Source organism: Equus caballus, chromosome 17 (genome assembly GCF_041296265.1).
Source record: "Equus caballus isolate H_3958 breed thoroughbred chromosome 17, TB-T2T, whole genome shotgun sequence".
Classification (NCBI taxonomy): Eukaryota; Metazoa; Chordata; class Mammalia; order Perissodactyla; family Equidae; genus Equus; species Equus caballus.
The window spans coordinates 37,164,982-37,286,877 of NC_091700.1; the positions used below are offsets into that span (position 1 = coordinate 37,164,982).

General features: G+C 36.2%; 1 protein-coding gene across 1 annotated transcript; it reads right to left on the bottom strand.

The window, feature by feature from the left end:
- Positions 1-37,680: 37,680 nt before the first annotated feature.
- Positions 37,681-120,946, bottom strand: COG6 (component of oligomeric golgi complex 6). Its single transcript, XM_014732056.3, has 19 exons — positions 120,663-120,946; positions 117,794-117,937; positions 113,751-113,822; positions 105,191-105,249; positions 101,917-102,028; positions 100,210-100,292; positions 99,770-99,840; positions 97,487-97,580; positions 92,223-92,351; positions 92,053-92,144; positions 90,256-90,320; positions 85,574-85,665; positions 80,503-80,620; positions 61,658-61,789; positions 61,155-61,322; positions 58,297-58,404; positions 55,137-55,190; positions 52,213-52,292; positions 37,681-40,644 (listed from the first exon to the last, which is right to left on the bottom strand). Exons 1-19 carry the CDS (start codon positions 120,813-120,815, stop codon positions 40,497-40,499), a joined length of 1,974 nt encoding a protein of 657 aa, XP_014587542.2. The 5' UTR covers positions 120,816-120,946; the 3' UTR covers positions 37,681-40,496.
- Between the last annotated feature and the right edge of the window lie 950 nt (positions 120,947-121,896).

Below are 121,896 nucleotides of genomic sequence, written 5' to 3' on the forward strand. Positions count from 1 at the left end.
TTTATACTGGAGGTCCTAACCTTTGCATTACAAAAAACAAACAAACATTAAGGCATAATATCAGAAAGGAAGAAGAGAAATGGACTGTATTTGTAGGCGGAATTGTTTGTATAGCAAATGCTAAAATATCTATAAAACTAATACTAAAGATAACAAGATTAAAAATTATTTTTACCAGAAAATAAGATGAAACAAAATTCCATTTATAATAATAATTCTCCCCCAAATCCATAAAAAACTTGGAAATAAATTTTTTTTAAATTTTTTTTTCGGATGTACATCATATTTCGAATTCTGGATACATTACATCATGTTCACCACCCGAACATTAATTATAGTGCATCCCCTCACATGTGACCCTAATCACCCCTTTTGCCCTCCCCCATCCCCCCTTCCGCAATGGTAACCACCAGTCCAATCTCCAATGCTATGTGTGGTTTTTTTTGTCGTTTTTATCTTCTACTTATGAGTGAGATCATATGGTATTTGACTTTCTCCCTCTGACTTATTTCACTCAGCATAATACCCTCAAGGTCCATCCATGTTGTCACAAATGGCTGGATTTCGTCATTTCTTATGGCTGAGTAGTAGTCCATCGTGTATAAATACCACATCTTCTTTATCCATTCGTCCCTTGATGGGCACCTAGGTTGCTTCCAAGTCTTGGCTATTGTGTATAATGCCACAATGAACATAGGGGTGCAAGTATCTTTATGCCTTTGTGTTTTCAAGTTCTTTGGATAAATACCCAGGAGTGGAATAGCTGGATCATACGGTAGATCTATCCTTAATTTTCTGAGGATACTCCAAACTGCTTTCCACAGTGGCTGCACCAGTTTGCCCTGCCACCAGCAGTGAACAAGGGTTCCCTTCTCTCCACACCCTCTCCAACATTTGTTGTTTCCTGTCTTGTTAATTATAGCCATTCTGACCGGAGTGAGGTGATACCTCATTGTAGCTTTGATTTGCATTTCGCTGATAGCTAATGATGTTGAGCATCTTTTCATATGCCTATTGGCCATCTGTATATCTTCTTTGGAGAAATCTCTGCTCAGATCTTTTGCCCATTTTCTAATTGGATTGTTGGTTTTTCTGTTGTTGAGCTGTATGAGTTCTTTGTATATTTTGGATATTAACCCCTTGTCTGATATGTGGTTTGCAAATATCTTCTCCCAATTGTTAGGTTGTCTTTTCATTTTGTTGATGGTTTCCTTTGCTGTGCAGAAGCTTTTTAGTTTGATGTAGTCTCATTTGTTCATTTTTTCTTTTGTTTCCCTTGCCTGGTCAGACATGGGACTTGAAAATATGCTGCTCAGACCAATGTCATAGAGCTTACTGCCTATGTTTTCTTCTAGAAGTCTCATGATTTCAGATCTTACATTCAAGTCTGTAATCCATTTTGAGTTGACTTTTGTACATGGTGTAAGGGAATGGTCTACTTTCATTCTTTTGCATGTGGCTGTCCAGTTTTCCCAACACCATTTATTGAAGAGACTCTCCTTTCTTCATCGTATGCTCTTGGCTCCCTTGTCGAATACTAGCTGTCCATAAATGTGTGGGTTTACTTATGGGCTCTCAATTTTGTTCCATTGATCTGTGTGTCTGATTTTGTGCCAGTACCATGCTGTTTTGGTTACTATGGCTTTGTAGTATAATTTGAAATCAGGGAGTGTGATACCTCCAGCTTTGTTCTTTTTTCTCAGGAATCCTTTGGCTATTCAGGGTCTTTTGTTGTTCCATATAAATTTTAGGATTCTTTGTTCTATTTCTGTAAAAAATGTTGTTGGAACTTTGATAGGGATTGCATTGAATCTACAGATTGCTTTAGGAAGTATGGACATTTTAACAATGTTAATTCTTCCAATCCAAGAGCACAGAATATCTTTCCATTTCTTTGTGTCTTCTTCAATTTCTTTCAACAATGTTTTATAGTTTTCAGTATACAGATCTTTCATCTCTTTCGTTAAGTTTATTCCTAGGTATTTTATTCTTTTTGTTGCAATTGTAAATGGGATTGTATTCTTAATTTCTCTTTCTGCTACTTCGTTGTTAGTGTATAGAAACGCAACCGATTTTTGTACATTGATTTTGTATCCCGCAACTTGACTGTATTCCTTTTATTATTTCTAAAAGTTTTTTAGTGGACTCTTTAGGGTTTTCTAGATATAAAATCATTTCATCTGCAAAGAGTGACAGTTTCACTTCTTCTTTTCCAATGTGGATGCCTTTTATTTCTTTTTCTTGCCTAATTGCTCTGGCTAGGACTTCCAATAAAGGCATGCAAGGCTCCTAAAATGAAAACTACAAAAAATTGCTGAGAGACAAAGACTTGAGCCTACATTTTACCAAAAAAGATTTATAAATGATTAGTAAGCACATGAAAAAGTCCTCAACATCACTAGTCATCAGGGGGGCAAATTAAAACAGTGAGACATTACTCCTTACCAAAATGACCAAAATTAAAAATACCGACCATAGCAAATGTTGGTAAGGATCTAGAGCAACAAGAGTTCTCATATATTATTGATGGGAATGTGGTAAAATCTCTTTGGAAAAAGTTCTGGCAGCGTCTTGTAAAACTAGATATATACCTACCCTATCACCCAACGGTCTCATTCCTAAGTATTTACCTAGGAAAAATGAAAAGTTATGTTTACAGGAAGACTTAGACAACAATGTTCACTCTAGTTTTATTCATAATATCCACACACTGGAAAAAGCTCAGTTGTCTATTATTAATAAGACATTTATACAATGGAATAGTACTAAACAACAAGGAAAGAACTACTGACACACGAGCCAACATGGATAAATCTCAAAAACATGCTGACTACAAAAACCATACACAAAAGAGTACAACATGGTTACATTTACATAAGGTTCTAAAGTAGGCAAAAGTAATCTATGGTGGAAAAAATCAGAATACTGTCTGTCTCCGGAAGGGGTGTGAGATGGTGATAGACTTCGAGAGGCGGGAGAAGATTCCGATATTGTGTTACTGTGCTATATCTTGATGCGGTTTCAGTTATACATACTGTGGGTTACACAAAATCCAGCAAATGTACACTTAAGACTTGTGTATTTCATTGTATGTAAATCTTACATCAAAAGGAAATATTGTAGCAAATATTTAACCATTTTATGATATGTAGGTGTAACAGGAAACGTGAACTGATTTCCAAAATTTACTTTGAAATAAGTCAACAAAGTAAGATGGATTACTGGATGGACAGAGGGATAGATATGTTATAAAATAAGCATAGTAAAATGTTATTGGTAGAATCTGTGAGATGAGTAAATCCATGTGTTCTCTGTAAAACTATTTCAACATTGTTCTATGTATAAAATTTTTCACGGTAAAATATTAGGAAAAAAATTTATCTCAAGAAGATAGAAAGTAAATGACAAAAGTGAAGCAATCAGGAAGATGTGGTAAGTAGGAAACTGATAATTTCCAAACAGAAAAATAATAAAGTTAATAAATTTAAGAGCTACTTCTTTCAAAAAATAATAAGATGGGTAAACAATTTTCTAATTTAATAAAGAAAATAACTGTTAGTAGAAATACATAAAATTAGAAAAAATAATAGGAAATGATTATAGATACAAAGACTTCAACAGATCGTAAGAGAGTACTTCAACTCTCTGTAAATAAATTTGCAAACTGAGATGTAATTCATGATTGTTAATTAAATAAAAATTTCCAAAAACAACGCCAGAAGAGATAGAAAATCTAATTCGAAAATATCTTTTCATTATTTTATTCAATATTTTTAAGTGCTCTGTAATGAGAAGGTATCTTCAGATATATAATCTACCATATTTTCATAAATAGAAGTCTGCAAAAATTTCTTGCAAAGCTGAAGTACAACACTCCATAAAGATAGCATACAAAAAAAGGAAACCTGCAGATGACGCTCACTTAGAATATTGACGCAAAATCTTAAATGAAATATCACCAAACAGAATCCTCTAGTAATGTCTAGGTCATTCAATATTTGGAATTCTATCACTATCTTATTTCAGATCATCATATTAATTAATCAAAAGACAAAAAAATCATGTTATCATCTCCATAAATGTTTAAAAGCCTTTAATACAATATAATATCCATTTCAGATAAAAATGTTAAATACTAAATACTAAAAATAGATACTTCTTAATGTGAATTACACACACATACCCATAGCTATACCTATTTAGATATAGATATAGTAACTACCTAGATATAGAGAAAGAGAGAGAGAGAGAAGATGATGTATGTATGTACGGGTTTATGTAAATATGTATACCAGCCTCTTGGTAAAGCATTGTCTTTAAAACTGGAACAAGAAAGCACGTCCTCTGCCAGCAATATGGAACAATTTATATTGTTCCCTAGCTACCAGTCAATCTGATTAGACAACAGAAAAAAAATAGAGTATAAAATTTAAGGAGGCAAAACTATTTTTGCAGGTGATATCATAGTTTCTCTGGAAAACCCAAGAGAATCAACTAAAAGATACATCACAAATAATTACAGTTAAGTAAAGTAGCTGGGGAAAAAGATTAGTTTTCATATATATAAACAATAACCAAGTAGATGTATTAATGAAAAGTAACTAGGAATCAACCCAATAAGAAAACTTTAAAATGCTTCTGAGGAGCATAAACAAAGACTTATAATATGGACATACAGCTAATCTTGAATAGGAAGACTCAATAATATACAGATATCAGTTTTCCCTAAGTCAATATATTCTAATTTAACGTATTCCCAACAAATATGCAAACAATATTTTTTAACTCCATAAGCTGATTTAGTTCATGAGAAATTTCTAAAAGAGAAAAGCAGTGAGAAACAATAGAACCTAGGAGATATCAAATGATATTAAAAAGCTAACTTAATTACTTAGTGAATCTGTGGATTTATGAAAACTAGATTCATGATTCATGAAGAGTAGGAAGAGTGATGGGAAGAATATTACAAAGGCCAGAAAGAAAGTAGAGAAACAATAATAGCTCATGTGATTTAGAGTTCAGCATAGATGAGGCAATATTTTAAGCCCTGTATAATATTTGCCTTGTATTAAGTTATCAGTAATCCTATGAAACGGTTATTTTTTTTATTGTCACTTAATGGACGAGGACATTGAGGCAGAGAGATTAAATAATTCATTCAAGCTTAAACTATTAGTTAGTGAAGGAGCTAAGGTCCAAACCTAGACAGTCAGACTCCCGAGCCCACACTCTCTAATATTATGCTTACTGAGAGGATTGAGCATAAGATAAAAATATATATTCAATACATCACATCTGGTTAAAAAATAAAGTTGGATCCCTGCCTCACACCTATTAGGAAAATCAGTATCAAGTAGATAAATATTTCATATTTATCTGAGTGCATGGATTCTCTGTCAAGCATGCACAAGAACCAGGCAGCAGGGCCTGCCTGTGGGAAGAGGACTCTGATGACTAAGGTCCTCGGTGAGGGCGAGATGAAATTTTCACTGCATGTCTTCTTTTACCTTTTGATGTTTTTACAGGGTACATGTTATTACCTATTCATAAATAATAAATTTAAAACCAACAACTACAAGTGAAGATATTTATTTATCCCCTGCATATTAGTATCTCTGCCAACTGAAGTAAGCAACTTTTGTGAAAACACCAAAGGGAATTCTGAAGTTTAATAGAAAAGGAAAGAGTGGCAGAGAAAAAAGATGTTCAATAAACAAGTCTTTAGGGCCTAATTTTCTTCAAGTCATTTTATCTTTTAACAGCCTATGAAAATTAACGTCATTTAGAAAATAATACACATTTAAGACAAGAATATCAACAATAGCAATAAGAATAAACACTTAATTGGTGCTTAAAGTTCGTCAGACACTATTTCAAGTGCTTTGCCTGTATTTATTTGTTTAACCTTCACGACTCTCCGTGCTATTACACGTGTATTACAGTCTGCATTTTTCTAAAGAGTAAATCTGAGTTTCCATTTGGTTTGTACCTCACAACATTTCCACCAAATGAAGAGTTATAGAGCATAGTGTAGACAAGGGCAGATGACAAAACCATGTGGCCACGTTTCTACAAGCCGGGCCGCTGGGCAGAGTTTTCCGAGACATCATCACCTCACATACCTGGCATAGTTCCAGAAGCACAAGGCCCTGTACAGGTCACCAGATGATGATGATGGCCCCTGGGGAGGCCTGACCTTGAGCAAAGGTCAACATTCAAGACAATGTTGCTGATGGTGCAATTTCCTGCTTTGAATGCTCCACATTCCTGAGCATTCACAGTGAGGAGGAGTTATCCAGGACCATAGACTGAGTACTTGTGGTGGTGGGCTTTTGAAAATGGGGAGGACAATTGAGCACTCTGCTTACAGCTGGTTATTGTCTAGTGGTGACAGTTGTCACACAAGGAAAGCTTTAAGCATGGCACTTTGAGAAAATCCCACTCTATATTTTTCTCCACACCTCTGTCCAAAGTGCCTGAAATTCCGCAAGGAAGCATTGCTGTCTGCTGTCTGCCAACTCCACTTTTTAAATGAAAATAAAATGAAACCTGTGTATATGTGGCTAACACTAAATAAAAGAGTGACTATTTTAAAAGTGCAAAAGTATAGCAGTCACCTTACCATGCTTTACTTCTAAACTTTACTAGGTCTCTTAATAACTCTGTGCCACCGGGTAAGTTTTCTTAATCTGAGTTTGTTTCCTCATCTGCAAAATGGGGCTACTAATTCTCATTTCATTGGGTTGTTATGAGAATCAAATACAGACACACACACTCCACTTGATACAGAACCCAGTTAATTGCTAAAGCATCCAGTTAAACGTTCCACTAACATCACTTTCCTCCTACACTTTCCCACTCAATTAACCCATCTTCTTGGCAGGCAATGCAAGGGCACGTTGCTGAAACCAAACTTGACCATCTTGCCCGGAACTGGCCCTTTGTGCAGTGACCACCCACGCCCTTTTGTTCATTCCACTCCTCTGACCCTTGACCCAGTCGACTCATTACAGTTCACAGTGTGGTGAGCCAATCTCACAGTATAAAGGGATGTTTCCTACCTTTGAAAAAAAATGGGCAGAGAACCAGCAGACTTGTGGTGCCTTCCATTTCCCATCTGTAAATTTCTCAAAATACTTTCCAGTAAGCAGTCTCCTAGGGCTCATAATGTGATTAATAATATTGAGTGTCTCGGTTACCATTAGCAGTTTAGATGAAACATGTCTTAAGAATGTACAGTCGTTGAATTATGAATGGGAGGCAGTTCAATCCGTCTTCTTTCTATTCACATACACGCTAGAATCTCAGACGGGGCTACAAGAATCAATTGGTCAGTCAACAGGTGAAAGTTTTGCTTGAACCCAGCAATGAATTCATAGTGCTGCTGTGGGTGAAATCCAGTGTCACCTCTGGAATCTGGAGACCTCAGATCAGCAGGGCCAAAGAGAATGCACATCTCAGAGCAGCTCTTCCTGGGAGCGCTTTAAAACATGACTGTTAGTTTCATCTTTGAAACGCCATTACCATAAAGTTGAATCTTACAGGTATCAGTATGATTTTCTCTCTGCAAACTGGTTTCAATATCACTTACCATGAGGGGGTGGTCATTTTCCAGAAATGTGATTTCTAAACTGCCCAGTCCTGACAGCTGTGCCTGCCCGCCCTCACAGGAATGCTCCAGGCTCCCACTATCATCATGGGAGCCACATGCCCTTTTCTGGGCTTCCACTATTCTTCGTCTACTCCATGTCAGGCAAATTAAAACAGGCAGAGCCAGAGTTCCAGCCGCCCTCTTTATCTGCCTTCACATTCCTTCCTCTGCCTATTCATGCCACTGCAGAGGTCTGGACGGGCTTCCTGTAATCTTGGAGGGGAAAATTTCTCCCTTTAGCACAGCTTCTGAGCCTAGTTGTTTTGGGTAACTGACTTCCTCCTCTCTTCTCACTTGAGTTCATCTAGCTTCCTTTGCTCAGCCTGCTAACCCTCCTCTGACAGTGAGGAGTCTCTCCTAAGCCCCAGGATTTCAGTGTGCTCCTCCGTTTCCTGCTGTCAGAGCACAGGATTTCCTGAGCCAGGGATGGATACACAGTTGAGCCACTCCTGGGCTCTCTCCTGACCACACCTCATACTGATCATCTTACTCTCCATAAAACTCATCACATTTATATCCCAGGGCATTGAGAGTGGTCTCTACTTTGATATGTCATTTCCTTTCATTGCTCAAAGCTGAGCAAAGCGGAAACTGCTTCATCCTCTGAGTCCGCCAGTGCCTGCTCTCTGTCTTCTGATTTGAGGGTGGTCTTTCCACCTCACTCTCTTAGCTGAAGTACTTAGTTAAAATTAAGGATAAGTTAATAGCTAGAAAAGCAAAAGGTTGCAAGAGATATAATCTTCTAGCTGAAATCTCTTCTGAGTGCCCTAAATATTTAAAGCATTGAATAATTCAAAAATAAAAGAGTTGGTAGATATACCTGAATTAGAGTAAGTTCTCTGAACCTTTTTGTTAGTAGACACTTCTAAAACATGAAAATTGCATATATAAGAAAACTCTTGAATAGTAAAATAGAAAATGACCACAGAGATAAGTCCATTTAAATCTGGGAAGGTAACATTTACCAGAGGAGACTTAAAATAAAATACTAGAGGCTGGCCTGGTGGTGTACACTTTGGCAGTCTGGTGGTGTAGGCTTTGGCAGACTCACTTTCCCAGGCACTTCATGGGTTCAGATCCTGGGCACAAACCTACATACTGCTCATCAAACCACGCTGAGGCAACATCCCACATACAAAATAGAGGAAGGTTGACACAGATGTTAGCTCAGCAAAATTCTTCCTCAGGAAAAAAAAGGAAGATTGGCAATGGATGTCAGCTCAGGGCCAATCTTCCTCCCCAAATAAAATAAAATAAAATACTAAATTTCTCATAAGGTCCTATAGCAGGAAATCCAGTCCCTTTACTTCCTGCCATCCCACATCCAGTGCCCCTATCTCTGTACCATATATCCTGATAGAGCCCAGAATTGCCAGGTGTTTACTAGAATCTGAAGGCAGGTCCCAGCTTTCCAGTCTTGCTACTGGAGCAGGGACTCAGATGCACCCCTCAAGGCACCTTCAGTGCTGCTGCAAAGCAACCCTGCTGCCACCAGACAGTCCAAAGAGATCCTCTGGTGGCCACGTCAAGGCCACGAGGCTGAAGCATAATTCAGTTGGTTATGATCAAAGCTGTGGGCCTGAGATTGGCTCTCCACTTCAGTTCCTACCCAGTCCACGGCACTTGGTCAGGCTCGACTCACTCTTCCCGGTACAAGGCTCCCTTAGGGATGTACTGGGGTACATCCAAATGAGCCTGAGTTCAACACTTTAGCGCTCTCAGACTCACTTTCCCAGCGCTTCCTCAGGCCACCAGACCACCCCTTGGGTGTAGCTCTCCAGCACTCATGCTCCGGGGGCTCCGGAGGCACTATCCCTCCTTCAACAGCCAACTCGGTGTAGGAGCTAGCTCAGAAGTTCTTCTCTTTCTACCCTCTTTGGGAACTTATTTGGAAGGATTCACTGTTCTCTCTTGTCTCTGGGCCTTGGTTAAGGACACTGTCTTCATCCAGATTTCTTTAACTTTGAAACTAAGAAAAAGGTTAGAAATCTCCTTGTAGGCATATAGATAACTGTTATTTACAGTTTCGACTGATTGCAACTCAGTGAACAGCCCAGTGTGTTCTAGACCGTGAACTCCCTGAAGGCAGTCTTCTTGACTTCTGTATCCAATGCTTACAGGCCTAGAACAGAAATCATGTTCAGTAAACACTGGTTGGTTGGATCTGGTGTCCAGAGACCATCTTCTCCTTCTCGGTGGCTGTGGTCTCCTCCAACTCTCTATTGGAAACTCCCAACTAATCCAAGCCTCTAGTTCTTCTGGATTCCGCAACTCACTTCTCACATCTATTCTAAGCAATACCTTTGCCCTCAAGGCACGCTCCCCTGAAGGTCCTGCATCTGAGTCTTTCTTTGCAGGTGAGGGCAGGCGGGTTGTACTCTGACCTAGGTAGACGGATGCCTACAGGTATCTCCTAAGAGTTCCAAGAAGACAAGCTTTCAGCTCACCAGGAAGGTAATGACAGCTTCTCATTACCCCATTTTAATGCTAGATGTGCTGCCTGGATGGACCAGATTGTGCCAGCCCTAAGTCAAGCCACACTGCAACCATCTTGCTTCCCTGCCCATCACACTTTCACTCCCCAGCCTCCGTGCTGTTTGGGGCCACTTCCAGCCCAGCTTCTACTTCCTAGGTTAGTATGAAAAATCATCTCACTTGGCTTGGAGTTACTTTTATTTCTGAAGATCTTCAACAAGATAGGAATGAAAAATTCCTCTTAGTAAACTCGGAAGTTGAACTTGTATATGAAAATTGTATTACTATTGTATATGGCTACTCTTAGCTTGAGGGGGACCCAGGTCAACAGATAAACATTGTTCAGGGGCCGGCCCAGTGGTGCAGCGGTTAAGTGCACACGTTCTGCTTTGGCGGCCTGGGGTTTGCCGGTTTGGATCCCGTATGCGGACATGGCACTGATCGGCACGCCATCCTGTCGTAGGTGTCCCACATATAAAGTAGAGGAAGATGGGCACGGATGTTAGCTCAGGGCCACTCTTCCTCAGCAAAAGAGGAGGACTGGCAGCAGTTAGATCAGCGCTAATCTTCCTCAAAAAGAAAAAAAAAAAAGAACATTGTTCAGATGTCCTGGGATTTGGTGTGAAGTCAGAGTCTAAATCAGGGACTGTATTTCATAATACTGCTACCACAAGTGATGGGTCACTTAGGGTTAGTTTGAATTGCTCTGTAGTCTAAGAAGGCCTCTGGGAAGTATTGTCCCTCTCAGTCTCACAAGCACATGAATAACACTGCCAACTGTAGCATCATTTTAAAACAGAAAAGACACAGCTCCTCACTCCAAGAATTTGACATGAAACACAGAAGAGAGAAAAAGAATTTTAAAATAAGATATTGTGTTCACTTATGACATTAGAATGGAAAAAGAAAAACAAAACAAAACAAAACCCAAACAAATATTAGTCATGCAGTAATTGAAAAAGCCAGGCTTTTATGTTGCTGAGCATCAGTAAATTTCTAAATAATGCCATCTTATTAGCCCAATGGCCACCACGCTCTTGTCAGTGAGAATACTTATTCCTTTTTGAGAAGTAAAGGTTTCCTAACAAAGGGCATAGGATTGAATGATATCGCTTTGTCTCCACCTGCAGGAATGCAGAAACTGAACTTTTTGTTATCTGAAAACATGTAAGGCCTCTAGGATCACCATTAAAAAAGTGAGGTATAATCAGTACTCACGCTTTATTATACATTCTTCTATAACAAAATAATAATTAGATCAAAACAGCGGCAGTTAAAAGAAAGACGTAATGAATGTGGACCACTATGCTTATTTTTATAACTTTTTACTGAACTATAATATACATAGAGAAAAGTTCATAATCATCAACGTAGAGCTGGATGAACACAGTGAACACACTGTGGAACCATCATCCAGATCAAGAAACAGGACATCAGCAGCACTCTAGAGGCCCCCTCACAAACTGCACTTATTATTAAAATCAGGATTTAACACCTCAGTCTTTAACCTACCCATCAGTATATCCTAAAGGAGAAAGGAAGCCATAGACTGCAGTCTGGTCCAGGAATTATGAAGACGGTCACTTGCCCTGCAGTGATGGGAAGAAGGAGGCAGCTCCCAGACTTTCTATGGTTCCCTTCTGCCCCCGTGGCTCCAAACACAATCAGCTCATGCTCATGTTCAAGGACAGGTCCAGTCCTTTCTTCACTAAGCTCAGATTCTGTTGTAAGATTCAGTCCAGATGAAAATGAAGCAGAGACTGAGGGTTGTCCTCACCAAAACCCATTTCTCGTGTCCTTCCTGCAGAACCTTGGCACACGGCACTGGGGGAGGGCTCTAGTCTGATCCAGACAAGAGTGGAGGTACCCACAGTGTACACAACCAGCACATCCAACATTCTACATCCACACCAAGTAAGAAACTAAACTCATTTGCTTATGGCCCAAACTACACCTTCTAACTAAAATAAATCTGCATCTGTTTTGGGTTATTCCAAGCTGCCCATTGTCCAGTATCTTGAAACTATTATTTCATAAAGTTTTTTGGATTTTGGGTTGTTTCAGTCAGAAGGGTACATCCAGTCGTGTTACTCCATCTTGGCTAGAAGCAGAAATCTGAAGACTTCACTCTGACAGTCCTCTGGCCTCTTGAGATGAACAAGATTTCTAGAAATACAAAGCATTTGATTATTCTTATGCTTTGCTATATAATTGGTACTGTTTTTTTCCTTTACCAAATATGTGCGGTTGGTTGTTTTGTGACCACAAAGTCTGTAGATATTTTCAGACTTAGATTTAAAAGCAATTAACAATCCAGTCTCCCACTGATTCAGCTGGGGAAGAAGAAACTCGCATCTTAATGTTAGGAACCCAAGGGAAAAGGAGACAAGAAGAGAGGAAAAGTAGAAAGGACATTATAAAACTTAACAAAATATGACAGGCTTTATTTTCTTTCCGAAGCATTTGTTAAAATAGTTTGTTAGACTATTTCCAATATTTGTTAAATTTATTGCAAAAATATATTTGGAAATTTGTCACTTAAAGAGTTAAGCCAGACTCCATGGGGGCACTTGGGAGGCCGATGACCCTGCCAGGTGCTTTTGGTCAAAGGGAGGTAACAATGTGTCTACTACACACATATTGTGGGCACACTTCAGCTATTCAAACCCAGACAGAGGAAATGGGGGGACGGAGTGGGGGATGGATGAGGCTTAGAAAATGAATAAAGAGAGAAAATGGCCTAAAACTCTCTGCTGTGGCTCTTCATGTGATGAAAGCCTGCATTGTGTGAAGCTGCGAGTCAAAATAAGAAGCTTATTCAGCTATCGCAGACTGCATCTAAAATATGAAATAGTTCTATTACAGCCGTTTAGCTTCTCATTCTGGAAAAAAATGTCCTCCTCATTAGCGACCACTTTTTTCTACCATACAAAGTCATTTCATATTTTCAGGGGAAAAAAAACTTAATTTTTTTTAAAACTTCTCTTTAACCGGTCAACTGAATTTGTACGTTCCAGTGAATAGGGAGGAGCGTTTGGACCTAAATGCTTGCCCAAAGAATCTTCCGACCCTCTCCTAAGCGTCCGTGGATTATGTGGGAGCAGCCTCACCTCCTCTTCTCTTCTCTAAAACTGCTCCCCTCTGCGTCCTGTCCCCACCCCCCAGCTCCTTCACCGCCATCTATTTTCCTTGGATGAGAGCCTCACAGTGAATAGGAAACATTTTTAAGAGGGGGAGGAGGAGCTGTGAAAGAGGTTTAGAGGCCAAATGAGGCCCTTGGAGGAGAAAGAATTCAGAATCGCTGATATAACTCAATGGCATTCACTGTTGCAGACAGTAATGACCGCTTTACTTACTTAGCGGCAGTTCACTTCGTGTCCTAGGCTAATTGGGGACCATTTTCCAAGAAGAAAAGCAGGGTATGTGGTTCACAGCCACGCATCTGTGCATGGTGCTGAGAGCCATCCGCCTTTTCTTGTGCGGACTTTTGTGCAAGGAAAAGGCTCTTATCTTTGTTTCTCTGCCTGGTTCCTTGTGTGGCATTCTTTCATAGGAATAAACACAAGGAGAAATTAGATGGTTTGTAATCCACTTTAAAAAGGCCAATTTTGCCTGAAAAATATGTGCTATAACTTGATCGTAATATTCTACATCCACATATACTCAGACCTCCCTAAGTAATCGAGTGTACATAAAATGTCCAAATATTGATCCTGAAGCTGGGTCTTCTGTTAAGTTAGCTGAAAGTGTAACGCCTTGAGAAACTGTGGGGTCTCTTTTCTCATTTCTTTCATATTAATATGGATTCCTGGCCAGAAATAGTGATTTTCATGTGTTGTATTAAAATCTGTAAATTACTTCACCCTGGATACTGCCTTTGAATGGAAGAAACATTTCTTTCAGGGAAAGGTCAGCCACCAAGGCATGCATGTCAGAGAGTGACATTTGTGCTTCCTGGTGGTCTTGCCTTCCATGGAATCAGCCACTGTGTTGCATTATACACTCAAAAGCAAAGTTCTGAATTTTTAACTGTAATTTGGTGAGATAACAAGACTTGATAGATTCAGACACCCTATCAAATTTCTTCTTTTCTCTTTTTGAAGGCAAGTTTGCTAGTGTGAGGGCTGGAACTGTGAGGAGCAGGCAGTGATTCTGGTTTCTGCTCTGAATCCAATGGATTTTTAAGTAAAAATTCAAAGCTTTCTCCTCATTCAACTTCCTGACACGTGTTCTTGGACTATCACTGTGAATTTTGACTGCAGCAGATGGTAATTAATAGCCCTAAGATCCTACATGGGTTAAAATTCTGTTCATTTTTGGCCATGAGAAAGTTTCTGACAATTTAGGAAATACTGTGACTTGCTCATGGTAGGCACCTAATAAATATTTATTATTTTATTTAATCTAGGATAATATCTCTAAGGACTATTTGGTAGCCATATTCTTGAACATTCCTGCAATATTTGTGCCTGACAGCTCAATTCTCAGAGGTGGTACCGTGGTGGGGATTCTGAAGTGATTTCTGACCCTGGATCTCTTTCCTATGATGTCAGAGACACAGCTTTCTGAGGCGACTTAAGGACAGAGCCCTGGAGAGGCCATTGCTCAACGAAGCCACTCTAAGAATCAGAAAGGATGTATTCAAGGGTTCTTGGATGGCTGCTGATGGCTCAGCTGAGATTTATATCTCTGATTTCAGCAGGACGCTTGGTGCCTTTGGTCTTCCTCACCTCCATGCCACTGAACCTGAGAAGTCACATAGTCTGGCTGGCACCTTTCCAGACACTTCCTCTGGTGAGAAAAGAATAAGGAGGCTTTATAACAAGGAAGAAAACAGGCTGCCTGGATCCCCAGCCTAGGCAAGAACAGTATCCAGGTTCATCAAAAACCAACAGGAGGGTGTGGAGATAACTCTGTTGCTCATAGGAATGGTCAATTAAAGGGAAGCCCATGACTGACGCCAGCATGTATTCTTCTTGCCTACAGATTAGCTCCATTACAGGCCAAAGAGGTCTGGAACAGAGTTAGTAATCGGCATAACAATTGCTAATACTCAGTGAGCACTTATTACGTATCCTGCACTGTTTTAAGGTGTTTACATTAATCCATTTTACTCTTACAACAACTCTATAAGGCAGATACTAATATTATTTCCTTTTTACTGACAAAGAAACTGGAGTACAGAGATTTTAAATAAATCACTCAAGGTCACACAGGGTGATAGTGTAAAATTGTGTGCACAATTCTTCAAAACACCTCTCTTCAAAGAGTAGAGTATAATTCTCCTCCTTCCTTAATTTGAATCAGAGTTAGAGATTCAATTGTAAGGAACAGAATGCGGTGGAAGTGATGGCCTATGCTTCCTAGGCAAGGATAAAAGACATTGCCCCTTCTTCTTGGCTCTCTCTTGGATTGCTCACTCTAGCAGAAGCCAGTCGTCACGTCTTGAGGACTCTCAGGCAGCCTGTGGAGAGGTTCCCATGAGAGGACCAACAACCAGTACCAGTGTACCCCCCCATGAAAGTGAACCACCCTGGAAGTGGGTCCTCCTTCCTCAGTCAAACCTTCAGATGACAGCAACCATATGATAGACCCTGAGCCAGAACTGCCCCACTAAGCCACTTCTAAATCTCTGACCTACAGAAACTGTGAAACAATAAATGTTTATTGTTTTGATCTAGTATGTTTGGGGTAATTTGTTGTGTATCAATAGATAGCTAATACACACAGCTTGTAAGTGTCAGAGCCAAGATACCAACCCAGGGGTCTGAAGGCAGAGCCCAGTTTACCACTATACTGTTCTGGCTCTGTTGATACAAAGGAGATTATTTGATAAGCTCAAATTTTGAGGAAAAGTGTTCAATAATTGAGAGGACTATTTCATCCAAGCTGCATGAAATTCTGATGTGTTTCTAGACACTCAGAAATCCAATAATGGTGATAAATACATCAGTCACTCCTTTCCTTGGAGAATGTTGGTTGAAGCCTTTTGCCCTATCCTGCTTTTTCTAGACTCAAGGCAGACATTACCTTTTATGAGCACATTACTTCAGACAAGACTGTTACAATATAATTAATCCAATTACAGCTTCCTTTAGTGCCATTTCTATCCTGAGGATACACCATAATCACCATAACCAAATTGGATATGTATCAAATCTATTGACTTCAAGTCTTAGCCCTCTTTTATCATCTATTATTTTTAGGCTGGGAGGAAAATATAAACAACTCATCTCTTAGGATCACTTATGCAAGAGGTTACTTCCCATTCTGTGTTGGTTAGGATTTAACTCTCAGAAGTTTGACTCTCTGCTGCCACCTTGTTGATACAATAAACGCTAATGCCCATAGCCTGGGCTTTGCACAGAGCGGATATTCAGAAAGTGGTAGTTCTTGTCTCTCTCCCATCACTCCCCACCTATGCTATTAAGAGAAAGTTAGTCTTCCTCAGAAGTTGTTAGACAGTTGTCAGTAAATAACCACCAACTGACAGAACCCCCCTGGCTGCAGCAAACATGTGTTCCTCACTATCCACTCTTCAGTACCAAGGTACCGGGAACTTCCATTCAGAGATTCAGAAGGTAAGTAACTTCCCAACTACTTAGGGTCAAGGGAGACAGATGGCCTTAAAGATACTCCAGCCAAGAAGAGCTAACCTGACCCTGGAATCCCAACACTCATCATCTCTCATCAGGACAGATGCCACGGTCACAGTCTCTCTGCCTTCACTCCTGTATGTTATCCATATGGCAGCCATGTCACTCCTCTATTTTAAATCCAGAACAAAGTCTAAGTTTCCCAGCAAGTAGTACAGAGCTTCCCATAATCTGACCCTGGCCTACCTTATCTCCTAACAATGTTTTTCAACTTAATAAGACTGAACTCTATGTAATTTCTTGAACAACCATCTTTTCCAATTCCACGCTCCCCTTCTAACTCTTTAAGCATTCAGCCTAGAGTTCACTTTACCTGGGATATCACCCTCCCACTGCACCTGACCTCCGCCCTTGCCCCTTCCTCTTCATTGCTGGAGTGGATCCTCTTGCCCTGAGCATGCTATGTTGACATTATTGGTTTGAATGCTTGTCTCCCTCAGTACATTATAAGCTCTTTGACAACAATTACAGGATCATATTTAACTTTGCATTCCTGGTGTCTGGCAAACAGTAGGTGCTTGACAAATGAGATAATAATGTACAGAAAGTATTTAGCCCAACACCTGACATAGTAAGTGATTGATTCATGTTGTTGTTGCTGTTGTTGTTAATTCATTGAATGGAACCAAAGGTTACTGCTCACCTATCCACAAGCAAAAAATATTTGTTTGCTTTCTTCCCGGCAACAACTAAAGAGAGAAAGGTTGAATGAAAAGAAAGAAACATAAAACACACGTAGAAAACAATGAAGAATCTCAAGACTCTAAAGATAAGCAATTAAATAAGCTAAATCAAATGAGATTAATGAGAAAATTAAACAAAGCAAGGGGAATTTGACAAACTTTCCTAGCAGGCTAGAGAGTCTCCACTAGGAAAGTAGCTTTGAGGGAAGTGGTAAATTCCCTATAATCTGAGTCACTAAAAACTAGACCAGACAAACCACTTAAAAGTATACAGCAGGAGACATCAGGGTACCGGCTGAGTTAGTGGGCTTTTTCATCTTTAATTTCTCTGATTCATTCACAAAATATTTGTAATAAGGCTGCAAAACATTTGTTACATCTTGCGCCTTCATTTTTCCGAGGGAAAAGTGCACAGTATTAGTATTTACTTAGCTAACATTACCAAGCAAGAGGACTATGCAACCCCAGACTGGCTAATATTTAACAATAACATTGGAAAAGCTAGAGACTGCCATTTTACTGGAAACTTTTTTGACACAACCTGATTATTTTGATTAGGTCTATATTGGAAAAAAAATCTTGGGGCAGATTGCTACTGGGTGTTTGTTGATTTATTCTTTGAATAAAATTGATCAGAATATATTTTCTTAAAATAACCACACATGACACACAAGATGTACTTTATTTCTCCTGCCCCCTCACTGCCTCTTCCTCCTCCTCCTCCTTCCTCTGCCCATTTTTTCATCTAATAGTTCCTAGAAACAAAGGCAGACACTAGAATAAAAGAGCTGATATTACCATTCTCTTGCAGTTGTTTTCTTTAGCTTTATAAATATAGTCATATTTTCCCAACTCTTTGTTGATCAGAATTTTGCCGAAAAAACATCTTTGAGAAGTCTCTCTGAAAAGATTGTTTTAGAATATTTCCAGCTTTCACTTCAGCTGGCATCTGGATGTTTTGTTTTGTTTTGATGTATTTAAAATGTAATACTACATTAAAAAATAAGTTATTAGGGTTTTTTGAGCCACCTGAGCATGATCTTAGGATGGTAGAGGTGAATGGGAACAGGGAGCCTCCAGTTCAACCCTCTTGTTTTAGTGATGAGGAAACCAAGCTCCCAGATTCATTATAGGGTCACAAAGCTAATGTGGCAAAGCCAGGACCAGAACCCAGATGTCCTCATTCTCCACTTAGAACTTTTTCCTTTATACCTAGGACTAAGTGGGTAGAGACAATCGAGTTGTGTGTGTTTTTTTCTTTGTCTCGAATCTAAATTTCAGCAATGTAACTATAATGAAAATAAGAACAGCTAATATCCAATGAATGCTAATTGTGTGCCCTGCATTATTTTGCAATATTTATGTGTCTTAGTTTATTTGAGTCACAAAACCATTATCTCCATCTTACCAATGAGGCACAAAAAGGATACATTACTTTCCCAGGGTAATGCGCCTTAGGTAACAGATGATAGAGATAGGACGGGACACCAAGGCCTCAGCTCCAGAGCCCATGCACCCAACCATTACACCTGAAGGCCTCTCAGCAAAAAGCAGAGCTTCCCTCCAGGGCTGGGAAAGCAATGGAAACGCATATTCCCTTGTCTGAGTGTTGATATTTTAATGTCATTATTGTGGCTTTGCATTTTGGTAACCTCTATTTTATGTAATCATTACAATGAATTTGCAATCTCATTCCCTTGGAATTTTCTGAATATAATCACATTGATTTTGCAATAATGTAAAAATATGACCTTTGCAAATTTTGCCTCTTTGTAAACTACCTAGATGTAAAAATATTGAAGTTTGCCCTAAACCACTGATAAAAGTAAAATAATTATAGACAAGATTTACAAAGAAACCAGTATAAAAATCCATAGAAGTGAAAAGAAATTTGTTAATATCTACGACCACAAATCAAATAGAAGAGCTTTGAGCATAATGTAAGTTGTACCAAATGCTAAATATAGTTCTCAGATTTCTTCAAAACCACATTTAATGAGTATCTTATATGCTGTCCTGAACACCAGAAACTATTGGCCTAACAATTTATAAAAAATTACTTTCTACCAGCAAAAAGAAGCCTTCAAAATGTACATTACATTTATAAAGTTATAAAATTATATGAAGTTTGGGAGAGAATAGATAACACAGAAGACTTTGAAAGTTACAACTAGTCTCCTTTGGCAGATGTGAACCTGGGGCTCATGGTGGTCATTCTAGAAATAGCATGCTCTTATTTGTCCTATTAATACAGACAGGGAGGCCACTGGCTGGGCCATTCCCTACAAATAGATCATCCTGCTCTGTGAAATAGGGGACCGCTCTGGAGCCTGGGCACCCAGCACATACCACACACAGGTGGCTTTCCACCCAGCCACTTTACACTAATCGACCCAACCTTCTCACAGCCTTCATGTTCTCTTGTGTGATTAATTTTTGGGTTCATTTCAGCCAATAGTTAGATATCATGGGGCAAACAAAAATGTCAGTAGATTTATAATTTCCATTTCCATCTGGACTAATTGAGAATAGCATGATAGGTTTTACACAGGCTAACACAGCATTTCTTATTCTAAGGACTGTATTCACTTTTAAATAAGCAGTTGATTATTAAGTGGATGGAACTTAAGTCATAGGAAAGAATGAACCTATTTCCACAAAACTCCCAGCTTTGAAAGAATGCTGATCGAAGTCAGGCTGGTGCAGAATTTCTACATTCCCTTGACTACTCTAATGATAACTGATAGTGGCCCAGCTCTTCTACTGACTGGTACTGCCTATCTAAAATCAGATAATCTTCAGTTCAGAGTTTTTGTGGTATTTTGTTTTCCTCCTGTTGTAATCAAAGCAGAAGTAGAAACAGATAATCAACTTCTAATTATTAAAAATCATGATGTCCCAGCTTCTTTGGTCGTTAATGGAAAAATGTATAAATGGCATAAAAATCTCTTTCTGTCAGAAGCCTCACAAACAATGTCCAGTGCTCAAGGCTCTCACTGTTAGGGGAATCCAGATCACATGAAGCGCTCTCCCTTCAAACAGCCGAGGAGGGCCATCTGGAAAGTGTGCATTGCTACTTCAATCCAGGCCTAAGCCTCTTCCCAAGAAACAAGTATATGTAAATATCCCAAATGAGCTGCACCCTGGGAAGACCAGTCTCCTTCCTGTGGTTGCCTTGGAGACAGGTTTGCTGTTTTTCCATTCCTGGCATTAGGATGGAGGGAGAGTGGAGAGTTAAGAAGAGCAGAGGGTGGATAGAACTGGCTTTGATCCCTGCTCTGCCACTGGGGAAAGTCCCTCAATGGCTCAGGCCCTCCTGATTCTCATCTGAAAAACAGCAATACTGATGTCTGCCTTGCGGGACTGATGTGAGGGTGAGACATAAAATATACAAATTGCCTGGCCCGAAATTGGTGATCCAAAATGGCAGATGTTTAGAAGGAAGACAGTCCTCAGGACAGCGACAGGAGTGCAGTCCTTACCAGCTGGTAACTGCTCTGGGACTAGAGCCTCTAGCTGGAGGAATTGGATGCTTAGGAAAACCCTTCAGTTCCCCAGCAGTGGCACAAGAGCCCAAGGCAAGTGGAAGAGGGGTGTTTTTCAGATTTTCAAGGAGACCACAGGTGAGTCAAATGCTTGTTTATTTGAATTGTCTGTAACAGGTTAAGAACTGAGCTCTCAGGCCAGGAAGGGGAGTCGCAGAGGGTCCCTGAGCCAAGACAGATGATAAATGATGTAACACCACCATGCCAGAGAGTAACTTTAGGAATGTCTATTTCAGGTGCTTACTGAGAACGCCTCTGAATTTCAACGACCAAGCCAGTTCAACTAATATTCAGGGGCTGGTGTCCCTGCAAAGAGCCCAAAGTGAGGGCCAACTCCTCCCTCATAATGCAGAGCTGAGGAAATAAAGGCTACAAGCTCCCTGAGGGCAGGAACCATGTCTGGAAGGAAAGAAAGGGCCAGTGGGGTTAAATTTACTCCCCCAAGGGAGTAGCCCAAATCGGGGGTGAAAGCATGACTGGTCTCCTGCAGAGGCCAAAACCTGGACCCATGCAATTTCTCAACTCTGTGCTCCAGGGTCCAGTCACAAGCTCGCTGTGATGACCAAGCGACAGGAGTGAGCAGCAAGGCAGGGTCTCACTGGGGAGACCTGGGGAAAGGCTGAGGCTCACCCCACATATAACTCCATCTCAGTACCACTGGGACAAACACACCTGGCTGGTCTTATCCAACATCAAGATGGTGGGACACAAAGAAGTGCTTGGAAATCTTGCAGTGCGACTTGAGTGTGGTAAGCGCCTTTCAGTATCTGTGGGAAATAAGATCTAACAGATCTGTTGATCTGTTGTCTGCTGAGTGATACTCAGAGCATTGCCCACGAGTTGTTGGGAATCCGGTGGTTCTCACCAGTCAACCTCGTGTGAGCGACCCCAAGCGGTAGCCGTACCTTCTTCTTGCTTGACTGTGGGGGTGGTGGCAGTGTGCAGCATAGCCTTACCTGTGCCCGCACTGATTTGAACTGCTGCTACTTATGACATGAGGAGCAGTTAAGGAGGAGAAGCTAATGCTTGAGCCCCAGAGAATGCAGAATGTTTTTTAGTGAAAGTGAACACTCAAAAGACGATTAATACTATCAAGTGAGGTCTTGTAGAAACAAGAAGACAATGAGGCAGAAGCTCTTGTGAAAAAGCCTCCCAGCCATAAAGAGTATAGTAACTACTTACTTCAGTTATTACTAAAATTTTCAGTAATTACAAATTGATTGGAAGAAATTAAAGCCTGTGATCGTAAGCCTTTTTCATTATGAATTAGTCTTTCACAATTAATTCTTGAACTGTTCCTCTTAAAGCAACTTTGACAGTGAACTTTGTTCAGTATTCTAACTAATGGCTATATCTACTTCTAGAGACAAAATGGACTTTTTCTTATTTTTAACATAATCAAGCAGATTATATTAAATAACATAGAAAGGAAAAATGAATAAACACACACTATAGAGCATAATACAGTAAGACAAGGTGAAGTAGCGGGGAAAAAAGCACTGGATCCAGTGACAGAAGATTTGGGGTTCAGTCAAGCTTCTGTCACTTACATAAGACAAGTCACTTAATTGTCTCTAACACTCAGTTTCTTTATATGTACAAATGGGAATAGAAATAACATTTAACTTTGAGGACCTCAGTGGAGAGACAAATGACAGGCCAAACAGGAATAAGCTTTGTGAAAACCCTATACTAATGTTACTGCTCCTAGCATCACTATTTATTGTCTCTAAGGGCAACCCCATCAATGTAAGGGAGTCTTGGTGTAGCTTGGGCTGTCTTATGGGGCTCTGAGGGCAATGGCATTCCACTGACAGCCCAAAGAGAAAATCCTTCTAATATGTACAAGATAACAGCAACAGTGGTGGGTGTTAATTAGGTAAATTACCTAATTACCACGTAATACAAACCAGAAAATGTTTATACCTTCTGATATCTTACTGATTTCTCATTTTCTTTGCAGGACAGAGTTAAATCGTGAACGGTACTAAGTAGCAAATATCCTAAACAGCAGCACAAGGAAGTTTGGCTAGCCGTACCTGGCAACGTTAAGGCACTTGGTTGCTGGGGGATGCTGCATTTTTGTAAGGCAAGGAGCTTGCCAATGTGACCATTAGATATTAGGTACTATATGTACTCAAGTATTTCCCCTCACTTTATGGATGAGAAAACTAAGGTTTAGAGGGAGCCCCTAATTTTTCCAAGGTCCCACAGCCAACATCTGGAATTCATATCCAAATAATGCTCTTAACCATTATGTTACATTAGACACAGAATACTGTGGGAATCTGGAAAATTGCCAAAGGTGCTGCCTGGCTGGAGGGGCTATGAGTTGGTTCAACCATTTTGGAAAACAATTTGGCACTCTCTTATAATCTTGAATATTCTCATACTCTACAACCCAGAAATTCCACTCCAAGGTAGAGAAACTCTCATGCATTTGAGCTAGTGTGCATACACAGAAATGGTATGAAAGTGTTGTTCATAATGCAAAACAAAACAAAAAATCTAGAAAAGCCAACAAGTTCATTTGACAGGAGGATGGATAAATAACTTGACACACAATGGGATATTGTGCAGCAGTGAAGATGAATGAACCACAGCTCTATCCAGTTGCAGAGATGAATCTTTAACATTACACTGAGCAGAGAAGAGTTAATTAAAGAAAGCTACCTATAGAATGACACCACACCAACAAAAGGAAGAAAAACCAACAAATAATGAATAGGAATACATACATATGTGATAAAACTTTTTCAAAAATCAAGTGAAAGCTAAGGACAAAATTCAAGCAAATGGTTCCCTCCGAGGGTAAGCAAGGGTGGGATAAATACCACAGGTAGATGCAAAAGTATTGGGAATATTCTAGTTACTAAGGTGGGTGGTAAGTCCATAGGTAACTGCCTTGTTATGCTTTGTGCTGCCATATAAATTAGATACATTACTTTGAATGAAGTAGATATCTCATAATTAAAACTTTCTTTTGGAAAGCGACCACTGGGACTTAACTGCAAAGTTAGGGTGGGTATACAGGAGCCTCTGCCTTCCAGCCCCACCCCTAGGCACCTAGAACCTAGATGACTAAAAATAAAAAACATCAGACCAAGTTTCTTTTTCTGGCCCTTCCAAGCTAGAAGGCTACCTGGGGCTCTGGGACTCTGGGGCCCAGATAAACAACCCTGCCAGCAGAGCAAGGCAGATGAGAAAGATTTAGGCCACCCACACAGCAATCAAGAGCTCCACTGGGTGGGCCAGAAATTGCAATTGTGCCTGCCCTGTGGCAGCACTACGCCACCTGTGGAGAGCAGCAGGGGCAGCAGGAGTGTCAGTGTTCCAGGCCTGGCCACCCAGCTGCCCCCAGGGGCCCGCAAGTGAGTGCTAGTGAGACATCAACACCAGGCGCTCCAGCTGAGGCAATTTAAGTGAGTGGATAATTGCACATAATAGAGGTAAAATATAATTGCCTCATTAAAATGGGTTTCTAAATCTCATTGTGTGCGAGTGTAAGAGAGAGACAGAGACACGAGTGTTAAACTGCAAGAAAACGCAATTGCATAAATGAATGTGAGCGGGAGTGATCTGAGAGTGCCTGACTGTGCCACCTAGATAGAAGGAACACCTGGATACTTAATGGACCCTCTGAACAACCTGTGAAATCCGCTGCTTGTGGCTGCTCTTGTGCAATGATGGCTCAGAGTTAGGATTCACTAATGGCAACCAGGTCTCATCTCCTGCTGCAGAGTCTCCATCTTGGAAGATAAAGCTCTATTTTCTAAGGAAAGATCTTTTTTGTCCCTTAGCTGTCTCCAAAGTTCAGCCTGCCACGGCTACCCAACAAGCTGTACAACTGGCACTTTTCATGCTTGGTTGCCTTCATGGCAGAACTCAGAGTTGGAATTGGAGCTATCTGCTTGTGTGACTGGGAAATCTAAGAATCTGAGAATGACTCCAGGGGTAAGTAACCCCAAGCAACAGCAAAAGCTCTTGCCAACCTGTCAGGGAGCCCTCCAAGTCACATCTTCCCCCCATCTCCAGGAAGTATGCACACGACCAGGCTCTGCTTAGACTCAGTAAACTCTCTCACCATAACACACAGAAAGATAATGCTCTTCTTCCCTCACAGGTGGTGCACCAACTACAACACTTCCTGTTACTGCACCTCCGTTTCCACCCCTAAAATTGCCAGTGCCTTATATAAGAGCTCCTAAAGGGAGAAAATCTCAGCTACTCACCTTCTTTGGAAAATATTTCAGAAAAATCAGTTATTTCTGAAAATAACTCTGAGCTCTTATTACCCCAAGAGCCACAAGTGGTCATGCCTCTCTTTGTTCTCATTTCTCACATGCACTCAACCTGGCAATTAGCACAACTTCGTCTGGAAGGAGCAGAGTTAAGTTTTGTCTCAGAACGCTTGCACATTAAAATGTCAGGACTAATGAGTTATTTTCTTTTCAGTATTAGAAAGCAGATAAACGGTAACAATCTGGTGTCAGTTAGCTTCGCTAACAAGACCCAAAACCGGCTTCAGAATCCACAGTCCAGAAGTGTTTATTTTAGGCATGGAGACGGAGACAGGGGATAGAGGAGGGAGGAGAGAGAAGAGGGGCGCATACCCCAGCCCCGACCTGTGCACAGAACACCGACGGGGCCCATCGCGCAACCAGCCTGCAGGGCTCACCTCCGAGGCTAAGCCCCTGACTTCAAATGCAGATTTCACTTATATGGACAGATTCATTTCTGTGCATGATTAAATACTCTCTCGATTCCTCAGATAAGTTCAGAAGTGCAAAAAAGGAGGAGGATAAGCTTTTTAATTACAAGCAATTCAGCCTGGCAAATAGAACTCTCAACCTGTCCAAGCCCTGGACTGCAGAACCTCGCCAAGAGCCCCATCTGCTTCTTCTGTGGGAGCTCGGGAAGGCGGGTGCTGCTTCAAGTTCCCACAGAGAGAATTAGAAAATCTTGGACCAAATGCTTAGCTCTCATAAATAAAGAGCCTCAGTTCTGGATAAAAGTCAAATTGTTAAGATATTGCACTATACTGGTTTTTTTTTTTGGCGGGGGAGGGGTGGGTTGTGGGACAGGGCAGGACGGAGAAATGACAGAACCAGACTTCAGCTCATCCTGATAAAATTTGGGAGTTACAAAGGCTACTCTTGTTCCCCCAGGTCTTCCTGGGCGCAGGCCAGGGGCGCCTGGATGTCCAGAATGTCCTGAGTGGGTCTCCCTAGCCCACGCCAAAGCCCAGTGTCCTTGAGCGCCAGGATCCTCCAGAAGCCTCAGAATGGAGACCCTGAAATGTTATGAAACAGGAATTGGCAACCCTTTCCTTTGAAGCTGCCAAGCTGGAGAAGCGGCTGTGGGGGGCGGAGGCATAGGAAAGGTGAATGCAATGTGTCAGCTGGGTGTCATGACTCAACTCGTAAGGTACCCCCGACTGTGCTCCCACTGCTCAAGTGGCAGGCAGATGGAGGGCAGAAGGGCAAGAAGGGCGGGGACAGAGGCAGCCCTGGGGAGAGTACCTAGAAGCCAGCAGTGGCCGGGCGGCAGCTGCTGAGACTCAGCCAGGCTGGCAGAGCTATCAGGAAGCATGGAGTGCCACCCTCTGGTGAGTGAGCCAGGGGTTGGTTGCTAAATCCCGTAACAGAACCCTCCCTCCAGGCACTTGGCATTTAAGCCTTAATGGTTTTGGCACTTGGCCTAATTGCTCAGAACATGTGCTCGGTTAGAGAGTAATTCCTTCATCACGCTCAATAAGTATCTGCACACAGCACAGAAGCTGTGATATTTTTATTCCAATAATTCCTTTGCCGACCACCAAAATTCTATGAAAACTCCTCAGGAGCTATTGGACATAAACCAAACTGAGTTTTACATTAAGTTTACGCTTCAGATTACGGATGGTTTTATAAACAGCAGAATATCCACCAAGCAAGAAAACTGCCTCATTTTGTTCAAGAAGCTATCCAGAAGGAATGTTGCAACATTCACTGATAAAAAGGATTCGCATTTTACAATCTCAAAAAATTGGAAGCTGGAAATCAATGTGACATACTTGCTTATACTTGTTAACGCGATTATGTACCATACCTCACTTTGAGAGGAGGTCATTTCAGTCAATGAAATCAGATTATCTCTACCATATAAAACACCAAGACCTCTTAGAGATTAGAGTCATAGGCTAGTATTCAAAAATCAGTCAGAGTCAACAGAATCCAAGTAACCTACCCGGGCTTTGAGAGAGAAGGACAGAAGTGAACAATATGAATGGTACCTCAATATGCTGTGAGGATTTAGCTTAATTCATCACGAGACCAAAGTGACTGTGCTGCCAGTAGTTCACATATCACTGATTGGCTTAACTGGTAAGTCTACGGTTTAGTTTTACAACTGTGGAGGAAGACAGAGAGAGAGGGATGTCAACGGGGCATGGCAGAAGGAAATCTACCCTCAGCATCAATTATTCTTTTTAAGAAACACTTTATTGCCTCACTCCCTTGCTAAAAACTTTAATAGGAAAAATGCAAATAACATACTTCTAAGTAACTAATGGTTCAAACAAAAAATCATAATGGATAAAATTTAAATATCTAGAAAAAGCCTCAAAATAGATAAGGCAAAAACTGACAAAAATAAAAATATAAGCAAATCCACAATCTTAGTTCAAAATTTTAACAAGTATCTCTCACTGGCTGATACAACGTGCAGATCAAAAATCAGAATGACTACAGATGATTTGAATAAGTTTAACAATATTTATCCTTTTAACATACATAGAGCACTGCACCCAATAACTACCGAACACATTGTTTTCAAGTGTAAAGAGGAGATCATTCACTAAAATAGACCATATGCTGTCCCATAAAACAAGTATGAACAAATATATAAGGATTAATATACAATATATATTTTCTGGCTACAGTGGAATTAAGGTTGAAATCAATAATAAAAAGATAACAAGAAGATCTTCATATGTTTGCAAATACATTTCTAAATAATCCATGAGTCAAAAAAGAAGTCACAATGGAAATTAAAAAATACCTTGAATTAAAAGATAATGAAAATACGACATAAAAACATGGATATAGCTAAGTCTGTTTAGGTGGAAATACAGATAAACATATTTAAATGAATATATTACAAAAGAAGAAAGTCTGAAAATCAATGATATAAGCTCCCACTTTTAGAAGGCAAAAAAAGAAGGGCAAATAAAATACCAAGAAAGTAGAAGGGGAAATAATAAAGATAGAGCAAAAATCAATGAAATAGAAAATTAACATGAAATAATCAATCATGTCAAAAACAGGCTCTTTGACAAGACTAATAAAGTCCATAACTCTTAGCAAGACCAATCAAGAAAAAAAAGGGGCCCGCCTGGTGACATAGCAGTTAAGTTTGCACATTCTGCTTCGATGGCCCAGGGTTCGCTGGCTCGGATCCTGGGTGCAGACCTACGCACTGCTTGTCAAGCCATGCTGTGGCAGGCATCCCACATATAAAGTAGAGGAAGATGGGCATGGATGTTAGCTCAGGGCCAGTCTTCCTCAGCAAAAAGAGGAGGATTGGCAGCAGATGTTAGTGCAGGGCTAATCTTCCTCAAAGAAAAAGAGAAAACAAATTACTAATACCAGGTCCACTGACATTATGAAAAGATAAGAGGATAGTAAGGAAAACAACTTTATGACAATAAATTTAGATGAAATGGACATATACCTTGAAAAATAGAATTCATCAAAACTGACACAGGAAGAAATGAAGCATATGAATAGTCTTATATCTATTTTAAAAATTGAATCTGTAATTTAAAACCTTCCCACAAGGGTCTACCCAGGGTGGGGCAGCAGTTAAATTCGCATGTTCCGCTTCTCGGCGGCCCAGGGTTCGCTGGTTTGGATCCCAGGTGCGGACATGGCACCACTTGGTAAAAGCCATGCTGTGGTAGGCATCCCACATATAAAGCAGAGGAAGATGGGCATGGATATTAGCTCAGGGCCAGTCTTCCTCAGCAAAAAGAGGATGAGTGGTAGTAGTTAGCTCAGGGCTAATCTTCCTTAAGAAAAGAAAAACCTTCCTACAAACACATCACCAGGTGAGTTGGTTTTACTTGGAATTCTTCTAAACATTTAAGGAAGAAGTAACAACAATCTTACATGAATTCAGACAACAGAAAAAGAGAGACTATGTTCCATGAGCTCGGTATAACCTTATTACCAAAACCTGACAAAGGCACTAAAAGAAAGGAAAGTTACAGGGCAATCTCTCTCATGAACACAAATGCAAAAATTCTAAATAAGATATTAGGAAGTCAAATCAAGAGATATATAAGAAGATGTAAATTATGACCATTGAGTTTATTTCAAGAATGCAAGGTTGACATTTGAAATTCTCCACATTAAGCAAATAAGGGAGAGGGGGACCATATGGCTATCTAAACAGATAACAAAAACTGTAATAAAATCGAACACTCAGTCATGATTTAAATTAATCCTAACAAACCAGGACTGTTTTGACAAACCTCCCTCCCTACATTTTGGAAAAAGACAAGGGGAACCACTATCACCACTTGTATTCAACACGGTAACATTGTACTGGGTGAACATTAAGCAGTGCCATAAAGGCAGAAAGGATAAAAAGAAGAAAGAAAACTGTCATTAATCACATACTGTGTGACTGAATCTACACATAAAGTTTACAAAAAGAATCCAAGAAGTTTAGAATTAACTGGTAAATTTAGCAAGGTCACTAGTCAACATAGAAAAACTAAACTAAATCCAGTGGTTTACACCAAAAGAGGAAATAATGTGATCAATTTAGGATTATCCTAGGAATGCAAGATGGTTTATCATCAGAAAAACTATAAATGTCGTTTGCCACATTAATAAATAAAAGAGAAAAACCACATGATCATCTCAATAGATTCTGAAAGTCATTTAATAAAATTGAAGACATTCATAATTAATAACTAAGCATATAAGAATCAAAAAGAACTTCCTCTCTGATAGTCTACTGAAAATCTACAACAAACAATTCTTAATGGTGAAATGTTGGGAATGTTACCTTTAAAATCTGAACTAAGAAAAGCATCCATTATCATTGTTATTAGTTAACATTCTTCTAGATGTCCTAGCCAGCATATTAAGACAAGAAAAAGAAATAAAGGGTACATATATTGCACAGAAAGAAAGAAAATTGATATCTAGTCTCAAATAATATAAATATCTATACAGAAAACTTCAAGCAAAATTATTAGAAATAAGTGAGTTGAGTGCTTAGATCTAATCGACATACAAAAATCAATTCCATTTCTATATACAGCAACAAATAATTTTAAAATGTAATTAAAAATATATGCCATTTACATTATGAACAAGTTTCTTAAGAATAAATATGTCAAAGTTTTCTTAACTTTATATAGAGAAAATCATAAAAAATTTTTGAAGGACACTAAAACTATCCTAATTACGAAGGGAAAATTTAACATGTTCACGATTTGGATTATTTAGTATCATAAAGATATTAATTCTACCAAGATTGATATATAGATTCAAAGTAATCCTCCCTACATTCCCAGTTGCTGTTTGAGAAATATAAGTTGATTCTAAAACCTAAGTGGAACAGCAAAAGCCAAGAACGCCCAAGGCACTCCAAGTGAAGCAAATGAAACAGCCTACCAGATATTAAGACTTATCGTAAAGCTCTACTAATTAAAATATTTGTTACTGGTGCAGGAATAAATAAACCTATGAAAAGAATGCAAAAAATACCCAGAGAAGTATCCACATACATGGATATTTGATTTATGACAGATGGCATTAGCCTCACCCCATTATTATCACACACAGAAGGTAGGAAGCAATACTAATTCTCCACCATTCCCTGAGAGCTGCGCTTACCAAGAGCAACACATGGCCAGGGATTTATAACTTGCAAAGAGAGAGTCTTTCGGTAAATCACAAGAGTGTATTGACGCATTTCTTGGTTTTTGAGGATTCCATTATGGTTTATTATTGTATGATTGATTACATTAACCTGTTAATACTCAGTGGATAGATGATTTTCTTCTTTGTAAGATTCAGAATAAAGACAGGGTACCTTTATATGGTGTTTTTGTTTTTGTTATTTTTGGTTTTTGGCTCAAAAGCTTTCTGGTTTTTGAATGCTTGCTTTGCTTATATCTTTGTTTATGAAAAGGAACTAATACAGTTTTTAGGCAAGAAACATTTCTGGTCGGCTATTAAATACATATTGCAAGTCTGTGGAATTCTAATCAAATCTTTGCTTTCCTTGATAAGACTTGGATTCTAAGGCAACTGCATTTTTCTACCTCAGTTCAATACCCATTACCATTTTATATTCCATCTGAGGCTTGCTTAGCAAACAGCAGTCAGCTCTTGTCTGAATCCTGCAAACGACGCTCATAAAGATGATGCCCCTAGAAAGGCTCATGGCATCTCAACACAGGAGACCCAACTTATGACGCTAGCTTGCACAAAGAAAAAATTATTCGTTTCTTGTCATTTTGCATTTAGTAAGCAAAAAACTAACGCTTGCTCCAGTGGAATTTCAGATCTTGACATTGATAAAGAGAATATTCAAGTAAATTAATTTCCTAGTGGCAAAACTATAAACTTTCAAAATCCTAGATTGATGTAGACTTTCACTGTTTAAAATACACGACAAAACACTTTGTCAAAAAATGATACAGCTCCTCAAAGCAAGCAAACATTTCACATGGATATTTTTGGCCCTATCAAAATTTTTCTCCAGTTCAGCTCATTTGTATAAGTACCATTTATTTTTACTTACTAAATTATCAGTGCTAGGAAAGTTTTCATTTTTAACATTCACTGGCATTAATGTTAGTTGAATTTGAGAGACCAGCACGCTGTTATTAATATGATTATTATATTCATTTCTAGCCAATTTATAGTAATTTTATATTTGGATCTGTAAAAATACATAACTATATTATCTCTATCCAAAAACACATTCTCTCTGAGAAATAAATATGCACTTTCAAGATAGTCATGCTTACATACAATTACAGCCCACGTAGGCCTACCTATTTATACTATTATTTAAACAGCATATTTATATAAATAGAAAAAATAAGCTGACCTGCTGCAAGTATTCAACATTAATACGTGACTGTATTTTATCCATATATTTTAAAATCCACATTGTATAAAAGATTGAAAAATTGTTGCCTAATACACAAAGATTTGTACCTACCTTTCCTTCTGAGAGTTTTGTAGCTTTTAGCTTTCACATTTAGATCTTTGACCCATTTTAAGTTAATTTTTGTATATGCAATGAGATATGGGTCCCACTTCAATCTTGTGCATGTGGATTTCCAGTTATTCCAGTGCCCTTTGCTAAAAAGACTATTCTTTCCCCCGTTGAATGGTCTTGGCAGCCTTGTAAAAGTCAGTTGAGGATGGATGGGTGGGTTTATTTCTGAACTGTAAATTCTACTCCATTGAACCGTATGTCTATCCTTATGCCAATATCACACTGTTTTGGTTACTGTGGCATTGTAATAAGTTTTAAATTTGGGAAGATTCAAAATTGTTTCGGCTATTCACAGTCTTCTGTATGTTCATATGAATTTTAGGATCAGCTTGTCCATTTTTGGAAAAAAAAAAAAAAGGCAGATGGGGTGCCGGCCCAGTGGCGTAGTGGTTGGGTTCGTGCATTTCACTTCAGTGGCGCAGGGTTCAGATCCCGGGTGCAGACCTACGTACTGCTTATCAAGCCATGCTGGGGCAGGCATCCAACAAATAAAGTAGAGGAGGATGGGCACAGATGTTAGCTCAGGGCTAATCTTCCTCAAAAAAAAAAAAAAAAGGCAGATGGAATTTTAATAGAGATTGCATTGAATCTGGCGATCAATTTGGGGAATATTGCCATTTTAACAATATTAAGTCTTCCAATCCATGAATATGAAGTATCTTTCCATTTATTCAGGCTATCTTTAATTTCTTTCAACAGTGTCTTGCAGTTTTCAGTGGATAGGCATTTAATTTCCTTGGTTAAATCTATTCCTAAGTATTTTATTCTTTGTGGTGTTACTATAAATGGAATTGTTTCATTTAATTTTCAGATTGCTCACTGTTAGTGTATAGAAATACAACAGATTTTTGCATACTCATCTCGTATACCACAATGTTGCTACACTTGTTCATTAGTTTTGGGGTTTTTTTTTTATTCTTTAGGATTATATGTATGACCATATCATCTACAAATAGACATAGTTTTACTTCTTCCTTTCCTATCTGAGTGCATTTATTTTTTCTTACCGAATTGCCCTGGCTAGAATTTATAGTACAATGTGGACTAGAAGTGGCAAAATTGTACATCCTTATCTTGTTCATCATCTTAGGAGGGAAAGCTTTCAGGGTTTCACTACTAAGTATGTTAAGTGTGTGTTTTTCATAAATGTCCTTTATCAGTTTGAGGAAGTTCCTTTCCATTCCTACTTTGTTGAATGTTTTTTATTTTATCATGAAAAGGTGTTGGATTTTATCAAAAGCTTTTCTTACATCTATTGAGGTGATGTATTTTTTTTTTCATTTATTCTATTAATATGATGTAGTACATTGATGGACTTTCACATGTTAAACTTATCTCGCATTCCTGGGGTAAATCTGCTTAGTTGTAGCATATAACCCTTTAATATGTTGCTGGATTCTGTTTGATAGTATTGAGAATTTTGTACTCATATTCATAAGGGATAGTGGTCTGTGGTTTTCTTGTGATTCCTTTTCTGGCTTTGTTACAGCAATAGTAAATACTGGAAGATTCTAATAAGTTAGGACGTGCTCCCTCTTCTATGTTTTGGAAGAATTTGATAAAGGTTAGTGTTAATTCTTTAAACATTTGTTTAGACACCAGTGAAGCAAGCCACCAGGTCCTGGGCTATTTTTAAATTGGAACTGTTTTGAATACTGACTCAACCTCTTTGTTATAGGTCTATTCATATTTTCTATTTCTTCTTAAGTCAGTTTAGACAGTATGTGTGTTTCTAGGTATTTGTCCATTTCATCTATGTTATCTAACTGTTGACACATAATTATTCATAGTATTCTGTTATCCTTTTTATTTCTGTAAGGTCAGTAGTATTGCCCCCTCTTTCAAACCTGATTTTAGTAATTTGGTTCTTGTTTTTTCTTGGTCTGTCGAGCTAAAGGTTAGTCAGTTTTTTTCTTTTCAAAGAATTAACTTTTCTATTCTTTATTTTTCTATTTTATATGTTTACACATATAATTAAACACCTCTCTACATGTGATGCTGAATGGTCAGCACATCCAATAACTGAAATAACACTGTTCTCAACATGATGAGCAGGGAGCTTTCCTAGAAACACGTGTCTTCTTACATATATCTTTAAACACTTGTTGGCAGGCTGTACATAATGGTTAGTATATCCATTCACTGAATTAACACTACTTTTCCACTCTATATTTTCTGTATGTCTGGTATTATTTACTTCTTGCTTTCAGTTTAGTTTGCTTTTCTTTTTCTAATTTTTTAAGGTACAAAGTTAGGTTATTAGTTTATTTCTTCTTTAATGTAGGCAATAAATTTCCACCTGAACATTGTTTTTGCTGAATCCCATAAGAACTGGTATGCTGTTTCATACCAAATTTTCATTCAGCTCAAAGTTTTCTCTAATTTCCTCTGTGATTTCTTCTTTGACTCACTGGTTACTTAGGAGTATGTTGTTTAATTTCCACATATTTATTCATTTCAAAATTTCCTTTTGTTATTGATTTCTAATTTCATGTCATTGTGGTTGGAGAGTATACTTTGAATGATGTCAATCTTTTTAGATTTATTGAGACTTGTAGCGTGGCCTAACATATGGTCTGTCTTGAAGAATGTAGCATGTGCACTTGAGAGGAATGTGTACTTTGTTCTTGGGTGGAGTCTTCCATAGATGTCTATTAGATCTAGCTGATTTATAGTGTTGACCAAGTTTTTACTTCCTTGCTATTCTTTCTTTGTTGGTTTGAGTTACTGTCTAGTATCCTTTCATTTCAGCCTCAAGAACTCCCTTTAACATTCATTTAAGGCAGGTCTGATAGTTTTTGTTTACATTGGAATGTCTTAATTTCTGCTATATTTTCACAGGCAGTTTGTTGGATATAGAAATATGTTAACATTTTTGTTCTTCCAGCACTTTGAAAATGTCATCCACTGCTTTCTGGCCTGATTTCTGATGAGAAATCAGGTGTTAATCTTATTGAGGCTCACTTGTAGAGGATGAGTTCTCTCTCCTCCTGCTTTCAAGACTCCCTCTTAGTCTTTGGCTTTTGATAGTTTGATTGTGATGTGTCTTGGTGTGTATCTCTTCGAGTTTATCCTACATGAAGCTTGGTGAGCTTCTCAAATGTTTATATTTTTCCATCAAATTTGGACAGCTTCCTGCCAATATTTCTTCATATATTCTTTTGGCCCCTTTCTCCCTCTCTTTTCCTTCTGAGACTCCCATTGTGCAAATATTGTTGATAATATCCTACAGGTCTCTGAGGCTCTGCTCATTTTCTTTTATTCTTCTTTCTGTTTCTCAGACTGGATAATCTCAATTGACCAATCTTTAAGTTTGCTGATTCTTTTTTTCTGCTGGTTCAAATCTGCTGTTGAACTCCTACAGTGAATTTTATTTCACTTATCATTTTCAACTCCAGAAGTTTTAAAAATAATTTTTATAAAATTATAACTTCATAACTTTTATGATAAACTTATAACTTTATAAAAACATCCTTTTTGCAATTTCTATTTTGTTGATATTCTCTATTTGGTGAGACATTGTTCTCATATTTCCTTCAGCCCTTGAACATATTTAAAATAGCTGATTTAAAGTCTTTGTCTAGTAAGTCCAACATCTGGGCTTCCTCAGGGACAGTTTCTATTGACGGCTTTGGTTTTCTTCTGTGTACTGGCCATAATTTGTTTTAGTACCTTGCCAACTTCTTTTTTGAAGTGTGGGCATTTTGAATATTATAATGTGCTGGTAAATCAGAGTCTTCCATCTTATCCCTCAGAGTTTGCTTTTGTTGCTTTTGGTTATTTTGTGTTTTTGTGACTTTTTTTAACCAACTCTGTAAAATCCACATTCTTTGTTGTGTGTGACCACTTAAGGTGGTCCATTAGCTTTGATGCCAGCTAATGATTGGACAGAGATTTCCTTAAATGTCTAGCACCAAAAATATCTCCCAGTCTTTGTTGGGGTGTTCAGTGTGAGTGTTGAGGCATGCCTTCAACATTCAGCCAGGCAGCTTCTAACTTTGCTTCAGCCTTCACTTCCTGCTTGCACAGCCTCAAAATCAGCGAGAGCTCATGGTCTCTCTGGTCTTCCTTGAGCACGCACAGTCTCAGCCATGTGTACAGCTTTCTAGATTGCCAAGAATGTCCGTTTTTCAAAGCCCTTATGGATAGCTCATTTCTAATCTCTTCCCAAGCTTTTTGCTTAGTCTATTGCTTGTCCCAGCAGAGAAATGCCCTGCCCCATGACTAAACCCTCCCACTGGGCTGTGACTTTAGCACTGGGCAAGTTCCAAGTTAGGCAAGATAAAGATAAGCTTTTCGAGTAGGCCTTCCAGGCAGTCATGAGACAGGTCAAATAAGGACAATCTTTGCAAAAAAGGTCCATTCTGCTCTCTCCAGTACCAGGAATGTAGGATGTTATTTTCAAGGCTACTGCTGAGCTTCGGAGCAAGGTATACAGCTACCTGAAGTTAAAATACCACCAAGACTCTTACCAAGAGTCACCCTTTTTTAAAAAAATAATAATAATAAGCATAATCCACTTGCTGTGAGCTTTCAGTTAGTTTCCAGAATTCTGAGAAAATGTATTTTGACAGTATTTTTAGGCCAGTTTTATTGTTGCTTTTATGGAGAGGCAGAATTTTGGGATTCCTTAATCCATCATTTTTGCTGATGTCCCCATCCTATAATAGAATTTTACATCTTAATCCAATAGCCAATTAATGGGACCCAGTAATTATGATCATCTCAGAATGAAAAATGCACAGCTGTGTTTTAAAACTTTCTTTTCTGTGCTCTCAGCTTCTTAGCATCAAGTACATACATCTGGCTGTTATAAAGGATGATGTTAGTTCATCTTTTCCTCTTACCTACATACACAAGCACCCTATCAAACTGGATTATGTTTACTCATAATACAAGTGACTATCTTTGTGCAAGACAGGGAATTCCTCAATGACAGATGCCCATTTTAGTGATCTTTTAAAATTCTAGTTGCTTCTCACAGAGCCTGGATCCTGGTAGGTACTTATTAAACGTGTTTAGCAACAAGAGTAATGAAAAACACTAGCTATAATATATTGAGGTCTAATTTTACCATAGGCCCTGTGTTAAGCAAGTTTTTAAACTTTTTTTTAAATTATGAAACATACAAATGAAAGTTTATGTAATGCATATGGAAATTTTAAGTAATTAAATAAATGAACACTCACATACCAACAATCCAGAGCAAGAATAGAACATTTTTAGTGACTTGAACAGATCCTGTGTTTCCCTCCCCAGAGATATCTGGACTTCTGAGATAATCATTTCCTATATTTTCCTTATAGCTTTACCACATTTGTCTCCATGAACAATATATAATTTTCTTTCACCTTTTATAAAATATTCTACAAATGGACTCAATATTATTCTGTGCTTTTATTTTTTTGTTCAACATTACGTATGCAGAAATCACTCAGTTTTCACTACTGTAGAATATTCCATTACATGGATATATTTAAAGACGTTTGAGCTAATAGTAGTCTGGAAAGGCTGGGCTATGATGAGGTACTAAACAACTCCTAAGGGGAGGAAAAAAGAGATTTCAGGATTAAGCCCTAGAGTGTGCCAACTTTTAGAAGTTACATAGAGGCAAAAGAACCAGGGAAGAAGGTTGAAAGGGGTTTGGCCAGTGAAATGGAAGGAAAATTGGCAGAAAGTGGTGCATGGAAGCCTGGGACGGATAATATTTCAAAGAGAAGTGGGTAGAATGCTATTGATAGCTCAATACAGTAAGGATAGAAAAGAATCCACTGGATTCAACAACATACAACACTGTGGAGATCTCATCAGGGTTAGTTTTGTTGTAGTGGTGAGAGGTTAAGACATATTGGGCTACTGTAAAGACAGAATGGCAGTAGAAGTAGAAGACAGCACGTGTAAACAACCATAAAAAGCAGCAAAGAAATAGTGGTGTTAGGATCTGGGAGGTGGAAGTTTTAAAAGATATTATCAACACTAGAGCATTGTGTATGCTGTTGAGAATAATCCTATAGAGAGGGCACAAGTTGTTGAAACAAAATGAAGGGATAACTCAGAGAGAAGTCTCTGAGAAGGTGAGAGAATGGAATTCAGAGTACAAAGCAAGGGAACAATCTGTCACAGGATGAGGGACACTGTCTCCAACACAAAAGGAGGAAAGATGGAGAAGATGAGGCCAATATTTGAGGGTAGGAAAATGAGGGAGAGTAATCTAACAGGCTCTTTTTTCTCAATGAATTATGAATGTTGTTAACTAAGAGTCAGAGAGGAAAAATCATCTTGAAAAGTGGGGAGGTGAGTTTAACAAAGAGACAGAGTAAAACTACAAAACAATACTGAGTGCCACTTGAAGACTGTGATCACGAATTTAAAGTCAGTTGCTCCATCTGTGTGATTTCTTGCAGGTAACATTCACCTGTTCAAGTACAGGCATAGAGAAGAAATGCAAAAGTTCAACCAGAGAAGGTTTTTGCCAGGCAAACACCTTTTCTCTCTGAAGGAAAGGCTGACATGCATTATCTAAGGTTATAATTATGCTACATCAAAACAGTTCAAAACACAAACTATGAAGTATACAGCAAATATGAGCGTTATGCTAATGGATTAACACTTACAATCTTTTATTCTGACTTAGTTCTCAAGATCATATTGACACCACATTCTGCTCATCAACCTTTCACTGGTTATCTCAATTTGGCACTGTATTGTACTTCCTTTTCTATCAGTATATTTTCTAAAAGTACACCAGTGAGATGTATAAAAACGCTGCAATGATCACTGCTCTAGAAATAGTTTAACATTTTATTTGAGAAAACTAGGTAAAAAGCCAAATACACTTTTTTCCTAGAAAACAAAGGAATTCACTAATGGTAAAGTAGCAATCTTTTTTCATGGCAGAAATAAATTATATAAAATTTAAGTTCTTGATTTGTGTTATACTTTATTTTCTATCTTTTATACATCGCATATACCCTTTGAAGGAAAAGACTAAAAATACAGATTAATACCAAAAGAGATAATATATAATCACTCTTGCTCCAAAAGAATCATATTAGTATAAACAATTATAAATTTCAGATAGATGAATAGGCCACATTCTATAAATACTAATTATTTGCTATATAAATATTAATTTTAACTAACTACTTTTCAAAAGATTTTAACCTAGTCATTTTTTTCTTTATGCCTCAGTTTTCTCATAATGTAGGGATTTACTTCTTTTTATAGATTTACCAGAAATTAAGATGTTTTGTTATTAAGAATTGTCCTCAAAATCTAACCAACAAAGTAAAGTCACATCAAATACATTGAGATTTGTTTTTAAAAAAACAGTGATTTCAAATTACTCACAAGTTTTAAAGTCAGAGGTCAAATTATTCTTTGTGAGGGGCCATCATGGGGACAGATACACTGTCAGTCAGCAATTGCTACCCTGGCATTTTCCCGCCAGTGTTAGAGTAGATCGTTATCTCTTTGGTTTGAACACCAGATACAATTTGTAGTTGGTTGCATTTAGAGTCCACATTGTATGACAAAGATCTACCCGTAAACACCAGACTTACACACAGCACAGGATGCCCATATACCTAAAACCCATCTGAAGCGCTGAACTTCACCCTGAATTCAGTCCAGGGGACACAGTGGAAGCCATGCTGTTTAAATTATTTCTGTCTCCCTTTTTCCCTTTTCTGCTGAGTGTATGTTTCTGCTCCTCAGTTTAAGTATACCTACTCACATTAATAACTAGTAAGAAAGCAAATGAATACTTAGGTAAAGAGACATTTATTAGATTATATCTTCAAACTAATTCTTAAGTTTAGATAAATTTTTTTATGTATGGTTAATTTAGAACTAGTTCTTGTAAAAAAGAATTCCTCCAAACTCTCATACTACTTTTTCCCCACACATTTACATTCCAGAATCGAGGGGAAACTGCAGAGCTGGAGAGGCGGCTAGTAGAGAAGACAGCATCTCTACATGGAGAGCAGACACAGAGCAACGCTAAGTCAGGTCAGCGTAACCTACGTCCACGTTATTGTGATCAAAGTAAAGCAATTACTGGGACCCACAATCTTATGATACAAAGAAAACCGTAACCATAAAATTCCAACCTAAAGATTAACAGACTAAAAACCAAGAAAACCTTCAGGATTTTAGGGACACAATATTTTGCTAATACATTCAAATAAGATAATCAGGAGAGAAGTGTCTGCACTTGCTGCGGCGATCGGTGGAGAACGCTCTCTGGATCTTTGTATTCATTGCCTGGATTCATCACAGCTGCATACACTTCATCATAGGCTCTGCAGACTAATTCTGTAGACTGCTTTATGATCTGCTCTCTATTGATAAACAAACAAAATGTGAACACATAATCTGAAAATAAAACACTGAGAATTATAGGAAAATTTCATGTTTGAACCAACGCATTTCATTTTCATAATTATCACATATATACTATTAAACATTATTGTACAGCTACACAAGTTACTTACCTTGATTTTGGGACAAAACTTTTAGATTTATTATATATTAAACCTTAACCATTAGTATGTAGGTTGCAGGAGGGCAAGACTAAGTTTTCTTCTCTGCTATATCTTAGGGCTAGAACAGTGCCTGATATATAGTGGATCACTAAACAAGAAAGAGAAATGTGACCTACCATCAATGTACTGATTTTGCAAACACGACTGCTAACACATTAAAGAAAGAGGCTTACAATTATCCAAATTTATCAAGACTGCAAATCTCAGAATAACTGATAAACTGCTCTTTCACCTACAGCTTCTACACTAATGACCACATCTCCTAGATTTCTCATCTCTTTCTATCACCAGGCTAAAATAATATGACACTTGCCTACAACAAATAACAGCACTTTCCAAATATGCATTTCTACAGAAGCACAAAAAATAGTAATAGAAAGTTTTAAATCAACTGAAGAAAATGTTTAAAAAAATATCTGGCCAGAAAAAATAGCACTGAGTTCAATAAACCTGCATCAACTCTCTCCATCTTTCCATGACATTTACTTCTTGTCATCCCTAGCTAGTTCTATTTACGTATCACTATATGTAGGGATGAAAACAATATTTTTTTCTAATTTTTACAACTAAATTAAAAATGTGTCATTCAAGCTTTACTCTCAAACCTTCTTTTCTTCTTATGTTTCCAACTTCTGTCAATGGCATAACCATGTTCCATCACCTCGTTCCAACCCTAATAAACTCTTGCCTGGAGTATACAAAAAAACTCCTATCTGGTTTTTCCCTTTCAGTCTCTTCCACGTCCAATCTAACATAAGCACTGCGGTTAGATTAACTTTGCTAAAGCATACCTTTTATCATGTCTCCCCCTTACCCAGGGCCTTCCTTCAAAAGCTTTCATAGCTTCTTCTGATTTCAGAGAAGTCAAAATTCCTTACCCTATCATTCAAAATCCTTTATAATACCTTCTCTATCACTACGCTAATTCTGCAGTCCGGTGCAACTCCTGACTGTTCTCTCTGCCCTGCTATTGCTGACCTCAATTCCTTGTATCACGTTCCTCCACTTGCCTAGAATATCTTTCTCCCACTAACCTTTAAAAGCCCTTAATCCTCAGCAAAAATGTGCTCCCTCATCCATGAAATCTTTCTTGATCTTCAGAGGTAGAAAGAATTATCCCATTTTTGGAACATCCATGACCAAAATAACACCTTTGTAAGACTATGGAAATATGTGTATCTGTCCTCTAAAAAAACCCAAAACTAGTTGGGTGGAATGAGGGAAGTCCACTTATGATCTTGAGTCATCGGCATCCTACTCTGACAGGATCTCAAACTCCTGGTGAATTGAAGCAACTTGACATTTTCCAAAAATTGCTAAAGCTTCCAAAATGAGAGTGGGTAGAAGGAAGATACGCTGAGGAAATTCTGAGCAGACTGGAGTAATGCTACTGGCTGTACCACCTTCTCATTGCAAGGGAGGATGGTAGAAACCAGTCTGAAATCTACTTAACCAGATGAGGCTTCGAGATATTTTTGATTTACCAATTGGTGATCATTCCTATAATTGAGGTTAACAATGAGTGCATCAAAATCATGCAAAAATTATCTTCCATCAATGAAATAGCTGAAAAATACTATAAACTGCTATTTTAAAAATTTGTTAAATATAATGTATCTCTGACACTCATTTTGCAACAAGTCAAATAATGGATTTTAGATATAGCATTTTAAGCTCTTTACTCAAAGCAATAAGACAGATTTTTGGGGGGTGTATAAAGCATCCATTACTCACACTTCACTCAATCTGAACATAGTATATATATTTATACTATGAAAGGAATACAAAGAAACAAGGCTATTCCTTCTCACTAGAAGTTTAAAATTATACTAAAGTACAGTAATGAATATTAAATATAATTTTAAAAATCCAGAGTAACTAGTAAATGTAAAACGTATTGAAAATTCTGAAGTAATGAATTTTAAATTTTATTTTCAAGTTCAAATAATGAAATTTTAAATTTACTAAAGTCTAGTTGTAACTCAGGGCACATTTCTATTTACAAGCTAAACCAGCTTAAAAATATCTGTAACTCACAATGCAGCTGACAAATCATTATAAATTTGCAGTGGAGAGACCAGAATAAAGTTGGCGTTTCATGGCAGAGGGCTTCCTCATTCTGCTCCTCAGTTTAAGAAGCCACTGAGCTAAGGAAGGAATTAAAAAATAAACGTGGCTGTGCTGAACAAGATGAGAGATACCAAAGCTCGTGGAGAAAAAGGTCTTTCACGTAGTAGGAAGAAAAAAGGGAAGGGGAAAGAACTGTTCCTCCTGCCTGTCAGTTAGCTGCTAAGCCAAGAGGGCAGAAACACAATAGAAACGGAGATTCTCCAAAGGGAATCTGAGTCAAAGTCAAACTGTCAAGAGCAAGAACTGTGCCTGACAGTGATTCTGCATTTCTGGACAAATCTAAGAGTTCATTTGTCCCTACCAAAGCCAGGTCTAAGTCCACACACTCATGTTCATTAATTTTTTTCTAATGAATTATGCATGATTGAGATAAACGGTATAGTGGAAGACACTACTGTCAGGAGACCTTGACTCAAGCTGAAGCTTTGCCACTAATTGTTGCCTTGAACAAGTAATTTAACCTTTCTAGTCTAACGTTTGCAATTTAACCTTTTACTGTTGTAAAACAAAATATTGAACTCATAATGTTTATAGTACTTTCAGACTGTAAATTATACCATTCCATTGAGAGAATTTTAATGAACTGCTGTTAAAAACATCTGTGTGCCTTTCTATTCACACACATAAATACACACATGTCCATACATGTATACACACACAAAAACACACCAACATTATTTTGGGGAGTTGGGATCCCTAAATAATTATTTATAATAAGCATATCAGTTATTTGTATATAAATGGGTGGTGTTTTTGAAGTGCTAAAACAGCTTTATTTTCTTGCCATTTTACTACCCCTTTTTTCAAATTTATAGTGTTAATTACTATGTACGTTCATCCTTTATCTTAAAAAGTATATGCATGTATCTGTAGCTCTATCTGTCTGCCTGCCTGCTTGGTGGCTTTGCCCAAATTATTCACTAATATCATGTATGAAATACACAGTCTCAAATAATGATGAATCATTATAGTGACAGTCAATGTTTGAAGTGGAAAAGTTTCAGGTGTTCTCTAACTAAACACACAATGACTAACAAATCATCTCCATCCAGTCATGTACTTCTGAAAACCTGGAAATCCTTATCCACTCATCACCTTGTGGACAAGTAAAGAAAAGCAGTATTTTTTTAGAAGTGTGTGCTGAGCACTGGTTCTAGCATGGGCATCCACCTCAGATTGTACTTACATGCTGTATTTGATCAATTACAGTCGAGCCCATAGCTGACGGATGGAGAGTACTTTTAGAACTGTTTCTGTATGTTAAAACTCTCAAGATTAAGTCCTGCTTTTCACATGACCAAAGGATATGCAAAAAGGCGAGCTGAAAGGGAAAAACTTTTATTTGAATGTAAGCTATGATCTATAGAGTTAGAGCATTAACTTTCTTGGTCTCTTTATGACCATGAAATTCTCATAGGTAGTAATTTGTTAAGTGGTGCCCTATTGGCCTTTGGACAGTTTAATAATCCTCCCAGTGCAAGGATAACTTTCAAAAATTAAAAACATGACTCATACAGAAAAGAATGAAAGAATGTCAAAAATTTAATAACTCATTAATGAGTAAACTACTAAGATGGTAAAGTTGGTTCACAGAACATGTTGAGGAACTAGTCATTTATAGGCATTTGGATAGGAAGGTTAGAATAAAATAGGTTAGATACAAAATGGGTTAATGTCCCATGCAGCAAGAAAAACCATAGGACATGAAAAACCGTGGGACCTGTCATCAATAGTAAACAGACAATCAAACAATGGTACGTCCCCCTAAATAAGTAAGTAATTTCGGATGGGCATGTTAATAATGCTTCAGTATGAAACTGAAAGGACATGCTGTTCTCCCAGACCCCATCTGCCTTATTCTGCAAGTCTTGGAAAGTCTGTCTTACATTTAGAAAGTAGTGTACTGTATCAGTGTATCATATAGCAAAGAAAATAATCACGTGGTTAATTTACTACTAGGAAAAAGAAAAAAAATTGAAGGAGGAGAAGAGCTTGTTACACGATTTTACAGAAGGGGAACATTTTTCAGTTACTTATGCATCAGAATATCATACATTAGGAAATTCAATTTATCCAGTTATAAACGTAACAATGCTATAAAAATCTAGTATTATAAATTTCAAAAATACTAATAAAGATTAACATATAGCTAAACAGAGATATCATTTTCATTTTAAAATACGTTCACTGAAATTAAGTGTACTTTACTTATTTAAAGCACTGAGCTGTGAGAAGAAATGAACTGCTTACTTCCAGAATCAGTGAGCCTGTCATTAATCAGTACTTTAGGATTTTGTTGCCATAACAACATGATACAACTTTCATCATTATCATAAACCCAGCATTTCTAAAAATAGCTTATTTCAACATTCAGGTTCTGTGATCACTAAAATTGAGCTTTATTACAGCACCATAGTTAAGAGTGTAATCAAATGTGCCACAGGAGAAAAGAAATATTAACAGCATAAGCCTGAAAAAGCAAGAGAAAAGATAATATACTTATGAATAATAGACTGTTGAAAGAGTGCACATTAAAGAGTGTATATCACAATATAAACATCAAAGATGTCACAATGGGTCAAGTCAATGTTTCATCCTGGGTCACCTTTCTGTCACTCACAGTAAAATTAAAGTATATTTTCCATGAGACTAAAGCCACATATCTCACATTAAGTGTTATCTATCACATATGCCTAACATTTTTGAGCTTCCTTTAAGAAGAATAATAAAATCTCAACATAGAAAGAGTTAATAAAAATACACTACAGGCTAGTGTTAAAGAAAACAGGATCTGGCAGCAGAAATACCAGATTCAAATGAATGCTGGCTCTGCTTTTTACTAATTGTTTGAGTTGGTTCATTTATTGGACCTTTCTAAGCAATGTCCTCTTCTGTAAAATGGAGATCCTACTTTCCACTTCCACTGGGAAGATGAAGTGAAGTAATCCACTGAAGGATCACTCTGGCTGAGGTGCTCAGATTAGATATAGGGGCTGCTGTGGCAGTGGTGGAGGGGGCAAGGGTGAAAACAGAACATTTCAAAGGCTAAAGTGATAATCCAGGCACAGATGACAGTAGCTTGAACTGTGGAGATGTGGAGGGTAACTGCGGAGATGGTCAAAAGTGACCAGAGTCTCCTCTCACATACTTCTTTCTAGATAAATATTTAATAAAACGGTTCCATGGGAATTTTGATTGACGTTATATTGAATTTACAGATTACTACATGATGTAATCAGTTAGAAGAAAATACCATGTAACCACGTTGGAACACTGAAAATCTATAGCAAACAACACACTTGATGATCAAACATTAGAAATATTCTCATTAAAGTTCAAAATAAGATATTCACACTCACTATTACATCTACTATTTACTTTGGAGCTCCTAGCCAATATAATGAGTTTAGTCATAAATACTGAAAAGAATTAATAACACATTAATTTTAAATGTCTGTACCAAAAACAAAATAAAGCAAACAACTGATAAACTAATAGAACTAAAATGAGTTTTGTAGCTTGGCCAGATTCAAAATTAACATACAAAATTTAGTACCTTTCCTAAATACCAGCAATTATCTAATTAGAACATGTAATGGAAAATAAAAGATCTTCTCATAATAGCCATAGAACCGTTTCCTAAGAATAAAGGCAATAATACATAGAAAATTATATGAAGAAACTATATATCTTTACTGGAAATTCTAAAAGAAGATCTGAATAAATAGGAATACCATGTTCATAGATGGGAATATTCACTAGTGGCTTTCTTATTTCCTTTTTGCTCCGTTTTACATTAGCTTGGTGAATGTTTTATGCGCATTTAAAAAGAATGTTATTTTCTGTAGCTGTGTGTAGTACTCGATCTTTCTATTTGGTTGAGCTAATTAGTGGCATGTTCAGTTCTTTTACACCATACTAGCTATCATCTACTTTTTCTATCAATTACTGAGAGAGGAATGTTGAAATACCTAAATATAATTGTCAATGTATCTATTCCTCCTCAATGCTATGAGCTTATACTTCATGTTTTTTGAAGCTCTGATCTGATGCACATATTTCTTATTATATCTTCTTCATGAATTGATCCTATCATTACTGTGAAATGTCCCTCTTTATCTTTGGTGTTATCTGTCCTGCTGTCTAATTTTTCTGATATTAATATAGCTACTTCAGCTTTCTTATGATTAGTATTTGCATGCTATATCTTTTACCATCCTTTTACTTTTAAACTATTTGTGTTTTATATTTAAAGCAGATTTCCTATAGACAGCAAGATGGCTGGGCTGGGCTTTTTCATCCAATCTAACCAGCTCTGCCCTTTAATTAGAGTATACAATCTTTCCACATTTAATATAGTTACCTATAAGGCTGTATTTAAGTCTATTATCCTGCTATTTGTCTTATATTTGTCCCCTCTGTTCTTTTTTCCTCTTTTTCTACCTTCTTTTGATATATTTGTTTTTTTACCATTTTATTTTTTATCTATTGGCATGTTAAATGATTTCTGTTTTAGTACTGGTTGTAAGATTTATAATCTGATTTCAAACAATATTATACACTTCATGGATAAACTAATAACCTTACAAAATCACAACAGTATATTTCTACTTCCCTCTCACTCCAATTTTGTGCTTTTGTTATCATAACTTTATTTCTATGTGTTACAAATTTTACAAATCACTGTTAGCACTTTTGTTTTAAATGGTCAGCTTTTATATTTAGCATTTCCTGCATTCATCATTCCTCTGTGTAGATCTGAGTTTTTTTCTGGTATCATTTTCTTCCAGCCTGAAGAACTTCCTTCATCATTTCTTGCAATGCAGTATACAGGTGATAAATCCTCTCTACTTTTGTTTATCTCAAAATGTATTTATTTCACTTTCAGTTTGAAAGATACTTTTGACGAGTATATAATCAAAGTTGACATTGTTTAATTATCATTCAGCTTTTTAAAGATGATATTCTACTGTCTTCTGGTTTGCACTATTTCTAACAAGAAGTCAGAAGCATACTCACCATTGTTCCCTGCAAACAATACGTCTTTTTTCCCTCTCTGGCTGCTTTTAAGATTTTTTATCTTTATCATTGGTTTCCTATAATCTGATTATGGTGTGCCTTGTCCCTGTTGGAGTTATTTACCTTCTTAGGTCTGTGTGTTCATATTTTCCATCACATTTGGAAAAAATTCTTCTCTACTTCTTCAAATTTTTTCTGCCCCAATCTCACTATGTCACTCCAGGTTCTACCTACATTAGACCGCTTAATATTACCTCACAACTCATTAAGACGCTTTTCATCTTTTTTCCAACCTTTAATTTTTTTCCATCTGTGCTGCAGTTTGGATGGTCTATTGTCCTGTCTTCAAGTTGACTCATCTTTCCCTCTAGAGCATCCAATTGGCAGTTTAGCCCATCCAGTGACTTTTTCACTTTATTGTATTTTTCAGCTCTAGCATTCCCATTTTGTAAAATTCTTTTTTTCTCTCAATATAATAATGTTTTCCTTTGAGTCCTTGAACACATTTTAAATAGCTGTTTAAAGACCTTATCTGCTAATTATGTAAACTCTGGCATTGGTGAGTCTGTTTCTATTGACAGATTGTGTTCTAGTTGTGGTTCAGATTCTCCTACTACTTCACCTAAGTAATTTTTTATTGCATGCTCAGCTTTATAAATGCTACATTGTTGGTTGTCTGCATTTGTTGTCATCCTTAAGATGGTAAGTTTTGCTCTGGAAGGCAGTTAATTTAGTTAAAGATCAGTGTGATCCTTTAGAGGTTTGTTTTTAAGCTTTATTTTCAGTGTGAGTCTAAAGCTGCTTTTACCATAGGGCTCGATTAACCCTTTTAAGGCCTGGACTTTCTTCAGAGGTCTCTAAAGCATTGTACAAGCTCCCCTTATTTTTCAGCTCAATAGTTTCCAGTAGTTGTTCTTGCCCTGGTAGGTTTTTTCCCCCCATACTTGCTTTATTTTTGTTTATACAGGTATTCCTGATAGTTAAGACAAGTGGCTTAAAAGAGGTAAAGAAAAGAAAATTATTCCATTTACCTCTTAAACATAAAGAAAACAGTTCCTTTGCAAGGCATATGCTTTATTTCTAGTATATATAATAAAAGAAGATTCTTGAATAAAAGAATTCTTAAATTTTACCCACTTTCCTATATGCTCACATTAGGAAGCATCTATAGTCCCTTTATTGCCTAAATTACTCACAGAAATAATTCTTATTCAATAAGAAAAGACACTGAGAACATTTTATGTATGCATAACTGAGGTTTTTGTAGTCCAATGGCCATTTTTATACCATTAAAAGATGAATCCAGGAGTTTGGCATTGAAAAAAGAACACCATTCTTCTAATTCACCGCAAGGAAGGAAGGAAGGAAGGAAGAAGGCAGTCAAACTATAGGACAAGAAGAAGGGAGACAGAGCGGTTGGTGTCCCAAAGGTCCTGCAACCATAGAGACAGGCAAACTTCAGGAGACAGAACTAACAAAACCAAGTGAGACAGGATGAAAAAAGAATGTTTTTCGTTTCAAAGATCTATTTCAAAGAAACCAGTGATATTTAAATAAAATATGAAAGAAAGAAATTGGGGACAACAGTATTAAATTAATTTTGCTTAAAAGTGAATTGCCATTTTGAAAACATTTAAAATTTAACTGAATAAAAGTTAACTCCTATTATTTCAAATGCTTTATAAAAATAAGATCAAATATATACCACGCCTACACAGTAGGAGAAATAAGGACAAAAATTATATTTGAAAATAGGGAAATGTCATCAATCAAAAAAAGGGGGGGAAAAGCACAGTTATAATCTGCTTTAATGTTGAATCTTAGATATGTAAAATACTCTATATTTTCAAGCAAGCTGATTTTTAAAATAAGTAGCCAAACTGATACCATAATTTCTTTTCTTCTTAAAAAACTGAAAAAACATTCACAGGTTATATTTAATTTTAGAATACTTTGAAAATAATATTTTAGAAATTTTCTGAAGGAAAAAGGAGTAAATAGGTACTAACCAATTTCTAATTCTTAGTTGCACTATTATTATTTATATAAACCATGTGCATATCTCAATTTTTAAATGTCATTATAATTAGTAAGAATTTATAACAGGACGTTAGGTACATACTATAAAACCAAAATACTAAATTAAAAGTTCAGATTTTTAAATAATTACCAAAAACTAGGCTCATCTGACTTTGTTAATAAAATAACAAAATTTACATTACTGTTAAACAATTGTTTAACAGTATTAATTGTTAACACTGTTAATTGTTAATACTGTTTAACTATTAATTGTTAAACTGTTAAAACAATAAAAATAAATGGAAAGCTAAAATATTTCTTCAGTAACAGAAGACAAACATGTGTTCTGAATATCATATAAGCTTTAGAAAATCTGAGAAGTCCTCAGAAATAAAGAATTCAGATAGATCCTTAGAAAGTGCTTAATGCCGCAGCTATTTCAACAACTTTATTTTTTAACTCTTACTAAGATTTTAACTTTTACTAAGAAAGGGGAAAAACCTATTAAGAGATATCTCTAAACCAAAGGACATTTATTTTTAAAATTTTTATAAATGCTGCCAAATTGTCCTCCAAAAAGACTGTACTAATTTATACTGTCACCCAGAGTACGAAAATACCCATTTTCCCAGACCTTTTCCGTTAGCATATAATAACAAACTTTTTATTGTCAGTAATCTGATAGGCAGAATTCTCATTGCTGTTTTAATTTGCATTTTTGGATAATTATTATCTTCTCATAATTCATTTGCTATTTGCATTTCTTCTGTGAATTGTCCAAACATAACAGTGTGTGTTTTTCTACTGTTTGTACTGTTTTGTGGAATCTCGTTCTATATTAAGGATAATACATTAAGAATAATTTGGCTGTTTCATGATTTTAAAATATTTTTCCAAATTATTTTTCATGTTTTAACTTAGTTTATCTTGTCTTTTTCTACAAAAAAACACTTAAGAGTGTTATGTAGGCAAATCTGCCCCTTTTTTCCCTTGTGGCATCTGGGCTACATGCCATGCTTTAAAACACATTAAAATTTCCCCTCAATCATTATATTATGAAAAGAATAACGGTATGTTTTATATTAGTAATGTTCCAAACAACTTAACATTCAAATATTAAGTACTGAAACATGGTTAAATCTAAAAAAATTGCAGGTATTTGGCTAAAAAATTAAATAATTTAAGAAATACACACAATTTGAGCCATGGAATAATGGAGCTTGTTTTATAATCTCTCGGGTCTTTAGAATTCTTGCTATGTAGACAGTATGAGATCTTTTAGAATAATAAAATATGAATCAAAAAAATATTAAAATCATTTCTGCCTGTTGAGCCAAAAGCTGCCTCCTCCTTCTTTATTGCTGTAGGCCTACTCTGCAGAACACGAGAAAACAAGTCACCACCTCTGCACTACTACATCCTTTCTTGAAGCATTTTCTTCAAGTTTCACAGTTTTCCTTACTGCACTTTTTAATGTAATTATCTGTTCACATGTCTAACTGACCCATCAGACTACATAATCCATGAAGACAGTCCAAATGTCTTTTCAATCTTAATCCATAGTGCCTGTTACATAGAAAGCACCTAATACACAGCTGGTTGAATGGAAAGAAAAAAATGTATAGATGTTCTCTGATTTCATACTTATAGATAATTTACATTTGTCAATATTTTCCTTAAAATCAAGACAGTCAGACAATAGGATCTCTCAGTTTCTTCTAATTGTAATAATCTAATATTTTAGTATATAGTTCTTTATCTGGAACACATTCCTGATAAATATGTGATACCGGACAATTTTGTAATGTATCTATAGAAACTGCTTAGATCCGAAATAGTCTACACAGCACACCATCTACACTGCACAATGAACATGTTATGGCTCTTTCATGACATATTCAATGTCGTCTGACATGTTTGTTAATATAAGGGAATTTGGTATTAAGGCTATGTAGCTCCAATTATATTCACATCAATTTAAAAAATCATTCACTAAATAGAGATTTTGGAGCTAGATACATGCAAGGAATAAGTACAAACAAGGCAGGGTCAGATCTCTTAGGGGTACTAAGAAAAAGGTTGAGAACTATAAATCTTCAATGGTAAATCTATTCTTGAAAATAATTTTTTTCTAGGAAATGTGCTTGGTATTTAAAAATATGTGAACCAACTAACTGGGACCAAAAAAATACTTACTTCACTGTGGCACTTAGAAGAAAATTCAGCTGGGGCATTAACAGGTTGTCTGGGGCTGACAGATAACGATCAAACTGAACCTAAAAGAAACAGAGAAATGTAACACATAAGGTGCATATATTTGCTAATAGACATCTCAAATATAACCATCTCTTTAAAGGGTTAAATCTCAGGAAAAATCTCATATTTCAAATAATGATTTCTTTGTGATCAAAATGAGTTATTTCTCAAATATGCTAACCAAAACTCCCTAAAAGTGCCAAACTTTTCAACGTAGTCAATATCAGCAATACATACTTTTAAAATTCTGAATCCAAGCCATTCATCTTAGTCTCCCCCACCAAACTTCTGAGTTTAATACTCTGATACTTATATCAAGAAGTAAAGTCATCAGATTTCAAGTCTTAAATCTACTGTATCTGTTAATTATTAATTCATCTATTCATTCAACTAATATTTATTAAGTACCTCCTATAAGGTGTATTAGGTAATGTAAATATAATGGTGCGCAAAAGAGGAGAGTCCCTCACCTCATAGAGCTTATGGCCTAGTGGGAGAGGCAGGAAACAAACAATAATGTAATTAAATATGTAACTATAAACTGTGTGAAATGCTATAACAGAAAAAACCAATGTACTATAAAAGCATAAATCAAGAGGACAGATTTATGTCTCTGTGTTTGGCAAAAGCATCTCTGAGGAGATGACACTGAAGTGAGAACTTGAAGATGAACAGACATTAAGTAAATGCGTGTGTAGCAGGGGTTCAGGGAGTGGGGACAGCATGGATGAAGGTGAGAAAGAGAAAGTGAGAAAGAGAATGCTAATAGAGGTAAGTTACTGTAGGACTTGTATGCTTTTTCAAAGGATTTTAATTCCTATTTTAAAAGCATTAGGAAATCATTGAAGTAGGGGAATTACCTAATTTAAATTTTAAGAAGTTAAATCTGGTTACAGCAAGAAGAATGGAATGGAAGGTTGTAATGGTAGATGCAAGGACACCAAATAGGTAGCTATTGCAGCATCTTAGACTGCAAGGGCAATAAAGGTGGACAGAAGAGGAGATGCTGCAGAGAATTAAAATCATCAAGATTTAGTTATTGATAGGATGAAGGGGTTGACTCCCAGATTTTGAATCTGTATAATTTAATTCAGTGTTGTTATAATTCATAACTGTATATTTGTACATTTATTTAGTTGTGTAATAGCCACATCCCTTACTAAATCATGTCTATTTTCATCCCAGTTCTTAGCATGATGCCTAGAAAATAGGAAACACTTGATTAATAATTGTTGAAATAACAGATGGATAGATGTTCTTACCACTTTATGAGTTAAGAACACTTGGAAGAGAACCTGGCATTAGCGGGTGGGGAAGAGTTAGAAGAGCTCAGTTTTGGATATCCTGAACTGCAGTGCCTTTGAAGCATCCAAATGGAGGCAACAGTTAGATATAAAATGATGGCTCATACACAAAACTCAATCAAGATTTTGTTTCTTAAGAGAGATATAAAATATTCAACTTAACTGTTTTTAAAGTTTAAGACCAAGTGTACAAGAATTTGTAATGAGATTTAAATATATTTTGTGGGTTTCTACTATGGATTGGATATGTGTCGGGGGAGAGGAGAAGCAGAGGGAGGGAAACAGTTATTAAGTACTAACTAAGGTTACTGCTCTTTGTGTAGACATATGTCCTCATTTGCGGGGGTAAACACCTTGAAGTGGAATTACTACGTAGTATGATGAATGTAACTAAGCAACTTATTTTTTTTAATAAATCTAAAATTTATTCATTTTCATTTATTTTTATTCGAATGTTTTAGAACCAAATCTTTGCGTTTCTAGAGTTTTTACTGTTATGTTTCATATATAGCAGTTATGACTGTTACTTTTATGTATATTGTCTTTTATCATGACATAATGTTCTTTATTCATCCTATTCAGTTTTTGAAATTTACCTTGTCTAATATTAATATTGTCAGCTCTGCATTCTTTGCATTTGTTAGGTAACTTGTCAGTCTATTCTTTTATTTTCAGTTAAATTTAGCTCTGTAAGATGGACAGGAAAACCCTGGAATCAAAAAGTTATCCAAGAGCACTATTTATTAAAGTGAAAACATTGTGGTAGTGAGTACAAGTATTTAAACACCTAGGATAAGCAGGATAGTAGTTAAGTGCATAAGTACTGGGTTGAACGGGGTTGTTAGGAGGATTAAAGAGTTAATACATGAAAAATGCTTGGCATGCTCAAAAATGTTAATGGCTGTTGTTGTTATTCATTGTTGTTATTATTACTACTACTAGTGGTATTATTATAAAGCTTCCAAGAGGGTAATTCCTATGAGGGTTAAATGAGTGTCATCCACCTGATGGATATACATGATATACAAAGTATATAGTTAAGACATGGAAACATGCTACAAAAAGTTGCACTCATACAGAAAGGGATGTGCAAGCAAGGTCTTCACTTGAAAGGAAGGTATTAAAGTGGAGGTACACACTCAAGCGTAATATATTATTTTTAAGACTGGAATCCAATTTCAGTTATCCTCTCAAGACAAAGTTAAGAACTATAAGCCAAGGAGTGCTGACAGGAGGAAGTCTATAATGATAAACAGCCTAACTTCTTCACATCTGCCACTCCTATTTCTCCATTAGGTTAGGAGTAAAACTCTGAAAGTGAAGAAAACCTAAACAGAAATGATGCAACTATTATGGTATGGTAGAATATTACCTACCACAAATGTATGTCTTGGTCAGACCTCTTTAGTTAAAGGAATACATGCACAGTCATTATTCTTGGACCCCATGTGAATACAGAATATCAAGAGATAAATTACCACACAGGACAAAATTACCAAAAAAATTAAGAATAATGTTCCATAAGGAAATCTATACTGAAATGCTTTATTATGCACTTACCATTGCAGCCTTCAATGCCACAGAATCTAGATTGGGCAAATTAGCTAAAGGGCCCTGGAAAAAAAGGCAAAAAAAAGGTGCTATATGTTTCAGTTCACTTATGAAATATAGTCCAATAGTGGATTGCCCAAATTTGGAAATTTAGCTTATTTCCAAAGAACTCAAGTGTCATCTCTTCAACCTCAATTAGAGCAGGGACTATGATTTGCTCACTTTTGTGTAACTAGTGTGGGAGATGGGAATTGGCCACCCCAAGATATGTCTCTTTGGCATGAGGATTATTTTAGGCTGGTTACTTTTAATAAACAGCAGACAGGAAAGGAGGCTCTGAGGAGTAGAAGTTACTTACCCTTTGTTAAGAGACATTTACATTGTAAAGGAAATCTCCACCTGTAAAGGTGTCTCCCTCTCTGTACCAGGAAGAACTGGGGCAGATGACCTTATCTCTAGAAACTCTTAATCAATGCCAAAGGCAAGGACTTAAATCTGCATTTGTTTACTGTACTTGTGTGGTAATCTCCCATGATCAACTCCCCCTCCACCCCCAACATCCTCCTTTGCTGAAGATGATATTTAAGGTGGTGGCTTCAGCGATTTTGGCCAGTTGCTCAGTTTGCCTGAGCCTCTCCCATGTATACATGTTATAAAGCTTTGTTTAATTTTCTCCTGTTATTCTGTCCCATGTGAATTTAATTCGTTCTCCGGCCAGAAGAACCCAGAGATGGTAGAGGAAATGTCTTCCTCCCCTACACAAGCATGAAGGCACTCAATAGTATTTGTTGGGGGGAGTGATAAGCACATACGTTTATTAATGATGGAAATGCCAGGATACTTCAGAAGTACTCATAAGCAAGAAAGAAAGGCAATGAAGCATTTAGAAAATGGCAGTGAAAGGCTTTATGAGTTTTACTCTGACAATTTTTGATAGTATAAGAAGGGCAGCAGAATTGGTTTCTACTGGTAGAAATTTGCTTACTACTTTAAGTCAGAACTTGTGATTTATCTATCTATCTATCCATTTATTCTGAGGAAGATTTGCCCTGAGCTAACATCCACTGTCAATCCTTCTCTTTTTTCACTTGAGGAAGATGAGCCCAGGCCTGAGCTAACATCTTTGCCAATCTTCCTCTATTTTTTCTGTATGTGGGACACCACCACAGCCTAGCTGGTGAGTAGAGTACGTCTGTGCCTGGAATCTGAACCCATGAACCCAGGCCACTGAAGTGGAGCACACAGAACTTTAACTACTCAGCTACGGGGCCAGACCCCAGAACTTGTGATTTTTGAAAGCTTCACTTAAGAGTTCCTGGGCTATAAAATACTCCTCATGTTAAAGTCATTTAACAGAGTTCTTTGCTTTTTAAAGAAAGATGCTTACATAAGTTTTCTAAGTTTCCCACCACTCCATTATCTATTTCTACTGGAGCACTAAAACTTAAGATCAAGTGCTGGCCCCAGAAATATTTACCTTTCCAAAGTAATAGACCACGATTTACTAAATTAAAAAGGGAATGAGTGCTATTTATACAGTAATCTATGCATTCAATTAACTGATAGTGATACAGGACTCTGAAAAATTTACCAGTAAGACTGATGTGGATTATTTTAGGCTGGTTACTTTGAAAAACTGCAGATGGGAAGGAGGCTCTGAGGAGTGGAATTTGCTTGCCCTTTGATGAGAGATATTTGCATTTGTGAAGGAAGTCTCCATCTGTGGGGGTGTCTCTCTCTCTCTGCACCAGGAGGAAGGGGGGATGACCTTATCTCTAGAAACTCTTAATGGGGAAGGCAAGGACTTAAGTTGTTTACTGTCTGGTAACCTCATGTAACTGACACCCCCACCACCAACATCCTCCTTTGTCTTTAGCTGAAGATAATATTTAAGGTGGTGGCTTCAGCCATTTACTTAATCCGGTTTGATTCTTATCTAAAAGTTATAGGACCACCCAATAACCAGACCCCAACTGTACTGATACCATTTTAACGACTTTTTTTACATATTCCTTCCTTCATCTTGTAAAGAGATAACTCACATACCTATACCTTAAATTTAGCCCTACCCTCAACCCATGTTTGCAGCAGCTCTTACTGCCCATGGGTCCTGTCCCCATGCCTGCAGCTCTTACTGCCCATGGGTCCTGTCCCCATGGTATTCCATAGTATTCTCTAAATAAAAGAGCACTACTGCCAGACCTTGAGAGTCCAAGAAATCTTTCTTTCGACTCCTCGGTTCGCCAAGCCCACATCAAGACTGTCCTTTATACACTTTATAATACTAATTTTTATATATTCTCATTACTTTTAACCCAAACTATGTGTAGTAAAAAGGACAGTTAATATCTTGGGGCACTCTACTATATCTCAGGTAGTCATCTAAGAATTATATATGTATTATCTCACTTAATCTTCAGAACAACTGTGTGATACAGATGTTATTACCCCCAATCTACAGATGAGGAAATAAGACAGAGAGATAAGTTACTTTCCCAGTGAAAAATTGCTATTAAGTGGCAGAGCTAAGATTCAAACCAGAGTCTACCACTAGAACTTGACAAATAGAAATGGCAAGCAACAGGATATATTGGAGTATATGAGGAAGCCATTTGGTGTAAACCTAATTCAGCATGACTTTGTTTTTTTCCCCCAAAAGGGCCTGACGTGGCTGTTGAGCATGCATTGTATATCTGCTTTAAACATTTCCTATGCTAAGAACAAATGCTCTTCAGATAAAGGTGCAACTTCCCCCCACATTGGCATTTCCTTAAGGATAAGAAACTTTCTTTAGGCTAGGAACTGATTGCTGTGCTCACTTGTGACCACCCAGCTCGAGACAACAGACCTACCACCCTGCTATGTCCACTAAGACAGCAGACCTACTACCAGCTGTGTCCATCAATCACTGTGCCGACAGAGCAGTCTCATGACTATTGTTAAAGCGACATTTCAATCATATGTGAAACCTCCTCTTTGGGGGTATATAACCACTCTGTACACCCCATTTCTTTGGTGCCCTTTCTTCCTTTGGGAAGAAAGGCCCCGGGCCATGGTCCTCACATTTTAACTCAGAATAAACTCACCCAAAATTTTCATTTATAGATTATTTTCATTGACAAACTCTAAACATGTGCATTTCTCTAATTAGGAACATCCATGTGCTTACCTGTTCAGGTTTATGTTGCTGTACAGTGTTATAGATATAACTCAAGCCTGTTCTAGTTAAAACATAAGAAGCTTGTTCATTTATAAGTGTGTCCAAATGTGCTTCAATCTAAAATAAAACACAAAAGAAAGAAAATGTTTTAAAAGAAGACCGATGACAGCAGAAGTGGACTATCCTGGAGTCTTAGGTCTTCATCACGGACTTGTTCCCTGCAGTGGCTCTGAGGCACAGGGGCTGCTTCTATAACAAAGGCTTTTCCTTCCCCCAAAGAGGAAGTCCTCCTATAAAAGAAAGAGAAAGTCTTACCTTAAAAAATGATAACCAAGGAGGATTCCAGGACTAGCCACCAGTCAAAACATTTGAGTTGCTTCCCAGCTCTTTGAAGCTGGTAATAAGCAAAACACAAGCAAAAAACGCTAATAAACAAGAACAGTGTAAAATAAAATATTTAGGAACAATTCTGGGAAGGAGAAGGCCTGATGTTCCTGACCTCCATGCTCCCTCACCCTCCCCACTTACTGGACTGACTCAATCAAATATGCCATCTGGAGAAGCCGGGAGGAAATCCCTTTGGGGCTGAGGCAATAAGCTTTTCTGAGGAGAACGCAGGTCTTTGACTACTAGGGGAGAGGTGAGGACCCAGCAGAAGATTGGTCAAAGACTTCAGTTCAGAAACTGCCTAAGAAGACCTGGCTAGGAGATGTGAGTTATATGTGCTCAGCTGCCTTGTGCCATCTTTTGGGAAGCCACGTAATGCTAATGGGGGCAGAAGACACAGAAGGGGACTACCCTGATGGGTTGAAGAACTCCCTAGTGGGAAGAAGTCTGCTGCTCCCTTACTTTACCAGTACAGGCCTGAGAGTCCAGAGTTCTTCCTTCTATTCCTCACCACAAGTTCCCGCAGTTTTACCAGTCTGTTTGCCAACGGCACAGTACACTACTAACTGTGCTGTTACCATCTGAATGCCTGCCACTGTCCACGGAACTCCAACAGCTGAGCCCCTCCATCTAAACAACTTACAACTGGTATAAAAGAGGTGAGTAGCTTCTAAGAGGAAACCCACTGAATAATCTGAACAAGTATCTTTCCCTGAGGGAACAAAAGACGCAGAGTACTTTAATTGTTTTTTTAAGTGAATGCTCAAGAAAGTACAATAGAGCCCTTACTTACTAGACTTACTAGAAATAAAAGAAAAACAAGATGTGCAAATGTAAACATTTAATGAAAGAGTTACTGCTAAGAACCAAATTAGTATCTGAGAGGATAACAGAAGAAACATAATACAGAGAAAACATCAAAGAAATAAAGTGAAGAGATTTAAAAAGAAATTAGAAAACAGAATCAGGAGATAAAACCAACTAAAGACAGAAGATTCCGAATATAAAAGTAACAGATGGAGTAATAATTAATTAAAAATAAGAGAAAACTTTATTGAGCGAAAGAAAGGGTTGCACCTTCAGATTGAAATGGCTCTGCAATGTCCAAGATGGAAATGACGGAAAGAGAGAAATACGAAAAAATATCCTGAGGAAATATTTGAACTCAAAGGAAAATCCTTATAAGCTTCCAGATGGATAGAATACATTACCACAAACAAGAGAAAATCAGACTGGCCTGGATTTCTTACTTGAAACACTAGAAGAAGCAAAGTAGGAGCAGAAGAAAATTAATAGATGATTGATAGAAAAGGTCTGACAATTAAGTATCTTCAACTTAACAAGGTGAAGCGTTACTGTGCAAGGCACAAATAAACTATGCCTTCCAGCAACCACATCCTCATCTGATCCTCTCACAGTGACTATGGGCTGGTCCATGGAACTAACATTGGCCAAGAGCCCAACAGCAAGCGTGATGCAAGTACAGGATCAATAAGCGCTTACACAGTGGGGCTTGTCCTCCTAAAAGGCAAAAGGTGACTATGGAATATGTAAGAAATGCAGATAATTGGTGATAAAATAGATTGATGAACACCCAATGTATCTGAACATCTTGAGAAAAGATTTAGGCAAATGGCAGAGAGTTTGGGGTTGAATTATTGATGAATACAGTAAAGATCAATGAATTTGTTTTAAAAAAGAATTCTATTATTCCACATAAAACAAAAATTTATGCAAATAAGGAAAATCAGTCATACTTCCTTATATTTCTTTTAAAAAAAGGAATTAGAAATTATAAAATATCAAAACTTTAGATGTGTCAAAACTCATTCTTCAGAAAACCCCAAAACCTTACAAATGAATTTTTACTATAGTCATTGAAAAACTGTTTATACACTTGTGATAATACAGAACATTCAGAGTTTTTTTGAAACATTCTATCTCCCCAAAAATTGCTATTTCAAAATCAGAAGCCAAGTATCTGATAAATATTATAAATGGCTTTGTTTTAGCCATTTACAGACTCTTAAGAGATACCATTTGGTTTACAGGACTAGAGTGACTGGTATAACAAATTGTAATGTTTTGCCTAACACTGGTTTACACATAGATAAAAATATATCTGTCCTCTATAACACTTTCTGCACTAGCTACACAGCTTGAAAAATATAGCATAATATTCACAGTTGAGAAACTGAAATCTGCATACATTAGAAAAGCTTCATTCTACCATCACATACTATGGTTTAAATAAAATATCTTACCCATCACATATTCTGCCTTCTCCAAAACAAAACTGAAATACTGAGAGTATGAGCGTGAGTGTGAGTGTGTGTGTGTGTGTGTGTGGTCTTCCATCAGATTACAACAAGGGATTTATAGGAATTAAGTCATTGAAATTAGGTTAAAGCCAGTAACTGAGATCATACATAGAAAAAAGATTCCATCACAGTGAGCAATCATTTTATAGCAAAATTAACCTGAAACTGTAGCATTTCCAGACGTCTGTCAGTGAATTCAAACAGAGCTAATGTTGTCTTCATCATATATAGTGAATTGACCATGAAAGTGGCCATGTCAGCTGTGCCTAAATTGCTGGCTGATACAGTACACATCTGGAGGAGAGGATCCAAGACACATGATAAAACCTATAAACAAAAAATAAAATAAAACTTATTCTTTATTTCCCAAACAGTGACACAGGCCTGGGTTAATGGCACTTCAGAATGAATGCCAAACTAACTGGAAGGGGGCCAACTTACAGAACCGCAGAAGAAAAAGATTAAATGGTACAATAATCATAATAGTTTTAAAAATGAGCATCATTGAATACTTTTTAAATCAAAGAGAATTTGTTTAATATTCCAAGGAAAAATCAATGAGAGGGATTATCGAAATATATGGGTTATAAAATGCCAGAATCTCAACAGAATGTACAATAGAGGAGCAATAAGCAATCATTAAAAACGAATTTACGATGCACCTGCACAAAATCAGCTTGACGGGCATCCAGTGGTACGACTGAAGAATCATGAGATGCCAAAACTTCACGCAACAACATGAGTGTCTGATTTAAGGCAGAACTTGGTCCAAGATCAGGTGGTGGGAGTTCAACCTAAAATAGGGGATGGTTATCCACTGCTTATATTTCTCCACTAAACCTGAATGTATAAATAAATGCCAGTTCACAATAAAATAATACATATAAAAGATGTAAAGCATTGGCTGACACTTTACAAAATCTACAATTTTTCAATAGCTTATTTTATATTATACTAACCAGCTCAGAAAATGACACAAAAGTTTTTTGTTAGATTATCTCAGAATTAATACATCATAATTAGAAGTAGAGAATTTGTACTTCTAAAATTCAAAATATTTTAAGGAAACTTAGTGGTCTTTGTAGAATTATATTTTCATATGGATTTGAAATGGGCTGTTTTGTTTTTTAACCCAAGTCATAAGAAAAAAGCAATCCAGAGATCAGCGCTTTCCCAACTACAACATAATTGAGAATCATCACCCACCTTCAGGCCCAAATCTCAAATATTTTGGTTCAGTATATATAGGTTTGGGGTCTGGGAATCTCTGTTTCAACAAGCACCACAGGTGATTTTCAGAAGACTGGTCTATGGGTCACACACTTCCCCAAAACCATATAACACCGTCACACAATCTTGGGCTCTGGAGTTAAAGAGAGTAATTTTACATTTTGGATCTACCACATACTAGTTGTGTGACCCTGGAAAAGTTATTTAACTGCTCAGAGCTTCAGAAGGATTCTGCAAGGATTAAATGAAATCGTTGCATCTAAACTGCTGAGTAGAGTACCTGGCACTTACTAACTGGAAGTATGCTGAGTTTATTATCCCTACTTGCTGGCATCACAATATCCAAGAACATGTGCCTATGAATTTTTTCAATAATATTTTTCAGAGTATTTATTATATTAATACAGTCAGATTTCGTAAATGAAACAAAATTTGGTACTTAGAATCCATGTAAGAGACTATATAGTCTTGCATCAGGAAGACAGAAAGACGCAAAAATTTTAAAATACCCCAGGATTTATATTAAGAATATTTTATGTATAAAAGTTAATACTTAAGTGACATCAGCAGAAATGGAAAAGTATGGACCTCTGAAAACCCATCCTCCTTCATAAAAGCAATCACAACAATAAAATTATGAGACATGCAAACAAACAAAAAAATAAGGTCCATGCATAGAAAAAAAAGTCAATAGACTTTCCCTGAGGAAGCCCAGATGTTGGAATTACTAGCCCAAGACTTTAAATCAGCTATTTTAAATATGTGCAAGGAACTAAAGGAAATTATGTTATTAAACTAAAGGAAAGTATGAGAACAATATCTCACCAAATAGAGAATATCAATAAAGAGACACAAATAATAAAAAATAACCAAATAAAAATTTTGGAGTTGAAAAGCACAGTAATTGAAATGAAAAATTCACCACAGGGAATCAAAAGCAGATTTGAGCAGGCAGAATAAAGAATCAGTGAACTTGAAGATAGGTCAATTAAGATTATGCAGTCTGAGGAACAGAAGGAAAAATAAAAGAAAATTAACAGAGCCTCAGAGACCTGTGGGACACCATCAATAACATAAGTACAATGGAGATCTCAGAAGGCAGGGGTGCAGAAAGAATATTTGAAGAAATAACAGAAGACTTCACAAATTTGATTAAAAAAATTAATGTAAACATGCAAGAAATTCATGAATTCCAAGTAGAATAATCTTTAATACATCCATACTGAGACACATCATAATCAAAGTGTCAAAAGACAAAGAAAGAATCTGAAAGTAATGAGAAAAGTAACATTATGAACAAAACATTCTCAATAAGATTAACAGCTGATTTCTCATCAGAAAACATGGAAGCCTGAAGGCACTGGATGACACATTCAAGGGCTGAAAGAAATAGACTGTCAACCAAGAATTCTATATTCAGTGAAATTATTCTTCAAGAATAAAGGAGAAATTAAGACATTCCCAATAAACAAAAACAAAACTTCTCCTGTTCTATAAGAAATATTAAAGGAAATTCTTCAGGATAAAATCAAGGAACACTAGACAGTAACTCAAATTCACATGAAGAAATAAAGAACATCAGTAAAAGTTCCAACATAGGTAAATATAAAAGACAGTATTGATGTACTTTCTGTGTATAACTCCTTTTTTCCCCCGATTTAAAAGATAACTGCATGAAGCAAAAATTACAAACCTATGCTGATGAGCACACAATGTAGAAAGATATAATTTGTAACAATAATAGTGTAAAAGAAGTGGAGAACAGGGCTATACAGGAGCAAAGCTTTCGTATATTAATGAAAAGAATTTGGTATTTTTCCAAACTAGATTGCTATAAACAGAGATGATAACCAAGAAAATAACTAAATGTATACATAATATATATTTTATATATACACATTCACACACATATTTAAATAAACAAAAGAATTAAAAGTAGTGCACTAGAAAATATTTACTTAACATAAAAGAAGGCAGTAATGGAGGGAGAGGGGAACAAAAATCACTTAAGACATCTAAGAATAGCAAAAAAAAGTTAATTTTCTTCAAAGAGGATATTATATAGATCGTACAGAATCTATGATAAAGTGTTGTTAAAAGCTCTTAAGATCATCACCACATTGAGATCTACCTGTGCTAATGGCTCCAGTATCTTACAACAAAGATGATGGCTTCTTCAAGTTTACATAAAGCATCCTTCCTGCCTAAATCTTCTGTTATGTTGAAATTTTGCTAGCTAATTTTATACCTTGTGACTCACCTGCCTTAAGTTTTCCAAACCAGTGATTCTTATATGTAATGAGGGTGTGAGGAAGGGGGAGAAAGCAAACATCCTTTAAGAATTTCATAGAAGGTATTGTTTGTTTTCCAAGGAAAAGATAAACACATGGAAAATTATACAACCCATTTAGGATTAATAGAAGCCCACTCATGGGCTCCAATATAAGCTTGAGCACAAGTAAACTTAGACATATTAAATTGTAAATTAAGATTTTAAAAGCATAGAAATTAGTATTACATTGTAAGGTTAACATTTTTGTTTTACCAAAATTTTTACTACCAAAAGCTGATGTCTCCACTACCTCATTAGAAAGAAAAAACTTCTAAAGAATGTTAAGTATCTATTATATGTAAAAGGGAGTAGGAACAACAACTAATTTATCACTTTTTGCTTTACGAATATTAAATGAATGGGAATATTTGCTTAACTTTACATTAATGTAAACTTTAAATACATTAATGCTATCTAATTAATCAGACCAACAACTCAAGAGTAGTCACTGATTTTTCTTCTTCACACTTCCCTCATCTAATTGATCAATGAGCTCCATACTACTAAAATACATTCCAAACACAATTGTTCCTCACCATCCCAATGCTATGGCTATCATCTTTTGCCTGGTCCATTCCAAGAGTCTCCTAAAGTGGCCTCCTTGCTTTGAAATTTGTTCCCCCAACTCGACCTTTTACTGAGCACATAGCAGCCACAATGTTCTTTTTAAAATGTTTTAAAAATAAACAAAGAGGTCAGACCTTCTCATTAAGCTCTTTAATATTCAATGGCTTACCCTAGCACTTAAAAACCAAATGCCTTAAAGGTGTGTGGAGACACAGTCAACATTTAAAATCAACTATATGCTACATACTACCATCACATATGCGGAAAACAACATTTAAAAAGCAAAACAAAAACATTTAAAAAGCAGAACATTTTTTAAAAAATAGCATCAAGAAACCCTCAAATACCTAAGAATAAATCTAACAAAAGATATACAAGGCCAAAAAAACTTGATATACTAGATATCAAGGCACCACATAAAGTTCTAGAATGATTAAAACAGTGTGGTACCAGAGCAAGGACAGACAAATAAACCAATGGGGACAGAATAAAACAGTTACAAAACAAATCCATACACAGGTGATTTGTAACAAAGTTTCCACTGTAATTCAGTGGGAAAAGATTGTCTTTATAACACATGGTGCTGGATCAACCAGTTATCCATATGGAAAAAAAATTAACCTTAACCTCCACTTCACACCATACTCAAAAATTAATTTGAGATAGATCAAAGACCTAAATGTGGAAGCCAAAACAATAAAACTTCTTAGAAGAAACATGGAAGAACAACTTCAAGACCTTGTGATAGAAAAAGACTAAATGAATAACCATGAAATAAAAGATTAGTATACAGAACTGAATTAAAATTAAAAACTATTCATCAAAATACACCATTAAGAGAGTGAAAAGACAGGTCAAAATTGGGAAAAAATATTTGCAATGCTTATTATCCCATAAAGAACTTGTATCCAGAACAGATTTTTTTAAAACACTTACAAATCAGTAAGAAAAACACAGGTAATCTAATAGAAATTGGGCATCAGACTTCAAAAGAGTATATCCAGCAGCCAATAAAATGAAAAACTGTTCAACATCATTAGTCCTCAGAAAAGTGAAAATCACAAATGAAATGCCACCACACAACTTCCGCAATAGCTAAAATAAAAAAGCCTAACACAAGTACTGGAGAGAATGTGGAGGAACTGAAATTTCCACACATTTCTGTTGGAGGAAATTGGTAAAATCACTCTGCGGAAGTCCTTGGCAGTACCCACTAAAGCTATCAACCCTATCACCCAGACATCCCATTTGTGTGCACACACACAAGAGAAATGAAAACTGACGTCCACCAAAAGACATGTACAAAAATATTCACAGGAGCTTTATTTCTAATACCTAAGAACTAGAAACAATCCAAATGTCCATCAATAAATTGTGGTGCATTTATATAACGCAATGATTACACAATGATTAAAAAGTGAACTACTGCTACATACAACATGGATGAATCTTACAGATATAATGTCAAATGAAAGAAGTCAGCCCCAAGAGTTCAACTGCATGAAATCTATTTATGTGAATTTAAATAGCACACAAAAAGAGGAAACAGAAGTCAGACAGAGGTCTACCTGGGGCAGGTACTGACTGGGAAGAGGCATGAAGCAGCTTTCTGAGATTCTGGAAACATTTTATATCTTGATCTGGGTGGTGATTAATGAATATATACAAATACAAAAATTCAATGAACGGTACATTTAAGATTTGTGTACTGTAAGTTTTATCTTCACTTAAAAAGAAAGTTCATTTGATCTTTTTATTTGTATTACGTAAATACTGAGAATTGTTTTATAAAAATATCCAAAATTCCTAAACAAAGTGATCATTAATAATACTCAAGAGCTTTATGAAAGATATATTCGTAATTTTTATGTACATCTTCTAATTGATAAAGTTGAAGTGTAAAGAAAAATTTCACATTTAAAAGCATTTAGTCTACTGAAAACCTCATATTCCACATATTAGAACCTCTCTTTTTTGAAAAGTATAGAGCTCTAACACTAAACAGAGTTCTCATTCTTCCTGCGACTATTTACTATGACACTTTCTATCCCTTTTGCGGATAGATTCTCTGACTTTATTAGAGAAAAATGAAAAGGTTGCACCATAAAAAAAACAAAAGCTGTTTCACAACCCCATTCCACTGCCAACTTTAGTTATATCCTTTTAAATATCTTCCACTTAAGGTCCTCCAATTTTCTGTTCTGTAGCTTGTTAAGCCACTCACCCATTTGCTTTCAAAAAAATTTTAAAAAACCAATCAACCAAAAAACAACCCCTCATACTTTTAAATCAATGTCTTCATTCTATATGTAGACTCCTTTTGTTCTATCGAAATTCATATATGTTCCAGTAATTGACAATAAATGGAACTTAAGTTTTTTTAAAAAACCACTTTATTGAAGTTTGATTGACATACAAAAAGCTGTACATATTTAACGTATATAATTGATGAGTTTGGAGATAAGTACACACCCACGAAACCACCGTCACATTCTATGTCATAAACATATCCATCACCTCCAAAAGTTTCCTCTTGCCTTATTTATTTATGGAATTGAAATTAAGTCAACAAAATTATTGAAGATAAATTTAAGAGTGCAAACTAACATTTGAAATACCTTCTAATTATAACTTTTTATTTCACATACTTTTATTTAAAAAGCATTTTAGCTGAAAACATTGTTTTTGTTTGTTTTCCCTAGTAGAACAATCTGTAAGGAATAATGTAAAATTCCAATTACTCATCTAGAACAGCACGTCCCAGACTTAACCTGCATAGGAACAACCAGGGAATCTTGTTAAAATGCATATTCCGATTCACTTGGTCTGGGGTGGGGCCTGAGATTTTTGCATATCTTACAACTCCTAGGTGCTGCCCAAGCTGCTGCTCCATGTACTACACTCTGAACAGTAAAAAGAGATTCTAAACAGCAACCATATCCTAGAATTTAAAGCACAATTTACTTAGAGGACCATTTAGGTTTTTCTCAGAGGGCTGAGCAAATTAATCCTGACTACTTTTAATCTGGTATGGGTTTCATTTATGACATACAATATCCTTTAGAATTAGAATTGTACTATTTACTACAGCGAAAAGAATTTCAGACAAAGTTTGTCCAGCTTAAATTGCTATGGCATTGTGTCTTTTGCAGTACACATACATATTCCCTTTAGACTTAGCAAGATCTACAGCTGTGAAGGTTTCAGGAGAGACTGATAAGGAAGGGAGAACACATACTTGAACACTCAAGTGCTTCAAACTGCTTTGGTAGGGAAAAAGTACATCTTTCAATAAAACGATGTCCCTGAATTTTTTTTTTTTCATATTAGATAAATAACTAGCTCCCAAATACGTCTTTTTAAAAGCACAGAAGGAATGATATGAAAAGAGCTCATCTCTGGCTATACCTTTAGTTTAAAAGCTATTCTCCCAACAATTTTACTATCCACTTAAAATTCTATTAAAAATTTCCACTTGGGGGTTTTGCTAATGAAGACTTTTCTGCAGTAAGTGTTGTTTTCTTCATAAGGCTAGAATCTTTTTAGAAGAAGCAAATGGATTACAAGATGTAATTATATAAAATATGGAACATTAAAATTTGCTGAAAAGAAGACAATTCTTGAAAGAAATCTGAAATGGTTGTAGATCTAAGCAACACACAACCTGTAAACAGTATCATATTCCAATCTCAATTTAATGTTAAAATATCCGTAAATGTGGCCCAATTCATATCTGAGAAAAACATTTCAAGGCACATTATTGGTAATAATGACAACGCTAAACAATAATAGTAGTCAAAACTCATTCACTGCTGTAAACTCACATAGGCTGCAGTATTAATTGGCACTTAATATATTCAAATTACAATTTCTTTCTTTCCCTGTTTTTATCCTATTTTATTCTAAGTTTTAATTGGAAGATGCCACCTTCAAAACTTGCTTTTATTATTCATTATACTTTCCTACTTTCTTGAAACTTTCATTTTAACTTTACAAGAGAAATAAAATATATAAGAACTTAGTGGGGGTTTTTTGTTTGTTTGTTTGTTTTCAAAGATTGGCACCTGAGCTAACAACTGTTGCCAATCTTGTTTTTATTTTTCCTGCTTTTTTCTCCCCAAAACCCCCCAGCACATAGTTGTGAATTTTTAGTTCTGGGTCCTTTTAGTTGTGGCACATGGGATGCCGCCTCAACGTGGCCTGACGAGTGGTGCCATGTCTGCGCCCAGGATCCAAACCAGTGAAACCCTAGGCCGCCGCAGCGGAGCACGAAAACTTAACCACTCGGCCACAGCGCCAGCCCCAGTGGGGAGTTTTTGAGCAAATATGAAATAAAATAAATGGATAATTACTTGGGAAAAATAAATAAGATCCTTCCTTCCTAGCATGGACAAAAATAAACTTCAGGTAGATTAAAAATTTGATATAAAAGTGAAACCACACAACAACCCAACAGCATACATTTCAATGAATTTATTAAATAATCTAACATTTTCCCACTGATAGACGCTAACTTTAGCACATATTAAATTCTAAATGTTTGTGGGGAAATTTTCAAGCATAGCATGCTCCCAAGGGAGAAACAATAAAGAAAAAAATGTTATGTTTTACTACGCAAAAATTAAAAGTGACATGTCAAAAAACACCATATGCAATTTTACAAGGCAAATGATGACTTGGAGAAAATATCTGCAATATATATGAGAGTTAATATTCTCAAGGTATAAAAAATTTAAAAAATAATAATAAGACACAACCTAGTAGGAAAATGGCAAAGGACATGAATAAGCAATTTACAAACAGCCAATAACATATTTTAGAATGTTCATTCTCACTAGAAGCACCAAAATCCAAATAAAAAAAGAATAAGATAGCACTTTTTGCTCATCATATTGGCAAAGACATTTTGAAATGCCTATTATCCAATGTTAGCAAAAGTTGGCACTTTTGGTAGCAGGTAGTATGGAAGATTTGAGGAAACAGGTGAAAGTTCAGTGAATATAAGTGGCTGGCCTAAGAACATGTAGAAATGCTGGACATCACGGAGGGCTTCACTGATGGAGAGTGAATTTTAGTGACTATAGCCCGCTGATTATATGATTTTCTTTAGCAGTGCTCAGCAGTCACAGAATACAAAGAAGAAACTGAGTAGTTGTATGAATCCAGGGTGGTTTTGCAAAGTGAACGTGATAAAATTACAAGAGTGCAAGAGATTTAAAAATAATGGCAAGATAATGACAGATCACAGCCTGGCAGAAAAAGAGTGAATCAGTCATTAGTGTAACTTGTGAGCTGGCATTTAGGAAATTATTTATTTAACGATCTTAACCATTTTGAAGTGTACAGTTCAGTGGTACTAGATATTCATAAAGTTGTACAATCATCACCATCACCACAACTCTTTCCATTTTGTAAACTGAAACTCCATACTTATTAAACAATAAGTCCCCATCCCCCGACTTCCCAGTCCCTGGCAACCACAATTTTTAGTTTCTGTCTCTACCATTTTGACTACTCTAAGTATCTCACATATGTGGAATCATACAGTATTTCTCTTTTTGTGATTGGCTTATTTCACTTAGTATAATATCCTCAAGTTTCATTCATGTTGTAGGATGTGTCAGAATTTCCTTCCTTTTTAAGGCTGAATAATATTCCACTGTATGTATATACTAAATTTTGCTCATCCACTCATCCACTGATGGACACTTGGGTTGCTTTCACATTTTAGCTACTGTGAATAATGCTGCTATGAACAAAGCTGCACACACATCTCTTGGAGACCCTGCTTTCAGTTATTTTGGATATGTACTCAGAAATGGAATTGCTAGATCATATGATAATTCTATTTTTAATTTTTTGAGGAACTGTGATACTGTTTTCCACAGGAGCTATATACTACTTTACATTCCCCCCAACAGTGTACAAGGGTTCCAATTTCTCCACATTCCTGCCAACATTTGTAACTTTCTGGTTTTTCTGATAGTAGCCATCCTAATAGATGTGAAGTAGGTTTTTATTGTAGTTCTGATTTGCATTTTCCTAATGATTAGGGATGCTGAGCATCTTTCCATGTGCTTATTGATCATCTGTATATTTTCTTTGGAGAAATGACTTTTCCAGTCCTTTGGCCATTTTTGAATCAGGCTGTTTTTCTGTTGTTGAATTTTAGGAGTTCTCTTTATATTCTGGATATTAATCCCTTATCAGATACATGATGTACAAATATTTTCTCCCATTCTGTGGGTTGACTTTTTACTCTGTTACAGTGCCTTTTAATGTACTAAATCTTTCTCATAAAGTCCAATTTGTGTTTTTTCTTTTGTTGCCTGTGCCTTTGGTGTCATATCTAAGAAATCATTACCAGATCCAATGTTGTAAAGCTTTTGCCCTGTTTTCTTCTAAGGGTTTTATAGTTTTAGGTCTACATTCAAGTCTTTGATCCATTTTGAGTTAACTTTTGTATATTGTGTTAGAGAAGGGTCCAAATTCATTCTTTTGCATGTGGATATCCAGTTTTCCCAGCACCATTTGTTGAAAAAGACTGTCCTTTCCCTATGGAATGGTCTTGGCACTCTTGTCAAAAATTATTTCACCATGTATGCAAGGGTTTATTCTTAGGCTCTCTATTCTATTCCATTGTTCTATATGTCTGTCTTTATGCCAGCATCAAACAGTTTTCATTACTATTGCTTTATAGGAAGTTCTGAAATTAGGAACTGTCAGTCCTCCAGTTTTCTTCTTCTTTTTCAAGACTGTTTTGGCTACTTAGGGTCATTAAAGATTCCATACGAATTCTAAGGTGAGTTTTTCTCTTTTTACAAAAAGTGTCATTGAGATTTTCATAGAGATTGAATTGAATTCATAGGTTGTTTTAGGTAGTACTGACATCTTAATATTAAGTCTTCCAATCCATGAATATGAGATGACTTTCCATTTATTGACGTCTTCCTTAATCTCTTTCAGCAATGTTTTGCAGTTTCCATTGTACAAATCTTTCATCTCCTTGCTTAAGTTACTTCCTAAGTATTCTTATTCTTTTTGATGCTATTGTACATGGAATTGTTTTTTAAATTTCCTATTTGGATTGTTCATTGTTAGCATATAGAAATGCAACTAACTTTTGTGTTGACTTTGTATCTTGCTACTTTGCTGAATTCATTTGTTAGTTCTAACAAGTTTCTTTGGTGGTATGTTAGGGTTTTCTCCATATAAGATCATATCATGTGCAAACAGAGATAATTTTACTTTTTCCTTTCCAATGTGGATGCCTTTTATTCCATTTTCTTAATGAATTACTCTGGCTAGAACTTCTAGTGATATGTTGAATAGAAGTGGGCATCCTTGCCTTATTCCTGATCCTAAAAAAAAATTTTTCAGTCTTACACTATTGAGGATGATGTTAGCTGTGGGTTTTACATAGATGGTATTTACTACATTGAGGCAGTTTCCTTCTATTCCTAGTTTCTTGAGTGTTTTTATCGTAAAACGGAGTTGATTTTGTCAAACGCTTTTCCTGCATCAATTGAGATGATCATGTGAGTCTTTTTCTTTGTTCTATTAATGTGGTAATTACATTGATTTTGATATGCCAAACTATCCTTGCATTCCAGGAATAAATCCCACTTGGTCATGGTGTATAATCTTTTTAATATGCTTCTTAATTGGGTTTGTTAGTATTTTGTTGATTTCTGCATCAATATTCATAAAGGATACTGGTCTGCAGTTACCTCTTCTTGTAGTGTCTTTGGCTTTGGTATCAGCGTAACGCTGGCCTCATAGAATGAGTTAAGAAGTGTTCCTTCCTCTTCAATGTTTTGAAAAAGTTTGAGAAGGACTGATATTAGTTTTTCTTTAAATGTTTGGTAGAATTTACCAGTGAAGCCATCAGGTCTAGGATTTTTATTTTGGGAAGAGATTTTTTGATTACTGATTCAATCTCTCTACTAGTTATAGGTCTCTGCAAATCTTCTAATTCTTCATGATTTATTCTGGGTAGCTTTTGTGTTTCTCAGAATTTGTCCATTTTATCTAGGTTATCCAATTTGCTGCCATACAGTTGTTCAATAACACTCTCTTAAAATCTTTTTTATTTCTGTAGAATTGGTAGTAATGTCCCCACTTTCACTTCTGATTTTAGTAATTTGAGTCTTCTTTCTTTTTTTCTTACTCCATCTAGCTAAAGGTTTGTCAATTTTGTTGATATTTTCAAAGAACCATATTTTGGTTTCATTGATATTCTCTATTGCTTTTCTATTCTCCATTTCACTTATCTCTAGTGTTTATTATTTCTTTCCTTCTGCTAGATTGGGGTTTAGTGTGTTCTTTTTCCAGTTCCTTAAGTTGTAAAGTTAGGTTGTTGATTTGAGATCTTTCTTTTTTTTAAATTAAGTACTTATAGTTACAAATTTTCCCCTTGACATTGCCTTTGCTGCATTCCATAAGTTTTGGCTTGCTGCATTTTCATTTTCATTTGTCTCTAAGTAGTATCTAATTTCCATTATTTCTTCTTTGATACATTGGTTGGCTAAGAATGTGTTAAATTTCTACACATCTGTGAATTTTACAGTCCCCTTCTGTTACTGATTTCAAACTTCATCCTGTTGTGGTCAGAGAAGATTATTGTATGATATCTATTTATTTAAATCTACTGAGATTTAATTTGTGGTCTAACATACGGTCTATCCTGGAAAATGAGTCAAGAGCACTTGAGAAGAATGTGCATGCTGTTGTTGTGGGGTAGAGTGTTCTCTATATGTCTGCTAGAGCCAGTTGATTTATTGTGTTAAGTCTCTTATTTCTTTATCTTCTGTCTGGTTGTTGTATCCATTATTGCAAGTGGGGTATGGAAGTCTCCAACTATTACTGTAGATCTATTTCACCCTTGCATTCCATCATTTTTGGCTTCATATATTTTGCTGGTCTGTCATTAGGTATGTAAATATTTATAATTGTTATATCTTCTTACTGTATTGAACCTTTTATTAATATATCATGCCCTTCTTTATCTCCTGTAAACTTTTTTGACTCAACATCTATTTTGTCTGATATTAGTACAGCCAACTCTGCTCTCTTTCAGTTAGTATTTGCATGGAATACCTTTTCCTTCTTTTCACTTTCAATCTATTTGTGTTGCTGGATCTAAAGTGAGTCTCTCGTAGACAGCATATAGTTGGATCATGTGTTTTTATCCATTCTGCCAATTTCTGTCTTTTGATTAGAGAGTTTAATCTATTTACATTTAAAGCAAATACTGATAAAAGAGACTTACTTCAGACATTTTGCTATTTATATTCTATATACCTGAAAGACTTTTTTGTCTCTCATTTCCTGCATTACTATCTTCTTTTAGGTTGATTTTTTGTAGTAAGTGAAACATTCAAATTCCTTTCTTGTTTCCTTTTATGCATATTCTTTAGCTATTTGTGGTTACCATGGGAATTACATTTAAGTTACTAAAGTTTTAACACTCTAATTTGAATTTATACCAGCTAATCAGTAACATACAAAAACTTCACAGCTCTATCCCAACCCTTGTTGGTTACTGATGTCATAAAATTACATCTTTAGAAATTTTGTGGCCCAAAATATAAACTAATAATTCTTTTAAATGTATTAGTCTCCTAAATTATGTAGAAAACAAAATATGGAATTACAAACCAAAGTTACAACAATACCAGCTTTTACACTAATAAATTTTAAAAATATATTAGTCTCTTAAATCACACAGAAAACAAAAAGTGGAGTTATAAACCTTTGTTACAATATTAGCTTTTAATTGCCTGTGTATTTACTTCTATTGAGATCTTTATTTTATCATACAGCTTGAGTTACTACCTACTATTCTTTCATTTCACCCTGCAGGACTCTCTTGAGCATTTCTTGCAGGGCAGGTCTAGTGGTAAGAAACTCCCTCAGATTTGTTTATCTAGGAATGTCTTAATTTCTCCCTCACTCTTAAAGGACACTTTTGCCAGATACAGAACTCTTGGTAATGGGGTTTTTTCTCTAAGCACTTTGAATGTATCTGCCACTGCTTTCCTGCCTCTAAAGTTTCTGAGGAGAAATTTGGTGATAATCTTATGTGACAGGCTACTTCTCTATTGCTGCTTTCAAGATTCTTTATCTTCAGCTTTCAGATTATAATGTGATACTGATTATAACATGTCTTGATGTGGGTCTCTTTTTTTTTTTTGAGGAAGATTAGCCCTGACCTAACATCTGCTGCCAATCTTCCTCTTTTTGCGGAGGAAGACTAGCCCTAAGCTAACATCTGTGCCCATCTTCCTCTACTTTATATGTGGGACACCTACCACAGCATAGCTTGCCAAGCGGTGTCGTGTTCACAGCTGGGATCCGAATCGGCAAACTCCAGGCTGCCAGAACAGAATGTGCAAACTTAACCACTGTGCCACCAGGCAGGCCCCTTGATATGGGTCTCTTTGAGTTTATCTGATTGGAGTTTGTTGAGCTTTTTGGATGTTTAGACTCGTATCTTTCATCAAATTTGGGAATTTTTCAGCTATTACTTTTTCAGATAATCTCTGCTCCTTTCTCTCTCTCCTCCTCCTCCCCTTCCTCTGGGACTCCCACAATGCATATATTAGTCCACTTAATGGTGCTCCACAGCTCCCTTAGGCACTGTTCACTTTTCTTAAATCTTTTTTTCTTCTCATTCCTCAGATTCAATAATTCCATTGTCCTATCTTCAAGTTCATTCTTTCTTTTGCCTGCTAAAATCTGCCTTTGAACTCCCCTAGTGAATTTTTCATCTTAGTTATTATACTTTTCAACTCCAGGATTTCTGGTTGGTTTCTTTTCAGGTGTTCTAACTCTTTTTTGTGTGTGTGAGGAAGACTGGTCCTGAGCTAACATCTGTTGCCAATCTTCCCCTTTTTGCTTGAGGAAGACTGCTGCTGAGCTAACGTCTGTGCCAATCTTCCCCTATTTTATATGGGATGCTGCTACACCATGGCTTGCTGAGTGGTGCTAGATCCACACCCAGGAGCCAAACCTGCAAATCCTGGGCCACTGAAGCAGAGTGTACGAACTTAACCACTACACCACTGGATCAGCTCCTCTACCTCTTTATTGATATTTCCATTTTGTTTGTACATTGTTTTCTTGACTTTCTCCACATCTTCCTTTAGTTCTTTGAGCATCTTTACCCCAATTTTTTTAAAGCCTTTGTCTAGTAGATCTGCCATGAGATCTTTCCCAGGAAGCTTCTGTTGACTTATTTTTTTCCTTTGAATGGACCATAATATGACATTCCTGTTTATTTGCATGCCTTGTAATTTTTTGGTGAAAACTGAACATTTGTATGTAGTAATTTGGTAACTCTGGAAATCATATTCTGTTCCTTCCCCAGGGTTTGTCGTTTTCTGTTATCTGTTTTTTAATTGTTGTAGGCTGTCTCTGCACCAAGGATCAGCATAAAGTATACACTTAAGGTCTTCTCAGGTCTTTTCTGAGCCTGTTCCTTTCTTTGGACATACACAGTTACTTTCTAATCTTCCCTGTATATACAGTTGCTTTTGAACGTCTTAGTCTCTAATGTCTGGCTCATAAAAGAGAAAGGAGAAAAACTAAGGGAACGAAAAAAAATGCACTTGCCCTTGAAATTCCCAGGAAGTCACTTTAGACAGAGGATGAGGTGTTTGCAACAATGGAGGGGTTGCAAAAACAATGGTCACCCTCCTCTTCACACCTCTGTGATCAGAGCACAGATCCTCCTGAGGTCTGGAGGACAACGTCTTTTTTGCCCAACCTGGCTCCATAAGCTGTGTGCAAGGTGCTCCAGGAACAAATGTACAGCTGCCTGCTACAGGGCTGGGGGTGAAAGATGGGTAGTTGCTACTCCGCTAAGAGCTGAAATTGACCAAAATTGATTGCAATTTATTGTCCAAGCCTTTCCCTAGAAATTGTAAGCCTTCAATAGACTCCAGAGTTCCAAAATAGTTATATTAGACAAATTCTGCCGGTACAATTGTAGTCTAGGTGAGGAGACAGATTCCTGATGCTTCCTACTTAGCTATCTCTCCCAAAATTATTTATTTTTGTACATTGATCTTGTCAACAATTACCTTTCTAAATCCATTTACTAGTTCTACAATTTTTGAATTAATTCTCTTGGGTTTTTGAAGTAGACAATCACAGTACCCACAAATAATCTAATGTCGCCTCCTTTTAAATATTTATCTCATTTCTTTATCTGGTTTTTCTATTATTTAAAAGTGTTATTGGCAAGCATTCTTGTCTTGCTCTTTCTTGATTTAAATAGACTATATCGCTGGTGCTTCTATGTTAATCATTATGTTTGCTGTTAGTTTTATCTATCGTTATATGATGAAGGTAGCACTTTTACTTTCTTATTTACTGAGATTTTTATCCTAACAATTTGATAAAATATGAGAATATAAAATTTTCTTAATTAACGTTGAAACATTTAACATATTTTCTAAGGCTGAAACATTCTTGTATTCCTGGGAATAACCCACAGTTAGTTTTAATATGCTGAATTTGACCTAGTGGTATTTTTAACTATTTTTACTTTTTTTAAAGCTTAAAAAGTGACTGGCTTGAGGTTTTCATTTTTATATTGTCTTTAACAGGCTTTTATGTCAGTGTTACACCACCTAAAAGGAACTGGGAAGCTTTCCATATTTTTTTGTGCTCTGGAAGATTATTTGTTCTGCATAGGTGTGAACCTATATAATCGGAACTAGGCCTAGCAGCATGTTCTTTAATAATTTTTCTTTCCTCCCTAAGTGTATTCAAGTTTTCCACTTCTTTTCAAACCATATTTTGTCGACTTACATTGTCTTAAAATTATTCTTTTTATTTAGATTTTCAGATTATTTTAGCATAAGATTGGTAAAATTTAATATGATATTCTCTAATAAGTTTTAATCCTCATTCTGTTTATTATCTCTAATTTCTGATATCATAATTTTAAATTTCTTTTTTCCTTGGTTAAAGAATTGCTACAAGGTTGCCAATTTTGTTGATCTTTCAACAAATAATAAATTTTGTTTTTCTGTTTTGTAATTTATCCTAGAAAGCTAATTCCATCTTTCCTTTTACCATTTTATTATTCTCTTTTAAATTTCATAAGAATGCCTATTGCATTTTACTTTCAGTCTTTGGCCCATTTGTTTTCCAATTGGTAAAACCTTGGGTAATATGCTCATCAATGTGCTTTTCCACATACTGTAATCTGGCTCTTGTCCCCACCCCATGACTATAGTTGTTCTCAGTAAGTCATGGATCATCTGTATATTGACAAAGACAACAAACCTGTCCTTGTTTTATTAGAATTCTTCATACTGTATCGGTAATTAACCATGTCCCCCCTTTTGAAACTCTATTCTCTTGGGTTTTCTGATAAAACCCTCTCTTCAGGTTTCTCCTGCTTCTCCAGTCATCCTCCCTCAGCATCCTACCATGGGTGGGTTTCTTTCCTTCTTTTAAATGTCAGTGTTTCCCAAGACTGTGTCTTGGGAGTCCTACTCTTATTAAACATGATTCCTTGTGACCTCATCCAAACTCATGGATTTCACTCTCTTTTATACGCAAAACTCTCTAAATCCAAATGTATAGCTCCCTATCAGATTGACTGCAGAGGGATATCCCACGGGTATCTTCTCTAACTTAGATAATAGCGTCAGCTTTATCCTTCAAATTTTATGCTCTTTCTGTATTCTAAATACTTATGATTAGTATCAAGATTCTCAGGTTGGTACCTAGGAATTATTTTAGACTCCCCCCTCCCTCTCATTTACCCACATTCAATCAGTCACCAAGTTTTGAAGATTTACCTTTACCCCTCAAGAATCTGTCCCTTCATGGCTCTTCCCAGAATCTCTGCCTTAGATGATGCATTTTCATAAAAACTACTTCAATGCTCCCCTAATTTCCTGTCTGCAACCTGGCCTCTCTCCTATCTACATGCCATATCACTTCCCAAGTGACTTTTTTAAATAATTGAAAATTTGTTTGCTGGGGACTCACAGCTTGTGCTCTTGCATATTCTATTCATTTCCTCTACTGAGGATGACCTCTACCCACCCTTTTTTTAACCTATCTAAATACCCTGTGTCCTTCAAAGTTCAATTCTTAAGTCCCCTTCCCTGGAAAGCTCCCTCTCTGCAAAGGAGTATACTTAGATTATATACCTCCTGTTGTGCAGACAAAGCACTCTGGGCACAAGTCTTTCATAAACGTGTGATTCTATAGTAATCACTGATTTATTAGACTCTTTTCCACCAAAGAAAAAGCAACCTGAGCCCAAAAGATCCTGATTGTGTTTGCCCTTGTACTTTATCAGTTAGCATGTGTTTGTTCATGTTCAAAGTCTGTATCATGTATGAATGATTTTAGAAAAATTATGTCTAAATAAGAACTCATATAAGCATATATATAACCAGAATTGTTAGTAAACTTCTGGCACAAACAGAAATACATAAAACAGGAAACAATATAAGATAAATACTCCAGTTCCACAAATTCATGTTGCTTTTCCAAAAGAATCTGAGTCATGAATGTGGGTCAGAAAGCAGACTTCTATTAAGGTTTCTCTGAGCTTAGGAATGTAAAAAGCAACAGGTACTATGGACTGGATTGTGACTGACTGTTTTAGACTATATTACAAAACTTGTACCTAAGATAACCAGGCTCTTAGACAGAGATGGATGATTTGAAAAAAAAAAAAAAGAGCCAGCATGGTACTGTGATGAATCCTTAAAAAACTTGAGTCCTTAATAATGAAACAAAAATAAAGAAGGATCTAATTATTATAAACCCATTCCTTACAGTTCTGCCACAAGACACTTGATTAACTTAAAATATTAGCTCTTATAGGAGTCTCAGTTTTGTTGCTTATTTAGTTTTTGTGGATGGGTTATCTTGTTTGTTTTCTAATTATTCATAGTATATAATTCAAAGGAACATAAATTTCATAAGGACAAAGCTGGACCATCAGAGAGTAAAAACCTAAGAAAGCTGTTTAGAAAAGACATTTAGTAAGAGTTCCAGTCTTCCAATCTGTATGTCATTTTAGCCCTGACCTAAATATAGTAAGCTAGCTTTAATTATAAATTTTGGGTTACAGAAAAATGCTAACTAAAGAAAAATGAAACTAATGTTTGAGATTCTAACTCCAGTTATGACTCAATGATATACTGTTCCAGGAACAGACTATAAACCTAGATCCAGTAAGCCATCTCAAAATGAATTTTGTTGTTCACAGGAAGAACTCAAAAGAACACTGCATGGAATGGGAAAAAACTGTCACCAATATAAAAACAGTAAAACAACATTTTTAAATATGAAAGATTCACAATCACATAGTTTAAGAACTGCATTTTTCAAACATACCTTGTCCATTAATTTACTTGCATGAAGACTCAAGCTATTGAAGAATATTTTTTTGCTTAGCAAATGCATTTCTTCAATTGTAGTCAACAATGTAGTTGCACTATTTCCAACAATGCCACTAAAAGCAAAGAATATTTTAGGTTGCAAAACAGACTAAAATAATTCAGTTCTTTGAGTATAATTCTTTTAAAAAATCCAGATTCAAATAAGTTTTTGTGTAGAATATAACCTGTGAATTAAAAAGAATTAGTCTAGTTTCATATACAAATGACAAGTTTTTTTTTTCCTTTTGAGTCAGGGTATGAAAAAATGAAAACAAACTACTATGTTTTCAATATTTCACAATCTTTTAGAAAAACAGTGGGTTAGAACGGACACTTGTAATATCTAAACTCATATCTCTATTTTTCCTCAATTACAGTAAATGTATGTCTTGATTATCCAAGATCTAATTTTAATTCTAAGAAAGCCATTCCATCAATAGCTCTATCAATAAAGTACTTAAATTTTATTAATACTGAGTTATCCTTTCAATTAAAACTGTTACACCATATCAATAATATACTTAAAGTTTCTCAATTTTTATACAGCTGCCTAATAGCAGTATACTAAGACTAATTATGAAAAATCCCTAATATTTTTAAATAATTATTAGCACATTCTATAATTCTCAACTTGCAATTACAAGGATATTTCTTAGACCCATCCAATGGGGTTTCCCATTTTTGCCAGGATGTAAGACAAGCATGTATATAAAACAATTCCCAATTTTATTCTCCTAATTCATGTACTGAAAGTGATTTTAGAATCCGTTTTAGGGTAAAACGTTTTTGTTGATGTGAAAATATACTGTAATCCAGTGGGAAATCACAATTTTTAAAGGCACAATAACTTCTTACTATACCTAAAAAAATTTAGATTGCTGAAGATAAATATGGTGGCATTAATAAATACCAGTAGATAGTAAACAAAAAGTACAATAAATTTACTGAGAAATGAAATACTACATATGATATATAATAAAAGCAAATACTAATACTATGTATTTCGATACATTCTGAAACTAAAATAAATTGGAATGAATTCATATACAGTTAATGCAGACAAAGCAAATTATCAGTTAAAAAAATACATAAAACAGGGCTGGCCCCGTGGCAGAGTGGTTAGGTTCGCATGCTCCACTGCAGGCGGCCCAGTGTTTCGTTGGTTCGAATCCTGGGCGTGGACATGGCACTGCTCATCAAACCACGCTGAGGCAGCGTCCCACATGCCACAACTAGAAGGACCCACAACGAAAAATATACAACTATGTACTGGGGGGCTCTGGGGAGAAAAAGGAAAAAAAAATAAAATCTTTAAAGAAAAAAAAAAATAAAAAAATAAAAAAAAATACATAAAACAAACAGCAAAGTAAAAGCAAATTCCTAACCAGGTAGCCATAATACTTGTATTTTAAAAAAAGATAAAAGTCATTTCAGTTAAAATATTATAAGCTAAACACCAAAGTAAATTGGACGGAATTCCCACATATGCCTATGGATACAATAAAAATAAGTATGCCTATGAATACATTAAACAATGGAAAAAAACTGAATGGTTACAAATACAAACTGATATTTTAACAAAAAATTTGGAGAGATATCAAGATACATTTACATTCTTTTTTTTTTTTTTAATTTGCAGTTATCAGCTGTATTTTGCAGTTACTCAGACCTAGGATGTACTCCTGTTTACTAAGTACTCACTAGGTATCAGTAACTGGGAGACATACTTGCGGATGCTTTTTGTATTTCACTTCATATTTCTACCCAAGATGCTTACATTGCTATTACTTGATTTTTCAATTTTAAGTATTACACACAAATTCCCTGATACAGAAGATGAGTTAAATTCTCTTATGCAATGCTCCTCCCCCACCACAATCTACTCAAACTTCATCTGTCCCAGGCTTCCTAATACAGTTGTATCAGAGGGTTCTGGTAAATAAATATTCAATGTTTACATTATTACAAGCGTGTAAATACTATGTAGAGCTGGTCAAGCAATCAGAGAATCCAACACAGGGGAATGAGCAGGCTGGTGAGGAAGACAAACCCTAGTGGGACATCCATGCAGCAGGCCTAGAGAGTACCCAGCCTGGGCTGGAGAAGGTGAGTGAGGGCTCCAAGAGGGATGTGGAAGGGAAGAGGGAAGGATGCTGGGAAGGATTACTTGATGTGCTTGACTACATGGTGAGAACACGGAGAGTCCACTTAATAGTTTGGGTCTGAAATAGTGAGAAGGGCATAGGAAAGTAAGCAAGTGCAAACTCCAAGCAATCAGTAACTGCAGAGAGAAAAGGTTTTACAGGAAAGGAAATGTAATAGAAGTATGCCGATTCCCTGTCTCCTGGATTCCACATCTTCCTTTTTCTGTTTACTACTACCTATTGATAGACTCTATCCTCTAGGAGTTTTAATGTATAGGAGGCAAAACTTTTTGAGAACTTGCTTGTCTCCAATTTTTTCCCAACTTCACTGGCTATTCCTTCCAAATTTTCTTTGTGGGTTTCTTCTCTTCTTAACCTCTAAATATTGGATCTTCCCAGGACTCAGTCCTAGGCCACGTTCTTTATCTACCCTCACTTCCTAAGTGATCTTACCTAGTCCTATGGCTCCTAATATCATCTACATGCTGCAAACTACTGAATTTATAGTTTTAGCCCCAATTTCTCTGTTGCCTGTTCATTCAGCATCTCCTTTTGTATGTTTACAGGTACATCACAACTGACATGGCCAAAACTGAACTGAACTCTTCATTACCCACCCACTCCCATCAACCTGTTCCTCTCCAACATCCCCCATTTCAGCAAACGACAATACCGTTCATCTAGCTGTTCAAACCAAAAGCCAAGAATTCATACTTGACTCTTCATATCTCAGCCCATCTAGTCCATATATATGTCCTATTGGCTAAAACATAAAAAATCTCCAGAACCAACTACTTTTCACCACCACCAAGACTACCACCCTAGTCTAACTTATCATTGTTTCTGCTCAGAACCACAAACTGCTTCCTAAAGTCCTTCCTTCTTCCCCTTTTGCCCCATTATACTATATCATATAGTGCTCAGAGTCACCTTATATTATAAATCAGCTCACGTCACTCAAAACTCTCCCACATCTTCCCCAACCCACTCAGTATAAAATCTAAATCCTTGCCACCGCCTACAGTCCTACGTGATCCAGCCTCTGCCTACTTCTCTGATTGCATCTCCCCCTACTCCTTCCAATTCACTCCACTCCAACCACTGGCCTTCCTTTTACTTTTCTAAAATGCAAGTGTTTCTTGGCCTCAGGGCCAGAATGTACCTCTGCCTAGGACACTCTTCTCCCAGATTGTCTCATGCCTAACTCCTTCATGTTATTCAGGTCTCTGTTCAAAATCACCTCCACTGAAAGGCCTTCAAAAACAGTCATATGTATATACATCTACTCATATATGGTCTCTCCCTATACTTTCTACTTCCTTTCTCCTGCTTTAATTTTCCTCAGGATCCTTATCACTCCCTAGAATTATTTTATACTTGTCTGTTTGTCTCCCCCACTGGAATGTAAGTTTAAGCTCTGTTTTGTTCATTGCAGTTTCCTTAGCACCTAAAAGAACAGCATTTATAGTCAACTTTTTAATTGACTAAATGAGGAAATGTGTGAACAAGCAGAAAAAGCACATGCAAAAATGTATCAAAAGATCTTAATTGTCATCCTCAAAATTGTCACTTTCAAAGCACAGAAAAATTAGAATTCTCAGAGCCTAAAAATCTACTATCTCTTTCAGAATCCAAATGATTTTATTCTTAGCATTCCCTACATTAGAAATTGAGTTATCACTATCTTCAAATAATAAATTTCATGCAGTACCATCATGGGCATTACTAAATAGATAACTTAAAAATTACTTTACCACTATCTTTGCATAATACAGCATTAGCTATGAGTTAGCTGCTTTCAGCTGCTCCTGCATTTTCTAAGTATGTATCATTTGCTTATTTTAGGAAGCCTATAACATTACAATTGAAACTAACTTATTGCTTTTGAATCATGGAAAGTAGTGATAATAAATTTATATCTAAAATGTTACAGGACTAACCCAAATCCTATCTCTGATCAGTTTGGTAGCTTGTGGCTTGCTAGTTTTCTTTGAAAATCTACCAGTAGGATTTGAAATCCATCTCTCAGCGGTGAAGTTTTCTGTGGCTAATCGCAGCCACTGGGAGGTAGGTTACATCATCGTCATGGACCTTTGGTTCTTCATGAACTAGTGATCCCTGCACCTCTCCTGGATCTGTTAGTTATAAGAACCCTCTTGGATTTCACAATTGTCCTTCTGTTCCTGATGCTGTCATACTGGATGAAAAGTAATTTTTAAATCATTTTTTAATGGACTAATTATGGAACCCATCAAACATATAGCTTGAGAGGATATTGTTTTAACACAGCTATACATATAACATGGTCTTATAGTAACATTTATAATAAAGCTCAAGTGTATACCATAAACATATATATGCAAAGCAAAAATGAATGCAAACTTTGGAGTCAAAGATTATATTCTAAATAAGACAAGTGGTTCCTAACCAGATAGAGTAGCTTTCATTTAGAGAAGATAAAGCTACGGTTCTGTTTTGTCACTAATAGAAAACTAAATGTTAAAGAAGAACTGATGTTATTTACATCCATAATAAGACATTTCATTTACTGTGGCCTATTCTGAGTACAATATATAGTTGCTTTAGGTGCCATGGATCTCTTTCACTAATGCAGGAGGACTCAAAAAATGCTTACATTATAGACCTATACTGTTGTATGACATGTGTGTGCATAGTCACATTAGAGAAGAAAGGTAAAAGTAAACGACAGATCTCAAAACAGAGCAAGTATGACACGCATATAACAATTCGTGTGGTGTGGAGGTTTTACTAGTTATACTTTAGTCATGCAGATAGTGAAAACAAAAAAACTCTGCCACTGTGTTCTAACTGAAATGAGGTATCACATGGCATTTAACAAGCACATCTGACCACTCCACATACCTGATTGTATGATGGTAAAATTTAAGGAGGTTAGAAATTTTATATAATAGAACTGCCCCAGGTTCAGCAACTATTACTTGTTCAATTCGAACCTATTAAAACATGTGAGAAAAAATTAAACATTTCTTAAAAGTATAACTTTTCTTCATTAATTACATGTTGTATAAACAGCATTAAAAAAAGAGAAAATTTTATTATTGCAGAAATCACAAAATTCCTTCTAAATAAAGAGTTTCTGAATATTGTCATAGGTGACATTACAATAGAAACATTTTAACACAGATATACTCTACAATTGATCAATTACCTATACAATTTAGCTCAAGGGAACTGTTACCAAAATAATCAATATAATGATGAGATCATTTTGGGGTTTTTCACCTGTATATAATGGAATTTAGTTGAGCACTAAATCACAAAGGAGCTGTTAAACCTCTAAAAACAGTTCTCAGTGGAAAGGTACTGTTCTTTCAGCAAATATTAGAAAAAAATGAAAGAATTCTTATCTTTAAACTATTATACCAAGTTTCTTTTTATATTAATTAGAGAATAGGAAAGCAGAAAATCTTAAATTAGCGCCAACGTTATTTGTTTAATTATAAGACTACCATGGCAATTTCAGATCTAATTTGCTCTGTCTCAAGATTAACTACTAAGAATCTTTTCTAATCAAATTCCATCCCTCATTGATTACTCTTACTTTATATTCCCTAGTTAATGAATACAATCTAAACCACACTGCTATGTGCTTACTTACATATTACATTATATCTATTCTTAAGCTGCTGCTTAAATTGTGTCATCTTGTTTCCTAACTAGATTCTAAACAGACATTATGTTTTCCACTTCTTTTACATCTCTGCAGCATCTGGTAGAACAGCAAATACACAATAGATGTTTAATAAACGCTTTTGATAGTTGAAGTTTCTCTGTACTTAGATTTTGGAATATGTCATAATACCAACAAATGTGATCTGCTAAATTGAGAGTTTATAAATGTATGTATATGAGCATACAAAAACGTTTTGGATTATAGAAATTAATTGACCTTTACATTAACATGTTTATGAAACTGATACATCTTTTGGCATAAAGACTAGCTAACACAATATTATAAATCATGAATGGTATTTGAATTTAAAAACCATAAATTTTCATATTACAATTTCTTTATAGGTCCAAGGCCTCAATAGCTATTTAAATTGTATATTATATCAATAAAAGTGATATTTTCTGAATTTTAACATAATTATTAGGACACAAATATATAAAGGATATTAATTGTAGACAGATAGCTCTTCCCTAGTAGATTTATAACACCATCTCGGCCATCTGGCAACCTGCCTTTCAGAATTTTCAGGCATCACAAAAATACCCTTCAGCACAGTACAACTACATGTATACAATGATCTCATATTTAAGAATATTTTTACTGACCTATACATTTGTATATTCAAACATTTAACAGTATTTATCTCTGTGGTGGATATTGAGGGGTATTTTCTTGTTTTATTTTTTCCTACGATAAACATATATTTAAAAAAAAGAAAAAGAAAAGAAAATACTCTTCATTTCAACTCCCTTAAAGAAGGTGAGAAAGGAGAGGAGAGAGGAAAAGAAGAGAGGAAAAAGAAGGAAGGGAGGCAGGAAGGAAGATTAAAAAAAAAAATAACTTTCACCTCTTTTTACACGCACAATAATTTTGAGGAAAAGTAGCCTTCTTTTAGCTACAATGAAAATAGCAGACAAAGGGTGGAAAATCAGATTTCTGTATGAGACACCAGGACCAGCTGGTTTGTCACACTCTGTCTTATGAGGGTTATATAAGAGGCCAACCATTGTCAGCAAAAGCCAACAGTCACAGGAAAAACCACAGCAGGTAAGAGAAACAAAAATAAAAAGGTAAAAGGGTAAAAGAGACTAAAGAAAACTAAGCACTTAGTAGCCCTCTCAGTTATCGGATTAACTCTCGTGGTATCACAATGCTTGTGATAAATGCACTGATAAATACAATAACCCTTATTTTACTTAAATAATGGCCCCAAATTGCAAGAACAGTGATGCTGGCAATTTGGATATGCCAAAGAGAAACTGTAAAGTGCTTCCTTTAAGTGAAAAACGTGAAAGTTCTCAACTTAGTAAGAAAAAAAAAAAACTTGTATATTGAGGTTGCTAAGATTTATGGTAACTTTTATTAAAGTATATTGTTATAACTATTCTATTTTATCATTGTTGCTGTTAATCTCTTATTGTGCCTAATTTATAAATTAAGCTTTATCATAGGTATGTATGTATAGGCAAAAAACATAGTACATGCAGGGTTCGGTACTATCTGCAGTTTCAGGCATGCACCGGGGTTCCTGGAAGGCATCCTCCATGGATAAGGGGGGACTACTGTACCCTTTCCACAATATAAGTAATTTTATCTTTATGAAATTTTAGTTTTAAAGTACAGATTTTTAAAACTGGAAATAACTTCAGAGATCATATCCTAATGCATATACTTACAAATATATAGTCCATTGCCCATGAAGTTTTACTTTATTAACACAAAGAAAAAGTTAAATTCAGAGCACAGTAAAACAAATATATAGTTTTGCAATATCTCCCATTACCATTACAACCTTTTTTCTTTATGCTTCTAAAAATCAAAATCTTCCCTGCCCTAAAAAGTACATTCCTACAAAGAAAAAAGATTGAAGGACAGAAATTTAGCCAAAACACTCAATATCTTATGCCATTATGAAAAAAGTTTAGCTGCTTATCACTTAGGAGGAAAAAAAGTTATATCAATGGAATGTAAAAGCAGATAGATCACTAAAAATAGAATTCCAAATTATAATTGCAAAAACAATATTAAAGCAAGTTTTTTTCTTAGCTAACAACTAGATCACTGAGAAAATTAGATACTCAAATGAGGTAATACAGAAAGAAAACTCTTAAAATAATGTGACACTGTCTGTGAGTCCATAAAGGAAGGGAAGAGTTGTGGGTCCTATCATCCATCACTACCAAGCCAACCTGATGTGTAATTACTATGAATACCTGTTACATTGTCTGGAATATGCAATAAATATTACTATCATATGGAAAGATTTAAGGTTTCTGTCACTTCAGAAACTAAAGGGATTTTTCTTCACTTTACAATAAAAAGGTTTTTGCTTGCTTACTAATTTTCTTTATCTTTTGAAACCTTATGTTAAAATTTCCCAGGGAGTCACAGTAATGTCCCACAATTGTTGTAAACACCTTTCCATACATTTAAGGAAGACGAAACGAGAATTCTAAATACATTTTAAAACAAAAGCAGACTTCAGTATATAATTTCTTTATATAAGCAATGGGTGTTATTTTTAACATAATTAACATTTTTTACTCAGACCAGGACAGGAAACTCTAAGGTCTACTCCAACTCTCAGATCTAGAATTAGAATTTATACAATTTACTAAAAAAAAAAAAAGAAAAGCTCTAATCAGGAACATAATGGAGAGGGGGAGAAATACAATTTATTCACCAAAGTGAATAGGAGTTTCATTTAACTACATGTCATTATAAAAAAGTATGAAAAATGCAGAAAAAGCAAATTTTGTTCTGCCTGTTCTTGTCTTTTTAATAACTGCTATTACACAAAACAAATGATATTATATGAATATAAATGTCTGAAAATCAAACTATGGAAGGTAAATTTTTCATTTGGGAGAAATAAGTAAAATAATTTCGAAATAGTTTGCTATTTATTAGCTGAATACGTAACTGGGCCCTAAGATGATCAAGTTATAGCACTAACTAAATTTGTAAATATAATCAATTGTCACAAGACATGTCACCTGAGATTTCCTTGCCTGGGACAAAATACCAAAGAAAATCTTAGATACAGAAAAAATTTAGTTTTAATATTTAGTTCTTGGTAAGAAAAAAATCATAAAACTTCTGGATTTCAATTTCTATATAATAAACTGAAGTCAGTTAAGAAGGAAAAGTAAACCAAAAATTGCAAAATGTTCTAGAAACATTAATAAGGAAAAATAACATCTGTTGCAGGCCTAGTAGATACAAGGTACTATGTACTTCATCTACACAGTTTTCTCATTTAATCCTTACAACAACCCTCAATGGCAGGTATTTTTATATACAGGTTCAACGTGAGGAAATTAACACACAGAAGAGTTAGGCAATTGGAACAAGTGAACACAATTAAGTGGCAAAGTAGGGGTTCTAACCCAAGTTGGACTTTAAATTCTGTTCCTTGTACTATAAATAGTATTGATAATAACATTTATACATATTATTATTTTATCCTTGGATTTACCATTATTTATTGTTATGATAAACCAAAATTTTTCTATGCTTTAAGTAATAAAGTAAATGGAATATGTTCTGAGTAAATCTCTGTTAAGAGTTCAAAGATTAGCTATTTCAATTTAATAGTCTTTTGCTCAACTGATTAACATAAATTACTATGGGAAACACAATATGAAAAAAAGTCAATATATGCAAAATAAGAATTTTCTTTCTTAGAAAATTGACTGATTATTTTAAAATGTACTTTATCACCCTATGTTAATCTGTTAATTTGACGAAATTACAGCTTGAATTCAAGCTGTTATCAGTTTCTTTAAACTCATAAGAATAAGGCAATAATTTACCCACAAACCATATATGTAAAAATAAAACATTTTACCTTTAGAGGCCTGCACACCCCCTCAGTGATATGCCCAACAACTTCTTGAATATTTTCTTCAACGCCTACAATTAATTATAACATAACTGAAAAATTTTTTTTCCGATTACAGTTTGCCTCGCCTAAGTTCAACAAACTAACAAACAATAATACATATGACTAATGGCACTAATAAAAAACATTTATAATAGCCATAACAATATTTTATTAAATTCGATATCTTTTAGGACATTACCAATTATGTTAATATCTGAGTCTAGAGCCCTGTTAATTCATTTGACTACTGATTAATAAAATGAACATGATTCCTGTGAAAGAGTACATACATGAGTCAAGGGGAAGAAGACTGTTAAACGTCCTAACTGAAAGGAGTGACGTGAAGACGCGCTAGCATTCGTTCCACAGACAGCCTATTCCAGGCAGCGGCACTTACCACAGAAGCTGAGAGTAGAAAGACGGAAAACATACCTTGCAATCTAATGGAAAACTAACACTTACTAAATACTGACTATTTATCAAACTCTGTCTTAGGTCCTTGATGTTTACTGCTTGTAACCACCTTCACTTTTACAGATGGAGAAACTGAGGCTTGGAAAAATTAAGCCATTCCCACAGAATAACCTATTTCACCTAACTCCAATATATTTTCTTCCCACCTCTTAAGGCTGCGTATCATATATATTTTACTAAAACATTTTTTAAGAAATACACTCCTTTAAACTGGGTAATTAGCAAAAGAGAAAACAACTTTACAAAGTGCAGACTTTGTGCCAATCTAACATATGTGCTGAGTCTAATCTCAATACCAAAGAGTTAAAAACCAGGAGGTTAAGTCTTGCACCAATTTGTGCACTGGTCTCTCCTGCAGATTACTGGTGAAGCAGAACGATGTGGGGCTAAGCTATGCAAAACAGTCAAGTGATACCAGTCACAATATTTCTCTTCATGTCCTATCAAAAACAGAGCATCTTAATTATCCATTAACCCCTTCTGTAACAGGCATCTTAAGGTAGTCACAGCTAAGATTTGAAATTCTGTAAACCACAGACATGAGCAACGCAAAAATAGTAGTTTTTCTTCCTTGAAATCGAGACCAAAATTTTAAAAACATTTAGTATATATGTAGTTATTCAAAAACTTTAAAACACATGAGAATGAAAAAAGGGGGCGGGCAGTAGAAAGGAAAGAATTAGCAGTTTAATGACCGTAAGCAAGTCACTCAGCCGGTTTACTCACAGATAAAATGAGGATAACGCCATCTTCTGCCCTCAAAGTGTGGTGGCACGGAAGACCTGAGATAACGTATGTTAGGCACTCCAGAAATGCCTTAAAAGTGAAGCAGGAGGGGCCAGCCTGGTGTGACAGTGATTAAGTTTGCACGCTCTGCCTTGGCGGCCCAGGGTTCGCCAATTCAGATCCAGGGCACGAACCTGTGCATTGCTTATCAAGCCACGCTGTGGCAGGCGTCTCACAAATAAAATAGAGGAAGATGGGCACAGATGTTAGCTCAGGGCTAATCTTCCTCAAAAAAAAAGTGAAGCAGGAGTCCAGGCTTGATAACAAGGGTCAGCTATGAAAGTGTGAAGAGTCGTGTGACAGGATGAAAGTGATGGAGGAAAAAGTCTATTAGCAGAAAAAGTGGGAAACTAGAGAGAGGAAGATTAATTGGATGCTTATTGTACTATCTAGGTGTGAAGAGTTTATCTCCATAAAGAAGACAGCAATAAGAATAGAAACAGAGAAGCCTTGTGTTATTTTCTATATTTAGGCATTAGTAATAACACTGGGAGGACCCACCTTGTGTAGTCACATGCTTTAAGAGAGCTTCAAGGTGTTCTTTTTCAGAAGCAGTAGCTTGATGGAGCCAAGCCAACATATCTCCTACATACCTAACGAAAAAACTAAATGTTAGTAAAGATTTCCTTCAGAAAAACACCAAATACTCCAAATTTATCTGATTATTGTACCTCAAAGGGTCATGGGAGTGCATTTCAATAGGTCTAGGTGTACCTCCTGGGCCCCCTCTTGTAAGAGCATCAATAAATCCACGAACAACTGTACTTCTTCTGGCTGTTCCAAACTCATCTAAGGTATACCTAGAAGAAAAGTTGTACAAAAAACAGTTGTTTTTCTTCCTAATGGTTATATCAAACTATTCCCGCAATTTCTGAGATAAACAAGACATCTAAAGCTTCTTTACACAACTTTCTCAAGCAGTACTATTCTTAACAAAAATATTTATGAAATAACTTTATCCTAATGAAAATCCATCTAAAGGTTCATCTTTTTATTCCTCCTAAGAAGGAATGCTGGGAGTGGGGATCAATAACAGAGCACGGTAATAAGGGACAGAGCACCACATTTGGTAAAAGTAAAGACCAAGGTAAGGTGGGAATCCTGGACTCTTCAGGTTTCAGTACCCTCCTCGTCCCAGACATGATGCTCCACTGTTCACATTAGGCCATAATATTCAGTTCTCAGAGGCTAGTTACAGTGACAACTCTGCAATCCAAAAAGCAAGACTTTTTCTTCTACATTAAAAAATTCTTGAGCCAGCCCTGATTGACTAGCAGTTCAAGTTCAGCACATCTGCTTAGCAGCCTGGGTTCGGTTCCTGGGCGCGGAACCACACAACTCATTTGTCAGTAGCCATGCTGTGGTGGCAGCTCACAGAGAAGAACTAGAGGGACTTACAACTAGAATATACAACTATATACCGGGGCTTTGGGGAGACAAAAAAAGAGAAGAAGATTAGCAACAGACGCTAGCTCAGAGTGAACCTTTCCCAGCAAAAAAAAAAAAAAATTCCCCTTTATACATATTATCACAATTTACCATCAAAATTTGCCCAAAACATAGTATCCATATTTAAAACCTTATTTTGACTTCAATATTAGACATATTATATGCTTCTTAAATTCACTGACCAACTAGGCATACAGAGCAAATACTTTCTCTTATGCATATTTAGAAGTCATCCATTGTGGTTGAAAAGGCAAAAAACGATTTCTAAGGTGAGGGATTTTTAGGGAAGGGAAGCTTTGAACTGGGGGTTCAGACAATTTGGGGTGAAATCACAGGATGGACTGAAGTTTCCAAGAGTACCCATTTCTTTGAATAAAATCAGTCTTTGCTTCCCATTATCACCACCATTCCTTACACCCATCACCCCATTCAAAGTTCTTTCTATTTTAAAAGTACACAGGAAAATAAAATATTTTTTCTCAGTCCATTATCAGCGGATTCTAGACCCATTAACTTATAAATCCCTAAACAGTATTCTAACAGACTAAGTATTAAGAATTATTTCATTACTGTACATATAAAAAAAGTTACCAAAATTTCTCAAAGATTTCCAAAGAATTAACTTCCTAGGCTATACTGCTTTCTTTGATATGCTACTGATTTAACGAAAAATTCACATTGTTTTAAACACAAGAAAGCTGGAAGAGGGAATATTTTTAAATAAAGGGGAAAGCATAGTGGTCAACAGCTATAAATTTTTAGGAATCTGAACCTTTTTAAAGGACTGCTCACTAGTAACCAGATCATGGTTCTTTGTGTGTGTTTGTTTTCAGCTGAATGGAAACGGTTTTGAAATTTCCTACAGTGACATACTAGCAATATTTCAACATGAAAATGCAATATCAATGTAAGTTTTTCTATTGGCACAACCGCCTTCCATTCACTATTGTTTAAAACAAGTTAGAACCACAATGCTTATTTCTATTTTTCCCCTCATGCTCTTATATTATAAATGTTTAGCGTAAAGAATGCATTCCTTTAAATGACTTAAGCTCAGATGACTACTTATCACAGCACAAACTTCACAAACTTTCACCTTTTTCTTTTGGTGAAGACGATTGGCCCTGAGCTAACTTCTGTTGCCAACCTTCCTCTTTTTGCCTGAGGAAGATTGTCCCTGAGCTAACATCTATGCCAATCTTCCTCTATTGTGTATGTGGGACGCTGCCACAGCATGGCTTGATAGGTCCACACCCAGGATCTGAACCAGTGAACCCTGGGCCACTGAAGCAGAACACATGAACTTAACCACTATGCAACCAGGGAAGTCCCTCAAGTTTTTAAATATATAAAACAAATGCTCACTCTCAGGACCCAACTGACCACAGTAAACAGAAACAAGTAACTTCTGTTTCTAGAACACTCACCGTGACCACAAGTTATATTAGAAACCAGTGAATCCACTGGCATTTTAAATGGGGATGAAATTATCAAGCCTGACAAACAGTGGAATCTAATCTGTATAATACTATGAAATACCAGTGAACATAAATATTACTCCTCCTGCGATAACATATAATTTGAAGCAAGAACAGCATGAGCTACAATAAACCTTCAGTAATATCTGTAGACATGAAATATCTTTTCCCAGAGACAGAAGATAACTTCTTTGACCAAAACCAGATTCCTTTCCAATAAAGGTCAAAAATTCAAAATGCAGCTTTACAAAAGTGAAAGTTAAAATTAGGTAAATATTCTAAAATGCCTCTAGTTAAAATTAAAATCCCCCCTTTTTATGTCTAGCTATAGTAAAAAAAGAAAACCGTGGTCAAAAAGTAAATTAAAAGATGAAAAATTTTGGTCAAAAACAAAAGATAAAAGAATACTGTAAAAGCCTAAGAAATGTAACAAACACATGAAGAATGAAGAAAAATCAGCATTGTACATATTACTACATTCTTTAATAATTTATATTCTGCAGGTTTACCAAACGAAAGAAGACATCATCAATCTTTTCATTTCCACTTACAATATATTTCTTTTTGAAGAAATTTCTGCACTTGATTTATTAAAAGTTAATAATGCATAAGCATTCCTGTTATATACTACTTAAGTAAAAGTGAGTATGGCAATTTTAAAGCACTTCAATAATTGACATCTTTCTTGCACATGATATCAACACATTTGAGACACCATAATAAACACTGACACTTTTACACAATACTTAAATAAAGTTCATATAGTGCCATCTGGTGGTTAACATGATACATTATTAAGTTTTTCCTAAATTTAAAGAAACTATCACTTTGAAAATAGATGATTACTTAATGAAAGAACAATTTTCTCTCTCTCTGTGTTTTTTCTTTTTTGCTGAGGAAAATGTGCCCTAAGGTAACATCTGATACCAATCCTCCTCTTTTTTTTGCTTGAGGAAGATTAGCCCTGAGCTAACACCTGTGCCAATCTTCCTCTATTTTCTATGTGAGTTGCTGCCATAGCACGGCTGATGAGTAGTGTGGGTTGGTGCCCGGGACCCAGGCTGCTGAGGCGGAGCGCACCAAATTTAACCACTACACTGTGAGGCCAGGCCCCAATTTTCTCTTTTTTAGCATTCATCTTAATGTAATCAACTGGTCTTAAAATCCTCCTTCTTTCCCATGCCTCTGACAATCTTCCAAATTTTACAATTGGCCCCTGTTCTCTGACACATGTCCTTCAGAGAAAAATCTTCTTTGCCTCTCTGTTATAGTTCTATTGTCTTTCAGGCTTTGTCCCCGTCTGTCATGTAGGCCCTGTAAGACAGGTACTATTTTTATTCTCATTTTACAGCTAAGAAAACTGAACTTACAAAGGTTCTGGAGCTTGTCAAAAAATCTAACTCAGAGCCCACCTTCTAAACCTTTATGCAATATTGCTCTTTTCCAAGGGTTAATCAAGAATGATAATTTAGTAAAAATATATTTAGATGGTAGAAGTCAGCTGACCTTTTCAGATGCCCAAAACAAAGGCATTTTTTTAAAAAATGTTAACTTTGTGAACAAATATGAATCTGTGGACAACGTAACACTTTACTAAACCCAAACGCCAAATGTTTTAAGTACTAAAGACTCTCATAATCAAACACCAATGCCTTAAAGTGAAAAAGATGGCAAAGAAATTTCAAAGTTGATAAACCCTGCTGAGCTGGTGATCAATAGCGAACATCAGTTATCACGCGAACATGCACAACATTCAGGGCTACTATGACCCTGCTCTCGCTGCTGACCCCAGAGCTAGCACAAGTTTCTGCAATTACTTTCCCAAGGTGCATGTTCTTTCTCAAAGCACATCTTTGCACCTGCTGGTCCCTCAACCTAGAATGTTCTCTCCTTCCTTTTCTTCCTGGAAAACGCCCATGCAACCTTCAGAACTCACTTCATACCTAGTTCCCAGAGGAGACTTTCCCTAACCTTCATCCCTTTCCCCTACCACAGAACACTGGAGCCACAGAGCCCCTGAGACATGACCTCTAGAATTGCAATTAATAAATTCATTAAATGGATGTGTTTATATCTGCTTCCATAAAATAAAGCAACAGCAGGCCGGGCAGTGTTTTATTGATGCTGTGTCTCTAGTGATTACAACTGTGCTTAACACTCAGTAAGTACTCAGTAAGTTGCACTGGAACGTTATTTTTCACAAAGCTGTCCCAGCATTTGTACTCTAGAACCTTATTTTAGACTCCAGAAAGGTACCAATCAGGAAGAAGAGTAATGGAGAAATCTTCTACAAACATTACCAGCATCTGAAAGTTCGAGATGATTCAGAGAAGGATTCAGTGCCTGAGTAGGGGTCCCCTGGCTGTTCCCTGAATAATAACTCCCCACTTGGTCACCCTATTTTCATAATATTCCAGGCATCAAAAATAAAAAGTACTTACTTCTATTTTATGTGAGAAATAAGATAATAAAATTAAAATACAGAATAACAAAAAATACGTATACACGTGAATAATGCATAAAGTTCTTATCCAAAATATTATCACATATCTCTTGGCTGGCATAACATACAGGATCAAAGACCTGGACACTTTCTTTTCCTGAATCCTATTAGTGGAATCCTGATTTTAAATTTTCTTTTTCATCTCTGAGCAATTATATTTTTTAGTCTATTTGACCTCCTCTCCAGGACAGGGTTGATACAGGAGTTCTACTTACAATCCCAAGGTAGTAAATGACGACAGACTGGGGAAAAGCCCCTTGGCCTCCACATAAATAAGAGGCAATCTAGATACAGGGACATCTGGGCTTTCCCCTCCATATCACATTCCATAGCACATAACATGCAAGAAGCTGATACACACACAATATGAGATGAAAATATCACTGTAAATTATCATCAAGATTACTTAAACTATTGTATATGAATTCAATAATACTGACAGTTCATGAAAATTATGGAAGAAAAAGTAGGGTTTTTTTTTTTTAATTTGGAAAAAGTCACCAACTTATATAAGACAGGTCTATCCTGCAGGGCTTCCATTGCCTTAGTTAATACTGGAGATATGTCACATGATTCTTGTGTCAATGTTCGGCATTCATCTGAAAAATAATTAACATTATAATTCGTATTAAATTAAAGTTAAGTCTTTATTATGTCTGCTGTATACCCAGAGTCTAAATCCTATAGCAAATATCACATCAAAAAAATGCTTGGGAAAACCTAGAGAATATGCCAATCAAAAACTAGTTGACGCTGTCAACCAAACTAAAAATTCAAGTTAAGTATTTATATAACTTCAAATGGCCAGTACACCACAAACCTCTACTTCATTTTTATTAAAAAAAGACAGTTCTGAAGAAACCAATCGATGAACAAATCTTCACTGAATAACTGGCAATGTTCAAGGTGGGAGAGGAGGAATACTAAAAACATATTACCAATTCCTTCCTTCGGGAGTAATCTTCAAGCAGTTTGCTAAAAATGTATATATGAGTAACTAATATATGGTAAATAAGATTGTAATTTTTGAAGTTTAGATTTTAAACTTTGAAAAACCTCAACATCAACATTTTCTTTATTTTACTCTTCTAATCTTATCCATAAAATGCTCATTAAGTGTCCACTATGTTCAAAGAACTTCAAACTTGTACAGAAATTCCCAACCTTTTGATTTATGAGGACATCACACTAGCGGTATATTTTCAGCAAGCATTGACTCAGAAAAACATACGCTTGTATGGAATTGGAGATACCTTAAAATGACTCCAGAGTCCATAGGAGTAAGAGGCCCACAGTTTGGAACCACTATGTTAGATGTCATGGAAGCACAAAGAAATATGAGGCAATGTCTTTGCCTTTGAGAAAGAAATCTAACTGGAGAGCTAAGAAATGCATATATGAAAAAAAAATAGAGTAGTACATTATTAAACGCCAAATAAATATTTCTGATAGTTAGTGCTCAGAGATGTGAAAAATCACTGTGATCAAATGTAGTCATGGAGAGTTCCAGGAAGATGCAGAACCTGAACTCAGCTTTGAAGACTGAGGTAGCACCTGGGTATAGAGAGAAAGTCAGACAGCACTCCAAAGAGGAGTAAACAGTGCAAGCAAGAGAGGCAGAAAAAGAAACACATTTTGGAGATAAAGAGTAAATCATCTGAACCAGATAATTAGGTGTTCACAGTCCAGCACAGGTGTTACTACTTAAATGGATTTCATCCCTGCCCTGTCCAATAGTCAGTTGGTAACACGTATTAAAATATCATGTGCTCCTGGTTCCATTCTTGCTGTCTTAACTACATTCCTTGGTTTTAACAGATAATTTTGTGAATAGCCTATTGAAACATTTTAAAACAAAACTAAAGTAAATAAACCATTCATGGTAGGCAAAATAATGGCCCTCCAAAGATCCCTAACCCCTGGAACCTGTGAATAGGTTATATTAAATGGCAAAAGATACTGCAGATGGAATTAAGGTGACAGACCTTAAAATAGGGAGATATCCCCAGAGTACCCAAGTGGGTCTAAGGTAATCACATAGATCTTAAAAGTGGAAGAGGCTGACAGAAGAGTTACTCAGAGATCTAAGATGGAAGAAGAGGCAAGAGAGATTCCAAGTGAGAGAGTGACTTAATTGTCCAATGCTAGCTTTGAAAATGGAGGAAGAGGCTACAAGCCAATGAATGCAGGCAGCCTCTAGGAACTGGGAAATGCCCCCAGTGACAGCCAGCGAGGAAACTCAGACCTCAGTCCTACAGATTCAAGGAACAAAATTACGCCAACAAACTGAATGTGCAAGAAAACAGACTACTCCTCAGAGCCTCTGGAAATGAATGCAACCCTGCCAACACTTTACTTTAGTGTGGTGAGAACCATGGCTGATTTCTGACCTACCGAAGGACAGGATAATAAATTTGTCTGGTTATAGGCCATTAAGTTTGTGGTAATTACAATAGCAATAGAAAATTATAACAGCAATAGGAAATTACTTCACCGTTCATAATGCAGTTACATAAATAATGAGATGTCCAATCAACTTTAGGATAATCTAGGGTAGAAATATTGACTTTATTTTTTATTCCCATCTTCAATCAAGTATGTTTCTTGACTGACAGTAGATGCTCATGATACACACACAAACATTATGTTCAAATGTAGCGCTTTTCTTTTTAAAAATACTTTTTTGATTACTAAAATCAATATACGATATCAAATAAAGACCAAGCGAAATAAGAAAAGTCTAACACTGATATTCTTGAATCCAGACCACATGAAAGAAATCACTTACTTTGAGCCCATCGATAAAGTCTTTCATAAGCTGTTTCTTGAAGCAAGGCCATTTGTTCCATAATTTCTAAACTAAAAAAAAAATAAAGATTTACTATAATTTAAACTTTTAGTAGACAATAGCTACATTTAAGAACCTAATTATTGTTTAATTACAAATGATTTAGTTATAGTATATTAGCTTTTTATCATTTTATGGAATGATTTTTAAAATTTTTATAATTAAATAAATATTGTCAAATTTCAATACCATCATTTAGTTATCCAGCTGCTGTTTTACTCTGAACATATCAGCATACAACCTCCTCCTTATCCAAAGATACATAAAGATTAAACTCCTATTTCCCAAAATGTCAGATAGCTTCAAAAATAATCTAGCATGTTTTAAAAATTTTGGAAATATAAGAGGCAATGCAATTATGAATTGAAAAGGTTACTCACCCTGCTGTTTGTTGGTTTGTACGCAAGAGAACTTTGACATCATTATGAATCTGTTTTACTCTTCCCAATGCTTTGAAAAAATCCTTTAAAATTAAGAAATGTGACTTTAAAATGTTCCTGTTTTCAGGTAAAATTACATTACTCTAAATTGAAATATCACTACAAAGGAAAAACAAATTCTTTCACCTACTCTAACAAAGCCTTCCTATATACTCATTCCAACTTTCTCTAAATTTTTATAGAAAATATAGCATTTATTTGCATTTTAAAACATATTAATTCAATGTCTACCATATGCCAAATAGTGTGCTACCTGTCAGGGACACAAAATTTATAAAGACGAAAATCCCTGTCCTTAAGAAATGTATGGTCTAGTAAGAGAGCAACACAAACCTAAAGATTACGACCTAGAGAAAATGTGCTATGTATTACACATCTCACGATTTAACCATGGCTTTCTTATCACAAAAGATGATATTTTATATATCTTTCATATGCCCATTCTTGCTCCCTCATCCAAGAGTAAAATGCAAAGTGGGATGCATAAAAGATGCTCGTTAAATATACAGAGTTGACTGATTTGAACTCCAAGATTCTTTTCCTTTAGAAAAACATACTGGAGCCTTAGTTTCCAGATAACCACAAATAGTGTTCTAACCATGAAAATAATGAATGTGTTATTTTTCTTGATGAATAATATTATTTAAAAAATCTCTAGTGCTGTTTACTATTTCTGCCAAGTGGAAAAAAGGTGAGATGTCAAATATTTCAAATGTGCCAAGTTTCTCAAACTACAAGGGCAGCTATGTATGTTCCACCCAATTCTCTCACTTACTTAACTCCCTACACCCAGGTGACTGGCTCCATTCAAGCCTAGGCAATAAGATAACAGTGACATCTATCAAGAGCCACTCAATGAGACCTCACCCCCACCTCAAGAACTCTTCCTGTCCTCAGATCCCAGAATGATGACAGCAGGTGTTTACAGCCCCTCCCAGTGAGCAGACAAAAAGATTCCTTTCTGGAAAAACCGAATGTCTTCAAGAAAAAAAAAAAAGGAAACTTTTCCCTGTTGTTTAGCATTTTGAGAGGTTTTATAGCTCTGTGTCAGTCTGTAAAGAACGGCATAGGTTAAAAAATTAATTATATGAAAAGATAAAGGATTTCTATTCTAAGAAAGACAAAAAGTTGTAAAAGAAAGAACATGTAATCATTGTAATGAAAACAGAAAATGCCATATAACTCTCCTATGAGGTCTGAAAGAAAGAGAACACGCATGTGTGAGAGAGGAGGGGGCAGGGCAGAAAGAGGCTAAATCCTCACACTTCATGACAGAAAATCAATAGAAAACAGTTAACATTAGATAATCAAAGCATATCATTTTCAACTATAGATGTAGAATACAGACTTTACAAAAGAAGCAATCAACAAAGTTGAAAATGGTTGACGAAGGACTTAAGAGTGGAAAAGGTGATGTAGGTTTTCTTTATAAGCCTTGTTGTACTCTTTGACTTATAAAAAAAAAAAATACATGTACTGCTTTGAAAAACAAAAAATAAGATAATTTAAAATACACATTTTAATTTTCAAATTTAAAAATATTTTCAAACTTTTTGTTCAGATGGGAAAATAAAACCTTAAAAAAAAGATTTCTCTATAACATCTGTAACTGTTATGTTTTAAATGATTATAACAAAAGCAAGATACCTCAGTAATAGGTCCTTCTCTTGTACCTCGGAGAAGACTCATTTCATCAGAAGTCAGTTGGAACTTGGATAAGAAGGCATCAGCAACTTGTGCTCTTATTTCTAACCTTTGACTATAGTAACAATAAAAAGAAAAAATAAAAATCAAGCACGCTATGCATTTGCATAGCTCTAAAACAACCTACCTCTCTGACATAATTTTAAAACAAACGTGAAAGATTCCCAACATCTTCAAAAACCTCATTTCTGCCTCAAACACTGGAAACTAATCAGGGATGTTAGGTGATAAAACTAGCTGATACTGTTCTATCTCAGATACTTGAACACAGTAAAAGGAGTTAATGATCACACAAAAGAAGAAATAAGTTCACAAACGGTCCCCACATTACAAATTCTCAGCCACTTAACATGTACTTGAATAGTTTACCTTGTAATAACAAGCTTATCTTACAGGAGAGAAATATGATCATTTTCAACTAATTTCTTCTCAGTCACTAAAAAATACTAACCCTTTGAAGTCTTCACATGAAGTACACAACAACCAAAAATCAGATCTATTGTTATTCTTTATTTTACATTAGAAACACAAGTCAGGAACTCATTTACTAATTCCTCATAAATCCATAAAGTCACTTCTCCACTTCGCCTTCCCCAAATTTTCTGCATATTATGGTAATAAAAAAGTGTTTTGAAGTATATCTGCATGCAGCCTATTTAGGCTAGCTGACAACTAGGAAAAGGCACGCTCTAGCCTGGAACACAATCTGCAAGGACCTGAAGGACTGAAAAGGCTCACCATCTAGAGGCAAGTTAGAAATATACACTACCTAAGTAGAAACTGAACATTCCTGGCTCCTAGATCTTACATGTGAAGATATATAAATACAATTGTAAGTGTTTCACTAGTATTCACAGAGCAGCAATAGTCTACAGTCTAACAATATTCAAATAAGAGTGAACAAAGATAAATACTAACATTACTTGTATACACAGTACAATGTGTCTGCCATCTTTGTTTGTACTCTTGGACTGTGAGATTTTAAATTCACAAAATCAAATTCTGCTGCTGAATAGTACAGAAAGGAAGAAAGGAAAAGTCCTCCGGGTGGCAGTGATGTTCTGTTTATCTCAAATGATAACATAAATCACTTAATTAAATCTACAGAGATTCAAATGGCATATGTCCTTAATCATCTTATTACTGATAATGACGTTAATCTTAACAGGTTTTGTTCTATACTCTTAGAGTACACTCCAATCATCATCATACAGTACTTAAATTATAAAACTTCATAAAATTCCTTGAGACTATACAAATAAAACCTTTTTGGTGCTTCTGTTGGATCTATCTTTAGAGTCAATTTACTAGGCACAGAGGAAAATTAATCCATTTAGTTTATAGCCTCATTTTGTTTTAACCAAATCTAGTATTACCCATCTTGCTCTTACCCCTTAATCATTAAAATTCATTCCAAATAATATGGTTGACTGTATCTAAAGACAGATGAATGAAATAAAGACTTCGAATCACAGGCTCTAAATCTACAAAAGATTTAGTCCAAAAATATGTTTAACATAGGCACACTGCTAAAGCAAGGGTTTGCTATCTCAAGATGACAACTTTTAAATTAGTGACAGAATAAATTCTAACCTATTTCTAAAATCATATTACTTTTTCGTTTCACCATATATATTCTCTCCAGGTAAAATTTCACAACCATTCTGGCAGTAAGTTACTGTTAGATGGTTCAATGATTTGGTTTGGTTTGTGCAACTGAGTAATATTAGTGGGGACCTACCATGTGTAAAGGCCCTAAGCCAGAGTCTGGTGTGACAAAAGCTAAATATGATGCAGAGCTTGCCCTCACCTCACATCACAAGTGAAATATGGTATCTTTTGGAGGGTTTTTAATATCTAAATAAAAGTTATAGGAAATAAATGTTAACATAAAATGTATAAATGATGATTATAAATTACAACTTCTGGAGAATTTGAGATGTGTTCATGTAATCACTGACTATCAACTAAATATTAAGGGGAAATGCTAAGCTGCATTTCTGTGAAGACAATTCCACATCACACGCTACCTGGTAGAGCATCAGTTGTCACAATGACTGACCTCTTCCTAACCCAGCTGGAAAAATATTTCTGTCTTTTACACAGTTGTCTGAATATGAATATCACGTTATCCAAATAAGCCCACAGAATTTCTATTTCTAAAGCCAACTGCTTATTTAACAAAGTTTCTTCTTAAAAAGAAAAGGTAATATTTAAAAATGGAGAAACAACACTCTGTCTCCCAGTAATCTGTTATCATAATTTCTGCTATGTAATTTTCCTAAAATACATTCACACAAATGTTCACTCGGCACATCCTATCTATAGCTCTTGGGATACTAGGATGTCACAAATTTTCACCACCCAAAGCATACCAGTCCAACTCACTCTCATGGGCTTACTAAAATAACGAACATACCCTTGCTTAAATAGTTTTGAGAATATATGAACAGAAGCACAGTGTTCTAATACTGCCTCCTGTAAAGTCCTATATATATTACCAGCTCCAATACAATGCTTATTTTTCAGTTTTATTTTCTCTTCCTCTCCTGACATTAGAATAGTTGCATTCCATATTCATTCACTCAAAAACTATTTAATCTACAATGGGTAGGCACTGGAGATACAAAAAGAGAATAAGAAATTGTCATGGTTCTCAAGGAGCACACAGTGTAGTAGGAAAAGAGACAATCAAACCAACAATTAATTATAAGAGACTGTAATTCACACTATAATACATGAATCCATATTGTACCCACCTTCATTCACACATTTACTCAGTCAACAAATATTAGTAAACCTATCTGTAAACTACTACAAGAAGAGTTTATATCGTTAACTCTTTATTATACCAGAGAGGAGTAATCATAGCTAAAAAATAAGACACAATAATTATGAAAAAAAATTACTGAAAATCTGAAAACATCTAAATTTTAAAAAGCAATCATTTTTCAATTTCACAGCAGACAATAAACACCACATCACCACCTCCAAAGAGGGAATAATCTCTCAATCCCAATATCAAGCGTAATGTTACTAAAGTATTGCTTTATGTTTATTTTACTCTTGGATAATAGTTTAAAACCTTATATGTGACATCAATTTTGAATCATGTTTTTTATTACTTTCTTTTAACTTTGATTTGGAGTTATCTATAATTTTATTTCTACTTAATCTCCAAATTAATGAAGAAGTGATTATATAAAGGAAAACTTACCTTTCAGCTTGAAGCTTAGTGGTTTTTACTATTAAATCTTGAGTCTGTTCTTTTGCTGCCTAAAATTATAAACATATCTCATATCAATACATTTCAATTGGATTATATTTCAGAAAACTAATATTACTACTTACTGGAGTTCAGACTTACAGCGAATGAGATCACACTCCAGAACTCGAAAGTTTAAAAAAGGCCCAAGTAATTGAAACAGATGTTTCGAGGCTCATACAATACCTTTCCTAAGAGAAACTCACTCAGAGTTCTCAATACACACATAATGCTAAGGCTTACAAGAAGCGAAAAGGTATCAGGATGCTGACTAAGAAATTTAACAGTTCATGATGGTTTTTAGTGAAATAGAGCCCTGGAAGAGCAAGTTAAGGATGAAGAGCATGACTTCAGTTACGCATATGTGAGTTGAGATACCATGAGACCTCTAAATGGAGCTGTAAGTTAAGTCACTGAAATGCTGAGTTGGAACTTGAAAGAAATGGCCAAAGACGGAGATGAAAATTTGAGAGTTGGAATATACAAACGACCCCTCATATATGGTTTTGGTGAAGATTAGAGATAGCCCTATCTGAAGGACACAGGGCTGTTCCTGACCAAGTTTCATACTAAGCAATCCTCCCTCCTTAAAGCCAGAACTGGAAGGATCAGGGGTGAAAACATGATGAAAAGGTATTCTATCCAAATATTAGGCAAATATTTACAAAGCGTATTGAAACAAAAGACAAATGTAGCCAATCAGTTTCTCTCTCAAAGACCCGAACATAAGGCAGTTAACAATGAGACAAGAAACAGTGGGCGTGAGGCAGAGATAAGGTATTCACGCCTTGAAGGGACATTAGGCAAGTCAGAATTACGTAAAAATAAAGCCACTAGTAAGCAGAAATTATAAAGTAGACAAAAACACATACAGTGGAGGGTCAGTCTGTTAAAGAGAGAATACCACAATAAACACATGAAGATACTGAGTCATTTTCATGCTGGAACACTATAATAAAGAGCCAAGCTTCTGCTGCTAATGTTTCTTTCTAGAGCTGCTAATGTTTCCAGAAGCACAAGTCCTGGGTTCTTAGAGGCCTAATCTTCTGACAAATTCTCAGATTGTCAGTGAAGTGTTCTGTCTTACTGCTTCACGCACATCCCGTCAATAACAGGGCCCCATCCCCATCTCTACTGAAGCTATGAAGCTCTTTTGAGCCTGTGTTCCTTGCAACCAAATTACATGTCTAGCAAATAGTAGATATTTTTAAGAAAACAGATTTGAACCTAGATAATTCAGCAGATCACTAACTTTTAAGGAATGGAGCTGAACATGACAGCTCCCATGGTACTCTTCTAAAATTTTTACTCTTTAAATCCAGTAATTTCCTCTTTAAACCCAAACATTTCTTCAGATGCTTATCTTTCCTAAAGTCATTTTGTTTTAAAGATCCACTTCCAGCCTTATTTTTGCCTTGTACAATTTTTTTAAATATAGTATTTCCTCAATTCTAAAAGATATTTACATTTTAAAATCTGTGAAAAAAGAATGCTTCACAAAAGCAATATCAAAAAACGCTTACTAGCTTCTTTTTACTCTGTCATTATTAAGGGTATATCTTACAAATAACATCTACTAATCACTGAAATATGATACTTGAGTACAATGTTACACAATTAAGAATTTCTGTGGATTTCCTGACTATTCATTTATAAATTGTGATAAGGATTCTGAAATAAAGTCTAATAAGATTATTATCCTAAAACAATTTCCAGTCAATTTATCTTAAATGTTAAGGATGATTATTTCTCATTAAATAATAAAAACATACTTCTAAATGTAATTTATTCAAGCAAAACCACAGTCAAAGGGATAAACAATAGCATATAAAAATTGCCAATTAAATTTCTAAATATATCTCATAATAATAACTTCTAAATTGTCCCAAATGCAAAGTATTTTAGAAAAAATAAACTTCTTAAATTAGTCCTTATAATAGTCTATAATAAAGGGGGGGAGCATTCCAAGAAATACTTTTCTTTATGAATGAACAAATTGAAAACATTATTCCAGAGTTGACAGGAGTGGGTACTATTAGATTGCAATTACCTATATTCAAATAAATTAGTGCCAGTGGATGAACAAACCTTTCAAAATCATGGATCTAATCCATACTAATCTAAGAATCAAAACTGAAGATAAACAACAGGTAGCATAAAATACTTTTAAATATTCTAAAAAGCTAGGAGGGAATCTTTTGCAAGTGATGAAAATGTTCTATATTTGGATTATGGTGGTTGTTTCATAGGTGTATAAAACTGTCAAAATGTATTGACCGTATACTTCCACTGGATGCAGTTTATTGTTGTACATAAATTATTCCTCAATAAAGTTGATTGGAAAAGAAAAACAGCCCTGTCATTACAGGAAAAAAGCAGGATTGAGGGGTGCAAAGAAAATACAACAGACAAAATAGATGACATTTTTTATTTCCTACCAACTGTTTTGAAAATAGCAAGAAGAGCAAAAATACTTTGATCTTTTTACATTTAAAAACAGGTATGATAGAAAAATAAAAATATAATTAAGGATAAGAATTATACAATAAGAGGTACTACCATCTTAAGAACAGAGGAAATTGAGTAATCCCAAATAACACAAAATGTAAAATTAGTATTACAAAATAAATACAAGAGAATAATATAGAAAACTTCATAGACTATTGTTTGAGAAAAGGTATTAAATCATAAAAGCTGGAAGATGAGAAAAATAAAGTTAAAGAAAAAGAACAGTCAAAATCCTAAAAATAACAAATGTTGGAGAGGGTGTGGAGAGAAGGGAACACTCACACACTGCTGGTAGGAATGCAAACTGGTGCAGCCACTATGGAAAACAGTATGGAGATTCCTCAAAAAGCTAAAAATAGAACTACCATATGACCCAGCTATCCCACTTCTGGGTATCTACCCAAACAATTTGAAGTCAACGATCCAAAGTAACATATGCACCCCTATGTTCATTGCAGCACTATTCACAATAGCCAAGACATGGAGACAATCCAAGTGCCCATTGACTGATGATTGGATAAAGAAGATGTGGTTTATATATACAATGGAATACTACTCAGCCAGAAAAAAAGACAAATTCATCCCATTTGCAATAACACAGAAGGACCTAGAGGGAATTATGCTAAGCGAAATAAGCCAGACTGAGAAAGACAAACACCAGATGATTTCACTCATATATGGAATACAAACAAACACATGGACAAACAAAACAAATCAGTGATTACCAGGGGAAGGGGGTGAGGGGGCAGTGGTGGTGAAGAGGAGCACTTATGTGGTGATAGTCAAGAAATAATGTACAACTGAAATCTCACATTGATGTAAACTATTATGAACTCAGTAAAAAAAAAAAAGTGTTCTCAAAAAAAAATAGTTAAAATCAATTACTTAGTAACAAAAGTAACATGCAAAAAATGTGAAAGGACAATATTAGTAAAGATTATACAATTATTTAAGAATTGTATAATTAACAAAGATCTAAAGATTGGAAAATAAGTAGGCCAGTAATATTTTATATACTAGTAAGAATATAAAAATTTACACAAGATAGGAAAATTAAAATTTTAGAGAAACAGGAAATTGATCAGCTCTGCAGTAAGATCATGCAAGTAGACTACAATTAATTTGTGGAATATGCATAGATTAATGATTCTCCTAGTCAACAGTTCCAGGAGAACCTTAGAGGTAAAAGTTTGGAATAAATTGTGAAGCAGGAGACATAAGCATTATTGACTTTTAGGAGGAAGCTATTCTATTCACTATTCCAATTACATGACTGAGGGTAATTAGGTTAAGTGCTAACTCTGCAGCCAAACTAGAGGTTTTAGAAAGGCTTTAATAAACAGATGTGAAATTACAATATTTTCCTGAGATTTTTTTTTTAGGCTGAGTATGAATCACAATTAAGCTGGGTTTTTACCAGGCATAGCTTTAGATTGGACTTATTCCTAAGCCTTTATACTAAGGAATTCATTTCTGCTGGACTTAAGAGATTATCACAGTATTAAAAGGTTTATCAAAATTCTACACAGTTAGCTCTTCAATCTGGCTAGATCAAACAATAAAGGCTTCTGGAGTTAACTGAACAATATTAGTAAACCATCACCCAAAGAAACACAGACATTAATAGTTAAAAAAATAAGAAGCAGAGAGTGACATCAGCATCATGATGGAGTGAGCTTTTCCCTTAGTCTCTCGCTGATAAAACAAAAAGGACACTCATAAACCAACAGAGCACATTCATACAACACAACAGACACCTGAGAGACCCACACAGCTATACATCTGAAGGTGGAGGTGCTGGACCCACCCGGGAGGCAGTGGAAGGAGGTAAGGGAGCTCTGGCCCCTGCCCCCAATGGCAATGACCTAGGGTGTGGGACTCTGTGCAGCAGCTGGCACGTGATTCTGAGAGGAGAACGGGGAAAGGGCAGCCCTCCATGGGAACACCTTCGCTCTTGAAGCTGACTCCCAGCCTGTGGGAACACTCAACACCAAGGAGGCTAAGCAATCGCAGGGGCATCTTCACCAAGCCGAGCAGCCCAGTAGAGCAGACAGTAAGGGCAGAGTGGGAGTGCCCCTGGGATCATGCCCACAAAAGAAAGCACCCCTCAAGCCCCCTCCCACCTGATGCTCCAGCTCAGCCAATCGCCTAGAGCAGGGGACTCCCACTAGAGTAACTGTGCACCTACATGTGTAAAGCAGCGATGGCCAGCAGGCAAACACAGACAGGCCCTGATCAGCACAGCTTCCAAAGGACAGGCACAGCTGCCAGGGATTGTGGCAGGCTCAGAATACACAGCTCATGTCCCTCCTAGTGGCAACAGGTAGAATCTGTGACCAGATACTACCACTATGCAATGGCACAAGTTAATCCCATCAAATAACATGAAAAGGTATATTAACACTCCAGACCAGAAGGAAAATGATAAGTACGCAGAAATCAATCCGGAAGTCACAGAAGTTTACAATCTAAATGACACAGAATGAAAAATAGTTGTCATAAAGAAACTCAACAAGTTACAAGAAAACTGATGATGATGGTGCAATGAAATCAGGAATAAATTAACGAACAGAGGGAATGCATCACAAAAGAAGTTGAAACTATTAAAAGAACCCAATCAGAAATGTTGCAGTTGGAAATCACAATGGATGAGATAAAGAAAAATCTGGAATCTATAAGTAAGAGAGCTGATATCACAGAGAACAAAATTAGTAATTTAGAGGAGAGAAATATAGAAATGCTTCAGATGGAGGAGGAGAGAGAACTAAGATTAGAAAGAAATGAAGAAATTCTCTGAGAAATAGCTGACTCAATTAATAAATGCAACGTAAGGATTATAGGTATTCCAGAGGGAGAAAGGAGTGGAGAGATTGTTTAAAGAAATAATAGCTAAGAACGTCCCAAACCTGGAGAAAGTGCTGGAATTACACGTAAATGAAGCCAATAAAACACCTAATTACATCAATGTAAAAAGACCTTCTCCAAGGCATATATTAGTAAAACTGGCAAAAGACAACGACAAAGAAATAAGACTAAGGGCAGCAAGGCAGAAGAAAATAACTTACAAAGGAGCCCTATCAGACTTTCAGTGGATTTCTCATCAGAAACCTTACAATCTAGGAGAGTAGAATGACAGACTTAAAATTCTGAAAGACAAAAACTTTCAGCCAAGAATACTCTATGCAGTGAAAATATCCTTCAGATATCGAGGAGAAATAAAAACTTTCCCAGGTAAACAAAAGCTGAGGTAGTTCATTGCCAGAAGACACCCCCTACAAGAAATGATCAGGAAGGGCCTCATTGAACAAGGAGATGAAAAGACAGACAAAATCAAAAAATCACAGCTCTCTATCAGAACAGGTTAGCAAACACTTATATTATAACATTAAAGATAAAGGGAGGGAAAAACATCAAAAATAACTATAATCACTTCATTTTAATCACAAATACAACACAAAACAGAATAAGCTGGGGCCAGCCCAGTGGCACAGCAGTTAAGTTCACACGTTCCGCTTTGGTGGCTTGGGGTTCACCAGTTCAGATGCTGGGTGCAGACCTACGCACCACTTGGCAAGCCATGCTGTAGCAGGCGTCCCATATATAAAGTAGAGGAAGATGGGCACAGATGTTAGCTCAGAGCCAGTCTTCCTCAGCAAAAAGAGGAGGATTGGCAGCAGATGTTACCTCAGGGCTAATCTTCCTCAAAAAAAAAAAACAAAAACAGAATAAGTTGTGACAACAATAACTTACAGAAGAGGCACAGGATGGAACCTGCTTAGACTAAGGAAATAAGAGGCTACCAGAAAATGGATTATCTCATCTATGAGATCTTTTATACATACCTTATGGTAACTACTAAAAAAAATCAGAACAGAGACACAAATGATAAATAAAGAGAAAACTGAGAAAACCATCATAGAGAACCACCAAACTGAATTGGCAGTCTGAAATACATGGAACGAGAAACAAGAGAAATACAGAACAACTGGAAAATAAGTGATAAAACGACAATATTAAGTCCTTGTATATCAATAACCACTCTAAACATAAATGGATTGAATCCGCCAATCAAAAGACACAGAGTGGCTGGATGGATTAAGAAACAAGACCCAACAACATGCTGCCTCCAGGAAACACATCTCTCCTCTAAAGACAAACACAGGCTCAGAGTGAAGGCATACAAGATGATACTCCAAGCAAATGGCAAACAAGAGTGAAAGCAGACAATTATCTTTTGCCATACACAAAAGTCAACTCAAAATGGATTAAAGACTTGAAGTTAAGATGTGAAACCATAAAACTCCTAGAAGAGAATATAGGCAGTACACTCTTTGACATCGGTCTTAGAAACATCTTTTTGAATACCATGTCTACTCAGGCAAGGGAAACAAAAGAAAAACAAACATGTGGGACTACATCAGACTAAAGAGCTTCTGCAAAGCAAAGGAAACCAGGACAAAATGAAAAGACAACTCACCAACTGGGAGAAAGTATTTACAAATCGTATACCCAAGTGGTTAATCTCCAAAATATATAAAGAACTCATACAACTCAACAACAAAAAAACAAACAACTTGATCAAAAAAATGGGGGGGGGGGGGGCCAGCCCAGTGGTGTAGTGGTTAAGTTTGCACACTCCACTTCGGTGGCCCAGGGTTCGCTGGTTAAGATCCAGGGCATGGACCTACACCACACATCAAACCATGCTGTAGCAGCATCCCACATACAAAACGGAGGAAGACCGGCACAGATGTTAGCTTGGCAACAATCTTCCTCAAGCAAAAACAGGAAGACTGGCAACAGCTGTTAGCTCAGGGCCAATCTTCCCCACCAAAAAACAAAGAAAAGAAAAATGGGCAGAGGATCTGAGCAGACATTTTTCCAAAGAAGAGATACAGATGGTCAACAGACACATGAAAAGAAGTTCAACATCACTAATGACAAGGGAAATGCAAATCAAACTCCAATGAGGTATCACATTACTCTTGTTAGAATGGCTATAATTACCAAGACAAAAAACAAATGTTGGAGAGGATGCGGAGAAAAGGGAATACTCATACACTACTGGCGGGAATGCAAACTGGTACAGCCACTATGAAAATAGTAAGGATATTTCTCAAAAAATTAGAATAGAAATACCATATGACTCAGCTATCCCACTACTGGGTATTTATCTAAAGAACATGAAATCAACAATACGAAGAGCCTTATGCACCCCTATGTTCACTGCAGCATTATCCACAATAGCCAAGATGGCAGCAATCCAAGTGCCCAACAATTGACAAACAGATAAAGAAGATGTGGTATATATATACAATGGAATACTAGTCAGTCATTAAAAAAGACAAAATCAGGGTCAGCCCAGTGGCCCAGCAGTTAAGTTCACATGTTCTGCTTCGGTGGCCTGGGGTTTGCCAGTTTGGATCCTGGGTGCGGACCTACACACCATTTGTCAAGCCATGCTGTGGCAGGTGTCCCACATATAAAGTAGAGGAAGATGGGCAAGGATGTTACTTCAGGGCCAGTCTTCCTCAGCAAAAAGAGGAGGATTGGCGGCAGCAGTTAGCTCAGGGCTAATCTTCCTCAAAAAAAAAGAAAAAGTCGGCCCATTTGCAACAACACTGATGGACCTTGAGGGTATTATGCTAAGTGAAATAAGCCAGACAAAGAGAAACACTGTATCATTTCACTCACACATGAAAGATAAACAAACAGGTGGACAAATGGAAAACATTAGTGGTTACCAAAGGGGAAGGGGGTTGGGCATAAGAAGTAAAGGGGCACGTATACATGGTAACTAACAAATAAAGTATAAGTGAAATTTCACAATGTTATAAACTATATGACCTCAATAAAATAAATTTAAAAAATAAGCATACTATTTATATTCAAACTTCCCACAGGGCATGATTTATTAGATATCCATACACTTTGTAGACCTAACAATTTTTGAAAGCTTACTTTGTACCAGGAACTATGCTAAAATCCAGCCATTATATGGTACCTGTAGGCGACTTGTCATATCTTGACAACAGTTGCTCATTGCTTGAACATCTTCATTTATGCTTTCAAGTTCCTGAAAAGGAGAAAGAAACATCAAACATTATATATATCAAATAAATTTCTCTTCTGTTAGCCAAAACCTTATTTTCATCCCATGATTTTTTTTTTGCCAAAGCATGACAAAAGATCCCATATTTAAGACTGGAAATGATTAAAAAGAATAACATCTAGTGTTAGAAAAGACGTAAAGAAACTAATATATTCTTTTTAGAGGGTGTAATAGGAAATGGCAAATTGATTAATAATATTAATACTTCTTTATTCAAAAATTCTAATACTAAGAATTTATTCTAAAATATTTAAACAGATGAGTTTGCAACAGTATATACACAAGGATGAATAACACAGAGCTGCCTAAAACAAACGGAAAATGTGAAACATTTCCAACCACACAATGGAAATCTGTGCATACATTAAGGATGATGTGTGTGCCTATATGCATGTGTGGGTGTGTACACATATGTTTATTCACATGGAAAGATGTCTATTGTAAGGTAAAAAAAAGTGTTATAAAACAATACATATAACATCCCCATTTTTTAGAAAAATACATATATATGTGCTAGGATCATAAGTAATTGTTCTTTCTATTTCTGATCTTACCAAACTTTTATATAATGATTTGCAGCTTTTAATTAATAAAAACAAGGAAATTTGAAAACTCAATAAACTAACAATAGTGCCTCTTCCTATCTTGCTGAAAGTCACCACATGTTAGATCATGTCAAAAATCCAATAATTTTCTCAGTAACACTCTCTCCCTATGTATTTTCACCTCCAGTCCCTTCCACATAAGTATGAATTTAACTGGTCATTAAGTCCTATCATTTATACCCCTAATATATACATCTTCTCCATTTCTTTTTTACTACCCAAACAGCTACTACTTTAGTTCAGGTCAATTGCTCTCTCTTCCATGGAGTGATAAAATAAGGTCTTCTAGAGGTCTCCCAGGCTCTACACTCTTTACAAAACCATTCTCTAGACTTCACTGAACCAATCTCTTATACGAAAATACAGTATCACAAAATCACTTTTAGCTTCCAATGGCACTATTATCTTCTTTTTCCCAATTCACTTCGTGTCACACAACAGAAAGATATGCGAGGAAGGAAAGTTTCCGTGGTACACAGGGTCTTACTGTAATCCCGTTCAACACAATGCCCAGACCTTCAGAGAAACATGACAGCTTTATGAAGGGATGGCCCATCACAGGGCAAGAGATAAGAAAGCAGTTAAGCAGAGCTATAACAAAATGTGAGTATGAACCAGAGCTGGAAATCACAGATAAGAATATGAGCATAAATCTTAGTTCTAAAATAAAGATTTTTTCCCTTCTGTTTATAAAGTACTTTGAATTATAAAAATCATAGCACCAGATATTTTCAAATGTTACTCTCTATATTTTACTATAAATATGATGTAAATCAAATTATTAAACTAAGTCCTAAACTGCTTTGAGGTGAACAGTAAAAGCACCATGATTTCAATATATCAATTAATATCCACAATAGCAGATACATAAAACTAACTAATATCATCATTCCCTTAAATTTCACAGTATAATCTAGTAAGAAGAGCACTATGACATTATCAGCCAGCCTGGTCAAGAATAACTACTCCTAATACTTACTTTACTATCATAATACAGTAAATGGATTTGATTTGTAAAATAACAGAAATTACACCCCTTAATATATGACTTAAATGCAGAGATTTATTAAATTGTAATTCAAGGGCCTTTAATTTAAAGTCTTCATTTGAACTTAGGGTAACTGTCTTCTTTTTTTCCCCAATTAAATAAAATTCTAGACTGTGAAATATAACTGGAGTATAATAAAACTTTTTAAAAACTTTTTATTATGGAAAATTTTCAGAAGCTGAGATAACAGGAACGCCTATGTACAGATCACCTGGCTTCAACAATTATAAACTCGTGACCACTCTTGTTCCATCTCTCTCACTGCCTGCTTTCTACCTTTCTCCCCATCCACTTTTTGAAAGAAGGGAGCTCCCTTCCCCCATCTGACAAACTGAATTATTCTGAATTTCAGATATTATATCATTTCACTCATAAACATATCAGTATCCACCTCTAAGAGAACTCCAAAAAAACCCCATAATGCCATTATATGCATCTAAACATTTAACAACCATCTCTTAATACCAAATATTTAGTCAGTGTTCAAATGTCCCCAATTGTCTCATTTTTTTAATAACTTGTTCAAATCAGGAATCAAATATGATTCACAAATAGTAATTGGTTGATATTTCTCTTCTTTTTTTAATCTATAGATTCTTACTCCTATTTCTTTTTCTTTTTCTAATAATTTACTTGTTAAAGAAACCAGTTCATTTGCCAGTACAGTTCTCAATATTCCAGATTTTGCTGACTGCATCTTCACAGTGTTAACATACTCCTCTGTCCCCAGGACTTCCTATAAACTGGCAGTTGGATCTAAAAGCTTGATTATACTCTGATTCAAATTTCTCGCAAGAATTCTTCATAGGTGGTGTTGTATACCTAATTAAAAGTCACATATATGGTTGTTCCTCTTTTTGTGAGCTTAGCAGCTAGTGAAGGCCAATGGCTAGATCAGTGGTTTTCAATCAGGCAATATTGCCCCCTAAGGGGGTATTTGGCAATGTCTGGAGACATTTTTGGTTGGAACAACTAGGGAAAAAGTGGGGCTATTGGCATCTAGTGGGAAGAGGCTAGGGGTGCTGCTAAACATTCCACACTGCAGAAGACAGTCCCAACAATTATCTGGCCCAAAATGTCAACACTGCCAAGGTTGAAAAACCTTGAGCTAGATCCATAAATTCAAGAGTGGCTGCAGAATCTTCTATCATTTCTTCTTCCTTTATGAGATGGAATATTCCTCTAAGGAAAAGTCTCCCCTCAACAACTGTATGTAGTTGGTACAACACACAGGATAAATGCTTGACTCTTTCCTTTTATTTAGCAGTTCTCAAAGTAACAAGTTGGTTCCCTTATATCCACCAAAGATAACTAATGAAGGTTCTGTTGGTTTTTAGTATCATTATGTCTTCATGACTTAAACATTTTTGATGTGTTTCAGTCCACTGAGTTATTCTTATTGATGCTCAAACCGTCCTATCTTTGGCCAGTAGAAGCCTCTTGAAGTTAGCTCCAGTCTTTGTGATACTTTCCCAACAATCTTAGCTAGCTTGCTTGCTTTCTGGTCCTGATAAGATTGTTCCTTTCAGTGGGAAACGGTGGTGTTTGGAGATCACAATCTGGATGTGCTCATTGCTACTAACTTTCCTGTTTTTATGAATACTACTAAACTTTTCTTTCAATCTTTAAGATTATTAGCCTTCAGTCAATGAAATCCTACTAAACTGGGTTAAAAATAATCTGTTTTTATTAAGGACTCATTGAAACCACGTATAACTCAATACAACTCACACAGAAATATTAACATAGTTAACAATATATTACACAATAAATAAAATATAGCATAAAAAATAAAATTCATTTTTACCCTATGGTGAGTAGACTGCTCACTCAAGTATGATGAATCATTATTTGCGTATTGAAGTATTGATCTTAACTAATCTGAAAATTTCATAATTTAGCATGCAGCAAAGTAACTCAATCTTAATTTCCAGTGGAGAAGTGGTTATCCAACAGAGGTTTATTCAATGAGGGAATATGTCTACTGGAAAAACATTCAGAGAAATGTTTTTTTGTTTTGTTTAAAAAAGCTAAAATTCCTAAGAGAATATCCTAGAACAAATGTTATAACTTTCTAAGAAGCCACATCATTGGAGGTCACAGACACAGAAATCACACTAATCTACAAAAGACCTAGATGCTTCTGGAGAAGTAGTTACATTTTCTATTTGAACATGGTACATGAACAGCAAATATGTCAACCTAATCCATAAAAACACTTCGCACAGAGCCAGGTAGATAGTAAATTCTCAACAAATACCAAATGAAGAGAGTTTACATACTTCCTTCACTTCCTTGAAAATGCTTACAAATTCTTCATTGATGGCTAAACTTCTGCGTTCAATATCTCCACGTAAATTTCTTCGAGTCCGCAAACTATTTTCAACAAAAAAGCTTGAAAGTGCCTTGAGAGCTTCCAACATCTCCTACAGAAGTGATAATAGAAGAAAATTATTGGACCAACTTTCAAATGTTTTCCTACTCTCAAGTCAAAACTTAAACCATTTTCAAATAATTTGTTTCCATTAAACAATTCAAAAAATACTGGATGACCTTCACATTACTGAACAGTAACCTTATTTCTGGAACACAATAAGGACATACTTACTCGCGTATTGTGGCATATATACAAGGTTATTCACTGTGGAATTTTTTGGAATTGCAAAGATTGGAAATAACCTTAATGTTCATCTAAAGAAGACTGGTTAAAGGAATTATGATACATCTATTTTTAAAAGGTAGAAATTCTTTATGTACTTACACAAATCTTTATGTACTTACATACATGCAATATGTGAATCCATAAACTATCTTTGGAAGAATATATATAAGAAATAAGTACCACTGGTAGCCTCTGGGCCAGGAACTGAGTAACTGGGAGCAGAACTTAAAGGAACTTAGAGAGGAAGGCCTCTCTGAGATGACTTTTGAACAGAGGCCAGAGTGGTAGGAAAGAGGCACCCATGGGGGCAAAGCCTTCCACAGGCAGATGAAGCCATGAGTACCAAGCCCCTACAACAGCAGGCCAGTGTCACTAACACTGTGGGAAACTACTAAAGGTTTTAAGCAAAGGAGTAATGTAATATGCTTTATATGTTTAAAAGTTTATTGCAACTTTGTGAGGAGAATGGATGGTGGAAGGGACAAGAAAGGAAGCAGGTAGGAAGAAAGTAAAAGGAGCCAAGCAAGATTTGACAGTGGCTTAGACCAAGACCATAGCATTGCAGATGAAATGAAAAAAAGACATTTCAAAAAAATTTTTTTCAAGTTAGAGTCTCTAGGATTTGTTAATGGATTGGATGTGGGATGTGAAAAACACGACAGGACAAAAATTACTGCTACACTTCTTGCCTACATGGGTAAATGGGCTTTTCTTTAGTAACAGTAGGGGCAGGATCAGCTTGGAGAAAAATCAAAAGTTCTGGCCATGTTAAATTTTCATAATGTCCATCAGGTATCCATTTCGAGGTGTCCTATAGACAAGTGATGGTATAAATCTGGAGCTCAGGAGAGATGTCAGGCAGGGTTATAAATGTGAGAATCATCACGCTTTTTGCTATTTAAAACCATGAAAGCAAGAGGTTCTCCTACAGAGAATATGGATAGAGGAGACGGGGCAGAGGACCAAGCCCAGGATATCCAATAGTACCCTAACTCCTGCAAATATAAGTTCTTACATCTGAACTAACCAGTATTCTAACAGGCTTACCTGTCCATGTTTTGGTTACAATGTTATTCTGAAATATTGGATGTATTGATAAAAATAGTAAAGCTATTAAAACTCAATTTAATACTTAGAGCAAAAATACCTGTACAACTACAAATAATTATTATACCAAAAAGAAAAAAACCCACAAAATAAAGCTGTTTCTTTCGACTGCAGCCTTGAAATGTCCTAGTGCCTGGCTCAAAAAAAGTAGTCAGGAAATGGTGAATGAACAAAAATCACATAGACTTAGGTGCAAATAACTCCACCAGTTACTGGTTATATGACTTAACCTAGTTACATGCTCTCCATACCTCATTTTTCTCATGAGTAAAAAGGACATGATGTTAATTTATGAAAGCATCCAGTAGCTGCCTTAAAGAGATAATAAATGTCAATAATAGATACTTTAAACACTTAATAAACTGTATGATAAAATTAACACTTAATAAGAAACAGTAAGTGCCGGGCTCAGTACTTTCCCCGGATTCTCTCACTGAACCTTCACAACAATCCTGAGAAAGTTACTAGCAGTACTCCCAATTTAGAAATGATGAAACACAAGCTGACAGAAGTTAAGCGACTTACTTAAACCATAATGCAGCAATGTGGTGGTTTTATATAATAAGTGGTGGCCCCAGAGCTTGTCTTTCTTAATCACTTTATTATGTTATTTTTTACAGACTGGAGTCAAATTCTCATTGACAGCTTATTTTCAGTTACCTACAAATTTATCTGTAAAGCTCTCACTTCTACATACTTTTTCTTTATGCTACACTGGCATGACCGATTTACCCAGCGACTCGGTGATGGAGAAGAGAGAACCGGCTACGACGGGCGCTGGAAAGTGCAATCTAAGTTTCAGGAGGTACTTGGGAGAGCATGTGGACAGTTTACCTTCTAAAGCCCACAAATCATACGCAGTGCTTAGCAAACAACAGAAACTAGTAGATACTATTCCATCTGAGCCAAAAGCAGGCAGTATTCTTTTGCGCTGCCAATTATTTTAGCCGCTGGCACTTGTCAAAGGAAATGCTCAACTATGCCTCGCCCTGTTCTCCTGTCCTCCTAACCCCCGATTCGCGTTGCCTTATCTGGTAATTTGCTCCTTTCCATCTGTTTCTTGCTCCTTGCATCTGCCCCGTGCTCACCTCTCCTCTCCTCTCTGCCTGCTCAGACCCTTGAATGCCTCCGGGATGGGGCGATGCCACCATCTGCCTCCGGGATCCAGAGTTTTTGAGGAACCTTTTGAAACAGGGGTAACACCCAGAAAACCTCCTCGCTTTCCCAAGGGCCCCTCGGCCTCCCCTTCTCACCCGCCCCGCGCCGGCAGAGCAGTGGGTCCCGCGAGCCTGGGGTGCCCTGCGCGGCGGGGACGAGGGATACGGTGGTGGGTCCGGCACAGACCGCCCTGGGCCGTGCTCGGCCCCGCCAGCCCCGATTACCTTGTCGTTGTCCAGCCGCGTCTCCAGGATCTTATGCAGCTTCCGCGACAGCGGGTTGCTGCTCTGCGCCGAGGTGCCACCTGCCCCATTGCTGAGGCCATTGGCAGCCCCGGATGGGGGCACTGCGACTACTTCCCCGCTGCCCTCGGCCATGGCGCCGCCAGCCCCGCCCCCGGCTCCTCTGCGGCCACCTCAGCCCCAAGCTGGGACCCACGCCGGCAGCGCGCGTAGTGCGCATGTGCGCAGCGTGCCGCGCATGCGCCCTCGGAAGGCTCTGCCGGGACAGCCGTCCAGCCAGGCTCGCAGAAGCGCGAGGTGGGGGAGGAGTGAGGGGAGGAGGGGCAGGACCGCAGGGCCGGAGGAGACGACTGGTACGCGAATTCGCCAAGCGGTCCGAAATTGGAATCGGATTTCTAGTTTGGCGATTCAGATTTATGGGATTAAAAGGATTTCGGAATCCTGAATCTGTGAATGTTTGAGCTAAGCATAAAATACACCAAGACCTGTGCCTGGCATGTACGTTCAATAAAAGTTAATTCTAATTAAATTCACTTTAAGGGAATTGGGGGTTTTTTGTAAAGTATTCATTGAACGCCTATTATGCGCCAGGTACTGTGGTAGGCACTGGGGGACCTGTATTACCTGCCTCAGACAAAAGAGTTAATAAATGTTATCAGATTGTGGTGAGTGCTCATAAGGAAATGAAGTAGAGAGAGAGAGTGACGGAGGGAGGGACCTACTTTACCCAGGAAGGTCTGGGAAGGAGTTGACATCTAAACTGAGACTTGAAGGAGAATCTGAAACATGGGGTGAAATCATTGCCAGGTAGGAGAAAGACAAGAAGGAACGTGGCTGTTCCACAGAGTGGCCAAAGCCAGTGTCGCTGTAGAGCAAGGAAACGGAAGGAGTAACAAGATGAGAAGTAAAGTTCAGGAGGGTCTAGTGACAAACATCGTTATTTTTTTCTTTCTTTTCTCACTTTTTAAAATTTGGATCAGGATAAAATCTCTGAACCTCTTGTGAATTATTTTTCTGAAACATTAACCATTTAGCTTTTGTCCTTAATTTGCCTCATTTTGCGTGTATATATATATATGAAGAAAGTTCTGACAAAATCACTCATCTCTGTTCTAGTAAGTAAAGAAGAGAGGGGTCAACTAGCAAAAAGAAAAAGAAAAGGCCGAAAAAACACAATATCGAGGTAGGATTTCGACAAGAAATACACAGACCCTAG

What these genes read in the sequence shown, in the direction of transcription:
- COG6 (XM_014732056.3), bottom strand. Translation starts at nt 120,815, where the DNA reads ATGGCCGAGGGCAGCGGGGAAGTAGTCGCAGTGCCCCCATCCGGGGCT. An exon ending in ATATGACAAGTCGCCTACAG is followed by an intron (nt 105,250 to 113,750) that starts GTACCATATAAT and finishes TTATAATTTTAG; the next exon opens with GCAGCAAAAGAACAGACTCA. An exon ending in GAGAAGGACCTATTACTGAG is followed by an intron (nt 100,293 to 101,916) that starts GTATCTTGCTTT and finishes TTAATTTTAAAG; the next exon opens with GATTTTTTCAAAGCATTGGG.